At 42.4% G+C, this 144,179-nt stretch overlaps 1 protein-coding gene across 7 annotated transcripts; it reads right to left on the bottom strand.

The window, feature by feature from the left end:
• Nucleotides 1-72,007: 72,007 nt before the first annotated feature.
• Nucleotides 72,008-90,999, bottom strand: LOC114277827 (uncharacterized). 7 transcript variants are annotated; one of them, XR_014338969.1, is made up of 6 exons: nt 90,578-90,991; nt 78,496-85,583; nt 73,610-73,772; nt 72,992-73,514; nt 72,806-72,904; nt 72,008-72,579 (listed from the first exon to the last, which is right to left on the bottom strand). XR_014338969.1 is itself a non-coding variant. In XM_082884534.1 (2 exons), exons 1-2 carry the CDS (start codon nt 90,591-90,593, stop codon nt 72,200-72,202), a joined length of 396 nt encoding a protein of 131 aa, XP_082740660.1. In that variant the 5' UTR covers nt 90,594-90,991; the 3' UTR covers nt 72,008-72,199. The 7 variants fall into 7 exon arrangements, 1 of the variants encoding a protein (XP_082740660.1); XR_014338970.1 differs by lacking the exon at nt 78,496-85,583 and having other exon boundaries at nt 90,578-90,999; XR_014338968.1 differs by lacking the exon at nt 90,578-90,991 and having other exon boundaries at nt 78,496-86,322.
• Nucleotides 91,000-144,179: the final 53,180 nt, after the last annotated feature.

Below are 144,179 nucleotides of genomic sequence, written 5' to 3'. Positions count from 1 at the left end.
CAAAAGATTTGTCAGATTTGGACTCTTCGGTGTTTATCAATTTCACATTGCACTTGTGAGATTAGATTCAAAATCGCAGGAATCGGAACTGTAGGGCTTCTTTTCAAACTTCCGAGAGGGGGCACGAAAAAGGCGAGCTACAGTTTCTGGCAACTCTGCTGGGGATTTAGAGAATTTGACTCGAACTCATGATATGACATTTTATCTACACTTATGTGTTTCTTTGCATTTGCATTTGCATTGGTGTGCCTAAGTCATTGTGTTTGCCATCTGCTATTCCTGGACGGTTTGCTAGAGGCTCGCTTGGAAAAGCTTGCCAAAAGGCTAACCGGTCGCGGGCTCTGCCACGATGGGAACACAACCCTTTGATCTGGACTACCGCTGTACCGTTTGATCCTTCTTTCACTTCTCGGTGTTAGGTGTGAGAGGTATATTAAGTAGTCTTGCCGAGGTACCCTTTTTGACCAATTGACCTAGTTGCATATCGAAAGTCGTAGAGACTTTCCAAACTAGGACAAGTTGCTCACCCGAATTCAAGATTGTGTGAAACCACCTTGCTTGAATAGTGAACCCTAGCTCCTGACGAAACTAGGACAAGGTAACCCTACTCCCTCATAGGGGTTTTTTGGCTCTCACTTAACTGGTATGTGCTTTTAGAGTGAAACTCTATAGGAACGTGCATATCAGTTGCAAGTTTGGGTATCAGATTTGGGGGCAGAAATCAGTGTTGAGTATAGTTCTACACCTTATGATTACAACTGTGTCTTGTTCATATCTGAGCTAAGGTGCTGTGCGGTTTCTGATTTTTGTTTTCCTTTTTTCTTTATTTCTTTTTTGCAAGGTAGTTTATCACAATTGCTTCGGACAGTTCGGTTCCCTCCCAAGTACTCTGGACCCGTGTAAGAAGAATTTACAGATCTGGAGATCTTGCTAGGGGACAACCAGTGTTTGCTTCGCTCCCACCGATTACAAGATGGAGGAGGGTTAGGCATAATTCACCAGTCCAACAGTCACCTTTTACTTCACTTGCGCCCAGTCAGGCTCAGTCTTCTACTTTCACTCCAGTAAGAGATTATTCACTATTTTCGATGGCTCAGCATCCCCCGGTTAGCATGGAAGACTTGTTTGGTCATCTCCAGCAAACCATTGAAACCATGCAACTAGATGCTACCCGCCAAGCTGAAGTTACAACACATCAAGCTAAAATGATAAATAGGCTACAGCAACAGCAATAGCAACCACAGCAAGCAGTGTCTTCTGCTTCCCATGCACCTCCAGTGGGTATCCCAGCACCCGGAATCACTATCAATGCTCAGGCTAAGAATCAAGGTAACCTAGTAGACCCCATCCCACCGCAAGCCTCTAAGGCACCGGTGTACCAAACTGGGGTGCCATTCTAATTCGAGGTTGACCCCACTGTACTACAGGTCTACAACCTAGAGAAGCTTCTCAAGCGGGCACAAGGTATGAACTCAATCCCTGACATCAAAGACGGATCTATTGACTCCGTAATAACTTTGCCAGACAAATTCAAGATGCCACACATAGATCGGTTCGACGGCTCTAGGGAACCCATGGTCCATTTGCGGATATTCTCAGACATCCTACAGGCAATGGGCCTCACCAGACTTCAAAAGCTGTTGCTTTTAATCCAAACCTTGTTAAGAATAGTGGCTATCTGGTATGAAAGCTAGAAGACTCTGTGAAACGGAGATAGGAGGAAATGGCTGAGTCCTTCATCGCACAGTACTCCTACAATACCCAGATTGAGGTCACAACCTGTGATCTTAAAGCAACTTGCCAGGAGCCAAATGAGGGCTTCTTAGACTTTGTAACAAGATTGAGGGCCAAGGCTTCGATGATGACTACTAGGCCATCTGAATGACCAAATCAGAATGGTGGTCTGTAATTTGTAAGGGAAATTATTGTAGAAGATGATTGTCTTGTCGTTGTTCACATTCACTGAGCTCCACAAAATAGAAGTTTAGATCAAAGATGCAATGAAACAAGGATCGATAACCGATGAGAAGGAGCAACCGAAGGGGCCTCTCACGCGCAGTTCCAATGCAACCACAAGTGGAAGCACAACTACGTCGCCATCTAATATGAATGTTGTCACCACTATAACCAAGACCTCCAACCTTTTCGCCTGCACAACTCCACAAACCTCAAACAACCAGGCCGATCTCAAAGGGTCTTTACCCCACTTTATATGCCTTTATCTAAAGCCCTGGGGGTGCTGATCAAAAAGGGGCATCTTAACCCATTAGAACAACGCCCACTACCCGATCCTCTCCCACCTAAACACAACCCAGCCAAATACTGTGCTTTTCACTAGTAGCACGGTCACGACACCGACCAATGTTACAGGCTACGTCATGAGATTCAAGATCTCATTGACAACATGGTGATAGCACCGCCGCAAAAGCCAAATGTAACCACCAACCCTCTCCCAGCCCACAACCAGGTTTCTCCACCCCAGCATTTAAATCTAATACATACACTGGCCATCCCCTATGACCCCAACGTATACATTACCCTTTCTCACCTGCCAAAACCGGCTGTGTTCATTCCTGAAAGCGCAGACTTGTACATGATGGATGCATCCACACTCCAATCTGAACCTGTGGTGGTGACAGTAGCAGAAGAAGGAAGGTTAGCCTTGGAGGGGAGTGTTAGAGCATTGCTTGAGAATTTTGCGAACTTAGCTAAGGGAGTGTATGACCTGTGCTATTACATTGTACTGACTGATCAGGCCAAACCCAAAGTGGTATTGCCAATGGCAGTTGAGGTCAATGTGGTTTGAGAGGATGGCCCAAGTCAGGGACTAGATGACCTAGCGGAGCTAGAAGAAGACTTAGACAATCTGCAATTCTCCGACGAGCAAGATTAGGGGGACGTACAGATTGACTGGTTTAATCTAAATGAGTCGACAGACAACTCCGGATGGTTTAGTGACGAGCCTGACAAAGATGAAGGAACCAAGTCAAAACCTGAAGAAAAGGGATCAAGAGTAACTACAGTGGCCAGAACGGCTGAGGGAAAGGGGAAACTGCCGGAGAGCACCGGTATCAAGAATTTAGCTCAAGAATTGGGCGTTGTAAGTACTGCTGATACAGAGCAGGAAGCCGCGTTGAAGCGGTTTGAGCAAGAAAATGATCAAGACAAACAGAAAGCTGGAACAGCTCAACACCCTACGAGGGATATTTCTGATGCCAAAATGATCAAAACGGAGCCGAAAAATTGTTTGACGACTGCTGAAGGTGCATAGTGGAAGGATTATGATCTGTTCTAGCTTACACCGACGAGGATTAGGGTGAAGACCTGCCAAACAACACTTGGTACTCTAAAGAGGTTGATCATATGACGAGGAGCGGGCTGTATTTCAAGTCCCCACATTTAGACTAGGCTAAAGCCTCTGGGAAAGATAAAGAGGTAGAAAAGCAGAAGGAAAAGTAGTTGGAAGAGAAGGCGGTGCTGAAACAACTAAAGAAGATTCAAACCGATATTTCAATCTAGGGGCTACTTATGGCTTCTCAAGTGCATCGACAGGCTGTGCTATCAACAATAGACAAAAGCCAAATTGTCCATTGACACCACTCCTAAATAGCTTGTTGGATTAGTCTTCCCAGGAGGCGTTGCGCCAACTCTAACCTTCTTAGATAAAGAATTTCCGCCAAAAGGCTTAGCACATAACAAACCTCTGTACATGTCAGTGGGGTGCAAAGAAAAGTGGGTGCCAGTGGTATTGGTTGACACCGGGTCTGTAATCAACGTCTGTCCATCATGCATAGCCTATGCCATCGGTCTGAAACCAACAGATTTCGTGCCTACAGTCCAGGTGATTCAGGCGCATGACAATACGAGCAGAGAAGTTATGGACACAGTACAGATCAGAGTTCAAGTGGGCCCAGCTCAACAGGATATTGATTTCCATGTCCTGGATGTGCCAACCACTTTCAATCTATTACTAGGAAGACCGTGGCTTTACCAAGTAAAAGTTGTCTCATCTACCCTCCACCAAATGCTAAAATACACCTATGGAAAAGGGGTGGCTATTGTGTTTGAGAATTCATCTATCGATCCTTCACCAAAGGTAACTACACCTATGTTGGAAATCATTCGTGGCATAGAGGATGTATTTCTTTTAGGGTTTACCGTAGCTGAGGCCCAAGCAATGCAAACCATCTTGTCAGTAGATGAGGGCTTGTATGCCAGTGCCCAATCAATCTACTTCATGAACAGGCTCCAACATGTATCAGGAATGGGTTTGGGAAGAAGTGGCCAAAAAGGCGTCACAACACTAGCCAATGTGCCACATAATCCGCATGCCTTTGGTCTTGGCTATACGCCCAGCAAAGAGGATTGGGTTAGGAAAGGAAAAGAGATGGCAGGCAAAGCCAGTGCTAAGTAGACCAGGAAACGCTATGAACTTGTGCATAGACCAATCCAGGGAACCCTGAATGGTCATTTTGTTCGGGAGGGTGAAGACTTCCCATTTTGTGGTTTTCCCGAACCCTGGTTCAACTCCGAGAAGCAGCGTGTTCCTAGCTTTGAAATTTTCTTCGACTTGCAGCTGTAGGATTGTGATACAGAGGAAATGGTTGAGCCAATTACCGATGAAGCTTAATGGAGCATAGAAAGTGACCTAGACAACAACGAACTTGAAGTAGAGGCAGCATTGGCATGTCTCCTTTCGGATACTCCAATCGACTCAGTGAGCTTGGAGGATAACTTGGCTGTTTCCATGATCAGGGACCAACCGGGGTGAACCCTTCTACAAGCATTTTGGATACATCTAATGCACCATCCCCTGTTTGGCAACTGGAGGAGGGCTACCTGTCTAGTAGTTCTGAGTCGGGTAGTGAACCAAAATCTGATTCCACTAAGTCTGTGGAGTCGGAATCAGATTCTGGTGCTTCTGAGTCTCAGTCTGGTATTCCTGGGGGTGATAACTCGGATGCCAAGGTCTTGTCCCGGTCGTCCTTTTATTTTGCTTTTGAGTTTGTTGTAACCGAAGAACTAGATAAGCTGGACCTTTTGAATGAGAATGCCACTGCATATTCTGAGTATTTCTCTGTACCGCTTGTTTATTGCATTGATCAAGACTTTCAAAATTTTAATGAAAATGATGAGGAATGAATTCCTCTGGTTTTGAAAATTTTGATTAATCGAGAGGATGAGAGATTTGCAAAACCCCTTGCTAATGAAATCATTGCTTTTAATGTGGGTACTAATAAGGATCCGCATCTGGTCTAGATCGGGTTCATGTTGTCTTCTGAGAAGCACGAGCGCTTAGTCGCTTTATTAACAGATTTTAAAGATGTTTTTGTATGGTCCTACGAAGCTTGGAATCGATCTTGAGATTGTACAGCATCAGATCCCTCTTGACCCCGAGGCCCGACCCATCAAACAAAAGTTGCGGAGAATACGCCTGGATTGGGCTTTGAAGATTAAGGAGGAGGTCACCAAGCAGATAGACGCAGGGTTCTTGCTAGTATCTGAGTATCCAACATCGTCCCAATGTCGAAGAAAGATTACAGAATTCGGGTCTGTGTCAACTTCAGGGATCTAAACAGAGCTAGTTCGAAGGACGACTTCCCTTTGCCGCGCATAGATGAATTGGTGGATTTCACCACGAGTCATGCAATGCTCTCCTTCATGGATGGATTTTTCGGGTACAACCAGAGTCCGATGGCGCCCGAGGACAGAGAGAAAACTGCTTTCACTACGCCATGGGGAACCTACTGCAATAGGGTGATGCGTTTGGGCTGAAGAATGCCGAGGCTACCTATCAAAGGGCTGCAACCACAATTCAGCATGATATGATCCATAAGGAGGTCGAGGTGTATGTGGACGACATGATAGTTGTAGACCGCCCTGAACTCGCTCCATGCGCGAGGGCGCGAATTGTAGTTCTAGCTACTACAATTCAGACTCCTGTCACGGTTCTGAATCTAATCTCACAAAGTGCAATGTAAGACTAATAAATCACCAAAGAGTCCAAATCCGGCAATTGGTTTTGAAAAATCAATTTTGAATTGAAAAGTGCCAAACATGGATTGCTTTGCCAAATTTCAAAGTCGCCACCTAAATATTTTATTTTGGAAAATTTAGGAAACCCTGACTCGTGCCTAAGGCCGCGTGTCTGTCATCACCAAAGTTGCCTCAGCTTGAAAACTTGGGTATGAGAGGGGACGGTCCTGAAATGAGCACCCTCGCTCGCTCGATCAAAGGATCGGCCTTTACTAACATGATATGTTGTTTTTATAAACACATGCGTTCTTATTCCGATTATTAATCTAATTTACTACGTGATGCGCACAGCATACAAGTATAGACTAAATCACTCAATTTGGAACAGAACAACTCATGTTTGTTTTTCGAAAATGGTTTGAAAGTGCTACTCGCAAGTAGGCTAAGACGCAGATTTGCCACCCTCAAGTGGGCTTAGAAAACATGGTGATTTGCCACTTCAAGTGGTCTTAAAATGCACATTTTGATGAATTGTTCCAATTCAAGCAATGAAGCCTTCATCCACAGGCATTCATGCATTTAAACACATAAGCACATAGCCTCATGGCAAGCATGCTAAACATGGAAACACTTACACGTATACAAGGATGCTATAGCGTAAAAGCTTACCTAGTACTCCAAGCCAAAACAAAAGCTATGTTAGAAATCAATGCATGACCCTAGCTATGTCAAGAATGCCTAATGTAGCACATGCAAAATGCAACTAAGATATGCCTAGTGTAGACACCCCATTTTTGACCGTCCTCAAGACTTGGACGTCACCGTTTGAACACTCGGTGATCATCCATGTTCGTGTTCGTCTTGAGTTCTCGGAGGTCTCGGCTACGCGCCTTGCCTCAAGACCTCTCGACTTGCCTGTTTTGTGTTTGGTTTTGCACCAAACACTTGTGTTTTGCTTCTGAGGGGCAGGGAATGGCTTGTTGGCCATCCCCACACCCCACCGGCTATGGCTTGAGTCCACCGGCTGTGTTTTGTTGCCATCGGCCAAATGTTTGTCCGATGGGCACTCTGTTTGGTCGATCGACCATTTATTTGGTCAATTTGTCATTTTTGGCTGGCCGATCACTGTGCATCTGCTTTTGGCAGATATTTTGTGCTAGCTGTGATAGCTGGCACCCACTTTGCCCCCCCTCCATACACGTGTATGAAGGGATTTCACTCTTGCTTAGCTTGTTTTGTAAGCTTTGCAAAAGTGATCCTCTATAAAGGAAGGTCTCCTCCTCCCTCCTTTAAGGTTACAAAAATGAGTTCCAGAGGTCTGAATTAGGGTTAGGTCTTGTGTATCTATCTATCTCTATATCTCCCTCTCTTTTGCTCTTTGTATGTGTATTAAGGTGTTTTGTTCATAGTTTTGCACACAAACACCTAGAGTTACACTTTCCTTTAGCTACTGAGGTACGAATGAGTGATTTTCAGAGTTCTTGAGTTGATCTAAGCTTGGAGAAGGGGCTGGAGTGGTCCTAGTGATGAAGGTCTTCAAGGGTAAGAACTTTACCCCTTTATTCCCCATTTTTGCATAGGCTTTTAGCCATCCTTGCATCTGTTTTTAAGCTTAGCTTATAACATATAAAAGTTCTGATTTTAAGTGCTTAAAATAGTTATTTAAGGTTGTTTTGGTGATTGGGGCTGTTTGACCCCTCTTAGGCCTTGTTTGGCCCCCATTTTGTGCTATTTTGGTAAGCTCCGGGACCACCTTGTTTGGGCCTCCTCACCACTAAAATCCAATGGTGCTTCGAGATCCTAAGAAGGAAAGGGCCATCCCCTCTCCTTGTTGTCTTCAAAAGTTGTCATTTTAGCCTTATGTGTGAGCACCATTGTTGAGTTCATGTTGGCCATGTCTTAGCTAGTATTTATGCTTATTTTGCCATGATATAGCACTGTTTTAAGTTGGTTTAGACACACCATGCTTGCTTTGCATACTTGTCTTGTAACGCCATGAATTGCCTTAACATGCTTTGTGCTTTAAGCCTTATTTCTAGCATGTTTTTGGCCTAGCTTTGTGAAACTTTTATGCATGTCTTAGTATGCTTAAGGTCTGTTTGGAGTTGTTTTGGCCATCCATGACATGCTTTGCATAGCCACCTTGCATTTTGGCTTGTTAGCCTTGGGTGTGTGAGTGTTGAGCATGCATTACTTGGCTTGTTTCAGTGGTTTGGCACCACTTATAACATCATTTCAGTCCTTGTGGTATGCTTGTATGCTTGCATTTGATACTCCTTTAATGCTTCAAGAGGTTGGTATCTTATGCTCCATGTTTGAACCCTTTTGCATGCCTTTAGACTTAGGCCATTTAGATGCCATCTAGGTGTGCCTTTGACCTTGTTTTGATCTACCTTGGGGTGGTTTTGAGTCCCCATGGCCCTTTGGGACTTGCTTCATATAGCTATGGTTTAAGCCCCTTGGCTTGCCTTGAGTTTTGGACATAGTTGCATGCCTTGCTTGCATTGATAGGTTGATTTGGCATCATTCCTCATGTATTTTCAGAGCTTGCTATGCTTTCCATTAGTCCATGTTTATCCTCTTTTAAGTGTGCTTAAAAGTTGCTTCTTTATGCTTAAGAGTTGGGCCATGTGTGCATGCATGTTTGTATGTGTTTTGGCCTTCATTTCCTTAGCATTTGGCCACTGTTTTGGACCTAGTAGAGAGCTGTCCATCTTGGTGTAAGTCCCTCCTTTGCATGTTGTTGCATGCTCGCCTTGTGTGTTGTTGCATACTTGGCCTATCGCATGTGTTGCATGCTTGAATCACATTGCCTTTAGCATGTTTTCTTCCTTTTGTCTTGGTTGCTTAACATGTTACGTGTCTTGCATGTTTGCATGTTCGCATTACATATTGCATGCTTGTTAGCTTGCACATGTTGTTACATGCCTTGCATGTTTGTTTGTTTAGGTTGTGTGCTTAGTACACATTACTTGCTTTCACGCTCATGATTGCATACTTAGCTCACATGTCTAGGTCGCATAGCATTCAGCATGCATGCCTTGTCTCTTGATCAAGTGATAGAGGTTGGGCCTTATGTGTTTATTTGGTTTGCATTTCATTTGACATCAAAATGCATAACTTGGCCTCTTTGGCCATCACGCATTAAAATGCGCGATTGGTGGCCCGAGGGTCGAGGACCATCCTTCTTTGAGTCATGAACATGATAAGGAGGGTATTTGTGCAAACATTTGCTTGAAATGCATTGCCATGCCATGTTTGCCCTCTACTGCTATCAAAACAGGATTCTGTAGATAAATATGGCCGGTCGACTTCATAAAGTGCCGATCGACCAATGATGGATGGCCGAGAGCTGAATATTTGGTCGATGACCCTTCTACCCTGGTCGGTGATGTTTCCCCTTGGCTGGTGATGCTCCACAGTGTTCAGAGAGTGTTCCTTGGGACTTGTGCAATTTTTAGAAGAGCAGAGTAGGGTAAACAGAGGCAACTTGTGCATGGTGACGGATTTCCGAGCAAACCTGAGCACACATGCATTGGACCCTCTTCCCGAGGCTGTTTTATTGCTTTCTTAGCTTAGTTAATTTGCTTAACTAGTTAGATGGTCTGTAATAATTAATTAGCTTGTAGGTTAATTAATTTGTTTTATTCTTTTGGTCCCTCCGAGCAAGGGCGAATGTGTAATAAGTGTGGGTGTGTGTGTGCATGTCTTCCAACCCCCATTTCTTTCTCCCTTTTACTTACCTGCTTTTGATGGTTAGTACTAGGGCATATTTAATTTAGCATACCTTATGCTATGCATGCGTGCATTCATTCATCAGTATTGCATGCATCGGGCTCGGCGCATCATGCTAACTGCATAGTATTTCAAATCTAACTTGAATACATGTTACTTGTTGCATTTAACATGCCATCCTAGGATTAGCCAAGCCTATTCTAGATTGCATTTTGCTTGTGATGCATTAGCCATTTAACATGGACTTGGATCATACGTTTGATTGCTAACATGTTATTTTTTTTGGCTCGGAGTACGCTGTAAGTATTTATGCTTTAGCATCTCGCATAAGTGTGAATGTTAACATGACAGCATGCTTACCATGTGGCTATGTGCTTATGTGATATTACGACCTGAATGCTTGTGGGTGATGGTTGGATTGCTTGAGTTGGAACAACTCGTTGAAATTCGTATTTTAGCCTACTTGCGAGTAGCAAATTTCAAACCATTTTCCGAACAAACGGATATGCAATGCTTTGTTCCAAATTAGGCGATCTAGTCTATACTTTTGTGTTGTGCGCATCACATAGTAAGATTAGCTAATTAATCGGAATAAGAACACATAACGTTTTCAAAACTAGATATCATAGTTAGTAGAGGCCGATCTTCGGATCGGGCGAGTGGGGGTGCTCATAGCTGACCTTCCCCAATCGTACCCAAGTTCCCGAGCCAAGGCAACTTTGGTGATGACGGACACGTGACCTTTGGCAAACGAGTCAGGGTTTCCTAAATTCCCCCATAAAAAATATTTAGGTGGCGACTCTGTGTCTGGAAAAGCAGTCCATGTTTGGCACTTCTTTCTAAAAATCTGTTTTCTCAAAACGATTTGCCGGATTTGGACTCTTTGGTGATTTATCAATCTCACATTGCACATTGTGAGATCAGATTAAGAACCATGACAATTTGAGTCCAAATTGTAGTAAACCCACAAACAAACTGAACAGGGATTCATTCTTCCCGGGACGTTCGGGGACGTCTACACTCGGCTATTCTAAGATGTCATGTGAATACAACTAGATAACATCTATTCAAATTGGTATTGAAATACAATACAGTTTGTATGATGCGCCGAGCCCGGTGCATGCAAGACAGATGAATGAATGCATGCATGCAACCATAAGGTATGCTAATTGAAATATGCCCTAAACTAACCATCGAAAGCTGATAAGTAAAAGGGAAAAAGAAATGGGGTTGGAAGACATGCATCACACACACGCACACTTATTACAACATTTTCTCTCTCGACGAAGGGTCCAAATAAATAATACAGGCTAGCTACACTAAGCTAAACTACTTAACTAATCTAATAATCTAATTAGACTAATTATTACACAACACAAATTAAAAAACTAGCTACAACTAATTATTACAATACTTTAACTAATTAATCAAATTAACTAATCATGGTAACTAACTAAGCATGTGAGGTATGTGAACTAGGCTGAGTGGACGTGCCCTCGAGGGCTTTATGCTTTTCCACAGTTCGGACTCAATATGTCATGGTTCTTAATCTGATCTCACAATGTGCGATGTGAGATTGATAAATCACCAAAGAGTCCAAATCCGGCAAATCGTTTTGGAAAACTGATTTTTAAGAAAGAAGTGTCAAACATGGACTGCTTTGCCAGATACAGAGTCGCCACCTAAATATTTATTTTGGGGGAATTTAGAAAACCCTGACTTGTTGCCTAAGGCTATGTGTCCATCATCACCAAAGTTGCCTCGGCTCGGGAACTTGGGTACGATTGGGGAAGGTCAGCTATGAGCACCCCCACTCGTCTGATCCGAAGATCGGCCTGTACTAATCATGATATCGAGTTTTGAAAACATATGTGTTTCTATTCCAGTTAATTAGCTGGAATTTACTATGTGATGCGCACAACACACAAATATAGACTAGATCGCCTAATTTGGAACAAAGCATCGCATAGCCGTTTGTTTGGAAATGGTTTGAAGTTTGCTACTCACAAGTAGGCTAAAAACACGAATTTCAATGAATTATTCGAATTCAAGCAATCCGACCTTCACCCACAGGCATTCAGGCAGTTATATCACATAAGCACAGTCTCATAGTAAGCATGCTGTCGTGTTAACACTCACGTACATGCAAGATGCTCAAGCATAAATACTCACAGTGTACTCCGAGCCAAAACAAGGAATATGTTAGCAATCAAATGTATGATCCAAATCCATGTTAAGATGGCTAATGCATCGCAAGCAAAATGCAACTAGAATAGGCTCGGCTAATCTAAAATGACATATGAGATGTGACAATTCAACACATGTATTCAACTTGGAATTGAAATACTATGCAGTTAGTATGATGCGTCGAGCCCGGTGCATGCAATACAAATGAATGATGCAAACATGCATAGCATAAGGAAGCTAATTGAAACGTGCCCTAGAACTAACCATCATAAGTAGTTAAGTAAAAGGGAGAAAGAAATGGAGGTTGGAAGACATGCATCACACATACGCACGCTTATTACACAATTGCGCCCTCTCGAGGGACCGAAAGAATAGTACAAACCAAATAAATAATTAACTACTCTAGCTAATTAATTATTACAAACCACTTAACTTGTTAAGAAAATTAACTAAGCTAATAAAGCGGTAAAGCAGCCTCGAGAAGAGGGATAAATGCACGCATGCTCGGCTCCGCCTGGAAATCCATCGCCATGCTCATGCTGCCTCTGTTTGCACTGTTTTCCTTTTCTGAAGACTGCACAAGTAGATCACTGACTGGGTATTGATAGTCGACCGGCACTGAAAGTTATCGACCGGCCATTTCTTCCTGCAGAATACTGGTTTTGCTGCAACAGAGGACAGAAAAGACATGGCCATGCATTTCAAAGCAATGTTTGCACCACCACCCTCCTCATCATGTTTGAGACTCAAAGGAGTATGGTTCTGGACCCTCGGGCCACCAATCACGCATTTCAATGCATGATGGCCCAAGGTGCCAAGTGTACAACTCAATATGGAATGAAATGCACAAAACACACAAAGGGCCCTAACCTCTATCATGGTTGATCAAGAGGTGAGGAATGCACATACTATGCAATGCAACATAAGCAAGCAAGCAAATATGTAAATAGCTCAAGTGTGCAACAAATCTAATGCAACATGAGCATGTTAACATGCAAGATGCAACATGGACGTTCAAGCATGCGAACAAACATGTGACTTCATTCAATCATGTAGCAACATGTGAGGCAAACATGTAACAACATGTTAAGAACCATAAAACCAAAAGAATGCATGCCAAATGCACTACCACTTAGACATGCAACAACATGTTAACAGGCCGAGTATGCAACAACATGCAAGGCAAACATGCAACAGCATGCGAGAATGGTCTTAAACTAATATGGACAACTCTCAAATAAGCCCAAATTAGTGGCCAAAGTGCTATGGAAATTAGGGCAAAAACACATACAAACGTGCACATGTGAAGGCCTAACCACTTAAGCATAAAAGGGGACTTTTAAGAACACTTAAAAAATGATGAACATGGACAAATGGCATACATTGTAAGCTCTGAAATCATGTTAGAAATGGTACCAAACCAACTAAACAAATCAAGCAAAGCATGTAACCAAGCCCAAAATTTGGAAACTAGCCACGGGACTCGAACCAAGACTATATGAAGCAAACCCCAAAGGGTCATGGGGACCTAAAACAGTCCTACAGCAGGTCTAATCAAGACCAAAACCCCACTTAGATGGCATCTAAATGGCCTACACATGATGGCATACACAATGGTCTAAACATGGAGCATAAAATAGCAACTCTTTAAGGCATCAAAGGAGCATCAAATGTAAGTAAACGAGCATGCCATATGGACTGGAATGACATGGTAAGTGACTCCAAATCACTGAAATGAGCCAAGTAATACATGCTAGGGGGTTCAAAACTCAAATCCTACAAGCTAGATTGCATGGTAGCTATACAAAGCAAGTCATGGATGACCAAGACAACCAAAATTAGACCTCAAGCATACCAAAACATGGGTAAAAACTTCTTGAAGCTAAGCCAAAATCACGCTAGAAAGACATGTTACAACATGATGCATGTTAGGCCAAAATATGGGATTACAAGACAAGTGTATGATGCATACATGGCATGTCTAAACCAACTTAAAATAGTGCTATATCATGGAAAAATAACACCTAATACATACTGAAATGGAGCTAAAACAAGCTAGGCAAACATGCTACAACACAAGCCATTTATGGAAGCATCAAAGACAACATGGAGAGGGGATGACCCTCTCCTATTTGGGACCTCAAAACGACCTCACCACCACTGAAAATCCTCTGGATTTTAGTGGTAGAGAGGTCATGCAAAGACCAAAACAATGGCCAAAATGGATGACCTAAAACAAGGCCTAACAAGGCCTTGGAGGCGGGAGACAACCCCAAACCTCAAAGTGACCTTAAACAAAGTTCTAAAACACACAAAATCAGAAATTTTATTAGTTTATAGCTAAGCCTAAAACAATAAGCAAGATAGGTCAAAAGCTTGTGCAAAAATGAGAAATAAAGAGGTAAGTTTCTTACCCTTGAAGAACCTCTTCAAGAACACCTCCCCAACAAATTTCTGAGTTCAAATCAAACCAAGAACCCCAAAATTAGTCTCAAGGGACCTCAGTTCCAAGGTGTAGTGTAACACTATGTGTCTTAGTGCAAAACTAAGAACAAAAACACCTTTTGAGCACAAGATACACACAAATCAAAAGGGAGGGAGATATAGAGATAGATAGATATAAAAATTCTAACCCTAATTCTCTGAACCTGGAGGAGGGCAGAGGGGCTCCCTCTTTACAGAGGTTCAAATCCTCAAGCTTCCAAGAGAAGCTAAATAGGAGGCAAATCCCTCCATACACGTGTATGGAGGGGGTGTAAAGTGGATGCCAACTGTGACAGATGGCATAAAATATCTGCCAAAAGCAGATGGAAAGGGGTCGGCTGGAAAATATGGCCGATTGACCAACAAAAATGGCCGGCTGACCAAAAACACTACCGACCGACCAAAATATTTGGCCAGTAGCAAGAAAATAGAGCCGGTGGCCTCAAGCCAAGGCTGGTGAGGTGTGGGGATGGCCAACAAGCCATTCCCTGCCCTCAGAAGCAAAAAACACAAGTGTCTGGTGTATAACGAAGCATAAAACAAACAAGTCGAGAGGTCTTGAGGCAAGGTGCGCGATTAAAACCTCCGAGAACTCAAGACGAACACGAACACGGATGATCACCTAGTGTTCAAACGGTGACGTCCAAGTCTTGAGGACGGTCAAAAATGGGGTGTCTACAGTTGCCCCTCTTTGACAGAACTCGAAAGTCATAACAATGACGAGAGTGAATGTCAAAGTCCAGAGACGACCCATTTTTGACAAGGCCGAAGACTTAGACAAACATGCAAGATAGCAAGATATGTGCCCGACGGGAGGGGCAAAATGCAAGAACAATGCACAAAGCCGAACATAACTTATGATCATGCAAAGAGAGTTGTAAAGAAGCAAATATATACAATAAATGCAACAATTTTAAGCAAGCCAAAGACCAAACTACATTACAATGCAGAAAGAATGTAAGAGAATTATGTAATTCTCGCTACGTTTGACGCGGAGAATACAATACCTGTGCGGTTCGTCTGGTCATGCCAGCTTCAAATAAACCGTACATACAATATCGTTCCTGTCCAGTTCGTCTGGTCGTGCCAGCCTCAAATGAACCGTACATACAATATCGTGCCTGAAAAAGAAAGAAAACTTAACAGGTACAATATTGTTAGAAAGATGCATAGCAACGCAAGTGAAAAGTGCATGACAACGCGAGTGAGAGGGTGCATGACAATGCGGGTGGAAGGGGTGCATAACAACGCAACCCGAGTGTGTTCATAACAATGCGATTTGAAACAAGCATAACAATGCTATGAAGGCACAAACACATATAAGTAAAGTACATGTGACAACGTGTACAATGTGTGAAGGTACGGAAAAGTATACACATGTAAGTAAAGCACGCACGGAAACGCATGCAACATGTAAAGCAAAGAATAAAATGTACACATGTAAGTAAAGCACATGCGACAACATGTACAATGTGTAAGGCAATTGTGAAGATAAGCATTAACACATGTAAGGAAAGCATGCGCGACAACGCATGCAATGTGTGAAGCAAGAATGAAATGTACACATGTAAGTAAACCACACGTGACAACGTGTACAATGTGCGCTAATAAAGGAACTTGAACACATATAAGTAAAGCACACGCGACAACGTGAGCAATGTGTATGGCAGGAATGAACACATGTAAGTAAAGCATGCGCGCTAACACAAGCAATGCGTAACATCCTGAAAATATGCATGAACACATGTAAGTAAAGCACACGCGGAAACGCATGCAATGTGTAAAGCAACCAAGGTATGAACACATGTAAGTAAAGTACACGCGAAAACGTCTACAATGTGTAACCACCTGGGGGGATGCATAAACACATATAAGTAAAGCACACACGGAAACGCATGTAATGTGTAAAGCAAGCAAAATATACACATGTAAGTAAAGCATGCGCAAAAACGCATGCAATGTGTAAAGCAAGCAAGGTATGAACACATGTAAGTAAAGTACGCGCGGAAACGCATGCAATGTGTAAAGCAAGCAAGGTATGAACACATGTAAGTAAAGTACACGCAAAAATGTGTACAATGTGTAACCACCTGGGGGGATGCATAAACACATATAAGTAAAGCACACGCGGAAACGCATGCAATGTGTAAAGCAAGCAAGGTATGAACACATGTAAGTAAAGTACATGCGAAAACGTGTACAATGTGCAACCACCTGGGGGGATGCATAAACACATATAAGTAAAGCACACGCGGAAACGCATGCAATGTGTAAAGCAAGCAAAATATACACATGTAACTAAAGCACACACGAAAAACGCATGCAATGTGTATAGCAGGAACAATGCAAATAAAACATGTATGACAATGCGAGGTAGGAAAATGCATGACAATGCATATACTGAAATGCATGACAATGCAAAATAGGGAAATGCATGACAATGCATGCACCGAAATGCATGACAATGCATGATAAGGAAATGCGTGACAAGGCGTGATAAGGGAATGCATGACAATGCATGTACTGAAATGCATAACAATGCAAAGTAAGGAGATGCATGACACTGCATGATAAGGAAATGTGTGACAAGGCAAATGTGGTGTGCATAACAATGCACGATGAGAGAAATGCATGACAATGCATGTACTAAAATGCATAACAATGCAAAGTAAGGAAATGCATAACAATGCATGATAAGGAAATGCGTGACAAGGCAAATGTGGTGTGCATAACAATGCACGATGAGAGAAATGCATGACAATGCATGTACTGAAATGCATGACAATGCAAAGTAAAGAAATGCATGACAACGCAAAATGAGACATGCATGATAATGCATGAACGAAAATGCGCGACAATGCCTGTAATTGAAATGTACGACAAAGCATGTAATGCATAACAATGCGTGATAAGGGAATGCATGATAATGCATGTACTGAAACGTATGACAATGCGCGATATGGAGATGCATGACAATGCGAAATGAGACACGCATGACAATGCATGAATTGAAATGCATGACAATACGTGTAGTTGAAATGCATAATAATGCATGTAATTGAAATGCATGACAATGCGTGAGGGGAAATGCATGACAATGCAAATGAGGTGCACATGACAATGCGTGACAAGGAACATGCAGGACAATGCATAAGAGGTGCACATGACGATGCGTGATAAGGAACATGCATGACAATGCATGTGAGGAAATGCATGACAATGCAAGATAAGGAAGATGCATGACAACGCGCGTAATTTGGGATGCATGACACTGCATGTGAACTCAAATGCGCGACAACGTATGTTAAATGCATGACAATGCATGATAAGGAAATGCGTGACAATGCAAATAAATTCAAATGCGCAGCTAGGCGCATTTGTTGAAATGCATGACAATGCATGTAAACTCAAATGCGAGACAATGCACATTTTGTTGAAATGCATGACAATGCAAATGAACAGTGCATAACAATGCAAATTGCGTGTGTTACAATGCACGTAGACGTGCATAACAATGCAACCTATGCATGTTTATCATAAACGAGGCAAAACATTGCAGTACAACGCATTTAAAGCAGTTATTGAATCTCGCAAGATACCAAAGGATACGGAAAGGATACACCTTGCGCATATTGAGCATCGCATACGGGAAACACGGCTCGAGGTCAACATGAAGGCCGATCAAGGTTCAAAAGTGCATTTCCTTGTACTGCCTTGATAAATGAAGGTTTCAAACCACATGAATGACCCAACCAAGGGTGTGGAAGATGCACCGGCCACCAGGGAAGATCACCGACCATCCATCGGCCACGAAATAAGGTCACCGGCCAAATAATTGGCCGATCGGCTAACAATGTGGCCGACTAGCCAAAAATTGCTGTATCGGGGCAGTTTTGTCAATTGGCCAGGGGTCTTTAAATATAGGGCTTCAAGCCCTATATTTCCACTTCCTCCTTGGTCGAAAATCTCTCCCCTCTCTCTCTAGGCGAGTTTCGTCCCTTCGATCTGAGTTTTTGCCGTATTTTAGGGCCCTTTTCGTCGTTCAATTCGCGAAAACCTCCTTGTTTCGCACGTTTTGAACCGAACAAATCTTAGTTTCGGTGTACTTTTCTCGATTTCCACCACTTGGGGTTTGTTTCCCCCGAATTTACCTCGATCTTTGTGCCTTTTTTGGACTCTGACCTTTCTGTCCATTTTTCATCCTCTCGAGGTTGACTTTTGGGTTGACTTTTCACATTCCTGCCCGGTTTTCACACTTTCGGCCATTTTCACACTATTCTTGAGATGGAAGACGACATTCCAGGCGGCGAGGCTCCCCCAGAGTTGGACATGGACCCTAATGCCGAGCTCCTGCCTCTTTATATCCGACCGTTTGATCCGGCGGCCTACAGGCCGGTGATACACGTGATTCCCCCTGACAGCCTTTGCCACTTCCGGAGCTATGCACGAGGCACGCCACCGGAGCTTTTGTTGCGCGAGCCAGAGTCTCACCTGTCCTATGGTGCTTCTGAGGTACACTCTTCCCTGTTTTATTTTCCGCAAAGTGTAATACATAACTGCAATAGTTGATGTTGTTCTTTAACTGCTTAGCTCATGCCCATTAGTACATTACATGCTATATTTGATTGCGAGCACACCTACACCCGATATCTATTTGAATCTGAACACGTGTACACACGCTGTATTTTCCAGTAAACCACTCGAACACACTGACACATCACATGCTGTAGTTTACTACGAGCACACCCACACCCGATATCTGTTTGAATCTGAACACGTGTACACACGATGTATTCTCAACTGAACCACTCAAGCACACTGATACATCACATGCTGTAGTTCACTGCGAGCACACCCGCACCCGATATCTATTTGAATCTGAACACGTGTACGCACGCTGTATTCTCAACTGAACCACTCAAACACACTGATATATCACATGCTATAGTTCATTGTGAGCACACCCGCACCCGATATCTGTTTGAATCTGAACACGTGTACACACGCTGTATTCTCATCAATTTTGAGTGTATTCAACACTATATTTGTAACACTGCTTCGCAACTGTTTATTTTGATCACAAGGAGATTCCCATGCCTTCCGGGGGTATAGGAATACTACCGCCAGAGGTTGGTACATGGAGCTACCTGACGCGGTTCGTCGCATCGTTGACCGAGCTGGCTTTGGGAATTTTTGCATGGGACTCTCGCGCCTCACTGCGAGTAGGCCCCTCCTTGCAACTCTGGTGGAGAGGTAGTGGGACACCACCGACTCTTTCCACCTTTCTGCCACCAGGGAGATAACGATGACTCCCTTCGACTTCTCCATGCTCACAAGCACCGGAGTGTGGCGTGATCCGATCCCCTTTGATATAAACATGGACGATTGGGACGCCACTCAGATGTACCTGCTCGGCGTTCGGCCACCTCTTGCTCGGGCAGGGTTTGTGCGATACTCATGGTTCGAGGACCATTTTCGGATCCAGGCGCCTACTACCCAGGAGGAAGAGGAGCAGTATGCTCATGGCTTTATCATGTTTCTGCTAGGGACCACACTTTTCGCCAATCGGGCGAACACAGTCGCCCTCTACCTACTGAGCGCGCTCGTGGATGTGACGCGGATCCGCCTTTATGACTGGGATGGCGCCGGCTTGGCCACTCTCTATGGGTACATGAGCTCATCTTCCCGCCTTAGCGGCCAGTTACTCAGAGGCTACTGGCGAGCCTAGGAGTTACATGTTCCCTTTTCTGTCTCTTCAGTTACTTTTATATTATCTGTACTCTATACACTACACGCATGTAATCTGCTTTACACCGCTTTGCACACTACAGACACGGTATACACATAACCTGCTTTATTCTGCATTCTGCTTTATCTGATAATCATACTGGTGTTTGCTCTGTTATACTTTACAGTTGTGGGTGTATGCCTACTTCCCGAGACTTGCCCTAGTGCCGGACGAGGAGGTCCCTCTCGGTGTTTCATTTTCTCACCACTTCAACGTGAGGTGTGAGCGGAAACCACGGGAGTCCCTCATGTTCTTCCGCCACTACTTTGATACCATCACCGCAGCTAAGGTATGTCAAACATCACAATTCGTTTAAGCTTCGCTTTAGATTATACTCTCACTATCAGCAGATAATAAACTGTGCTTTACTTGTAGATCATCTGGCAGCCATGGGCTCCGTTGCCTGATGCTATTCGGGATCGGTATGCCAGTGCTCGGGAGATTGCCCGATTCAGGGTTCTGCTAGAGGGCCCAGTCTGCCGCGCCAGGTACTTGGGTGAGCGCTTCTTGCAGCAGACCCTTAGCTTACCGGAGCAGGTAGTTCCAGCACCTCCTCCTACGACTATGAGGCAGACCAAGAGATACACCCCGCAGGAGATGGCCGATTATACGATTGGTTGGGACTCGGAGGTCTTTAGAGACGAGGGCGTCTACACTGAGTTTATCTAGGCCTATCTAATGCCGCCTCTGAGTAGTGCTTGTTGATCTGAGAGGGAGAGGTTTGTGGCGCCAACGGCTAGAGCAGGAGCATCGAGGGCATCGAGGATACCTTCGGCTCGAGGCAGGAGTGGATCCCGAAGAGGGTAGGGAGCTGGATGGCCCGAGCTGCCTACCATGATGACATGCCGAGGGCAGGGTGGGGAGACTTTCCAGATCCCCATCACTCCCCCTCCGCCAGATTGCGAGCTAGTTAGATTCTACGGCTTGCCCTCGGTACGTATTACTGCATTTTGCATCCTGTATAGTTATTTCATTTTATTTCTCTTGATGTTTCGCAGAATACTAATGTTTCTAACACTCTTGCAGACTTCTGCCGAGTACACTCGCCAGTCTTTGGAGTTAACTACCTCCGTGATGGGGATGCTACAATGGAGCCCCGACCTACTGGCTATCTACAGTATCTCGGTAAGCTCTTTCAACCATAATCTCAAACCTTAGGCAATCTGATACATTGCACTATCGGCACAACACTTGATACACGGCCCTCACGGCATTTGGTACACTGTAACCCACAGACTGCTCATAGCATTGATCACGACATTCATACACTGTACTCAGGTACTGCATTCTGTACTAACACGCTGCTCATAGCATTCATACATGGCATTCTGCACTGATATACTGCTCATAGCATTCATACATGGCATTCTGCACTGATATACTACTCATAGCATTCATACACAGCATTCTGCACTGATATACTGCTCATAGCATTCATACACGACATTCGTACACTGCATTCTGTATTCATACTCTGCTTTGCTGATGCATTTATCATTTGTCCTCTTCAGTCCCCATTCCAGTACCGGCTGTGGGGGGTGCTCCAGCAGGACCATCTGTGTCAGCCCGAGGAGGAAGGAAAGCTGGGCGAGGGACCACAGTACTCCCCCGCACCAAAGCGGGGCGCACTCATGTTGGGAGCAGCTCGCGGGCACCGATTCCAGATGATGATGAGTCCGAGACAAAGGCAGAGTCGTCTGAGGATGAGACTGGAGATGACTCGGGCTCGGGCTCAGATGGTGGGGACGATGACGACGCTCCTGGACCTTCGTCCAGGAAGAGGACGAGGACAGACTCTCATGCCTGAGACCAGCTGACATTGATCTAGAATTTTGCTACTTTTTTCTTCTTTTTGCTTTATTTTCCTTTTAGCTAGTAGTTTGAGCACTTTGTACTGCCTGAGGCAGGTTTTACTTTCCTCAAAACTATGTATTTGAAAAGATGATAAAATGAAACAAGCTTTTTGCTGAAAGAGTGTTGCACTTGTACATCGCATCGCACCGCATCGTATCACACCATATCACATAACCATGTAATCGGATGGAAATTGAACATGCATGTACTACCAAGTCAGGTAGACCAACGTAACAAATAAAACAAATTAACTTAATAAGCAAAAATAAGACCTTAACAAGTTTACAACTCGATAAGCAAAATTGCGAAAACTTGGTAATCAAATGAGTAACAACTCAATAAGCAAATGAATAACAACTTGATAAGAAAATGAGCGACAACTCGATAAGCAAAATGAGTAACAACTCGATAAGCAAATGAGCGACAACTCGATAAGTAAAATGAGGTAATACAGGTGTGACTTTGCAAAATCGACAACAAAAGGCACTGGAAATGGAACTAATCACAAGTTCCCAATATGTTCAACATATAGAGTGTTCGTTTTGAACACACCGCTCGCAATACAGTACTTTGTTCATTTTGGTCATACGGCTCATACAGGACACTGCTGATTCTGAACATACAGCCCATTCTGAACTCATAGACCGTAACACAGCCTTCGATTTATTCGGCACACAGCTAATTCTGAACAAACAGTTCGATTCGAACAGACGAGATGCGAAGATGGGATTGGCAGAAGTTGAAACATACTTAGATGCTCCAAATGTGGAAGAACAAACGTGGAGAGTGGCACAGCAATCTGAGCACAAAGCGATTCATTTTGAAAATGAGAGTGAGAATAAGTTTTCAACTGGGTATTGAGTCTACGACTGGACACAGCACATCACGACTCAACAAAGGAAAACAAAGGTAAACAACCTAAACACACCTATTGACACTTGAAATGGCTCAAAACAAGAATCGAGACTGACAAAACACAACAAAACACAAGACTCAAATGTGCACAGGGAGCTTGTTTCTCCGGGTATTGTTTCCCACCCTTTCTCATTTGTGATTCTCACATCACTCTAGCACTCAATCTCTATTTTTTTTTGTTTTTGAAAAAGTCATTTTCCTCACTTTTCTCTCAGCGCACATCTCTCTATTCTTCAATCTCTCATTTTTTTATCCCTCCCCTAGGTGGTTTGATGGATAAACAAAAGGTTGTGGGTTCATGCCCAACACTATTAGCTTGCGGCTATCTCCTCCGGTGTCATTTAGTCAAGGCACCAGATGAGGGAGTGGAGTAACTTGATCCACTCGAATTCGTGCTTCGCACTTGGCTTGATACCCTGTTGCTCGGAGGATGTTGAGAGCTTTCAGCCCTTTGTTGGTAGCTTCAGTTGTGCCCTTTTCTGGCAGGTAGAGTGCCCTTTCTGGCAAGTAGAGTGCCCTTTTCTGGCAAGTATGTTGACAACGGGAAAAAGACAGAACACCTGACTTAACTTTGCCCTTAGTTCATTATTTTTGACCATTTTTTGTTTTTGACATTCTGCTAAAACAATTTTGACCAACATAAGAGTTAGATTAACATGTTTGTTCGATTTTCTGATTTAAAATCATGCAAATTAGGTTATGAGCACTGAAAATTTTCCTTTTTGGGTCCAAGAAATGGTCTAATTTTGGAAAAGTGGAATAATTTTTGAGAGAATTAGTCAACCTCAGTAAAAATTCTCAAAAACTATTTTTGCAAACGGCCACTGCTCTACGAGCACGGAACCTACTCTTGAGATGTACAACCTCAAATCCAAAACAATGGAAAATTGCCCCTTGTCTGAATGGCATCGCAGCACACTGAATGGCAACAGAAAGTTGCCCCTTGTTTGAATGGTATTGCGGCGCATTGTATGGCAACAGAAAGTTGCCCCTTGTTTGGATAGCACTGCTGTGCATTGTAATCAGCCTTCAGAGTGACGATCACAACCAAACTCTCAGATACAGAGAAAACAAAGATGAGCAAAACCATTACACAGACACAATCCATTTGGGAGTGTTTGTGGTTGGACTTTAAGATGAAGTTGCTTACGTATCCCAAACATGGGAATCAAGCCTTACGTAGTTTCGGTGAAGGGACACTCGAGTACTGACCCTCACCTTTTACACTCTAACTTTTGCCAAGGCTGCCCTTCTGGGTTTTCAACCTTGCGAGCTTTGTTCTTCTTTTCTTTTCATTTCTTTTCTTCTTTTTTCCTTTTTCATTCTTTGCATTTTTCTTTTTTTTCTTGCTCTTTTTCTTTTTTTTTTTCTTGCTCTAACTTTTGCTTGGGTGGCCCTTCCGGGTTTTTGGCCCAGCGAGCCTCTCAAGGGTAAAAGTGTAGCTTTGTCCATGTCAAATGATTTTGAGATCTCGAAGCCGTCTGAATCCAGGAGAGTGGCTGCTGTCTGTTGATGATGTCGGAGTTGTAGACACCCTACTTTTGACAGCCCTTAAGACTTGGGCACTATTGATGATTTACTTGATGGAGAAAGGTGTGCAGGGCAAAGGTTCAGTTTCTTCAGCAAGGAGAGAGTCAAATCTCAACTTCATACCCCTTTTTTTTGGGCCAAAACAATCTTGATCAAAAGATTTTAGACTTGAAACCCTCTCTTTTAAAACGTTTTGAAAATAAAGTTCTACGATGTTCCGACGCTCGCATTTTCTTAAATGTTGCGCTTTTCGGTAAACCGAGCAAGGGTAAAGTAAAAATAAACAAAAGAGAGATGAGATCTTTGAAAAATATTTCAAAACACCTTGTTCGGGGGTTTGGAGTTGAAGAAAAGAAGAGTGGAGAGAAGAAACCTAGTTGAGGAAGTGGATGGGCATGAATCGCTAAGAGAGAGTCGAGCGGTCCTCGCTAAATCAGGCTTATCTATCTATACACTTGGATTTAAGATATGAGGCCACCACCATTGGAAATATTACTTCTGGGGCTTCATTTTTCACTCAAGAATCTCCTAAAGCCAAGTCCGGGTGGGGGAGATATGGTTGGTTGAAGTAGGGCATCAATCCGGTTCGACCGAATCTGCGCGGCTTCACCAAAACAGGCATAACTTTTTGCACAAGAGGAATTTTAATGCAAGGTTTGCTCCATTGGAAAGCTAACTTCTGGGGCTTCATCCTAAGCGATGGCCGACCACCTTGACCCTTTTGACCTGGTCGGCCAGCTCCCATCATGTTTGTCTCAGTGAGTGTGTTCCAGCTGTGCCAGTTGGGAGGCATTTGCTGCATCCTCCATACACAGGAGGATCTTGGCCCTTGGTTTGAAGCTTCTTTGAGAAGCTTTAGAACTTTTGTTCTATAAGAGAAACCATATCCCTCACTTGAAGGGGTTCAGCAAATTGCTAGGGCTAAACAATATATCTCTCTTTATATCTCTCTCTTTTGAGCTCTAAATTGCTTGGTTCTTGGCCCCTTTGCACCACCTCTCATAGCCTAACACTTTGTAACAGGCCCGCGGGGGGAGGGGACCTCGCTACAGTTCGGACTCTCGATTTTTGTGTCGCGGTTCTAAATCTGAACCAAAGAGTCCAAATCTGGCAAATCGTTTTGAGAAACAGATTTTTGAAAAAGTAGTGCCAAACATGGACTGCTTTGCCAGATACAGAGTCGCCACCTAAATATTTTAAAATGGGAGAATTTAGGAAACCCTGACTCGGTGCCGAAGGCCACATGTCCGTCATCACCGGAGTTGTCTCGGCTCGGGAGCTTGGGTACGATCGGGGAAGGTCAGCTATGAGCACCCCCTTTCGCCCGGTCCGAAGACCGGTCTCTACTAACCGTGATATCTGATTTTGAAAACTTTATGTGATCTTATTCCATTTATTAGCCTAGAATTACTATGTTATGCGCGCAGCAAACAAGTATAGACTAGATTGCCTAATTTGGAAATAAACATTGCATATCCGTTCGGTTTGAAAATGCTTTGGAATTTGCTACTCGCAAATAGGCTAAAATACGGATTTCAACGAGTTTTTCCAACTCAAACAATCCAACCTTCACCCACAGGCATTCAAGCAATTATAACACATAAGCATCTAGCCACATGTTAAGCATGCTGTCATGGTAACATTCACACTCATGTGATATGCTAAAGCGGAAATACTTACATAGTACTCCGTGCCAAAACAAAGAACTTGTTAGCAAACATGCATGATCCAAGTCCATGTGAAGTGCCTAATGCATCGCATACAAAATGTTACTAGAATAGGCTCGGCTATCCTAAACATGTCATGTGAAAATGCACAATTATCACGTATTCAGTTCGAAATTGAAGTATTGATGCAGTTAGCGTGATGTACCGAGCCTAATGCATGCAATACAAATGCATGGATGCACACATGCATAGCATAAGGTATGCTAAATTAAACGTGCCCTAATCTACCATCATAAGCAGGTAAATAAAAGGGAAGAAAGACGTGAGGTTGGAAGACATACACACACTCACGCACACTTATTACAGGTTTGCCCTTGCTCGGAGGGACCGAATAAATATTACAAATTAATTAACTACGCAAGCTAATTAATATTACAAATTAACTAATTTAATTAACAAATTGAATAAATTAATTAAAGCAGGAAAACGCCTCGGGAAACGCGCCACCATGCGCAAGCTGCCTCTGTTTTCCTTCCTTTCCTCCTCTGGAGGCTGTCAAAACCTCAGGACTGCATCCTTGGACAGAGGGGATCACCACCGGCTGAATGAAACTTCCACCGGCAGTGTAGTATGGCCATCGGCACAAAATAGGGTCTGTCGGCAGAGAAAATGATGCCGGTCGGCAGAGTATTCCTGCAGAACCTGCAACTCACAGCAACAGAGGGCAAAACAAGGCATGGCAGCATAATTCAAGGCATGTATGCACCAACCATGTCTCTTATCATTGTGATGACTCAAAGGGACATGTGCCTCGGTTCTCGGACCACCAATCACGCATTTCCATGCATGATGGCCCAAAGAACCAAGTATGCAACTTTGATTTCAAATGCATGCAAACCAATCAAACAAATTAGGCCCTATTCCTATCACCAATTCAAGGGACAAGGCATGCATGCAAGATGCAATGCAACCTAGGCATACAAGCTAAGGATGCAACATGGCATGGCAAAGCACTTATGCAATCATGCAAGCATACATATGGCAATGCAAATGGATGGCAAAGATGGACTTAAACATGAATTAGGCAACTCTAATAAGGCCTAAAACAGTGGCCATAATGACCAAAACAAGAAGCCAAAACACATGCACACATACACATGATGGAAGGCCTACACTTGGGCACAAATCAAGCAACATTCAAGCACACTTGAAAGGGATAAACAAGAGCAATTAGCATGCATGATAAGCTCTAAAATCATGCTAATACATGGTGCCAAACCAAGCAAAAAATCAAGCCAAGCATGCACCAAATGGCCTAAGTGTTCAAAGCAAATCAATGAGGCATTGAACTACACTTAACAAGACCAAACAAGGCATGCAAAGAGGGACCAAAATCAGAGGTTTAGCATGTTAAAACAAAGCTAAAGGACTACTTAGATGGCATCTAAATGGCCCAAATACAAAAGGCATACACCATGGCCAAAACATGGAGCATTGCAACACATGCTTTCAAAGCATTAAAGAGACATGCAAGGCAATCAAACAAGCATGGAAATGGGACTGAAATGGCATGTAGGATGATTCCAAATCATCAAAACAATGCAAAGATGGCATGCTACACATGCACATACTCAAGGCCAACAAGCCTAAATACAAAGGAGCTATATAATGCATGCAAAGATCAACCCAAACGACTATGGACAGAGCTAAAACATGGCAAAATAAGCACATAATCTTCACAAATACAAGCCTAAAACATGCTCCAACAAAGGCTAACAACCTAGAACATGTTAAGGCACAAATAAGGCATTACATGGCAACTATGTTAAGCATGCATGGAGTTCCAAAACCAACTTGAAATAATGTTATATTATGGATATATAAGCATGAAAAACAAACCAAACATGCTCAACACACACTCAAGCATAGGCTTCCTTAAGAGGCCAAATCATGCCCTTTCAAGGACAACAAGGAGAGGGGGTGGCCCTCTCCTTCTTGGGACTAGTGGTGAAGAGACCTCAACACCAAAATCCCGGAGCTAACACAAAATGGTCCAAAAAGAGGCCTTTCAAGGCCTAAGGGTGGTCAACAACCCTCAAACAACAAAACACTCTTAATAAACAATAAAGAGGGCCTAAAAATAGAACTTTTTTATGTTATACAATAAGCACAAAAACAGCTCTAAGATAGGTATAAAATTGATGCAAGAATGGGGGAAAAAAGGACTAGAATCTCACCCTTGAAGACTCCTTCACAAATGGTGCTCCAATGGCCTCCTTGAGCTTGAATCCAACACCAAAATCTCAAGACACACTCTTTAGAACCTCAGCTCCAAGAGGAAGGTGAAACACTAGGTGTTTGTGTGCAATAGTGAGACACAAAACACCTAGTGTACAAAATGAGAGGAAAAGAGAGATAGGTGAGTGTATCTAACCCTAACCCTAGAAAAACCAGAGCTCTCCTCTGTCTTCTCTCCTCAAAAATGTCTAAAAGCCTCTCTTTTTCCTTTTTGAGAGAGCTTCTCTCTATATGCCTCTTGTAAAGCTTACAAGACAAGCTTTGCAAGAGGGAGATCCCTCCATACATGTGTATGGAGGGGAGCAAAAGCAATACAGCTGTCTAAAAATATCTGCAAAAGCAGATGAACAGCAATCGGCCGGCCAAAAATGCCATCTTGGCCAAAAAGAGTGCCGACCGGCAACAAATTGTGCTGACCGGCAACAAATAGTGCCGGCCGGCAAACTATATTGCCGGTGGCAGCAAAAACCAGCCGGTGGCCTCTAGCCACTGCCGGTGGTGGGTAGGGATGGTCTACAAGCCCTACCCTGCCTCTCAAAGGCAAGATGCAAGTGTTTGGTGCAAAACCAGACACTAAACGGTCGAGTTCGGGGATCCTGAGGCAAGGCGCGCGAGCCGAGACCTCCGGGAACTCCAAACGAACACAAACATGGATAATCACCGAGTGTTCAAACGGTGACGTCCAAGTCTTGAGGACGGTCAAAAATGGGGTGTCTACACACTTCTATCATCAACCTAAGGTCCTTGGAGGGTATTTTCAGAGGTTTAAGGTTGGGTTTTTGGGTCCAGAGGCTGCTAGTTTCTGCTGGTCTTCAAGGGTAACCATTTTTTCCCTTTTTGAGCATTATTTTGATCCATCTTTTAGCTATACTTGCAAGCATTTTATAGCTTTGACATAAACTGAGAAGAGTCTTATTTTGAGTCCGTCTTCAAGTTTGTTTAAGGACATTTTTCTGTTAGAGGTCATCTACCCCCTTGTATGCTCCATCCCTCTTTTAAGGCTTATTTTACTTCATATCTTAGCCTTACTTGCAAGCATTTTCGAACCTTGACATAAAATTAAAAAATTCTTATTTTGAGCTCCTCTTGAAGATTTTTTAAGGTCATTTTTCTGTTGGGGGTCATCTACCCCCTTGCATGCTTGTTTGCATCTCATTTTGAGCCTTGCATCTAGGCCTTGGTTTTGTGCTTTGTTTGGCCTTCTAGCCACTAAAATCCAATGGATTTTCAGTGGCTAGCATACTATTTTGAGAGCCAAAATCAGAGGGGGGGACCCCCTCTCTCCTTGCCTTATTTGTTGGCCCTTTTGGCCTTACAAAGGAGCTCCACTTTGCATGTGTTGAAGCCATGTTTCAGGCCCTATTTGGTGAGTTTTAAGGTCTGCATGAACTCTGCCCAGAGCCCATTTTGCCATATAAAGTGTCTATTATGCATGTGTAGAGCAATCCTATTCAAGGCCTTTCAAAGGGGCTTTCACTTGCATGCTTCCTAGACTAGTTTCAGGACCTTTTTGGTGAGTTTTAGGGTCCTCATAACCTCTATCCAGAGGTGGTTTTGCCATTTTGTATGTCTATCTTATATGTGTGGAACAACCCCTTACATGGCCTTCTAAAGGAGCACATCATTCTTGCCTTCATTGACTGAGTTTCAGTGAGTTTTTGGGCATTATTTGGCATGGCATACTTCTATTTTTGGCTGGTTTGGTGAGCTCTCATGTGTTTCATATAGCTGTAGTGCAAATCATGGTTCACTAGCTTACTTCGCATGCTCTGTTGACCCTTGATTTTAGCTCTTTTTGGCCTTGCCTTAAACTGATTTTGTGCATATTGTAGAGTGCCCTAGCTCTATTTTTGGGTCTCATGATTGAATGATGTTTGTTTTGCATGCTTGTAGTTCAATACCCATGCTTGACTTTGAGTTTTGAGGTCCATTCCATGCATATAATGAGGTGTGTTCATGTTTTAGGTCCATTATACATCACATTTCAGAGCTTGTTTGAATGCCATATTGTCATGTTTTATACTCTTTAAATGCGTTTGAGAGTCGGGCTTGTATGCCTCATTTACCGACCATTGAATGAGCTCCATTTCTTTGCATTCCGAGCCATCATTTTAGGCCATTTCCCCACTGTTTCAGACCTGCCTAGGGTCTGTTTGGGGTTGGTTTTTCCATTCGTGCATTGCTTTGTGTATCTCTAGTGTTACCCGCTTCACTAGTTTCGGTACCCGAGCCACCTAGCATACATTGTGTGACATATTTGTATGTTTCGGGACCATCTTTTATGCCATTTCAGAGCTGTATCATGTCCCATTCTATGCCATGTTTCATCCTCTGCCATGCTTAGTTAGAGTTGCATGTTATGCCTTAGGATCGGTCCTTTGCATCCGTGCATGTTTGCATGTGTTTCGGTTGTCTCATTTCCATCATATGGCCACTGATGTGAGTGTGGCTGAGGTCCACTCATATTGGTGTAAGTCCATCGTGCATTGTGTATGCCATTTTAGTCCATAGCATTGCGTATGGTAGATTGCATGTTAGAGCATTGTGTATGCCATGTCATATCACGCGCATTATTTATGCCATTTTAGTCATTGCGTATGCTAGGCTGCATGTTAGAATTGCATTCATGCATATCATGCATATTGCATTGTGTTTGGAGTAGGGTTTAGTCCAAACACGGGAAATGAGGGACGTTTCATACTCTAAGTGACGAAACGTGCCTCGATTCCTGGTCGCCAACGCTCTGGATTATCCATGATGGAGTTTAGGCCTTGTTGTGTTCATATGTGCATTCATTTCACATCGAGTCGTGCAATTCGATTCCTCAGCCATCATGCATCGAGATGCGTGATTGCTGGCACGAGGATCGAGGACTACACTCCCTAGAGCTTCTGTAAGGACGGGGAGAGTGGTCATGCACACATATGTTGAAAATACATTGCCTTTTCTCTCCCTTGCCTTTGTTGCAGAAAAAAACCAGAAACCAGAGGTGGAAACTAGTCGGCCAACCAGATTTTCTGGCAGGCCGACCACCCTCTTTGGTCTCCACCACAAAGGGTGGTCGGCAGGTGGTCTCCCATGCTGATAACTGGTCGGTGGCCTTCCCAAGGTGGAGTTTCAGCCTTCTGAAGCTTTGTGCAAGTTTCTGAGATCAATTGCAAACAAAGGCGAGGCGAGGCATCGCGAGGAATTTTTCGACGAGGCAACCCGAGCACGCATGCATCTTTCATCATTTGGAACAAGAGCTGAGGCAGTCCATTTTGTCACTTGCACGCTAATTTATTTGCTTTCCTAGTTAATTTGTTAATTAATTAGGATTTTGTAATATTTAATTATTTATTCGGACTGTATTATTTATTCGGACCCGCCGAGCGAGGGCACAATTGTAATAAGTGTGCGTGTGTGTGATGTATGTCTTCCAACCCCACGTCTTTCTCCCTTTTATTTATCAGCTTATGATGGTTAGATTAGGGCATGTTTCAATTAGCATACTTATGCTCGCATGTTTGCATCCATTCATCTGTATTGCATGCACCGGGCTCAGCGCATCATACTAACTGCATCGTTTTTCAATTCCAAGTTGAATACGTGTTAGCTATAGCATCTCATATGCCATTCTTAGAATAGTCGAGCCTATTATAGTTGCATTTTTGCGTGTGTTGCATTAGGCATCTCAACATAGTTAGGATCCACGCATGTTTTCTAATTAGCTTCTTTCTTTGGCTTGGAGTACTCGATAAGTATTTATGCTTTAGCATCCGTGCATGCGTGTGAGTGACTGCCATGATAGCATGCTTACCATGAGACTATGTGCTTATGTGATATGCCGCCTGAATGCCTGTGGTTGAAGGTTGGATTATCCGAATTGGAATAATGTATTGACTGTGAGTTTTAAGCCTACTAGATAGTGGCAAAACCATCTTTTCTAAGCCCACCCGAGGGTGGCAAAACCTGCATTTTAGCCTACTTGCGAGTAGCAAACCGTTTTTCAAAACAAACATGAGATGGTTTGTTCCAATTCAAGCGACCCAGTCTATACTTGTTTGTTGTGCGCATCACATAGTAATTCTAGGCTAATAATCGAAATAAGAATGCATAATGTTTTCAAAACTCGATATCATGGTTAGTAGAGGCCGATCTTTGATCGGGCAAGCAGGGGTGCTTACGAAGTGACCTTCCCCAATCGTACCCAAGTTCCTGAGCCAAGGAAACTTTGGTGATGACGGACATGTGGCCTCGGGCAACGAGTCAGGGTTTCCTAATTTTCCCAAAAATAAAGTATTTAGGTGGCGACTCTGTATCTGGCAAAGCAGTCCATGTTTGGCACTTCTTTCAAAAAATCTATTTTCAAAAACGATTTGCCAGATTTGGACTCTTTGATTATTCATCGGTCTTGCATTGCACTCTGTGAGATTAGATACAGGACCGTGACTTTGAGTCTTGAACTGTAATGAGCCCAAATGAACAAAATGGGATTCCCTCCCGGGACGTTCGGGGACGTCTACAGTTTCTGGCGACTCTGCTGGGGAGTTAGAGAACTTGACTCGAACTCATGATATCTGGTTTTGACTACATTTATGTGTTTCTTTGCATTGCATTTGCTTTGGTGCGCCTAGGACACCGTGTTTACCGTATGCTATTCCTGAATGGTTTGCTGGAGGCTTGCTTTGCGAAGCGTGCCATAAGGCTGACCGGTTGCGGGCTCTGCCACGACGAGGACACAAACCCCAGTTTTACCGGGGCACCCTTTTTGACCATTCGACCTAGTGCATATTTGGAATCCATAGTGACCATTCCAAGCTAGGATAGGTTGCTCACCCAATTATAGGTTGTTTGAAACCGCTGCTTGCGTAGTGAAACCCTAGCTCCTGACTGTAGACACCCCATTTTTGACCGTCCTCAAGACTTGGACGTCACCGTTTGAACACTCGGTGATTATCCATGTTTGTGTTCGTTTGGAGTTCCCGGAGGTCTCGGCTCGCGCGCCTTGCCTCAGGATCCCCGAACTCGACCGTTTAGTGTCTGGTTTTGCACCAAACACTTGCATCTTGCCTTGGAGAGGCAGAGTGGGGCTTGTAGACCATCCCCACCCATCACCAGCAGTGGCTAGATGCCACCGGCTGGTTTTTGCTGCCACCGGCAATATAGTTTGCCGGCCGGCACTATAGTTTGCCGGCCAGCACTATTTTGTGCCGGTCGGCACTCTTTTTGGCCAAGATGGCATTTTTTGCCGGCCGATTGCTGTTCATCTGCTTTTGCAGATATTTTTGGACAGCTGTATTACTTTTTCTCCCCTCCATACACGTGTATGGAGGGATCTCCCTCTTGCAAAGCTTGTCTTGTAAGCTTTACAAGAGGCTTATAGAGAGGGCTCTCAAGAAAGGCAAGAAAGAAGAGGCTTTAGACATTTTTGAGAGAGGAAAATACAGAGAAGAGCTCTGGTTTTCTAGGGTTAGGGTTAGATACACTCACCTATCTCTCTTTCCTTCTCATTTTGCACACTAGGTGTTTTGTGTCTCATTATTGCACACAAACACCTAGTGTTTCACCTTCCTCTAGGAGCTGAGGTTCTAAAGAGTGTGTTTTGAAGTTTTTGTCTTGGATTCAAGCTCAAGGAGGCCATTGGAGCATCTTTGTTGAAGAAGGCATCAAGGGTGAGAAACTAGTCCTTTTTTTCCCCTTTTTTTGCATTGATTTTCTACTAGTCTTAGAGCTGTTTTTGTGATTATTGTATAACATAAAAAAGTTCTATTTTTAAGCCCTCTTTATTGTTTATTAAGAGTGTTTTGTTGTTTGAGGGTTGTTGACCACCCTTAGGCCTCAAAAGGCCTCATTTTGAGCCATTTTGTGCTAGCTCCGGGATTTTGGTGTTGAGGTCTCTCCACCACTGAAATCTTGAGGGATTTCAGTGGTGAAGATGACGCTTTGAAGTCCCAAGAAGAAGAGGGCCACCCCCTCTCCTTGTTGTCCTTGAAAAGGGCATATTTTGGCCTCTTAAAGAAGCCTATGCTTGAGTGTGTGTTGAGCATGTTTGGTTTGTTTTTCATGCTTATATATCCATGATATAACATGATTTCAAGTTGGTTTTGGAACTTTATGCATGTTTAGCATAGTTGCCTTGTAATGCCATGTTTGTGCCTTGACATGTCTAGGTTGTTAGCCTTTGTTGGAGCATGTTTTAGGCTTGTATTTGTGAAGATTATATGCTTATTTTGCCATGTTTTAGATCTGTCCATAGTCGTTTGGATCGATTTTAGCATGCATTATATGGCTCCTTTGCATTTGGGCTTGTTGGCCTTGAGTATGTGCATGTGTAGCATGCCATCTTTGCATTGTTTTGGTGATTTGGAATCATTCTACATGCTATTTCAGTCCCATTTCCATGCTTGTTTGATTGCCTTGCATGCCTCTTTAATGCTTTGAAAGCATGTGTTGCAATGCTCCATGTTTTGGCCATGGTGTATGCCTTTGTATTTGGGCCATTTCGATGCCATCTAAGGAGTCCTTTGGCTTTGTTTTAACATGCTAAAAACCTGTTTTAGGTTGCTTAATGCATGCCATGTTTGTTGTGATAAAACATGCTTCAAAGCTTCATGATTCGCCTCAAGTATTTAGACCATGTTTGGTGCATGCTTGGCTTAATTTATAACTTGATTTGGCATCATTTTATAACATAATTTTAGGGCTCATGTTTCATGCTAATTAGTCCATGACTCCTCCTTTCAAGTGTGCTTGAATGTTGTTTGATTCATGCTTAAGTGTTGGTACTTATGTGCATGTGTGTGTGCATGCCATTTAGCTCTCACTCTTTAGCACTTTTGGCTACTGTTTTAGGCCTTTTTAGAGCCGCCTAATTCATGTTTAAGTCCATCTTTGCACTCGTTTGTATTGCCATATGCATGCTTGCATGATTGCATAAGTGCATTGCCATGCCATGTTGCATTCCTAGCTTGTATGCCTAGGTTGCATTGCATTTAGCATACATGCCTTGTTCCTTGAATTGGTGATAGGAATTGGGCCTAGTTTGTTTGATTGGTTTGCATGCATTTGAAATCAAAGTTGCATACTCGGTTCTTTGGGCCATCATGCATGGAAATGCGTGATTGGTGGTCCGAAAACCGAGGCACATGTCCCTTTGAGTCATCACAATGATAAGGGACATGGTTGATGCATACATACCTTGAAATATGCTGCCATGCCTTGTTTTGCCCTTTGTTGCTGTGAGTTGCAGGTTCTGCAGGAATACTCTGCCGACCGGCAGTGTAATGTGCCGACCGGCACAATTTTCTCTGCCGACAGACCCTATTTTGTGCCGATGGCCATACTACGCTGCCGGTGGAAGTTTCATTCAGCCGGTGATGATCCCCTCTGTCCAAGGATGTAGTCCTGAGGCTTTGACAGCCTCCAGAGGAGGAAAGGAAGGAAAACAGAGGCAGCCCATGCATGGTGGCGCGTTTCCCGAGACGCTTTCCTGCTTTAATTAATTTAATTTAATTTGTTAATTAAATTAGTTAATTTGTAATATTAATTAGCTTGCGTAGTTAGTTAATTTGTAATATTTATTCGGTCCCTCCGAGCGAGGGCAAATCTGTAATAAGTGTGTGTGGGTGTGTGAATGTCTTCCAATCCCCACTTCTTTCTTCCCTTTTACTTACCTGCTTTGATGGTTAGTATTAGGGCACGTCTAATTCAACATACCTTATGCTATGCATGTGTGCATCCATGCATTTGTATTGCATGCATTAGGCTCGATACATCACGCTAATTGCATCAATACTTCAAATTCCAAACCGAATACGTGATAATTGTGCATTTTCACATGACATGTCTAGGATTAGCCGAGCCTATCTTAGCGACATTTTGTATGCGATGCATTAGGCACTTAACATGGACTTGGATCATGCATGTTTGCTAACAAGTTCTTTGTTTTGGCATGGAGTACTATGTAAGTATTTCCGCTTTAGCATATCACATGAGTATGAATGTTACCATGACAGCATGCTTAACATGTGGCTAGATGCTTATGTGTTAAACTGTTTTGAATGCCTGTGGGTGAAGGTTGGATTGTTTGAGTTGGAAAAACTCGTTGAAATCCGTATTTTAGCCTACTTGCGAGTAGCAAATCCAAAGCATCTTCAAACCAAACGGATATGCAATGTTTATTTCCAAATTAGGCAATCTAGTCTATACTTGTTTGCTGCGCGCATAACATAGTAATTCTAGGCTAATAATTGGAATAAGAACACATAAAGTTTTCAAATATGGATATCACGGTTAGTAGAGGCCGGTCTTCGGACCGGGCGAAAGGGGGTGCTCATAGCTGACCTTCCCCGATCGTACCCAAGCTCCCGAGCCGAGACAACTCCGGTGATGACGGACGTGTGGCCTTCGGCACCGAGTCAGGGTTTCCTAAATTCTCCCATTTTAAAATATTTAGGTGGCGACTCTGTATCTGGCAAAGCAGTCCATGTTTGGCACTACTTTTTCAAAAATCTGTTTCTCAAAACGATTTGCCAGATTTGGACTCTTTGGTTCAGATTAAGAACCGTGACACAAATCGAGTCCGAACTGTAGCACGAGGCCCTCCACGGGCACTGTTACACTGACAAAATAGGACAGGGAAACCCTACTCCAACATAGGGGTGTTTTGGCTCTCACTTGCTTGCTATGTGCTTTTAGGGTATGTCCCTACAGGAATGCATGTAACAGTTTGCAAATCTGGGTATCAGGCCTGCAGGCATCAGTATTTGGGAATCAATTTTACCTGAGGGTATCAGTTTACAGGCGGACTTTTGGACAGAATTTGGTAGAGAGCACGGTCATTCAGCTACGCTCATATCTGTTTTGGCAAAAATGGGCTGAGATGCTGCCTGTTTTCTCTTTTGCTAGGTAGTCCTGGAATCATAGCTTCAGAAGGTTCCAATATCCCTCGAGTACATTGGACTAGTGCTGATAGACTTTGTCCAGTCAGAGACTCAGTTCAGAGTAGCCAGTGTTTTCCTTCACTGAGGCAAGGCAGAGAAGGGCCAGTCAAGGCTCACCGGTTCATCTGATCCGTCAGTCACCAGTCGCATCATCAGCAGACCATGATGGCACAAGGTTCGGAAGAATTTGTGGCCGTGATAGCAGCGTTAAATCAGGGAATTACCATGCAAGCTGAGACCAGTATTGAAACACAGCGCCCATTTGGGGCATCTGTCCCACATCCAGCTTTGGGACCCCAGCCGAACTTTGACCCACTTCCGCCAGCTGAAGATTTGCAGGGTCCAGATCCTCGAGAAGGGTTAGCTCATGCCTGAGTTTTTAGACCCCTGGTGCAGCCTAATGAGAGACTTTATCCCCTTGATGCTAATGACCTCAATCCGACCGCGGTGAAAATTGCGAACCTTGAGAAGCAATTCAAAAAGGTACAGGGCCTTAACTCCATTCCTGGCATTGAGGATGAGTACACAGAGGCTTCCGTACGGCTCCCAGACAGATTCAAAATGCCACATATTGACCATTTCGACGGGTCTGGAGATCCTATGGTACATATCCGACTTTTCTTGGATATCCTGAAGCCAATGGGTCTGACTAAGCCACAGAAACTCTCTCTGTATGGAAGAACACTGTCGGGTGTGGCAGCCGCTTGGTACGCCAAGTTGGAGAATACAGTGAAGCAAAACTGGGAAGAATTGGCTGAGGCCTTTGTTGATCAGTATTCTTACAATGCCCAAGTTGAAATGACCATCCAAGAGCTTGAAGCAACCCGCCAGAACCCAACATAGCCTTTTGTGGAGTTTGTTGCAAAGTGGAGAGCAAAGGCAGCACAGATGACAGATCGCCGCCCTTCTGAGAGGGATCAAGTGCAGATGATGGTGTGAAACCTCGAGCATGATATGTTGCAAAAGTTGATAGTCGCTCTGCTATTCACTTTCAAAAGTTTGCATGAACTGGGGGTTCAGATCGAGAATGCGTTCAACAGTGGGATCATTCCCAAAACAAGTGAACCGACAAGGAGGGTTTTTGCAGGGAGTACCAATGCTGGTAGTAGCATTATTCCCAAACCCACCGAAATCAATACAGTCGCCACAGCCAACCGTTTTGCCAAACCAAGCCTACAAACAGCCAACCTAGCCCGAGCTCAGGGCAGAACTTTCACCCCCCTCTATATGAGCCTAACTAGCGCACTAAAAGTCTTGATAGAAAGAGGGTATCTCAAACTCCTCGATCCTCAACCTCTGCCTGACCCACTCCCAGCCAGACATAACCCCTCCAAGTACTGTGTGTACCATCAGTAGCGCGGTCATGGCACCGACCGTTGCTACCGCCTTCGTCACGAGGTCCAAAATCTCATCGATAACCGGACGATAGCTCCACCTTCAGACCCCAATGACCAAACATCTCCTGCCTACCTCAATCTCATCCATATGCTGCCATCCACCTATGACCCCAGCATATACATCACCCCGGCCCATATACCCAAGCCTGAGGTGTTCATTCCAGAAAGCATGGACTTATGCATGATGGATGCACCTGGATCCCAATCATCTCAAACCCGTGAGCCCACTACTTCTGAGCTGAAGAGAATGATCGAAGATCTTCAGAGAACTGTGACAAATCTAGCCTCCGAGACATTGGCTCCCTCATCGACCACATCACATACTGGGAATTTCATGACAAAAGGCTCCCCAATCTTGGGATGGGCTGCATCTGAAGAACGTCGATCCCTTAGCAAAGTGGGGGCGAGTGGTAAGAATAGGGTAGGGACAGGAATTGGTCCCCATGAACACCTTCAACGGGCTGTTGAGGCTTTGAAGGCCGAAGGACTAAACAAACAGCAAGTGCTTGCAGTGGTTGCAAAAACTGTGGATGATACTTTTGCCACTCAAGTTGGGGGTAGTCTGAATCAAGGGGCAAGCCGAGACAAGAGATGTTGTACCAGAAACACCCCTTTCAGCTCCAATCCTACACTTGGAAGAGATCATCAAAAGTCAGCACCTACCGACCCTTTCGTTGGTACATCCAACACAACTAGCTCACAACCTGCCAAATACCCACCTCGGGGCTAGATGGTGTTCACCCCATTGGACATGTCTCTGTCGACGGCCTTGGGGGTCCTGATCAAAAAGGGACATCTGAAGCCCCTGGAGCCACGGCCATTACTGAATAAACTTCCTCTCTCCCACAACCCGGCGAAGTACTATGTCTTTCATCAACAAGCTAGCCATGACACTGACATATGTCTTCGTCTTCACCATGAAATACAAGATCTGATTGATAAAAAGGTTATCTTCGCGTCAGGTCCTGCAAAGTCTATCAGCACTGGATCAGTGAACTTGAGGGATAATGTGACCATGTGATCGGGGGATGAACCGCCTGCGGATAGCGCTCAGTTTACTCCAGATATAATGGATGGCATGCACTGTTTTGAGCACATTTGCGAATGTTGTTAATTTGTACTTTCTGACTTGGATATTGTGTCAGTCTTGTTGTTTTGTACAGAGTCAGTCTTTTCATACTGAGTCAGTTGGGTCTGTCTTGTTGTATTGAGTCAGTCCTGTTTTGTTAGAGTCGGGTGATTTCGGGGATGTCACCTCGGATATCACTATTTTGTTTTGTGTTTGTCTTTTCACTTTCTTTTGAGTCTGTTTCTGCCTTGGAGCCAGTAATGCCAACAGATTTGAATGAACAGCAGTGATTTTCACATTCTTGTGTTCGTTTCTACCTTGTGCCAGTTGTGCCAGAAGTTTGAATGAAACGACAGTGCTTTTCACCTGCTTTTCTGTGCTTTGAAAATCATTGCATTGACCTAAGTTTTTCAAAACTTTTTGAATATTGTGATGAAAACAAAGAGGGAGAAATTCCTCAGGTTTTGCAAAATTTGATCAACTGAGAGAAACAGAGATGTGCTAAGCCCTTAATGAATGAAATCATGCTTGTTAATGTGAGTATTGATAAGGATCCTGGCTTGATCCAAATTGGTCCTACGTTGTCTTCAGCGCGAGCGATTAGTCGCTTTCTTAAAAGGTTTCAAAAATGTTTTGCGCCATCCTGCGAAGACCTGCGTGGAATCGCTCTTGAGATTGTGCAGCCTAGGATCGCTCTCAGTCTCGAGACTCGACCCCTTGCTTTCGAACCTTGAACTTAGATTCAGAATGTTCAACGGTCAACCACCATGTAAGGCCTGTGTGGCCGAATCAGAAGCGCCCCTCGAACTAGGGCAGGGAAGTCAGATCAAGAAGTTCAGATGTCATCAAAAAGAGCTTGCAAAGCTAGATCAGAAGCACCCCTCAAACTAGGGGCAAAAGATGCCAGATTGTGCTCGAAGAGCCAAAGATGGATCATTCCACAAATCAATGAAGATCGACAAGAATGCCAAACCCTAGAAAGGAGGAAAGAAGAAGACATTACTGAAGGACAACCGAGTTCCTATCCACAACACTAGGGGCAAATTCACCCTCCATTGGATGGACTTCTACATCATCAGCGAACAACAGCCATTCTCCTGGATTCAGATGACTTCAAGATCTCAAACCATTCAACATGGACAAAGCTACACTTTTACCCTTGAGAGGCTCGCTGGGCCGAAAACCCGGAAGGGCGGCCCAGGCAAAAGTTAGAGCAAGAAAAATAAGAAAAAGAACAAAGAAAAAGAAAAGAAAAGAAAAGAAGAAAAAAATGAAGAAAATGAAAAGAAAAGATGGAAAAGAAAAGAAAAGAACAAAAAGAATTTAAAAGAAGAAAAACAGAGCTCGCAAGGTTGAAAACCCAGAAGGACGGCCTTGGCAAAAGTTAAAGCGCAAAAGGAGAGGTTAATACCCGAGTGTACCTTAACCCCAAACTACGTAAGGCTTGATTCCCATCTTTGGGATACGTAGGCAACTTCATTCTGAAGTCCAGCCGTAAAACACTTCAGATTGATTGTGCCCATGTAATGGTTTTGATCATCTTCGCCTTCTCTGTATCCGAGAATTTGGTTGTGTTCATCACTCTGAGGACTGACTACAATGCACTGCGGTGTCATTCAAATAAGGGGCAACTTTCCATTGCCAATTCAATGCACCGCGGTGCCGTGCAAACAGGGGGTAACTCTTTGTTGCCATGCAGCTCTCTTCAAGCAAGGGGCAATTTTCCTTCAGATCTGAGGTTGTGTATCTCAAGAGTAAATTCCGTGTTGGTCGAGCAGTGGCCATTTGCAAAAATAGTTTTTGAGAATTTCTACTGAGATTGACTGATTCTCTCGAAAATTATTCCACTTTTTTTCAAAAATTGGACCCTTTCTTTGACCCAAAAAAGGAAAATTTTCAGTGCTCATGACCTAACTTGCATGATTTTCAAAATCAAAAAGTTGAACAAGTGTGTTAATCTAACTCTCATATTGGTCAAATTGTTTTAGTAGAAAACCAAAAAAAAATAAAAAATGGTCAAAATGATGAACTAGGGGCACAGTTGAGTTAGGTGTTCTGTCTTTTCCCCATTGTTAACATGCCTGCCAGAAAGGGCACTCTACCTGCCAAAAAAGGGCACAACTGAAGCTAACAGCAAAATGTCAAAAGCTCTCTCATCCTTCAAGCGATAAGGTATCAAGCCAAGTGCGAAGCACGAAATGGAATGGACTAAGATATTCCACTTCCTTGCTTGGACACATCTAATCACACCTAAACTCCTGAGTAGAGCATCGTCAACCGGTGTCAGCTGCTGATTTGCTACACACCCAGTTGTAGCGCAACTCCTCTGTGGGAAGAACTCACTAGCTGTGTGCAGAAGAAAAAGAATCTAGCAGAATTCTAGGGGTAGGAGCCCGCAATTTCTTGTTTATCCATCAACCACCCAGGGGAGGGATAAAAAAATGAGAGATTAAAGAATAGAGAGATGTGCGCTGAGAGAAAAAGTAAGAAAAAGGGTTTTGTGAGAAAAGCCGAGCCTGAGGGCTGAGTGATGTGAGAATCACAAATAAGAAACAGTGGGAAACAATACCCGGAAAAACTGGCTCCTCGTACACCGAGAGGTCTCTTGCCTTTGTAACACAGCTGAGTGTTGTGTTTGTGTGTTTTGTTTGTCTCGATTCTTGTTTTGAGTCGTTTGAGTGTCAATAGATGTTTAGGTCATTTTACCTTGTTTTTCCTTTGTTGAGTTATGTTTAGGTTGTTCTACCTTTGTTTTCCACTGTTGAGTCGTTTTGGCTATGGTCAATTGTAGGCTCAATACCCAGTTAAGAACCCTTTTCTCATTTTAATTTCAAAAATCGTTTTGTGCTCAGAGTGCCGTGTCATTCTCCACATTTGTGCAAAACAGGATTAGTTCTTTCATAAAGCCGCAGGGTTCAACCCAGGTCATGTCAGAATAGTAAAACAAGGACCTATCTGAAGCTATTTAGGGTCCGGACTGCAAAGCAAAAGAAAAGAGGGAAAATTTGGAGCATCTTCGCATGTTTCACCTTCAGAAAAGTCGAGACTGCATTCCAGGTGCACCTTCTCAGGCCTCGCCGTTTCTCTGGAGTATGAGTGTATCTTGACCCCAAGTGTAAGCCTGCTTCAAGTCAGAATGGCAGTCCAAGCAGCACCCGAGGGTTTCACATGCAGATGTTATCTCTCGCCAATATGAACAAGGTGTGCCCTTTTTGAGCTGAGTGTGTTGTGAAGTCCTCTAAGAGGCAAATCAGAGGCACTAGAGTACATATTTGATACTCCTCTATTGCATAAAATGTGAACTTTCATATACTCTGTTGTGGCATGCGTGCCGCGCATCGTTATGATTCATGCATATAATATGCTTGCTTTCGATTCCGCATAGAATATGCTTTTCTTGTCTCATACAAAGAATATGCTTTCAATATTGCATAGAATGTGCTTCCATACTTGCATAGAAAGTTCTCGTATCTTTTGCGTAGAAAGTGCCCCCATACTTGCATAGAAGATGCATTTTATCGCACTGTCTTGTGCACTTACACTTTGTATCTCACTAGCACTGTCTTGTGCATCTTGTGGTTTTATCTCACTCGCACTATTTTGTGCATTGCATATTAATCGCGCTGTTTAGCGTATCGCACTGTTTTGTGCATTTCAAATCAATCGCGCTATTTAGCGTATCGCACTTTTCAGTGCATTTCAAATCAATTGTGCTGTTTAGCGTATCACACTGTTTTATGCATTTCAAATCAATCGCGCTGTTTAGCGTATCGGACTGTTTAGTGCATTTCAAAACAATCGCGCTGTTTATCCTATCACACTGTTTAGCGTATCGCACTGTTTAGTGCATTTCAAATCATTCGTGTTGTTTTGCACATTGCGCTATTTTGTGGATCGCGCTGTTTTGTGCAGGTTCAGGTTCGTGCTATTTTGCGCATCGCACTGTCTTGTGCACTTCTGCATTTGTAATTACTCGCGCTTTCTTGCGTATCGCACTGTTTTGTGCAGTTTACACTCGCGCTATTTAGCGTATCGCACTGTTTTGTGCAATTTACTTTCGCGCTTTCTTACGCATCGCACTGTTTTGTGCATTACATTGTATCATTCGCGCTATCTTGCTCCCACCTGCACTTGTTAGTGCATTACATTTTATTCGCGCTATTTTGCGCATCGCACTATTTTGTGCACCTTACTTGCATTGTGCATACATTTTATCGTGCTATCTTGCGTACCTTACCTGCACTTGTTAGTGCATTGCATCGCGCTATCTTACGCACCTTATCTGCCTCGCACTATTTTGTGCATTCACCCTACTCGCACTGTTTTGTGCACCTTTAGCTCGCACTGTCTTGTGCACTCACCTGGTCTAGAAGACCTTAAATCCTCTGGTCTAGGAGACCTTAAATCCTCTAAAGGTGCAATTCCTTTGGTGTTTGTCGTGCCCGAACAACTTCTGGTGGTCTGGTATAGCCACCTGCTTATGTTTGCGGTGAGTTCCTAGGAGACCAACTGAGACGGTGGAAACTAGAGTTCGAATGGCTCTTGCCTAGAACGTAAAGGTTCGGGATTTCCGAGACTAAAGTCTGGTTTAAATACCCAAAGGTATATCCTCGGCTTGAAATCTGTATGGCAGCCCCATTGATTGAGATAGCATGTGTATGCACCTCAATTCTGGATACTGAACCAACCTAGTCTGTCACCCTGTTGGAGAATAGGGAAAGCTGCGACCATAGTCAGGAAGAAAAGTAGTACCTGTGGTTCAACCAAGAAGAAGCGAGAGATCCCCAGCAGCATGAGGAACGTCATTGCCAATTGCCCCCGTAAGGTACTGTAGACACCCCATTTTTGACCGTCCTCAAGACTTGGACGTCACCGTTTGAACACTCGGTGATTATCCATGTTTGTGTTCGTTTGGAGTTCTCGGAAGTCTCGGCTCGCGCGCCTTGCTTCAGGATCCCCGAACTCGACCGTTTAGTGTCTGGTTTTGCACCAAACACTTTTGTTTTGCCCTTGAGAGGCAGGGTAGGGCTTGTAGACCATCCCCACCCATCACCGGCAGTGGCTAGAGGCCACCGGCTGGTGTTTGCTGCCACCGGCAATGTTTATTGCCGGCCGGCACTATTTATTGCCGGCCGGCACTATTTGTTGCCGGTCAGCATTATTTTGTGCCGGCTGGCACTCCTTTTGGCCAAGATGGCATTTTTGGCCGGCCGATTGCTGTTCATCTGCTTTTGCAGATATTTTTGGACAGCTGTCTTACTTTTGCATCCCTCCATACACGTGTATGGAGGGATCTCCCTCTTGTAAAGCTTGTCTTGTAAGCTTTACAAGACATATAGAGAGGAGCTCTCTCTAAGGCAAAAAAAAGAGGAGGCTTGGTTAGAGACTTAGGATATTTTTGAGAGCAAGAACAGCCATTGTTAGGGTTTTGAGTTCTAGGGTTAGAGTTAGATACACACTCTATCTCTCTTTCCCTCTCTTTTGTTCACTAGGTGCTTTGTGTTTTACTATTGCACACAAACACCTAGTGTTTCACCTTCCTCTTGAAACTAGGGTTCTAAGGGCTTGTTCTTGAGTTTCTTGACTGGTTTGGAGCCAAAGGAGGCCATTGGAGCACCATTTGTGAAGAGGTCATCAAGGGTGAGAATCTAGTCCCATTTTTCCCCATTTTTGCATTGATTTTATACCTATCTTAGAGCTGTTTTTGTGATTATTGTATAACATAAAAAAGTTCTGTTTTTAGGCCCTCTTTATTGTTTATTAAGAGTGTTTTGTTGTTTGAGGGTTGTTGACCACCCTTAGGCCTCAAAAGGCCTCATTTTGAGCCATTTTGTGTTAGCTCCGGGATTTTGGTGTTGAGGTCTCTTCACAACTGAAATCTTGAGGGATTTCAGTGGTGAAGATGATGCTTTGAAGTCCCAAGAAGGAGAGGGCCACCCCCTCTCCTTGTTGTCCTTGAAAAGGGCATGTTTTGGCCTCTTAAGGAAGCCTATGTTTGAGTGTGTGTTGAGCATGTTTGGTTTGTTTTTCATGCTTATATATCCATAATATAACATGATTTCAAGTTGGTTTTGGAACTCCATGCATGCTTAGCATAGTTGCCATGTAATGCCTTGTTTATGCCTTAATGTGCCTTAGGTTGTTAGCCTTTGTTGGAGCATGTTTTAGGCTGTCTTGTGAAGATTATGTGCTTATTTTGCCATGTTCTAGGTCTGTCCATAAGTGTTTGGGTCAATTTTAGCATGCATTATATAGCTCCTTTGTATTTGGGCTTGTTGGCCTTGAGTATGTGCATGTGTAGCATGGCATCTTTGCATTGTTTTGGTGACTTGGGATCATTCTATATGCCATTTCAGTCCCATTTCCATGCTTGTTTGATTGCCTTGCATGCCTCTTTAATGCTTCGGAAGCATGTGTTGCATGCTCCTTGTTTTGACCATTTGTGCATGCCTTTGTTTTGAGCCATTTAGATGCCATCTAAGTGGTCTTTCAGGCCTTATGTTATGTGCTAAAACTCTGTTTTGGGTCAATAAGCTCATACCATATTTAGTCTTGCAAGTGTATTTCAATGCTCCTTGGATTTGCTTTGAACACTTAGACTATTTGTTGCATGTTTAGCTTGATTTGTTGCTTGGTTTGGCACCATCCTAACATGCATTTTCAATGCTTATGTTGCATGCTAATTGTCCATGATTCCCCCTTTCAAGTGTGCTTGAATGTTATTTGATTTGTGCTTAAGTGTTGGTCCTTATGTGCATATGTGTGTGCATGCCATTTAGCCCTCACTTTTTAGCACTTTGGCTACTGTTTTAGGCCTATTTTAGAGCTGCCTAATTCATGTATAAGACCACCTTTCCATCTATTTGCATTGCCATATGTATGCTTGTATGCTTGCATAAGTGCCTTGCCATGCCATGTTGCATCCTTAGCTTGTATGCCTAGGTTGCATTGCATCTTGCATGCATTCCTTGTCCCTTGACTTGGGTGATAGGGATTGGGAGTTTTGTTTGATTGGTTTGCATACATTTGAAATCAAAGTTGCATACTTGGTTCTTTGGGCCATCATGCATGGAAATGCGTGATTGGTGGTCCGAGAACCGTGGCACATGTCCCTTTGAGTCATTACAATGATAAGAGACATGGTTGGTGCATACATGCTTTGAATTGTGCTGCCATGCTTTGCCTTGCCCTCTGTTGCTGTGAGTTGCAGGTTCTGCAGGAATACTCTGCCGACCGGCAGTGTAATGTGCCGACCGACAACAATTTCTCTGCCGACAGATTCAATTTTGTGCCGATGGCCATACCACACTGCCGGTGGCAATCTCAATCAGCCGGTGGTGATCCTCTCTGTCCAAGGGATCAGTCCTGAGGCTTTGACAGCCTCCAGAGGAGGAAAGGAAGGAAAACAGAGGCAGCCCATGCATGGTGGCGCGCTTCCCGAGGCATTTTCCTGTTTTAATTAATTTATTTAATTTGTTAATTAAATTAGTTAATTTGTAATATTAATTAGCTTGCGTAGTTAATTAATTTGTAATATTTATTCGGTCCCTCCGAGCGAGGGCAAATCTGTAATAAGTGTGTGTGGGTGGTGTGTATGTCTTCCAACCTCACTTCTTTCTTCCCTTTTACTTACCCGCTTTAATGGTTAGTATTAGGGCACGTTTAATTTAACATACCTTATGCTATGCATGTGTGCATCCATGCATTTGTATTGCATGCATTAGGCTCGGTACATCACGCTAACTGCATCAATACTTCAATTCCCAAACTGAATACGTGATAATTGTGCATTTTCACATGACATGTTTAGGATAGCCGAGCCTATTCTAGCAACACTTTGTATGCGATGCATTAGGCACTTAACATGGACTTGGATCATGCATGTTTGCTAACAAGTTCTCTGTTTTGGCACGGAGTACGATGTAAGTATTTATGCTTTAGCATCTCGCATGTGTATGAATGTTAACATGACAGTATGCTTGCCATGCGGCTAGATGCTTATGTGTTAAACAGTTTTGAATGCCTGTGGGTGAAGGTTGGATTGTTTGAGTTGGAAAGACTCGTTGAAGTCCGCATTTTAGCCTACTTGCGAGTAGCAAATTCCAAAACATTTTCAAAACCAAACGGATATGCAATGTTTATTTCCAAATTAGGCAATCTAGTCTATACTTGTTTGCTGTGCGCATAACATAGTAATTCTAGGCTAATAACGGGATAAGAACACATAACGTTTTCAAAATTGGATATCACGGTTAGTAGAGGCCGGTCTTCGGACCGGCCGAAAGGGGGTGCTCATAGCTGACCTTCCCCGATCGTACCCAAGCTCCCGAGCCGAGACAACTCCGGTGATGACGGACATGTGGCCTTCGGCACCGAGTCAGGGTTTCCTAAATTCCCTCATTTTAAAATATTTAGGTGGCGACTCTGTATCTGGCAAAGCAGTCCATGTTTGGCACTACTTTTTCAAAAATCTGTTTCTCAAAACGATTTGCCAAATTTGGACTCTTTGGTTCAGATTAAGAACCGTGACACAAATCGAGAGTCCGAACTGTAGCGAGGTCCCCCCCCCCCCCGGCGGGCTTGTTACAGGTACCTTCACTTCCTAGCTATTACATTGCATTTTAGCTATTACATTGCATTGCATTGCATAAATCTTGAATTATCAAACCGGCTTCGCGCAACGTATAAGTCCAATTATCAAACCGTCTTCGCGTAGCGTATAAGTCCAATTTTCAAACCGGCTTCACGTAGCGTATAAGTCCAATTATCGAAATCTTCCTGCATAACATTTTGCATCCTGCCCCTGAACTACGCTAGTTTGATTCCTGGCAAAGGGACACGTAGGCAGCCTGCGGGCGTAACCATTTATTTATCCGTACTTTGTTTGTTTGTCCAAGTCTTCGGCCTTGTCAAAAATGGGTCGTCTCTGGACTTTGACATTCACTCCCGTCACTTCTTGACTTCAAAGTTCTGTCAAAGAGGGGCAACTGTAGACACCCTATTTTTGACCGCCCTTAAGACTTGGGCACTATTGATGATTTACTTGATGGAGAAAGGTATGCAGGGCAAAGGTTCAGTTTCTTCGGCAAGGAGAGAGTCAAATCTCAACTTCATACCCCTTTTTTTTGGGCCAAAACAATCTTGATCAAAATATTTTAGACTTGAAACCCTCTCATTCAAAACGTTTTGAAAATAAAGTTCAACGATGTTCCAACACTCGCATTTTGTTAAATGGCGCGTTTTTCGGTAAACCGAGCAAGGGCAAAGTAGAAATGAATGAAAGAGAGATGATATCTTTGAAAAATCTTTCAAAACACCTTGTTCGGGGGTTTGGAGTTGAAGAAAAGAAGAGTGGAGAGAAGAAACCTAGTTGAGGAAGAGGATGGGCATGAATCGCTAAGAGAGAGTCGAGCGGTCCTCGCTAAATCAGGCTTATCTATCTATACACTTGGATTTAAGATATAAGGAAACCACCGTTGGAAAGCTTAATTCTGGAGCTTCATTTTGCACTCAAGAATCTCCTAAAGCCAAGTCCGTGTGGGGGAGATATGGTTGGTTGAAGTAGGCATCAATCCGGTTGGACCGAATCTGCGCGGCTTTACCAAAATAGGCATAACTTTTTGCACAGGAGGAATTTTAATGCAAGGTTTGCTCCATTGGAAAGATAAATTCTGGGGCTTCATCCTAGCAGGTGGCCGACCACCTTGACCCTTTTGACCTGGTCGGCTAGCTCCCATCCTGTTTGTCTCAATGAGTGTGTTCCAGCTATGCCAACTGGGAGGCATTTGTTGCATCCTCATTACACGTGTATGGAGGATCTTGGCCCTTGGTTTGAAGCTTCTTTGAGAAGCTTTAGAACTTTTTTTCTATAAGAGAAACCATATCCCTCACTTGAAAGGGTTCAGAAAATTGCTAGGGCTAAACAATATATCTCTCTTTATATCTCTCTCTTTTGAGCTCTAAATTGCTTGGTTCTTGGCCCCTTTGCACCACCTCTCATAGCCTAACACTTCCATCATCAACCTAAGGTCCTTGGAGGGTATTTTCAGAGGTTCAAGGTTGGGTTTTTGGGTCCAGAGGCTGCTGGTTTCTACTGGTCTTCAAGGGTAACCATTTTTTCCCTTTTTGAGCATTATTTTGATCCATCTTTTAGCTATACTTGCAAGAATTTTCGAGCTTTGACATAAACTGAAAAGAGTCTTATTTTGAGTCCCTCTTGAAGTTTTTTTAAGGACATTTTTCTGTTAGAGGTCATCTACTGCCTTGTATGCTCCATCTCTCTTTTAAGGCTTATTTTACTTCATATTCTAGACTTACTTGCAAGCATTTTAGAGCCTTGACATAAACTTAAAAAAGTCTTATTTCGAGCTCCTCTTGAAGATTTTTTAAGGTCATTTTTCTGCTGGGGGTCATCTATCCCCTTGCATGCTTGTTTGCATATTATTTTGAGCCTTGCATCTAGGCCTTAGTTTTGTGCTTTGTTTGGCCTTCTAGCCACTGAAATCCAATGGATTTTCAATGGCTAGCATACAATTTTGAGAGCCAAAATCAGAGGGGGATGACCCGCTTTCTCCTTGCCTTGTTTGTTGGCCCTTTTGGCCTTACAAAGGAGCTCCACTTTGCATGTGTTGAAGCCATGTTTCAGGCCCTATTTGGTGAGTTTTAAGGTCTGTATGAACTCTATCCAGAGCCCATTTTTCCATATAAAGTGTCTATTATGCATGTGTAGAGCAATCATATTCAAGGCCTTTCAAATGGGCTTTCACTTGCATGCTTCCTAGACTAATTTTAGGACCTTTTTGGTGAGTTTTAGGGTCCTCATAACCTCTTTCCAGAGGTGGTTTGGCCATTTTGTATGTCTATCTTATATGTGTGGAACAACCCCTTGCATGGCCTTCTAAAGGGGCACATCATTTTTGCATGCATTGACTGAGTTTCAGTGGGTTTTTGGGCATTATTTGGCATGGCATACTTCTATTTTTGGCTAGTTTGGTGAGCTCTCATGTGCTTCATATAGCTGTAGTGCAAATCATGGTTCACTAGCTTACTTCGCATGCTCTGTTGACCCTTGATTTTAGCTCTTTTTGGCCTTGCCTTAAACTGATTTTGTGCATATTTTGGAGTGCCCTAGCTATATTTTTGGGTCTCATGATTGAATGATGTTTGTTTTGCATGCTTGTAGTTCAATACCCATCCTTAACTTTGAGTTTTGAGGTCTATTCCATGCATATACTGAGGTGTGTTCATGTTTTAGGTCCATTATACATCATATTTCAGAGCTTGTTTGAATGCCATATTGTCATGTTTTATACTCTTTAAATGCGTTTGAGAGTCGGGCTTGTATGTCTCATTTACCGACCATTGAATGAGCTTCATTTCTTTGCATTCCGAGCCATCATTTTAGGCCATTTCCCCACTGTTTCAGACCTGCCTAGGGTCTGCTTGGCGTTGGTTTTGCCATTCGTGCATTGCTTTGTGTACCTCTAGTGTTACCCGCTTCACTAGTTTCGGTACCCGAGCCACCTAGCATACATTGTGTGACATATTTGTATGTTTCGGGACCATCTTTTATGCCATTTCAGAGCTGTATCATGTCCCATTCTATGCCATGTTTCATCCTCTGTCATGCTTAGTTAGAGTTGCATGTTATGCCTTAGGATCGGTCCTTTGCATCCGTGCATGTTTGCATGTGTTTCGGTTGTCTCATTTCCATCATATGGCCACTGATGTGAGTGTGGCAGAGGTCCACTCATATTGGTGTAAGTCCATCGTGCATTGTGTATGCCATTTTAGTCCATAGCATTGTGTATGTTAGGTTGCATGTTAGAGCATTGTGCATGCCATGTCATATCACGCGCATTATGTATGCCATTTTAGTCCACAGCATTGCGTATGCTAGGTTGCATGTTAGAATTGCATTCATGCATATCATGCATATTGCATTGTGTTTGGAGTAGGGTTTAGTCCAAACACGGGAAACGAGAGACATTTTATACTCCAAGTGACGAAACGTGCCTCGATTCCCAGTCACCAACGCTCCAGATTATCCATGATGGAGTTTAGGCCTTGTTGTGTTCATATGTGCATTCATTTCACATCGAGTCGTGCAATTCCATTCCTCGGCCATCATGCATTGAGATGTGTGATTGGTGGCACGAGGATCGAGGACTACACTCCCTAGAGGTTGTGCAAGGACAGGGAGAGTGGTCATGCACACTTACGTTGAAAATACATTGCCTTTTCTCTCCATTGACTTTGTTGCTGAAAAAAAACAGAAACGAGAGGTGGAAACTGGTCGGCCGACCAGATTTTCTGGCAGGCCGACCACCCTCTTTGGTCTCCACCACAAAGGGTGGTCGGCAGGTGGTTTCCCATGCTGATAACTGGTCGGTGGCCTTCCCAAGGTGGAGTTTCAGCCTTCTGGAGCTTTGTGCAAGTTTCTAAGATCAATTGCAAACAAAGGCAAGGCGAGGCATCGCGAAGAATTTTCCGATGAGGCAACCCGAACACGCATGCTTCTTTCATCATTCAGAACAAGAGCTGAGGCAGTCCATTTTGTAGCTTGCACACTAATTTATTTGCTTTCATAGTTAATTTGTTAATTAATTAGGGTTTTGTAATATTTAATTACTTATTCGGACTGTAATTATTTATTCGGACTATATTATTTATTCGGACCCTCCGAGCGAGGGCACAATTGTAATAAGTGTGCGTGTGTGTGATGTATGTCTTCCAACCCTACGTCTTTCTCCCTTTTATTTATCAGCTTATGATGGTTAGATTAGGGCATGTTTCAATTAGCATACTTATGCTCGTATGTTTGCATCCATTCATCTGTATTGCATGCACCGGGCTCGGCGCATCATACTAACTGCATCGTATTTCAATTCCTCAAATACATGTTAGCTGTAACGTCTCATATGCCATTCTTAGAATAGCCGAGCCTATTATAGTTGCATTTTTGCGTGTGTTGCATTAGGCATCTCAGCATAGTTAGGCTTCTTTCTTTGGCTTGGAGTACTCGGTAAGTATTTATGCTTTAGCATCCTTGCATGCGTGTGAGTGACTACCATGATAGCATGCTTACCGTGAGACTATGTGCTTATGTGATATACCTGCCTCAATGCCTGTGGGTGAAGGTTGGATTATCCGAATTGGAATAACGCATTGACTGTGAGTTTTAAGCCCACTAGATAGTGGCAAAACCATCTTTTCTAAGCCCACCCGAGGGTGGCAAAACCTGCATTTTAGCCTACTTGCGAGTAGCAAACCGTTTTTCAAAACAAACATGAGATGTTTTGTTCCAATTCAGGCGACCCAGTCTATACTTGTATGCTATGCGCATCACATAGTAATTCTAGGCTAACAACCGGAATAAGAACGCATAATGTTTTCAAAACTTCATATCGTGGTTAGTAGAGGCCGATCTTTGATCGGGCGAGCAGGGGTGCTCACGAAGTGACCTTCCCCAATCGTACCCAAGTTCTCGAGCCGAGGCAACTTTGGTGATGACGAACACGTGGCCTCGGGCAACGGGTCAAGGTTTCCTAAATTTTCCAAAAATAAAATATTTAGGTGGCGATTCTGTATCTGGAAAAGCAGTCCATGTTTGGCACTTCTTTCAAAAAATCTGTTTTCAAAAATGATTTGCCGGATTTAGAGTCTTTGATGATTCATCGGTCTTGCATTGCACTCTGTGAGATTAGATACAGGACCGTGACTTTGAGTCCTGAACTGTAGTAAGCCCAAATGAACAAAACGGGATTCCCTCCCGGAACGTTCGGGGACGTCTACAAGAGTCCATCCAATGGGGGCTGAATTTGCCTCTAGTGTTGTGGATAGGAACTCAGTTGTTCCCCAGTAGTACTTTCTTCTTTCCTCCCTTCTGGGATTTGGCATTTTTGTCGATCTTCGTCTTGGACTCTTCAAGTGCATTATCTGACGTCTTTTGCCCCTTGTTCGGGAGGTGCTTCTGATCTGGCCATACAAGTCTCATATTGTGGTTGACCGTTTGAACATTCTGAACGCAAGTTCAACTGTTTGAAAGCAAAAGCGGGTCGAGTCTCGAGGCTGAGAGCGATCCTAAGCTGCACGATCTCAAGAGCGATTCCACAGGTCTTCGCAGGACCGCGCAAAACATTTTTTGAAAAATTTTAAGAAAACGACTAATCGCTCGCGCTAAAGACAGTGTAGAACCAATCTAGATCAAGTCAGGATCCTTCTCAGTACTCATATTAACAAACATGATCTCATTCATCAAGGGCTTACCATGCCTCTCTTTCTCTCAAGTTGATCAAATTTTGCAAATCCCGAGGAATTCCTTCCTCCTCATTTTCATCACAAAGTTCAAAAAGTTTTGAAAAACTTAGGTCAATGGAGTGACTTAAAGGCACAGGAGGAGTAGATGAAAATGTGCTGCCGTTTCATTCAAATCTGTTGGCACAACTGGCTTGAAGCAAAAATAAGCACAAAATACGAAAACGACTGCTGTTTCATTTAGATCTTCTGGTGTAACTAGCTCCATGGCAGAAACAGACTCAAAAAGAAAGCAAAAGGACAAAGACAAAACAAAATAGTGATGTCCGAGGTAACACTTCCGAAATCACCCGACTCTTGTACAACAGGACTGACTCGATACAATAAGACAGACCCTTAATCAAAAAGACTGACTCAAAACAACGAGACAGACTCAAAAAGAAACCACAGAACTAACTCAACACCCGAGTCAGAAACTACAAAAGCTAGCATTTGCAAACGCTCAAAACAGTGCGTGCCATACGCCACATCTGAAGTAAACCGAGCACCGCCCGCAGGTGGGCCAACCCCTGATCACATACTTGTAGTATCTTCGAAGTCCACAAACTCAGTAGTGACGGACTTTGTTGAGCTAGGTGGGAGGATGACCTCATCATCGATCAAGTCTTGCACTTTGTGGCGAAGACGAAAGAAATTGTCGGTGGTGTCACCAGCCTGTTGATGGTACGCACAGTACTGGGTGGCATCATGTGAAAGAGGGAGATTACTCGGGAGAGGCCGAGGCTCAAGAGGTTTAAGATGACCTTTTTCCGTGAGGATTCGAAGAGCCTTGGACAAAGGCATGTAAAGGGCATGAAAAACCCTGCGCCCTCGGGGTAGATACTTCGAAGTCTGTAGACCTTTGCTGGGCGCACTAGCAAAGGGGTTGACAGGTGCTACCTTGGCTCTCAGATCTTTTCCAGGTGTAGGATTAGAGTTGGGAGGAACGATTCTAGTACGACAGTCTCTATCTCGATTTTCCCTTTGGCTTGAACTGCTCTCTGTCTGAGTAGGGAAGATGTCATCCACAGTCTTAACCAAAACCGCGAGTACTTGTTACTTATTCAACCCCCCGGCTTTCAAAGCCTCAACAGCTTGCTGGAGTTGTGCATAGGGATCTGCATCTGCCTTCATCTTGTTCTTTCCACTAGCCTCAGCTTGGTGGGAGGTTTGGGTTGTTGCTTCAGTGCGAAGCCCTGTTGTCATTGATACGTCATTGCCGGAGTTCGAGACAGCTTCAGGCTGGCTGAGCTCAATTACAATTCGCCCCAGTAGCGGGGGCTCCTGCGGCATGAAGTTCCCGGCATACGATTTGGTTGGTGGCGAAGCCGACATTCCATAGGCGAGGTCAGCCACAGACCTTTGGAGGTCGCCAATCATTCCCATTAACTCAAACGTGGTGGGTTCACGAGCTTGAAACAACTGAGGCATCCAGATCGGGTGCGTGACAGGCAACCTAGGCGGATATGGTATTTCAACATTGGTCTCATCCTGCAAGATGATTTCTTGGTCCAATGCGGCTGCCATAACCACAATTTTCTCTGAATTTTGTGTCATCATGAGTCCGCTGAACTGAACGGAGATGATGTAACCGGTGACTGACGGAGCAGGTGAACCGGTAAGCCTTGACTGGTCTTGCCTTAACAAAGGAGAACGCTGGCTGCTCCAAATTAAATCTCTGAACTGAAAGAGAAAGTAGGCAACATCTTAGCCCAATTTTACTAGAACAGACATAAGTATAGCTGAATAACTGCACTCGACCACTGATCACTGTTCCCCAAAATTACTCCCCCAAATCTGAATCTAATACCCGCAGATATAATTGATTCTCAAAACACTGATGCCCACAAGCTTGATACCCAGACTTGCAAACTGATATGTGCATTCCCTGTAGAGGTCAACTCAAAAAGCACATAACAAGCAAGTGAGAGCCAAAACACCCCTATGTTGGGGTAGGGTTTCCCTGTCCTATTGTCAGGATCTAGGGTTTTCACCACACATACAGCGGTTTCAAACAACCTACAATCGGGTAAGCAACCTGTCCTAGTTTGGAATGGTCACTATGGATTCCGAATATGCACTAGGCCGAATGGTCAAAAGGGGTGCTCCGGTAAAAATCAGAGTTTGTGTTCCTATCATGGCAGAGCCCGTAACCGGTCAGCCTTATGGAACGCTTCTCAAAGCGAGCCTTCGGCAAACCGTTCAGGAATAGCATATGGCAAACACGGTGTCCTAAGCGCACCAATGCACATGCAATGCAAAGAAACACATGAGTGTAATCAAAACAAGATATCATGAGTTCGAGTCAAGTTCTCTAACTCCCCAGCAGAGTCCCAGGAACTGTGGACGCCCCCTCGAGGGCTTTATGCTTTTCCACAGTTCGGATTCAATATGTCACGGTTCTTAATCTGATCTCACAATGTGTGATGTGAGATTGATAAATCGCCAAAGAGTCCAGATCCGGCAAATCGTTTTGGAAAACTAATTTTTAAGAAAAAAGTGTCAAACATGAACTGTTTTTCCAGATACAGAGTCGCCACCTAAATATTTATTTTGGGGGAATTTAGGAAACCCTGACTCGTTGCCTAAGGCCACGTGTCCATCATCACCAAAGTTGCCTCAGCTCGGGAACTTGGGTACGATTGGGGAAGGTCAGCTATGAGCACCCCCGCTCGCCCGATCCGAAGATCGGCCTGTACTAATCATGATATCAAGTTTTGAAAACATATGTGTTTTTATTCCAGTTAATTGGCTAGAATTTACTATATGATGCGCACAACACACAAATATAGACTAGATCGCCTAATTGGAACAAAGCATCGCATATCCGTTTGTTTGGAAATGGTTTGAAGTTTGCTACTTGCAAGTAAGCTAAAAACACGAATTTCAATGAATTATTCCATTTCAAGCAATCCAACCTTCACCCACAGGCATTCAGGCAGTTATATCACATAAGCACATAGTCTCATGGTAAGCATGCTGTCGTGTTAACACTCATATACATGCAAGATGCTAAAGCATAAATACCCACAGTGTACTCCGAGCCAAAACAAGGAATATGTTAGCAATCAAATGTATGATCCAAATCCAGGTTAAGATGACTAATGCATTGCAGGCAAAATGCAACTAGAATAGTCTCGACTAATCCAAAATGGCATATGAGATGTGACAATTCAACACATGTATTCAACTTGGAATTGAAATACTATGCAGTTAGTATGATGCGCTGAGCCCGGTGCATGCAATACAGATGAATGATGCAAGCATGCATAGCATAAGGATACTAATTGAAACGTGCCCTAGAACTAACCATCGTAAGCGATTAAGTAAAAGGGAGAAAGAAGTGGAGGTTGGAAGACATGCATCACACACACGCATGCTTATTACACAATTGCGCCCTCTCGAGGGACCGAAAGAATAGTACAAACCAAATAAATAATTAACTACTCTAGCTAATTAATTATTACAGACCACTTAACTTGTTAAGCAAATTAACTAAGCTAATAAAGCAGTAAAGTAGCCTCGGGAAGAGGGATAAATGCACGCATGCTCGGCTCCGCCTGGAAATCCATCGCCATGCTCATGCTGCCTCTGTTTGCACTGTTTTCCTCTTCTGAAGACTGCACAAGTTTCCAAATTGCTTCTAAAATACTCCCTGAGAGTTGTGGGAGGCCACCGACCAAGAGGGAGCACCACCGGCCATGGAATTATGGTCATCGACCAAAAATTAGATCACCAGCTGGGTATTGATAGTCGGCCGACATTGAAAGTTGCCGACCGGCCATTTCTTCCTGCAGAATACTGGTTTTGTTGCAACAGAGAACAGACAAGACATGGCAATGCATTTCAAAGCAATGTTTGAACCACCACCCTCCTCATCATGTTTGAGACTCAAAGGAGTATGGTTCTCGACCCTCGGGCCACCAATCACGCATTTCCATGCATGATGGCCCAAGGTGCCAAGTGTGCAACTCAATATGGAATGAAATGCACAAAACACACAAAGGGCCCTAACCTCTATCATGGTTGATCAAGAGGTGAGGAATGCACATACTATGCAATGCAACCTAAGCAAGCAAGCAAATATGTAAATAGCTCAAGTGTGCAACAAATCTAATGCAACATGAGCATGTTAACATGCAAGATGCAACATGGACGCTCAAGCATGCAAACAAACATGTGACTTCATTCAATCATGTGGCAACATGTGAGGCAAACATGTAACAACATGTTAAACAACATAAAACCAAAAGAATGCATGCCAAATGCACTACCACTTAGACATGCAACAACATGTTAATAGGCCGAGTATGCAACAACATGCGAGGCAAACATGCAACAACATGCGGAAATGGTCTTAAACTAATATGGACAACTCTCGAATAAGCCCAAATTAGTGGCCAAAGTGCTATGGAAATGAGGGCAAAAACACATACAAACGTGCACATGTGAAGGCCTAACCACTTAAGCATAAAAGGGGACTTTTAAGAACACTTAAAAGAGGGTGAACATGGACAAATGACATACATTGTAAGCTCTGAAATCATGTTAGAAATGGTGCCAAACCAACTAAACAAATCAAGCAAAGCATGCAACCAAGCCCAAAATTTGGAAACTAGCCACGGGACTCAAACCAAGACTATATGAAGCAAACCCCAAAGGGTCATGGGGACCTAAAAGAGTCCTAAGGCAGGTCTAATCAAGACCAAAAACCCACTTAGATGGCATCTAAATGGCCTACACATGATGGTATACACAATGGTCCAAACATGGAGCACAAAATAGCAACTCTTTAAGGCATCAAAGGAGCATCAAATGTAAGTAAACGAGCATGCCATATGGACTGGAATGACATGGTAAGTGACTCCAAATCATTGAAATGAGCCAAGTAATACATACTAGGGGGTTCAAAACTCAAAGCCTACAAGCTAGATTGCATGGTAGCTATACAAAGCAAGTCATGGATGACCAAGACAACCAAAATCAGACCTCAAGCATACCAAAACATGGGTAAAAACTTCTTGAAGCTAAGCCAAAATCACGCTAGAAAGACATGTTACAACATGATGCATGTTAGGCCAAAACATGGGATTACAAGACAAGTGTAAGGAGCATACATGGCATGTCTAAACCAACTTAAAATAGTGTTATATCATGGCAAAATAACACCTAATACATTCTGAAATTGAGCTAAAACAAGCTAGGCAAACATGCTACAACACAAGCCATTTATGCAAGCATCAAAGACAACATGGAGAGGGGATGACCCTCTCCTATTTGGAACCTCAAAACTACCTCTCCACCACTGAAAATCCTCTGGATTTCAGTGGTAGAGAGGTCATGCAAAGACCAAAACAATGGCCAAAATGGATGGCCTAAAACAAGGCCTAACAAGGCCTTGGAGGGGGGAGACAACCCCAAACCTCAAAGTGACCTTAAACAAAGTTCTAAAACACACAAAATCAGAAATTTTATTTGTTTATAGATAATCCTAAAACAATAAGCAAGATAGGTCAAAAGCTTGTGCAAAAATGGGGAATAAAGAGGTAAGTTTCTTACCCTTGAAGAACCTCTTCAAGACCACCCCAGCAAATTTTTGAGTTCAAATCAAACCAAGAACCCCAAAATCAGTCTCAAGGGACCTCAGTTCCAAGGTATAGTGTAACACTAGGTGTCTTAGTGCAAAACTAAGAACAAAAACACGTTTTGAGCACAAGATACACACACAAATCAAAAGGGAAGGAGATATAGAGATAGATAGATATAAAACTTCTAACCCTAATTCTCTGAACCTGGAGGACAGAGGAGGGGCTCCCTCTTTATAGAGGTTCAAATTCTCAAGCTTCCAAGAGAAGCTAAACAAGAGGCAAATCCCTCCATACACGTGTATGAAGGGGGTGTAAAGTGGATGCCAGCTGTGACAGCTGGCACAAAATATCTGCCAAAAGCAGACGGAAAGGGGTCAGCTGGAAAATATGGCCGATTGACCAACAAAAATGGCCAGCCGACCAAAAACACTACCGACCGACCAAAATATTTGGCCGGTAGCAGGAAAACAGAGCCGGTGGCCTCAAGCCAAGGCCGATGAGGTGTGAGGATGGCCAACAAGCCATTCCTTGCCCTCAGAAGCAAAAACACAAGTGTTTGGTGTATAACAAAGCACAAAACAAACAAGTCGAGAGGTCTTGAGGCAAGCCGCGCGACCGAAACCTCCAAGAACTCAAGACAAACACGAACATGGATGATCACCTAGTGTTCAAATGGTGACGTCCAAGTCTTGAGGACGGTCAAAAATAGGGTGTCTACAGGCAGCCACAGCTCTGCCTTGAACGATGAAGGATGCATGCTCGATCGCCTCGATCAGAAATCCACTGCCTTGCCTTAAGATGCCTCTGTTTGCACACTTCTGTACTTCTTAAAATTATGCCAACTTCCAAAATGTTTCTGACTCACCTTAGGAACATGCTGAGGGATGGTCGGCCAAGAGGGATGGCCATCGGCCAAAGTTAATAGCCGTCGGCCACTTCTGATAGCCGATCAGCAGCCTTGGTGGCCGGTCGGCAGCTTTGATGGCCGGTCGGCTACTACTTCCTGAAAATTTCTCCTTTTGTTGCAACAGAGCACAAACAAGAGCATGGCAGTGTATTTGCAAGGAAATGTGTGTGCAACTACACTCCTTATCATGTCTCAAGCTCAAAAGAGTGCAGTGCTCGGCTCTCGAGCCACCAATCACGCATCTCAATACATGATGGCCAAAAAGTCAAGCTTGCACAATGTTAATAAATGCACAAGTAACACACAAGACTCGAGAGGCCTCGACTCTATCATGCACAATCAAGGGGGGACGGCGACTAAGAAATGAGGCACGTTTCATCACTTCAAGTATGAAACGTCTCTCATTTCTTGTGTTTGGATTAACGTCTGATCCAAACACATGCGATGCAACACAAACATGTTATCTTGGCATGTTTTATTTTGATTCATTTTGTTTACTCATTTTAGATTACCAATAAGTCCTTTAACTGGTTAAGTCCAAAAGTGATAGTCCTCTAATTTTGAAAGAGGATCTAAGCCACAAGCACCTTGAGCATGGAAGAAGCCTCATGCTTTTGGTTAGTAGAAACCCTCAAGAGAAGGCTAAAACCATTAGGCATGAGAGCCTCAATTCCATGCTTAAGCCAACAAGAGGCCTAAGGCCTCTTTCAAAGCACATGAAAGAGTGAATTAATGGAGTGCAATGGCATATATTTCAGCACCGAAATAGGATGCTAAAGACACTAAATCATGTAGACAATGCATGCAAGACATGTTTAGAGCTAAGAACGCCAAAGCTAGTGAAGTGCATTACAATACAAGCATGCCATACAATGCTCAAATGATTAAACCAGCCCAAAACAGAGCTATAGCAGGCCAAAACAGTGGCAAAAATGAACCGAGAAGATAGCAAGAAAATGATGTTCATGCATTGGCTCATAAACGAGGCATAAGGCTCAACTCTTAAAAGCACTTAAAGAGCGATACATAGGAATGAATGATGGAAGTATATGCTCTGAAATACCATGCCAAATGATGCCAAAGCATGCAAATACCTCAAAACTCAAAACTAGTCAAGGTTATTGCACTATATGCATGCACAACAAGCATCATACGACCAAGAAGGCTCAAAACAGAGCTAAAGCACGCTGGAGTATAGCCAAAATGAGCTAGAATAATAGGCTAAAGAGACAAGCATGCAAAGCTAGCTAACAAGGATTACACTACGAGTGTATAAAGCATGCGAGAGGTGAGTCCACCAATCAAAATTAGAATTATAACATGCCAAAATAACACCAAAAATATGCTTGAACTAAGCTAATTCAAACCACAAGAGCATGCTACATTGTAAGGCTAACAAGGCTTGTGAGTAAGATTGCACTACAAGTGCAAGAAGCATGTAATAACCCGACCCTTGTATGTGTTTCTCGCATAATTTAGTCCCTTGTTCTGTGCATTTAAATGTTTAATGTGAAATCTCTCGAGAAATTTAGTTTAAGCACATGGCTCTTATAAATTGAAACCTCTATATGTTTGGTAAGGAAAGCATCTGTCACAATTATAATGATTGAATCAGAAATTGGAAGCCTTAGAGGCTTAATTACCTGAAATTGATTTTACATCTGAGATCAGCATAATTTTTAAGTAATAATAAGCATTTTTGTAGAAATTTGATTAGGGATGATTAAACTAATTAAATTTTCTCTTTACTCACTTTTGGTGTAACGACCCCAAAATCCGTATTAAATATCACCTTTATGGCCTTATGGGTTATTGTATTTTAATTTAATGATATGTGTTTAAATTGAGGAACTAACTGTTGAGCCACGGCTTTAAAATTGAAATTACCGACCTTTACGGGTTCAGAAATCACAATTGAGGACTTAATTGTGTTAATTGAAATTTTTAGAACTATTTGGGAAACTTAATTGGAAATCTAATTTGTCTGATTCGTTAATGTACGTTTGGGTGGTTAACTTGGTACTGCAAATTGAAGGCCTTAGAGGCTTCAGAAACTAGAACAGGGGACATATTTATGATCATCATAATTTTTAGAGTCATCTGGAAAGTTATATTGAAATTTAATTTTGCGCGATTCGTAAGGCCCCGTTTGGCTCTCTCTTGTGTTAAGCTTAAGTATGTGATATATACATATATGGATAGGCCATGTGAGTTGGGGGTTTTATCATTTTGAAGTCAAATAAAATATCTAAGGGAGAGGGAGAGAGAGAAGCGTGAAAGAGAGATAGAGAGGGAAAGAGGATCGTCCATAGAAGCTTGGAAAATTGAAGAGATTAAAGGGGAAAAACAAGGAATTAAGTTAAGGTATGTGGTTTCAACTATTATCTTTGTAAATAATGCATCTACTACATGAAATCAATGATGGATTTGGAGAAAATTAATATGCAAATGAACAAGTGTGTTGGGTTATGAATGAAATGAGTTAAACTCAAGGAATTGAACCTTGATTTCTTTAAATTTGCTTGAATTGGGTTCAATCTTAAGAATGATTCATGGAATACCAAGTTATGGTGTGAAGATCAACCATGTGTAAGATGTATTTGTATGATTTTGGGGTATATATTATAGAAGCTTGATTATATAGAAGATGAGACTTGAATTTCTATTTTTGAGGCAAAGATTGATTTGTTTAAAATGGAATTGCACTTGATTGATGTTAATTTATCATGTTATGAGATAATCTTACATGTTTTTGAGTGATTTATGTTAAGAGCCAAGTTTAAAAATGGAAAAACCAAGTGTTGGAGAAAAAAGAGCCATTTTCAGACAGCAAACTACCCAGAGCCGCACGTGCGGCTCTGTTTCCCGCACGTGCGGGAGACAGCTTTGTCCAACCAACTTTGAATAAGCATATCTTTTTCCTCGAGACTCTGTTTTGAGTGATTCTTGAGCCTAAAATCAAGCCCCGGAAGTCTAGTTTCCAATGGTAGTGGTCTCACTCCCAAATTCTAAATACAGAAATAGTTATGCCCAAATTAGTGACAACTATTCACTTTTTGTCAACAAGTTTTGTACCGTTTCTTCACCTAAACCATTTCCCATCGACTTCTCCTGTTTTCTGAGACATGGATTATAACTTATTAAGGAATAATGAGCTTGGTACCACCATGGCTAATTGATCGAATGATCAAAGAGAATAAGTAAAGGATCGAGTATAATCTCATATTATGTGTTGTGCACTGTGCTATATGTCGAAACGAGGACACCGTCCCATTGCTACCGGGAGCCGATCATTGTGAGTAGCAGTACAGAAATGTATATTTTATTTATTGTTGATAATTATTGTCACTAACACTCTATTCTTCGTAAGTGGTACACAAACATTTATGATGATTGGAAATCAATGTGAACTTATATGAACATTGAAAGATTTGCGCACATCGGTATGACTTTGGAATTCTTTTGTTCTGTCAATAACAAATATTAACCCTCTATTATTTATCAGCATACTACGTTACTTCTTAAAGAATAAATGGAACTTATGTTCATCCTTGAACAATGATATCTGTATGAATCCAAGATTATTCTGTTGTGTTACGTATGGACCCGAGGTCGTTTAGAATCTATGACATGAATGAAAAGGTTTAACATCATTATGTAACCCACGTTAGAATGTAAATTGTTCTGTCTTTGTTAAGCGTACTGTAATGACATGATACGGCAAGAAATGTTCTATTTTCTGATGTGTTACGTTTTGAATTTATGAATGATATTCCATATATATATATAAGTATTCATGGCATCCTTAGCACAAGGCCCTTACGCGAGGGTAAGAATACCGTGGTCTTATGGCCTTTGCCCGGGGGTAATAATACCGTGGTTCAAGTATATGAATTTATTCTGTTTATCTGTTCCAGTTATGTTGTGCTCTGACATGATATGGATGGTTCGATCTTTAAGACCTAATGATTTCTGGTATGGAACAAAGTGCTGTACGGACCTAAGTGCTGCAATGCAAGCCACCTCTAGAATCTGTACGAGCCACCTCTTGAGTCCATACATATGTGAACTGGGCTTAAAGCCGATGTGAAAGTTATGAGGCCTATGGCCGTTCTGTGAAAGTTATGAGACTTATAGTCGTTCTGTAACATCTGTGAGGCCTATGGCCAATTTGTGACATCTGGGCCTATGGCCATTCTATATGATCTGTTAGTATGAAACAAAGTGCTACACGGAACTAAGTGCTGCCATGCGAGTCACCTCTAGAATCTGTGCGAGCCACCTCTTGAGTTCATACATGCATGAAAAGGGCTTAATGCCGTCTATTTAAGGGCTTAATGTTGTTCTGTTTAAGGGCTGAAAACCATAGGCCTAAGGCCATTCTGAAAATAATTACAGGATAAAGCTAACTATATGTCCTCCGCCCTTATACATGTACATTGTAATTCAAGTTAATTGTTAAAGTGTTACGTACTACTATTCACTGTGTTTGGCTCACTTTATGTTATGTCTATTTCTATAGGCACTCCACCTAGAGGTCAGTCTCAACCCAAGGCATCCGTTCCTCTTATGTCGACCTCAAGGTGTCCAGGCACTTAGATGAAGGCAACTCATTTTACGGAGTTTTGCTAAACTTTTGATTTTGTACCCTGATTGTCTGTCTAAAGAGGAAGTGTATATAATCCTTTTACCTTTCAATGCTTTTGTTATATGCCCAATCTTGAGGGCTGGGTCTGTATATGTATGTGTATAAGCATATAGCTAAATTCTCAGATGCACGTCACTATATGTTTATTTGCCTTATGTTCCGTTAGTGATCCTGGCATGGTAGTTATAGCTCAATGGAGATGGTTTTCTATTATTTTAAAATATGAATGCTTCCGTTCAAACCCCATATCTCATATATATATCAAGTTAAATGTCCGTTTCTGAAGTGGTCATGCCCAAACTTTTAGGAGCGGGTTTGGGGCGTGACAAAGCATGCAAGAGGTGACCAAGACAGCCAAAAATAAAATCATGGAAGGTCTAAAAAGTCACAAAAAAGTGCTCAAACAAAGCCTCAAGAAGAGAGAAATACATGCTCATTTGATAGGCCAACAACACATGCTAACAAGACAAGAGGATAGGGGATCACCCCCTCCTATTTTGAGCCTCAAAACTACCTTTCCACCCCTGAAATTCCTCTGGAATTCGGTGGTTTTAAGTCTAAAAGGAAGTTGGTTTGAAAGGTGGTGAAAGATAGCTCAAAAGGCCTTACAAGCCAAGAAGCAAAAGGGAGGAAACAACCCCCCAGCCAAACAAGGCTCAAATCAACACTTCAGGACTAAAAATCAGACCTTTTTGTAGTTCAACACCACCCTAAGAAACAGCCCAAAACAATGGAAAAGGGATGGTGAAGCAAGTGTGCCAAACAAATACAAAAGAGGAGAGTTATACCTCTTGATGCACAGCAGCAAAACAACCTCTTTCTTGGCCCAAATGACCCTTTAACAGCCCAAAAATAGGTTCCAAGGGATCTCAGCCCAATGATATGCAACTTTGATGAAGGATGCCTAGGCAAACTATAAGTATTTCTCTACTTCTATGCACTTCTATGCACAAAAGGGCAAGAGAGAGTGAACTATAGAGAGAGAGAGAGAGAGAGAGAGAAAAATGTAGCTCTTAAAATTTTCTAGAGAGAGAGGATTTTTTTTAGAGAGAGAGAGGCTCCCAAAAATGCTTTCATGTTCTAACCTTGCAATATGTGAGATATAGCCTCCATATATAGCAAAAATACAAGCTCTGGCCGAAAATATCTCAATTGGAAATATCTGGAGCAGTGTACAACAGTTGGAGGAGAAATATCTGCCAATTCTGGGCTTTCTGGACATTTCTTGCCGACCGGCCACTTTGTTGGCCGACCGGCCGCCATTTTTGGCCGATTAGGTTCACTCTTGGCCGTCCTATGGCTGATGAGGTCCAATTGTGGCCGATGCACTCCCATAGAGGCCGACGGCAAAAACTAACCCCAGTCCCCGACTTACACCAGGCATAAATCCTTCATCTGGACTCCTTTTCAAGTCATTCTTGTGTCCAAATTGAAGCCCTGGAAGTAAGCTTTCCAACGGTGGTGGCCTCATAGCTTAAATCCAAGTATACAAAAGGCTAGGCCCGATTTAGCGAGGGCTGCTCGACTCTCTCTTAACGGTTCATGCCCATCTTCTTTTCCAACTTGGTTTCTTCTCTGCTCTCCTCTTTTCTTCAACTTCAAACCCCCAAGCAAGGTGTTTTAAAATATTTTTCAAAGATTTCATCTCTTTCATTCATTTCCAATTTGTCCTCGCTCGGTTTACCGAAAAGCATAACATTTAACGAAATGCGAGCATCGAAACTTCGTAGAATCATTGTTCCAAAAATGTTTTGAAAGAGAGGGTTTTGAGGTCTAAAATCTTTGGTCAAAATAGTTTTAGTCCAAAAATGGGGTGTAAGGTTGGGATTTGACTCTCTCCTTGCCAAAGAAATCGACCCTTTGCATTGCATAGCATAGCCTGCATCACTAAGTAAGCAATCAGTAGTGCCCAAGTCTTAAGGGCGGTCAAAAATGGGGTGTCTACAATAGTCAAGTCCAAAGAAAGCGAGGGAAACTACACCGCCTTGAAGAATTCTTTCAACGGATCGGATAATACAGACTGAGGTTAAATCCACAAAAATGTACTTTCGATGTAACAGCAAGAAAAATGCTGGGTTTCTTGATCACACAAAGGGGCATCGAGGTAGATCCTTCCAAAATCAAGACCATCCTAGAAATGCCACCATCAAGGACTGAAAAGGAGGTACGAGGCTTTCTGGGTAAAGTGCAATTCATAAGACGGTTTATTTCTAAATTAACGTTAACGTGTGAACCACTATTTGGTCTCCTGAAGAAAGGAAAAAGTTCCGATAAGATGATCAATGTCAATTTGCTTTTGAGCAGATCAAGCAGTATCTTCAGAATATGCCTGTGTTGTCGCCGCCAGAGCCGGGGAAGCCTTTGATTTTGAATTTGTCAATAACCGACACAACGATGGGATGCATGCTTGCTCAGGAATCTAAGGATAGGGTGGAGAAAGCCATCTACTATTTGAGCAAAAAAATGTTGGATAATGAGACCCGCTACACTTCGTTGGAGAAAGCTTACTTAGCCTTGGTATGGGCTACCAAGAAGTTGAGGTACTACTTGTTAGCTCACTCCGTAATTCAGAATTCGAGATTAGATCCCATCAAATATCTCTTTGAGAAACCATCACTTACGAGTAGGCTAGCCCGTTGGTTGCTTCTTCTCTCTGAATTTGATCTGAAGTATGTCACTCCCAAGTCAGTCAAGGGGAGAGTTGTGGCGAAGTTCCTGACAGATCACCCAGTAGAAGGGGATAAAGCAGTAGAATACCTGTTCCCAAATGAAGCTATTCTGCAAGTTGAGGAAGAGATTCGGACAATGTACTTTGATGGAGCGTCTAACCAATACGGTTATGGGATAGGTGTGTTGCTGATAGCACTCGACAATTCCTATATACTCTTAGCCTTCAAACTCCGGTTCAAGGTATCAAATAACGAAGCAGAGTACGAGGCATGTATTGCTGGTTTGGAAGCCGCCCTTGAACTAGGGGCAAAAAGATTGGACGTAATCGGGGACTCGAACTTAGTTGTGTCTCAAGCAAAAGGAGACTGGAAGGTCAAAGAAGAAAAGATGAAGATCTATCACCAAACCTTGGATGTTCTGATTCCTAGGTTTGAGAAGCTGATTTTCACGCATCTACTAAGAGAGAACAACAGGTTCGTTGACGCCTTATCAACTCTATCATCCATGATAGGCATCCCGCTTGGAGTCTGGATGCGTCTGATCATTATTGAGCAGAGATATACGGCAGCCTACGAGACTATTTCCACAATAAATGAAGCACAAGATCAAAACCCTTAGTTATATGATATCTAGAACTTCTTGGAAAAAGAGGTTATCCACTAGGGGCAAATGCCAAAGATAAGAGGGCAATACGGTGGATGGCCATTCAATTTATTATCTACAGAGGTAAACTGTATAAGAGGGGTCATCTGGGAATGCACAAGTTGTGTGTCGAAGTAGAGGAATCAAAGCGCCTAATGGAGGCCATCCATGGGGGAGAGTGCGAAGCGCACATGAATAGAGTAATGTTAGCCCGGAAGATTCTCAGGCAAGGTTACTACTTGTCCACTATGGAGTCGGATTGTATCGATTTTGTTCGGCGATGCCACAAATGCCAAACCATGCAAATCACATGAATATCCCACCGTCGAAGCTGTACAACATGACTTCACCATGGCCTTTTTCAGTCTAGGGGATCGACATCATTGGCGTAGTCACGCCAAAAGGGTCGAATGGGCATGAATACATTCTGGTGGCAATTGATTACTTCACGAAGTAGGTGGAAGCTCAGTCCTACGTAGTGTTGAAAGCAGCGCATGTGGCTAAGTTCATCTGAAACAATATCATTTTCCATTATGGAGTCCCAAACGAGATTATTTCAGATAATGGCTCCCATTTCAAGAAAGAAGTGATAGACTTTTTGGAGAAATACAACATGGCTTTCCATAAGTCATCTACATACCGGCTGCAAACCAACGAAGCTGTTGAGGCCGCCAACAAGAACATCAAGCATATTTTGCAAAAAATGGTTGAGACCTATAGGGATTGGCTAGACAAATTGCCATTTGCACTCTAGGGCTATAGAACTTCAATCCGAACGTCTACAAGGGCAGCTCCTTATTCTCTTGTCTATGGGATGGAAGTTGTTCTGCCAATTGAAATCAAAGTCCCGTCACTGTGAGTTATGGCTGAGTGTCAAATAGCAGAAGCGAACTGGCAACAAAGGATGTTTAAAGAATTGATGTTGTTTGATGAGGGAAGGCTGAAAGTATTGTACCATGTTTAGGGTTATCAACGCAGGATTGCTAGGGCTTTTAACAAGAAAGTTAAGTCCCAAAATCTCAAAAAAGGGGATTTGGTGCTAAAAGACAACCGAGCTCCCATCCATGACCCTAGGAGCAAGTTCAGACCCAATTGGACTGGTCCTTACATCATCAAAACTATCTGGTCGGGTGTAGCTGTTATTCTCATGGACTTGAATGGCCTAGAATTTTCCCAACCGATCAACATGGACAAGTTGAAGAAATACTATCCCTGAGAGGCTCACTAGGCCGAAAACCTAGAAAGGCAACCTAGGCAAAAGTTAGAGCACAAAAAATTGGAAATAAAGAAAAACTGAGCTCGCAAGGTTAAAAACTCTAAAGGGCAGCCTTGGCAAAAGTTAGAGTGCAAAAGGAGTGTTAATACTCTAGTAAACCCGAACCAAACTACGTAAGGCCTAATTCCCATCTTTGGGATAGGTAGGCAACTTCATCCTAAGTTTGGCCGTAAACACCCCCAACTCAACTGCCATGTCCATGTGATGACCAGGTCATCTTTGTTCATTCTTTGTCTGTTCTTTATCTAAAAGTTCGGTTGTGATCTTTATTCTGAGAGCTGGTTACAGTGCTGAGCAGTGTTATCCAGTCAAGGGGCAATTTGCGATCTTCGAATTCAAGGTTATGCATCTTGAGGATTGATTTCGTGTGTGTCAAGTGGTGATCCTTATCGAAAATGGTTTCGAAAAGTTTTGATAAAAGTTGATTTTTGCTCAAATTTTACCTTTTTCAACTTAGACCATTTTTGGACCAAAAGGAAAACTTTCAATGCTCATAAATTTAATTTCATTGATTTCAATACAAAGTTCTCCAAACTCTCGATACAAATCAAAGTTGCTTTTATTACATTGATAAAACTTGAAAAGTAAAGATCAAAGCAATAAACTAGGGGCATAGATGAGTCAGGTGCTCCTGTGTCCCCTGCTCGTGCTTGTGGAAGCTTTTGATGCTAAGGTGGGCACAGCTTGTGCCTCATCCTCGAGCCAAGTCAGGCACTTGCCAGAAAGGGCGCAGCTAAAACTAGGGACAGGAGCCAGAAGCTCTCTCGTCCTCCAAGCAGTGAGGTACTTAGCCAAATGTGAACCTCGGGTGGGGAATGAAACCGGGTACTCTACCTCCTCATCTAGGCAAGTCTGATCATTTCCAAACTGACGCTTGAACTTGATCGGAAAGTATAATACATAGTGTGTATGGCCAATCAACTGAACACCATGTTGTCGAGTCATGATGTAGCTCATTTTGGTCAGGTTAAGCCAGGGTCAACACCAAGCAATGTCAACAGCAGACCTATCGCACATCCAATGGCACCACCATCCCTCATTCGGGAAATCCACTAGTTGTTGGCGAAAGAAGTATGCTCGAGCTAAGTATGCAGAGCAAGAGTCCACTACCTTCAGTTTGTCTATTAGCCACATCTAGGGAGGGATGAAAGAAAAGAGAGACGTACGTTAAGAGATAAGTAAGAAAATGGCTTTGAGAGAAAAACAGAGCATGAGTGTTGAGATATGAGAAACACATATTGGAAAAGGGTGGGAAACAGTACCTGAAGGAGTAGTGGACTCCTTGCGAATTTGGTAGTTTCTCGCCAATGGAAACCGTCTAAACCCATCAAAGTCTCGGCCAACACTTAGCCAATGCAGCTCTTGCCTTCTTTCAAACCTTGGATCACTTCAATCAGCCGAATGCTAGACCCTCCGAAATTTGAGGTAAGAAGAAAATGAGCCGACATATATAAGCAAAGGGCATGTTGCCTAAAACCCCGCCAAAGAAAGTCGTCGCGGTCACCGACATCAGAAAATTGATGGATCGGGCTGGGAATATCCAGCTCTTCGTTGTGAACCAAAAATCGAGCCTCATTTAGAGTAAGCCTGCACATCCGTCCCAAAGCTTGGATGTGGCCGAAATAAGGCTGAGATATGATTTCCTCATCGCGCCGAGATTCCATTAGTGCCTCAAATTCTTCGATTGTCAGGCATATCTCTTATCCCCCAAAGCTAAAGACATGTGTAATCGAGTTCCAACATCTAGCCGCGACATTGATGGCTGGCAGGTAGCCGGTATGCTGGATTAGTGGCCGGCAGGGGACATTGGTGGCCGACAAGCCACCACTCATGGCCGGCACGTGGCCGGCAAACTCTATTTGTGGCCGGCAGCCTTGCTCAACAATGCTGAAAGCATGTGTTTTGTTCTGCTATTTGTGTGTCTTGAGGCCTTGTTTTGAGTCTTTTTGGTTTTTAGCAAGTTTCTTGAGTTTGTATCTATGTTGTGTTGTTTTGTTTATCGAGTTGTATGTTGATTTGTTTATTCCTTTTTATGTTAGTTGTTGATCAGCTCGTTACCTTATTAAGAGTTTTTTATTTCAATCAAGGATATTCTTGGTCGTTTTGATTCCATGCCCATTCCATGCTATGTGGTGCTCATGATGCAAAATACAACACTTTTTCATAAAAACTGGTTTTCATTCCGATCATGGATGTTTTTACAAAAGTGCAGTACAAGTTTTTAAAGTAAATAAAACCTGTCTGAAGTTATACAATGTGCTAAAACTATAAACAAAAAGAAAGTAAGAAAAAATACAAAAAATCAACGCTGGCCGCCTCACGCTTGAGAAGCACTCTTTGTCCTCTTCCTCAGAGGAGAGGACTCTGGGGCATTATCTCCATTGGTGCCACTGTCTGAGTCTGAACCGAAACCTGAGTCAGTGTCATCTCCGCTCTCTGCTCTAGAGCCCTCCTCGAATCATCATCTCCACTCCCGGAACCCAAGCCGGGGTCATCATCTCCACTCTCAGATGACTCTGAATGTTGACTCACTGCCTCCTCAAAGTTGCTCGTCTCAGTATCATCATCACTCAAAATGGGCTCTGAAGGACCACTCTCATCTCGGGTGCCCCTAGCTCTGCCTCGATCGTGTGCTGGAGCATGTCTCTCTCTCTCCTCTCTGCTACTGGAGGAGGTACCACTGGTGTAGGTGCTACAACTGCCATTAGTGCCATCGGCATGGGTGGGATCTGAAAAGACAATTGTCACATATTAGTTATAGCATGTGTATCAGATGCAAGCATGATGCACAAAATGAGTGTATGCAGAAGTCAGATATAGTATATGAATATAGTGTGTGAGTGTAGTATGTCAGATGCAGCGTATCAGTGCAGTGTAGGAAGTTTTCAATTGAAGTGTCTGTGTCAGTGTGTCAGTGAAAATTTGGTGCATGTAATGGAAAACTGAAGAAGTTACCTGAATACCGTAAAGGCTGAGCAGCGCCTCTCTCCTTTGTACCATCCCTATCAGGGAGGCTATCAACTCGAGAGCGCCTCCTGTGTACTCAATGGATGCCTATAAATGCAGTTTGAATGATCAATGTCAGCAAATGAACATATCTGAAATGAAGTATGGGGTGCAAATGTAAAGTGTGGTTCATACCTGAGTCGGGCCTCAGACCCCGACAAGCTCGTGACCAACCGCCACAGGCTCAATCGGAACCTGGTAGGCATCCCCGGTGTGTCACCAGCAAGTCAGCATGGTAGGAAGCTCTGGCCAATCAGTCCTCTACCTCGCTCGGGAAGCCCCTCTACCACGGGCCCTGGTCACCCGAGTCACTCTCGGCCTTTCTCGCACAGCAGGAGCTCTCGCTTCCTCAGCTCCACGAACGCCGGTCAGGGACGGCATAGTCTCCCTCTGCTCGGAAGTAGTCGGAATCCAGGCCCACCATAAACTGAATGTCCTCCTCAGTGGATAGGCCATCAGTAGATTACATGGACTCTAGCAGAGCCATCGGGACGATCGGGTCAGGCAGGCCCACGATCTGGCGCACGAAGCGTTCGCCCAAGAACTAGGCTCGACAGATTGGGCCCTTGAGTAGAATACTATAGCGGAAAGTAGCCCAGCCTCCGGCGAACTGGTCTCAGATCCCCGCTGGCATCGTGGCCCATGGCTGCCACATGATCTGCAAATGGAAGTTATACCGATCATTAGTTATTGTCAGTTGCTATATGTGAAGCAGAACAGTTTTAAAGCAAAAATGACTGTGCTTTGGGTTACCTCATAGGCCACTACTGTGTCGAAGTACTGACAGAAAAATGTGAAGAGCTCATGGGTCCTACGGTGGAGCCTGCCATCATATCTCCGCAAAATAGGGGACTATTAAGGGAAGCTTCTTTACAGGCTCTAGGGCAAGGGTCGAAAAATATGCATACACCCATAGCTGCAAGGAAAGTTCAATGATATGTGATCAATACACTGTTGAGCATGTGCAGAAAGTGCAAAACAAAAAGCACAGTGTATGAACAGTGTCTAAGCAGATACAGAAAGTGCAAATCAGAAAGCACAGGTGTTGAATAGATGTAAAGCATAAAATGTAAAGTGCTGAAAGGAAGTTGAGATGCATACCTCCAAGGCTCGTCAGTAGCCTCCGATCAAGTCTCCCCACAGACGAGAGGTAGAGCTCATGTATTCGTATAAGGTGGCTAGGCCAACTCCGCCCCAATCGTAAAAACGAACCCGAGGGAACTAGGGCGCTTAGCAAATGCAAGCCTACGGTGTTCCATCTGTTCAAAAACAAGGTGGTACCGAAGACAAACACCAGGAAGCCCCTGGCATGCTGCTCTGTCTCCTCTACTGTCTCAGGCTTGCTCCCTCTGAATCACTCAGCAAACTAGGTGTATCTGACCATGCCCGTCCAGTATATAGGTGGATGTGCCCCCAGCAACTCGAACCAGGCCGCCTCTCACTCCTCCATGTCTGTATCAAGTGGGATCGGATCGCCCCCTATATCCAAGCCGATGATCATGGCAAAGTCATAAGGAGTCATCATCATCTCTGTAGACACCCCATTTTTTACCATTCTCAAGACTTGGACGTCCTCGTTTGAATACTCGATGATCATCCTTGTTTGTGTTCGTTTTGGACGCCCAAAGTTCTTGGTGGAGTGCCTTGCCTTTGAGCCTTTGAAACTTGTCTATTTTGTGCTTGGTTGTGGACCAAGAGCTTGTTGTTTCAAGTCTGGGGGAGAGGGTGCCCTGTCGGCCAGCCCTACAACCCATCGGCCAGGGCTTATGCCTATCGGCCATCAGTGGTGGCTGGTCGGCTACACTGATGGCCAGTCAGCCTCATTGGTGGCCTGCGGCCATTTTTCTCCTTTTTCAGATATTTGTTTTCCAGTTGTGCCAGCTGTTGCTCACTGAAGCTCATATCCATACACGTGTATGCAGGGATGAATACAAGCTCTAAGCTTGATTGGAGGGTTAGACAATTTTGAGCAAATTTCTCCCTCTCTCTCTTCTTATTTTGTGCCTTATAGTCAGAATTCTCTACACATTTGCACATCAAGTCTTAACCAAATTGGACCACCTTGGAGCTGAGGTCCCTTGGAACCTAATTTGAGCTGTTGAAAGGTTGTTTGAGCCTAAAGAGGGTCTGTTTTGTGCTGTGCTTCAAGAGGTATAGAACTTGCCTTGTAAGCTTTATTTTAATCACTTGTTTGGCCATCTTTTTATATTGTTTTTGGCCTAGTTTTCAACTACAAAAAAACTCTGATTTTTTAGCCTTAACATGTTGGTTTGAAGTCATTTTGTGTTGGGGGGTAGTCCACCCTTCTTGTTGCCTAATTGTGAAGCTTTTTACACCATCTTTTGGCATATTGAAATCAAACTTTTTAGGCCTTTAAACCACTGAAATTCAAAGTTATTTTAGTGGTGGAAAGCATGTTTTGAAGTCCAAAAATGGGGGGGGTTAGCCTCCCCTCCTTGTGTCTTGCTTCCATACCTAGTTAACTTCACATGTTAGCTTGATTTTCTAGCTTAACTTAGTCTAATTCAAGCATGTTTTAGCTACTGTTTTGGCATGTTTTAGCTCTGTTTTGGGCTGGTTAAGTCCTTTGTGGCTTGTATTGCATGGCTATAGTGTAATGGTCTTCACTAGCTCATTGTTTTAGGCCTTTAAAGATGATTTGCTTGAGATGGTTGCATGTTGTAGTGTCTTTTTACATGCAATTTCAGTGTATATAGCTCTGTCACATGCTCATTTATTTCACTTTTTCGTTGCTTTTGAGAGTTGTGTCTTGAGTCTTGTTTGCAAGCTAACATGTGAGCATGCTTTTTTAGCATTTTGTGCTTTAATCTCAGCATGTTTTGGCCACGGTTTTGACTGGTCTTAGCTCTGTTTTGAGTTGGTTTGGCCCTTTGTGGCTTGTATTGTATGGTTGTAGTGCAATCTCTTTCACTAGCTTAATGAGTTAGGCTTTTAAACATGACTTGCATGAGTTGCTTGCATGTTTTAGTGTCATTTTGCATCCCATTTCAGCACTGAAATCTCTACCATCCCCCTCTATTCTTCACTCTTTTATTTGTTTTGAAAGTGACTTTGAACCCTTTGTTGGCTTGAGTGCGAAATTGAGACACTTGTGCTTAATGGTTTTAATCCTTTCTTGAGGGTTTCTACTAACCAATGGCATGAGGACTCTTTCATGCTCAAGGCACTTATGGTTTGAACCTACTTTCAATTAGAGGACTCTCACTTTGGACTTAATCAATTAAAGGACTAATCGGTAATGTAAAATGAGTAAATAAAATTGGACAAGTAAAAGGGGCAAGCTAACCATCTTTGTGTTGCATTGCATGTGTTCGGATCGGACGTTAACCCGAACACAAGAAAAATTGGACGTTTCATACTCAAAGTGATGAAACGTGCCATTATTCTTAGTCACCATCACCCTTAATCATGCATGATAGGGTTATGGTTTTGTTGAGTCTTGTTTTGCACTCATTGAAATTGTACAAGCTTGGTTCTTTGGCCATCATGCATTGAAAATGCTTGGTTGATTGCTTGGGAATCAAGAGTTACTCTCCTTTGAATTTGTGTAATGATAAGAAGGGCAACAGTAGATACACTCCTTGAGAATACTCTGTCTTGCCTTTGTTTTGCTCTCTGTTGCAGCAAGAAGGGAAGTTCAGGAAAGCAGTGGCCGACCGGCCATATGTACCAGCCGACCGGCCACCAATGGTAGGCGATAGCCACCATTGGTAGCCGACCGGCCAGAAATGAATTTTGCATCAGTGTGTTCCTGAGTTGGAACAAAGGCATTCTCGGAGTTGGCACAATTTTCAGAGATCAAACGAGTGCAAACAGAGGCATTCGAAGGCAAGGCGGTGGTATTTTCGGGAGGAGCAACCGAGCATGCATGCGTCCCTCGCCCTTGAGGCCATTTTATTGCTTTAATTAGTTAGAGTAGCTAATTATTCAATTCAAGTGTTGTACTTAATTTGTTCATGTAACTAGTTCTTCAATTTCAATTGGTTTGTAATAATTAGTTAACTAGAATAGTTAATTAGTTTTGGTTTGTAATAATTAGCTTAGCTTAGTGTAGCTTAGCTTATTCATTCGGACCCTCCTTCGAGAGGGTGTAATGTTGTAATAAGTGTGCATGCGTGTGTACATGTCTTCCAACCCTGCGTCTTTCTCCCTTTTACTTAACCACTTTCGATGGTTAGATTAGGGTCATATTTCAATAAGCATACCTTATGCTTACATATTTGCATCCATTCATTTGTCTTGCATGCACCGAGGCTTGGCGCATCATTCAAACTGCATCGCAAATTTCAATACTTATTTGAATACATGTATCAAAGCATGTTATCAAATTGAATCAAATCAAATGCCATATTAGTAGCCGAGCCTATTAATTTCATATTGCATGTGTTGCATTAGGCATCTTGTATAGTTAGGATCATGCATCTTTCTAACTAATTTTTTGTTTTGGCTTGGAGTACTCAGTAAGCTTTTACGCTTTAGCATACTTGCATAAGTGTAAGTGTTGCCATGTTTTGCATGCTTGCCATGAGGCTATTTGCTTAAATGATTAATTGCATGAATGCCTATGGATGAAGGCTTTGTTGCTTGAATTGGAACAATTCAACGAATGAGAGTTTTAAGCCCACTTTACGAAGTGGCGAAATGATGTTTTAAGCCCATTATGTTTGATGGCAAATCCGCGTTTTAGCCCACTTGAGGGTGGCAAATTCAAACCATTTTCGAAAACAAACATGAGTTGATTTGTTCCAAGTCTTGCGACTCAGTCTATTCTTGCTTGTGTGTGCGTCACATAGTAAAGTTAGCTAATAACCGAAAAAGGAACACATGAGGTTTATAAAATAACATATCATGGTTAGTAGAGGCCGATCCTTTGATCTGAAGAGCGGGGGAGCTCATTCCATGACCTTCCCCCCTCGTACCGAAATTCCCGAGCGAAGGCAACTTTGGTGATGACGGACACGTGGCCTTTGGCACTAGTCAGGAATTCCTAAATTTTCCCAAAACAAAATATTTAGATGGCAACTCTGTAATCTGGCAAAGCAGTTCATTTTTGGCGCTTTTGATTCAAAATCAGTTTTCCAAAATGATTAGCCGGATTTGGACTCCTTGGTGTTTATCAGTCTCACATTGCACTTTGTGAGATTAGATTCAGAACTGTAACGGGAGTCCGAATTGTAGGACCAATTCGAGCTCTTTGAAAGGGGGCGCGAAGAAAGTCGAGCTACAATCTCCCCAGTAGTGGAAAAGTGGAAGGAGTTGGTGATGTCCTACCACCTCTCCACAAGCGCTCCTAGGAGAGGACGACTCGCGATGACCCAAGTCAAGCTAGAGCAGAAAAGGCCAAAGCCACCCTCGTCTATGATGTCACGAACTCCAGCGAGGAGCTCGTCATGCTAGTCTCGAACGATCGTAGCACCATAGCCATTGAAGGCACGAGACTCGCCATGTGGCAAAGAATGGGTTAATCAGATAAAAGTCAGATGAATCAGATATAAGGCAGTGCATGAAATGCAGTCAGATGAATCAGATATAAGGGAGTGCATGAAATGCAGTCAGGTAAAGGCAATGCAAGAAATGCAAATAAAGAAAGGCAAAATGCATGAAAACAGAGTTCATACCTCAACGGCAATGGCCGACAAGTGAGAAGCCGGCTCCCTTAGCAGGAGGTCCTCCGGTGCGCCGCGAGCAAACTCAACAAAGATCTGATGCCTTCAGCAATAGGCAATATATGTGTCTAAGGGTGATATCTCTCCGGATTGAAATGTCGTACCCTTAGCGGTAGAGGCTCTGGCTCGGCCTTAGGCTCGAACTCAGCCTCCAGGTTAGCCTCAAGGGCAGCTACTGGCTCTGTTACCTTAGGAACTGGTGAAACTACCAGGGGAGTCTTTGGAAGAGCCCTGTCATGGGAAATCTCGTCTGCCATCTAAAAATGGGTGCGAAGTAGGTGAAAAAGTGAAGAAAAATGCCGAAAATAGGGTAACCTTGGAAAAAGTCTACCCAAGGAGAGAGAAAATGGAGAAAAAAGTCAAAGCTGGGAAACGTGCACAAAACTCGAGAGAAACTAAAGGGGAACAAGCCTAGAATGGTGGAAATGAGGAAAGAAGCACCGAAATCAAATTTCAATCTGTTCAAAGTGAAGGAAAGAAAGAGGGTTTAGCGAATCAACTTCGCGTAGGGCATTGGAAAACACGTAGAAAGCATAAATCCAGAGAGAAGAAGTGCCTAGAGAGAGAGGGAGAAAGATTTCGGCCCTAGAGAAGTGAGGAAATGAAGTTTGGAGGTGTGTATTTAAAGACTCGAGCCAAAAGGTCAAATTTGCCCCCGCACTGCCATCAATCGCTGGCAGGTGGCCGGCAAGGCTCGCCAGTGGCCAGCACCCTCCCCTTTTGGCCGGCAGGTGTCCTTTGGCCTCCCCTGTGGTCCTGATACTGATTTGTGTCGTTGGTTTCCAAGAAATGCAGGGACAATTCACTGTTTGGTTCAATTTGTCTCTACAAAAGCTTTAAACTTTGTTTTCGGTGCACGATGTTCTTTACTTGTCAACATGAATGAGGTGTATCCTTTAAACATATTGTAACTCTTCCGAGAGGTAAGTCGAAAGTTACCGTGCATGAATATGCATTTCTCCGTTGTTACATGAATATGCATTTCCCTTCTTTGCATAGGACATGCATTTTGTATATGTTGTTACATAAAACATGCATTTCACGCATATTGCACGTGCGTGTTGCATCCGTTATGAATCATGCATAGAACATGCTTTCGCTCTTGAATCACGCATAGAATATGCTTCTATTTTCTGTTTATTTCACATAGAACATGCCATTAACATTGTATCTCGATTGTTTGTTCCACATAGAATCTACCATTAACATTGTATCTCGGTTGTTTGTTTCGCATAGAACATGCCATTAACATTGTATCTCTGTTGTTTGTCTTGCATAGAACATGCATTCATACTGTATTGCACTTGTTAAGTCTCTTTCTTACACATGCATGATATTGTATGTACGGTTCATTCAGCGGAGTTCCAGTTAAAATTATATGTACCATTTTCAGATCACACTCTTCCTCCTCTCGCGTGAGACGTGTTAGGATTTCAAATCATTTAAAAACATTCGAGTGCGCCTAGTGTTCACACCACCCTTCGATTAAAAACATTCGGGTACGCTCGGTGTTCACACCACCCTTCGGTTAAAAACATTCGGGTAAGCCCGGTGTTCACACCACCCTTCGGTTAAAAACATTCGGGTGCGCTGGCGTTCACACCACTCTTCCTCCTATCGCATGAGACGCGTTATGATTGTTTGCATCAGTTAAAAACATTCGGGTGCGCCAGGTGTTCACACCACTCTTCTTCTTATAGCGTGAGACGTGTTAGGATTTTTTGCATCGGTTAAAAACATTCAGGTGCACCAGGTGTACACACCACTCTTCTGCCTCTCACGTGAGACGCATTAGGATTTCAAATCTGTTAAAAACATTCAGATTCGCTCGGCGTTCACACCACCCTTTGGTTCAAAACATTCGGGAGTGCCCGATGTTCACACCACTCTTTGGTTAAAAATATTCAGGTGTGCCCGGTGTTCACTCCACCTTTCGGTTAAAAACATTCAGGTACGCCTGGCGTTCACACCCCCTTCGGTTAAAAACATTCGGGTGCGCCCGTTGTTCACACCACCTCTCCTCCTATCACGTGAGATGCGTTAGGATTGTTTGCATTGGTTAAAAACATTCGGGTGCGCCCGGTGTTCACACCACCCTTTCCTCCTTACGCTTGTAATGCGTTAGGACCTCGATTGAGACCTCGGGTGTCCCCAACGGTAATGTCACTCTTCGCCTTTCTTGTGCGACGCGTACTTAAGCTTGCATAATTTTCTTACATCCTTACTGCATGAAATGTGGTTTGGCTCGTGATTCCCACGCATGGCGTGTTTATTTACTTAATGCCTTACATAATTGGAATTGTTATGCCTTGTTTCAGTTTATTTAACTGTGGCATTTTCTTTGCATTGCATTTGCATTCAAATGTTTCATTGCACAGCCTCATTGCATGATCATAAGTTTTGTTCTTGCATTATCATAAGTTATGTTCTTGCATTATCATAAGTTATGTTCTTGCATTTTGCATATCATTTCTATTTTGCCCCAGAACTACGCTGGTTTGATTCCTTACAAAGGAATATGTAGGCAGCCTGCGGGCGCAACCATTTATTTTTTTTCTTGCTTGTCCAAGTCTTACAGCCTTGTCAAAATAGGTCAACTCTGGGCTTTGACATTCACTCACGTCATTTCATGACTCTGAGTTCTGTCAAAGAGGGGCAACTATAGACACCCCATTTTTTACGGCCTTACGACTGGGATGTCCTTGTAGGTACACCCGATGATGAGTCTGTTTGCTCACCAAGCGCTCGATGTCCTCAGCAGAACGCCACAACTTTGAGCCTTTCAAACCCTACATCCTTTATGTCTCATTTTTTGACCATTCCTTGGTCTTTCTAGCCTGCAACCTCTGGTGGCCTGCCAGCCATCTTTGGAGGCTGCCGGCCACTGATGTGGCTTGCCGACCACCAGTGATGGCCGGTCGACCACCAATGTTTTCTACAGATATTGTATGCCAGTTGTGCCAGTTGTTTGCACAGATGCTTGCATCTGTCCACATGTGGAGGGCTGGATCTCCTTGTAGAATTTTCATGTTTTCTATATATAGGAACCCCCTCTCTCATGTTTTGGGGTTAGAAAATTTTAGACTCAAAAATTTTCCTCTCTCTACAATTCTCTCTCTCTCTCTCTCTCTCTCTCTCTCTCTTGCTCTCTCTCTCTCTCTCTCTCTCTACAAATTCTCTACACTTTTGCCTACTTACACTACACTCTTGCCTATACTTCATTAACCAAATCCTCTCACCTTTGAGCTAAGCTTCCTTGAGACCTTCTTGGAGTTCTTAAGGTTGGTTTTGGCTTGAATTGTGGCCTAGAGTTACTCTTCTCTTGAAGAGGTATAATACTTGCTTTATTAGCATGCTTTACAGACTTGTTTTCCTATCTTTTTCCCACTGTTTTGGGCTGTTTTGAACTGTAAGAAAAATCTATTTTTTTGGGCTGAAATTGTTGTTTTGGCCATTTAAGGTTAGGGGGCGGTTCACCCCTCTTCATTCCTTGTTTGTAAGGCCACTTCACATTTGTTTCCCATTTTCAAACCTTTTTTTTTTTTTTTGGGCCTTTAAAAATTGATTTTTAGAGTATTTTTAGTAATAAAAATCAGGTTTTGAAGTTCGAATTTGGAAGTGGTAGCCTCCCCTCTTTGTGTCTTGTTTGTTAGCGTAGTTGGTGCCATGCTTTAGCTTATTTTTCTAGCTTGTTGTAGCTTTATTCTAGCATGCTTTAGGCTCTATTTTTGACTATTTTAACTCTATTTTGGGTTGGTTATTGCATTTGAGTCTTATATTGCATAGTTGTAGTGTAATAGTCCTCACAAGCTTGGTGTTTTAGGCCTTTAGACACCACTTGTTTGAGTTGATTCCATGTTTTTGGTGCTTTTTACACTTAATTTCAACACTAATCATCTCTGCAACCTCCCTCCTTTCTTGGCTTTTAATTTTGCTTTGAAAGTGGTTTCAAGTCACTTGTTTGCCTAAGTGTGGAATTGAAGTTTCATACTTAATGGTTTAATCCCTTAGGGAGTTCATTACCAACGATATGATACTTCTTTCATACCTAAAGCAACTTGTGTTTTGAGCCCTCTTTCCATTAGAGGACTTGAATTCATCCAATGGACTTAATTGGATTAAAGAATGGTTGGTAAAGTAAAAGAAGTAACTAAAACTTGGGATTAAAAGATGAGGAAGATAATAACTTGGTGAATTCAATCGGACGTTAATTGAGCACATGAAACTTGGACCATTTCATACTTGCAAGTGATGAAATGGTCCCAAGTCTCCAAGGTCTACTTTTTTTCCTTGATCTTTCATGAAAGGGATGAGGTTTGTGTCTTGTTTTCCATTTATTGAGCTTGCACCTCTTGAATCACAAGCCATCATGCAATGAAATTGCTTGAGTTTGTGGTTTGCGGCTTAAGTTCACAACTCCTTGGATTTGAGTTATGCAAACAATCTGTGAGAATACCTTCTTTTTGCTCTATTTGTCCCCTGTTGCAACAAAATGAAGCAGTGCATCAGTGGCCGACAGGCCACTTTCCATGGCCGACAGGTGGCCGACAGACCACTATCCATGGCCGGCAGGCCACTTTCATGGCCGACAAATGGCCGGCCATCTTCACCAGTGGCCGGCTGGCCACTGATGCAAATCTCAACAGTGTTGGTAAGGTGGAGTAAAATTGTTTTGGAAGTGTTCAATTGTGCAAATAGAGGCTTTCGGGAGCCAAACGGTGGTCTTTTCGGGTGGAGATCGAGCATGCACATACACATCCTTCGTTTCCCGAGGCAGAGTAGCTAATTAGCTTAGCTTAGTTGCTTATTTTAATTATTAGTTGCAATTGGTTTGAAAATATTTAATTAGCTAGTTAGCTAATTAGTTCATTTTGGTTTGTAATAATTAGCTTAATTAGCTTAGCTTAGTTATTCATTCGAATTCTCCTTCGTGATTGCAAAATGCTGTAATAATGTGTATGTCTTCCAACCCCATGTCTTCTCCCTTTTATTTACCCCCTTTTGATGGTTAGATTAAGGATATGTTTCAATTAGCATACCTTATGCTTACGTCCATTCATTTCGTATTGCATACACCTAGGCTCGGCGCATCATTCAAACTGCATTTTCATTTCAATACTTCTTTGAATACATGCTTAGACCGCATGTCTTGAATTAATTTATATGCCACATTAGTAGCCGAGCCTAGTAATTGCATATGGCATGTGTTGCATTAGACATTTTGTATAGTTAGGAATCATGCATATTTTTCTAACTCTTTTGTTTATTTTAGCTTGGAGTACTAGGTGAGTTTTTAACACTTTAGCATACTTGCATGTGTGTGAATGTTGCCATGATTAGCATTCTTGCCATGAGGCTAAATGCTTACTTGTTAAACTACTTGAGTGCCTGTGGATGAAGGCTTATTGCTTGAATTGGAACGATTTAATAAATGTATGTTTTAAGCCCACTTTGTTGAGTGGCAAATTCGCAAACTTTAAAGCCCACTTGAGGTGGCAAAATCAAACCTTTTTCGCAAAACAAACATAAAATTGAGTTGTTCCAATTCGGGCAAACTAGTCTATACTTTCTTATGCACATCACATAGTAATGTTAGCCTAATAACCAAAACAAGAGCACATAATGTTGATAAAAATGATATCATGATTAGTAGAGGCTGATCTTTCATCGGCTGAGTGCGGGTGCTCAATTTATGACCTTCCCCTCTCGTACCTAAGTTCCCGAGCCGAGGCAACTTTGGTGATGACGGACACGTGGCCTTTGACACGAGTCATGGGTTTCCTAAATTTCCCCAAAATAAAATATTTAGGTAGAGACTCTGTATTTGGCAAAATAGTCCAATTTTGGCATTTTTAATTCAAAATCGATTTTTCAAAAGATTTTTTAGATTTTGACTCTTTGGTGTTTATCAATTTCACATTGCACTTGTGAGATTAGATTCAGAATCGCTGGAATCCGAACTGTAGGGCTTATTTTCAAACTTTCGAGAGGGGACGCAAAAAAGGTGAGCTACAGTACATATTCAAACAATTTTGAAAAACAAACATAAATCAAAATGTTCCAATTTTTGCAAATTAGTCTATACTTGTGTGCGCATCACATAGTAAGTTAGTCTAATAATCGGAACAAGAGCATATAATGTAAATAAGAATCACATCATGATTAGTGGAGGCCGATCTTTGATCGGACGAGTGGGGTGCTCAATTCATGACCTTCCCTTCTCGTACCTAAGTTCCCAAGCCGAGATAATCTTGGTGATGATAGATAAGTGGCCTTTGGCACGAGTCATGGGTTTTCTAAATTTTCCAAACATCTTTAGGTGGCAACTCTGTATCTGGTAAACTAGTCCATTTTTGGCATTTTGATTCAAAATTGATTTTCCAAAAGAATTGTTAGATTTGGACTCTTTTGTGTTTATCTATTTCACATTGCACTCGTGAGATTAGATTCAGAACCACGGGAGTCCAAACTGTAGGGCTAATCGTATCCGAAAGGAGCACGAAAAGTCGAGCTACACAATAGTATACTTAATTTAAATAAGTAATAAGATAAGGCAAAAAGATGATAGAACCAAGCTTCTCAACATAGGAAGTAACTTCCCCAATCTCATTTCAATGAATTATTGACATGGGTGATACTATTAAAATGGAAGATTTTTTACCTCAAACAATTTACTGGGGAGCTTTCGAGAGCACTGGTAAACCCAATCAACTTTTCCACCCCTTAATAATTTGACAAACCTTGAAGTACTGTAAGTTGATTCCTTCTTTAGAACTCTCTTTTGAACAATATACCAATCTCTTCTTGTTGACTTGAACTGGTATGTATTTGATTGCATTGCAGGATTTTGAGGAGTTTCAATATTATTGGACCATTACTTGAAGGCCGATGACAAATTTGAAAACCTTGTTAGTAGATTTATACCTTTTCCCCCTTATCCACATGGGTAGTGATGCGACAAATAATTTTATGTTGTCAAATATCTCAGTTTATCACCACGTGTTGGTAGACTGTTCATCCCACTCCATTTGTGGACAATTCTAAAGTACAAAGCAAACACAGTAGACAACTGATGAGTATCTTTCTGTTTCCATTCGGAAATATTTATAGTTCAATTCACAACAAAATTACATATTCAAATTAATAAAAATAAGAGCTACACTAATATGATTTGTGATAGCTACCTCATTCAGCATGCATTTTTCAATATGAAACACTATGAAGCTAAATTTCTGTCTCTCAATAGACGCTACATTTCAAAGCACTAAAAAACAAATAATTGAAGCTAAATTTCTTGTGCAAACTAATTAATATCTAACCAAATTAGGATTCTCTGAAGCCTCAGGAGAATATAGGTGGATAGGTAAAACCGTCCCTATCAATTATGATCATGGATATAATAGCACTTTATAATTTTTGTTTTTTGTATGTGCCAATTGTTAGCTTATCTTAGAACTTACCTAATTTGCATTCTTCCATGGATATATTTTTATGTTCTGTATTTTTTTTTTTTTTTTTTTTTTTTTTTGGATAACAATTATCATCTTACCTAGGGGGAGATGGGGAGTTGGGATTGGAAATCCCGACGTCATGAGTTGCACATCAAGTTCTTACTACTGCACCGTTGGCTTGAGAGAGAACCTTGTTAAAATCCTTAAATAATCTTATTTTATAAACAATTTTTATGTAAACAAAATTAATCTAAAATCGCATTCTAATTTCTGCTCCTAAACAAGATATAGATGAAAATGTTTGCTCTTCATCATGTATTATGTAATTACTTGTTGTTAGGATCAAAGACACCCAGAGAATTATCTCACACACACAGAGAACACAATATTTACGTGGTTCGGCCCAATGCCTACATCCACGGACAGAAATGAGAATTATCACTAAAATGAAGCAAAAATACAAATACAGAGGAGGAGATGAAACTCACTCAACTCACAGCTCTCACACTCAATTTCTGATGGTTCTCCCTCTATTTCAACTCTCCCCTCAACCTCTATTTATACACCAATGGGGGAGAGCCTCATTGGTCACCACCTACCCTCTTCCACTCTCTAGTGGGGTTGGTAGAGTGGGAGAGCCACTTCCATTGGGTGGAGAAAGTGGGTTCTCCAATGGGAGCTCACATGGGATGAACCAACAAATCACCCCCTCAACTCATGTGAGGTGATCCAGTCCACACACTGCTGCTAATCTTGTCACGCCCAAAAGACCAACAGAATCTTCATCTCCTCACTGAGACATTGCATCCCCTGAAAGCTAGAGATAATACACCAGAGATACAAGAGGAGGAGGGAATCCTACATCCTCAACTCAACTCACACCACTCTCTGATTTGGAGAGAGCCTCTGCTCCTATCTCCCACAAATCTCTTCCACGCTTCCTGTCTCGGATATCTTCACTTGCTATGCTTGAACTTGCGCAACCAGATATCTTGACACCCCCTGATTGGATGTCCTGCACCCCCTGCTCGGGATACCCTTGCATTACCGTGCAACTCCTTGCATGATGAACACGGGAGCAACTAGAAAACTTCAGAGTTTGACACATCAACATCCTCAATTTTCCTTGCTCGGAGCTTATTTCTGAACAACCAGCCTTTGCTTTCTGCACTTTAGAACAACTTCCCAGCGATCTCATACGCCCGTTGTCTGTGCTGCAATCCCTGATGTTTGGTTCTGTCTCACTTGTACGTCCGTACTGATGTTTGACAGTTAGCCTTTCTGCCAAGACAACTTCCACCGGTCTGTACAAGTTACCACTATGCAACTCCGTGCATAGTGCTTGCACCCCCTTATTGGAGTGCATTGCAAAGCTCACTTTGCGACTTGAGATTGCATCCCTCCCTTCCATGCATCTTTTGAGAGGTTGCAAAATGTCTCTAACACGGAAGCAAAAGAAACTCTCTTCTTTACTGGCATAGTCTCTACAGATTTGGTTTCTTTGCTCTGAACTTTCTTCAAGATAGGCTTCACTGGCTCAAATCTGTGCACCTTTGAACTGCCTCCTTGCGTTCCCGTGCACCGTTTTCGCCATTCCTGATAAAAGCCTTGCTCAATCATACGCTTTGGTTGCGTATGTTCTCTCTTTGTACCCTTCGACTGGCATTTGACAACACTCATCTTTGTCAAAACATCTCCTTCCAGTCTGTACAGTTTGTTGCACAATTTGCCTTGCAACATTTCTTTATCACCTCTGTGTACATGAAGAACCCCGCCACTAGATGAGAAACAATTTCCTTTTAGATCTAGCATACTCAGGGAGATTAGATTCCTCCGTACTCCTGGCACATGTCGGACCTCAGATAAAATTACTTTTCTTCCATCCTTAGTAAGGAATCGCACTGTCCCTATGCCGACAACTCTGTTCACTGTGTTGTTGGCCATCCGGATAATGCTACCGCTGACTCTTCGGTAAGTGGAGAAAAGCTTCCTATCCGCACATATGTGGAACGTACACCCTGAATCCAAAATCCAGCCAGGTGTTTTCAACTCTGACGAGACTGTAAGCATCACCTCTTCATCGTCAGAGGAATGCACTGCAACTGCTGTAGTTGAGGGACCTCCGTGTCCCTTAGCCTTCTCTTTGGCTTGTCTGTCCGCCTTCTTCTCCGGGCAATCTCTTATTACGTGATCCTCTTGATCACAGTAAAAACACCTCCTCGTGTTGTCCTGTCTGGACTGTGAACGCCCTCTGCTTTTACTTCTTCCTCTACCTCTGCCCCTTTCTCTATCTTTGCCTCTACTCTCTGTGACAAGGGCATGGGACTGCTCTCCTTCCATCTCTTTCTTCCTTGCCTCCTCGTTGAATAAGGCGTCTGTGACCATCCCCATGGTCAGCTTCCCTTCGGGTGCAGAATTACTGAGAGAAACCACCAACGTCTCCCAGCTGTCTGGTAAGGAACTGAGTAATAATAATGCTTGCATCTCATCCTCCAACTCCATTTTGATTGATGCAAGCTGGTTCACAAGGCTGTGGAATTCACTGGTGTGTTCAGCAACAGACACACTATTCTTCAGCTTCAGGTTTATAAGCCTTCTCATTATCAAGGCTTTGTTCCGTGCGGTCTTAGACTGGTACATGCCCTCCAATTTCATCCATAGGGCATAGGCGTCTGTCTCTTGGGCAACATGGTGGAACACACTGTGGTCAATCCACTGTCTGATTTGACCGACAGTCTTCCGGTTGGTTTTTATCCAGTCCCCATCCTTGTCTCCATCTGGTTTGACCCCCTTTAGCGCTATAGGGTCAAACAAATCTCTACAATACAGGACGTCCTCCATCCGCGGCTTCCATATCGCATAATTAGAAGCGTTCAACCGAATCATCGGCCCTGAAGCTGATGTGGATTCCTCCATCATCCAGAAAGTAATCTCTTTTTTTTTTTTTTTTTTTTTTGAAAACAGGCTTTGCTGTGCAGTCCGGACTGCTCAAATTAGCCGGAAAAGCACTTCGGATTGCCAAAATAAAAACTGCAAATTTTTGAAAGCTTATTTGCAAAATCTGACCGTACGGATGTGTCCGAAATATTCCAAATAGTTGGAAAGCACTATTGGATCATCCAAATCGGACCTCAAATGGCTTAGATGAAGCCAAAACAATTTTAACGGTTCAGATCGGCAGAATCAGGTGCGCCTGCGAAGCACCAGATTACTCCTCCGGTACTGCTGACGTCAGGCTGACGTCATCGGCTCAGTCAGCGGCTTGGTCAGCGGCTTGGTCAGCGGCTGAATAATCGGCTCGGCTGAAGACTCGGCTGGCGCGCGCGTGTTGATGGCGCGTGTAAGGCACGCGCTGTTCCCTCAGTCGTCTTCCTCCTTGAACCGCGCGTGGAGCGCGTGTCTGCGAGTGGGATCACACGCCGGGTGCCTGAAAGGCGCGTGCGGGCGCGTGATGAGAGTGGGATTCACGCGCCAATTTCCAGGGGCGTGTGGGAGCGCGTGCGGCCTCCGTTTGGTGTCTGTTTTATATTTCTGGACTCCTCTCGTCGAGCCCTTGCTCCTCGTATGCTCAAAATCTGATTTCGAGCAATACGATTTCTGGACAGTTTCGAACAACACGCTGTTTTTGTTCCGAAACGCCACCAACGAGGCTTTGATATCACTTGTTAGGATCAAAGACACCCAGAGAATTATCTCACACACACAGAGAACACAATATTTACGTGGTTCGGCCCAATGCCTACATCCACGGACAGAAATGAGAATTATCACTAAAATGGAGCAAAAATACAAATACAGAGGAGGAAATGAAACTCACTCAACTTGGTTCTCCAATGGGAGCTCACATGGGATGAACCAACAAATCACCCCCTCAACTCATGTGAGGTGATCCAGTCCACACACTGCTGCTAATCTTGTCACGCCCAAAAGACACCCAGAGAATTATCTCACACACACAGAGAACACAATATTTACGTGGTTCGGCCCAATGCCTACATCCACGGACAGAAATGAGAATTATCACTAAAATGGAGCAAAAATACAAATACAGAGGAGGAGATGAAACTCACTCAACTCACAGCTCTCACACTCAATTTCTAATGGTTCTCCCTCTATTTCAACTCTCCCCTCAACCTCTATTTATACACCAATGGGGGAGAGCCTCATTGGTCACCACCTACCCTCTTCCACTCTCTAGTGGGGTTGGTAGAGTGGGAGAGCCACTTCCATTGGGTGGAGAAAGTGGGTTCTCCAATGGGAGCTCACATGGGATGAACCAACACTTGTGTGTTTATGCATCTACAAAATAATACACCTATGTATATTCTATCTTTAGAGCTGAGAGTTCATTAGGGAGATTTATAGGGGACTTTCACAAATTTTAGTCATCCTATCTTAACCCTTCGTGTTGATTATTTAAATTTTACAGGGATCATATTCATACTCCACTGGGAATGTAAAAGACCTTGTTTGAAGGTTTGTAATCACCATATATATTTTTTTTCATTTATTAGCAAATGAAATCTAAGAAAAAATATATGAAAGACAATACATGAATTTATTAAATTTTCTGGAAAATGTACCTGAGATAAAGAGCATGATAGATCTGATCTGATTCAAACTCGATTTCGGATTTGCGATTTGCAAACTCAAGATGGGAGCTAATAGCAAGAGAGATCGAGTTTAAGTTTGATTCGCCTCAAGATCGATGAAGAACAAAGATCAATGAATAACATAGATCGTTACGATTGATGAACAACAGCTAGAGAAAATTGTTGCAGTTGAGTCCTGTGTGTTTGAGCTTCAAATCGAGGTTGTTTGAGCTTTGATCAACATTGATAAAGAACATACAATGAAAAATCTACAATCGAGCGAGCGAAAGAGAGAGTCTGTGTGTTTGAGCTTCAAATCAAGGGTTTTGGAAAAGAGAGAGAGAGAGAGAGAGAGAGAGAGAGAGAGAGAGAGAGAGAGAAAGCGTCTGTGTTGTGGAAGAGACACAGAAAGTAAAAGACAGAGAAAGTGAGAGACGGAGTTTAAGACAGTGTGAATATATTGACCAAATACGACGTCGTGTAAATGAGATCAAAGACAACGTTTTCAAAATGTTGTGTGTAATGAATCTATGATGGCGTTTTCATAAACGCCATAAAAAAAAAACATTGCAATATGTCATTTTTCTTGTAGTGTGGGCACAAACATCTCACTAGAGAAACAAGGAGACAAGCACGATGAGAATGCATTTATAACTAGAGTAACATGAAAATAGTCAATGATGGTAACAAAAAGGACTTCTAACTAGCTACAAGACTTCCATGGTGGTAACTTGATGGTGGTTGGTTGGTGAACATCAGATACATAAAATTAAACAATTATGTATTTTTTTATAATCGAATGGAACTGAAGTAGATGTTCTCGGAAAGCTTCTTCACAAACATATTAATCTAATTGAAATTCCCCGTCACTATTTGTTATCAGGAAACAAATGGGCAGCATTCCACAAGTATAGATCATTGAACAAAAAACCATTACTGATACTGCAACTATCTTGTGAACTTCATTATGAAATATCAGATCACCAATCCTTCAATAAAAATTATGTAACTCAACAATAAAAATGAACAAGAGAACAAGAAGAGGAAAAAATCCTCACAATATGATTTTTACACAAACATAAGCTAAAAATCTGAACATATAATGTAGAACAACAAAACATCTAGAGGTTGAGAATACAAGAAATCACAAAACCTGAGTTTAAAGAAACAGACAATCCTACATGACCATTATTTAGTGAAAAACCAAGTGAGGAACCACGTTAGGGTTAGAGAAAAACTAAGTGAGGAGGTCGCAGCCAGCGAAGCATCCAACAAAATAGGGTTCAAATTGGGGAAAAATGAGTTATGAAAGTAAGAGACGAGAAGGGTGATAGCGAGATAGAGAAGAGGTGAGACGGAGGTTGGAAAAGTGAGAAGAGGAGAAAGGGAGCTCAGAAAAGCGAGAAGAGGGCAGAGAGAGAGAGTGAGGTGAAAACAGAGAGAGAGAGAGAGAAATATCTGTTGTAACGAGCGCTGGCCGGCGACGTGTGGGTTAGCCGGTGCGACAAAGATGAACGAACGGTGTGACGGAGATGGATGGGTGAGGGAGCGATAGAGACAGATTTAGAAAGTAAAATATAGATGCATCTAAACAGAGAGATATCTATCTCTTGGTTCAATTTTATTTTTTATTGATTTTAAGTATTTGGTGACAAAATTTGATTTTCTTCTCTAAAAATAATACATTTGGAGATGAAATTATTTCCTCTCTAAAATTTTTTTACAATGGTGACGAAAAATTACATCTCCAAAATGGCTCCAAATCTTCTACTAAATTTTCCAAGGGCGGGAAATTATTTTGTGATGAAAAATAAAATTTAGTGACGAATAAAATTTTTCTCACCTATTATTTTCTTTGATTTTAAGCATTTGGTGATGAAATTTGGTTTTCGTTTCTAAAAATAGTACAATTGGAGTTGAAATCTTATTCTCATCACTAAAACATGTATAATTGGAAACGAAATATTTTTCCATCATGCGTTTCCATCACCATAGACCTTTTTTGTTGTAGTGCCTCATGAAGCTCCAGAGGAACCTCCATAAGGGCACCACTCAGCCTCATATATGTGATCGAGGTTGGTAGTGCAGGAAAACCAGTGACGGGGTCAATTTGTGAAATAACAGCTATAGGAGCAATGCTTCTAGGAGCAGAGGCATCAGTAGAAACAGGGGTAGCGATTGCAGCACCAGCACCTAATACTCAAGCAGTGTTTGGAGTGATAGGAGGCATGATGTGGAATTGCGTAAAGGCGGAGTAGTCTCCAGGCCCGTGAAATAAATCTGCATCTTGACCGTCCATTAGGGCCTTGAGCCTAGCTATGTCTGTGATCACATCTGCAGTCCTCATGCTGATAGGTGGGGGAATGGAATGTCAAGAATCGCTTGGTCTAGGAGCTGGTGAAAGAAGTGCTCTCTTAAGAACCATGTGCGGCTAAAGGTGCCCTAAAAAAGAATCCTCATCCGAGTGGCTGCCCAGGATCCAGCATACTAGTCTCTCTCAACTTGGGGCATAGCAACCCAAGGATGCCAATCGATCTGTATGCATGAGAGAATGACTTGGAATTAGAAATCAAAATAAAGAAATGAAAGAAGATAAGATGAATTGAAATCGGTGTGAGTTTCAAATGCTTACCCAAGCTGAGTCACAGTATCAAAGTACTAGCGAAAGTGGGTGAAGCTATGAGACTGGAGGTCCTACAGCCTGAGAGCCTGGTCAAAATATAAAGATCGAGGCACCAACTAATTAACCTCATCTATTGGCACTAGGGTAAGATTGGGGAAATATGAATACAACCATATCTACACGGAACAGGGAATAACATTAGATGGTGGTTGAAAGCGAGGATTAGAATAAAACAAAGCATGCAAAATAGAAAGCACGGGGAATAGATGAAATAAAAGGGATAGAGTATACCTCCCACTAATATCCTCTAAACAAATTCTCCTTACAGTGGGAGAATGAGCTCGCATAGCTGAATAGGGTGGCTAGTCCTGCGCTCAAGAAGTATAACACCACGGCATTCTCCCTGTTCGCAAATAGGGTAGTACCGAGGACATACAAGACGAAGCCGTATGCATAATGGGTTGTGGTCTCAGGCATGTCTAGATGTGTGCTGTGGAATCTTTCGTAGAGCTAACTATACCAAATGATCCCCAGACTATCTTGTGGCGGTGTGGACTCGCTTTTTTCCGCCCCCCCCCCCACCTTTCGGAAAGGGAAAAAGAAGGCCTCACAGTTCGGACTCCTGCGGTTCTGAATGTAGTCTCACAAGTGTAATGTGAAACTGATAAACACCAAAGAGTCCAATCCGGCAAATCTTTTTGGAAAATCGATTTTAAATCAAATAATGCCAAAATTGGACTGCTTTGCCAGATTACAGAGTCGCCACCTAAATATTTTTATTTCGGAGAAATTTAGGAAATCCTAACTCATGCCAAAGGCCACGTGTCCATCATCACCAAAGTTGCCTTGGCTCGGGAACTTGGGTACGAGGGGGGAAGGTCATGAATTGAGCACTCTCGCTCGCCCTTTCAAAGGATCGGCCTCTACTAATCATGATATGTTATTTTATAAACCTTATGTGTTCTTATTCTGGTTATTAAACTAGCTTTACTATGTGACGCACACAAGAAAGTATAAACTAAAATTGCAAGAATTGGAACAACTCAACTCATATTTGTTTTCGAAAATCGTTTGAATTTGCCACCCTTAAGTGGGCTTAAAAGACACGGATTTGCCACAACAAAGTGGGCTTAAAACTTACAATTGTTGAATCGTTCCAATTCAAACAACAAAGCCTCCATCCACAGGCATTCAAGCAGTTTAGCATTTAAGTACATAGCCTTATGGCAAGCATGCGAAACATGGCAATATGGCAAACACACTCGTGCAAGTATGCTAAAGCATAAAACTTACCAAGTACTCCAAGCCAAAACAAAAACTAGTTAGAAAAATACATGATCCTAACTATACAAGATGCCTAATGCAACAAATGCAATAATGCAATTAATAGGCTCGGGTACTAATGTGGCATATGATATAATTTGATAACACGCTTTGAAATACGTATTCAAATAAGTATTGAAATTGCAATGCAGTTTGAATGATGCGCCGAGCCTCGGTGCATGCAAGACAAATGAATGAATGCAAACATGCAAGTATAAGGTATGCTAATTGAAAATGTCCCTAATCTAACCATCAAAAGCGATTAAATAAAAGGAAGAAAGACGCGAGGTTGGAAAACATGTACACATGCACGCACACTTATTACAACATTGCACCCCCACGAAGGAAGGTCCAAATGAATAAGCTAACAAGCTACACTAATTAAACTAATTTAATTAAGCTAATCAGACTAATTATTACAAATCATTACGAATCAAATGAATAACTAGCAAACTAATTACTAATTATTACAACACTAAACTAATTAGCAACTAATTAATTAAAACACATGCACACTAATTAAACATGCAAGGCATTAAACTGTGCTGCCACAGCTCCGCCTCGGGAAGTGGAAGATGCATGCACTCGGTTTTCGCCCCGAAAAGCCACCATCTTGCTATTGAGAGGCTCTGTTTGCAGGGTTGACCATACTCCAGAATCTTTTTGCTCCACCTTACCAAATACTTGCTGAGGATTGCACCAGTGGCCTGCCGGCCATGAATGGTTGCTGCTGGCCCTCTGCAGGCCAAAAGGATGCCTTTCCTGCCATAAATGAGGCACTGCCAGCCATGGATGGGGCACTGCAGGCCACTGATGAGGCACTGCCGGCCACTGATGCTCTGAGTCACCACACTGCAACAGAGCACAAACAGAACAAAAGGAAGGTTTTTCCAGAGGTTTATTTGTACTGTGCTCCTCCTTATCATCTCAAATCCTCAAAGGAGTGGCACACTTGGATCCAAAACCACCAACCAAGCATTTTCCAATGCATCATGGCCAAGGAACCAAGGAGTACAATTTCATTGTATGTAAAAACGAGACTCAAGACCATCATATTATCATGTGTGGTCAAATGCAATGGAGACCTAGGAAAATGGCACATTTCATCACTATTGAGTATGAAATGTCCCATTTTCCTTGTGTTCAAACTAACGTCTGATTTGAACACATGCAATGCAACACGAAAGATACATATCTTGCCTCTTTTACTTATCACTTTTATTTACTCATTTTAAGTTACCAACTCATTCTTTAATTGATTTAGTCCATTGGTCAGAGTCCTCTAAAGAGAAAGATATGTCAACCAAGGGATGATGTAAGGCGAGAGAGAGGTAATGCCTTTGATTAGTAGAAACCCTCAAAAGAGGATTGAAACCATTACGCACGAACCTCTATCTCAAGCTTAAAGAATCCCAAACTTGAAACAACTCTCAACAGCAATTGAAAGAGTGAAACAAATGAGAATGTGACAGAGCTACACATGCTGAAATTACATGAAAAATGACACTACAACATGTAACCAACTAAAGCAACTCATGTTTAAAGGACTAAAACAATGAGCTAGTGAAGGAATTAACACTACAACTATACCATACAAGGCTCAAAAGCAACAACTAGCCCAAAATATAGTTTAAAACATTTTGAAATTAAGCTAACACAAGCTAGAATAATAGGCTAAAACATGAAGCATGCTAAACTAGTAAGCAAGACACAAGGAGATGAGGCTACCTCCTCCATTTTTGGACTTCAAAACGTGTTTTTATACACTGAAATAGCTCTGAAAAACAGAATTTAAAAGCTTGGAAAAAGATAGCAAAAGGGTGGGAAACACAAGGGCAAAGGCCTCCAAAACAAGGTACAAAGAAGGGTTATCAACCCCTCAACCTTTAATAGCCTTAGGACCCAAGCTTCAGCCCAAAAACACTGAGTTTTTATAGCCCAAAATCAGTTAGAAAACATGCTGGAATGAAGACAAGAGTAGCTAAAACAATAAGCTAAAACATGAGGTTACACTACAACCATGCAAAAGACTACTCATACAGCACAAACAACCCAAATCAGAGGCAAAAACATGCTGAAAATAAGCTAAGTTAAGCTACAAAAACATGCTAACATATGAAACTAACTAGGCATGCAAACAAGACACAAGGAGGAGAGGCTAACCCCTCCAATTTTGGACTTCAAAATGAGGTTTTTACTACTAAAAAACCTCTGAATTTTAGTGGTCAAAAGGCCCAAAAAGTTTGATTTGAATGTGATAAAAGATGGCACAAAAGCTTTAACAACAAAGGAGTGAGAAGGGTGAACCACCCCCTAACTTGAAATGGCCTTAAACCAACACTTTTAACCCACAAAAACAGAGGTTTCTTCAGTTCAAAACCACCCCAAAAATAGTACAAAAAGATGGAAAAAAACAAGTATGAAAAAGAAGCTTAATGGGTAAAGGTTATACCTCTTGAAGTCAAGCACACTTTAGGCACAAATAAGGCAACAAATCAAGCTAAAATCACCTTCTAAACCTCAAAGAAGGTCCCAAGGAATCTCAACTCAAAAATAAGCAACTTTGGTCAAGGGTTGATAGGCAAACTAAAAGTGTATCTCTACTTGTATGCACAAAAAGACGAGAGAGAAATCTAGAGAGAGAGAATTGTAGAGAGAGAGGATTTGTAGAAAGAGGCTCCCAAACTTTCCAGCCTTGAAAACCATAGAGAATGGCCTCTATATATAGAAATACAAGAGCTCAGGTCGAAAATATCAAAGAGAGAACAGTTGGAATAGTGTGGAGACAACTGGAGGTAAATACATGCAAAAAAAGTGACTTTTGACACCAGTGGCCGACAAGGGATCACTGATGGCCGGCAAGGTTCATTTGTGCCCGGAAAAAATCATCATTGGCCGGCACAACCTCATCCATGGCCGACACACTTCACCAGTGGCCGGCAAAAAAATCTGCTCACCAGGTCCAACTTCAAATGGGCAGATCTCCTTCATCTAGACACCTTTGTAGGTCATTCTTGAGCCTAAATTGAAACCCCAAAAGTCTTCTTTCCCAAGGTGGAAAGCCTCACATCAAAATTCTAAGTGTGAAAAATGTTGTGCTCATTTTAGTGAAGACTGCTCAGTTTTGGTTTAACTGGATTCATGCCTAACTTCTCCCAAACTAGTTTTCTTCTCTCTCCTCTAATTTTCTTCAACTCCAAACCTCTAAACATGATGTTTTGAAAGATTTTTCAAATATTTCACCTCTCTTTCATTTATTTCCACTTTGTCCTTGCTCGATTTATCGAAAAGCACAACATTTAACAAAATGCGAGCGTCAGAACATCGTAGGAACTTTTTTTCAAAAATATTTTGAAAGAGAGGGTTTTAAGGTCTAAAATCATTTTGGTCAAAATAGTTTTGGCCCAAAAATGGGGTGTGAGGTTGGGATTTAACACTCTCCTTGTCGAAGAAAACGAACCTTTGCACAACATAGCCTTCGTCCTCGAACAATCAAACTGAGACCCCCAATTCTTAAGGGCAGTCAAAAATGGGATGTCTACAATTGCCCCTCTTTGAAAGAGCTTAGAATCATGAAATGACATGAGTGAATATCAAAGCCCAGAGATGACCCTTTTTTGACAAGGCCGTAAGACTTGGGCAAACAAACAAAATGCAGATGCAGTTGGTTAAACCCGAGAGTTGCCTACGTATCCCTTTGCAAGGAATCAAACCAGCGTAGTTCAGGGGCAGGATGCAAAATGATACACAATATAACAAAACAATGCAAATGATTTACAATGAAACGAAACAATGTAATGAAATAATCAAACCACGAGCAGTGCAAAACCACACAAATTCCATAAAGGAATGGAGATGCAACATCAAACTACGTTTAACATAGAAAAGGTGTCAGATCCCTCAAACCACAATTCTCCTAGTGGAATAGGCATGTGCACATGCAGAACTATGTGTTTCGTAGAAAGAATAAGAGTTCAAGTAATTGGATGGTATGATATAAGTGAGGAATAATCTGCTGAGGAAAGATCGTGATCCTAAATGCTGCATGCAACAAAACAAAGTACAATGCAATGGATGTAGTGAATAAGGCGTAAGCTAAACTACATCTTGCCTAAAAAAGGAATGGACACAAAACGGACCACGTTTTACACAAAAAAGGTGATGAAACCCTCAGACCACAATTCTCTTAGTGGAATAGGCGTGTACACATGCAGAGCTATGTTTCAACGTGAAAAGTATGGGCACACGCCAAACTAAGCTTAACATGGAAAGGATGCAAGCAATAAAATGGTCTGATGCAATGGATAGTGCAGCAAATGTATGCGATAGATGCTATATACAATGCGAAAGAAGTAGTATATGATGATAGATATGATGTAACAGCTAGAAAATGGAACTACCTTACACGGGCAATTGGCAATGACTCACCTCATGCTGTTGGGGATTTTCCTCTTCTGCATCTTGCGTTTCCGAACCGTAGGTACTACTTTTCTTGTGACGCCCCGATTCTACACTATAGGTTGCATTCAAGGGGAAGTCACTAGTGAGTCCTATGGTCAATAATCAAGTAAGATACTAGATCGCCGGAGGAGTCAAAATAGCCTCCCTTCTAAGTCCAGCTTTCTTAGGCAGCGCACTACCTTTTTGACAGATCTTACAAGGCATTGACACAAGGTCTCATAAGCAACGATAAGGTACATACATAGGATATAAGTACATACTAGCCACAATTATACTTGCTTCAAAAGATTGTTCCATTACATTACATCCCAAAAAAGAAAGTTTTAAACTTCATATGAGTTTTACAAAATAACAAAAAGGAAATTTCAAGTATTCCTAAGATAGCTAAAAGTCTTCGAAGGTTTCCGGCTCGTCGTCTCCTGCTATAAGTTCCGCTTCATCACCTGGCATGATACGTCGTGAGCTTTGAATGCCCAGTAAACACACACACACCCCACCCCTTTTTCCCAGTCCAATACACAATCACAAATATAACCTCAAGTAATAAAGCATGATACTCAAATAAATAAATAAAGGGTTGAGTTAGATTGTTAGCAACTAGAAATCCCCCAAAGAGATTTCATCCTCCCAACCACAAGAATCGGACGCGGATTATTCGGTATGCCCCCTCTTTTGCTGCTTTGTTGCAGACCTAACCTCGGATGCCTACCAACGGTTATGTACTGTGTAGTGCCAACCGCAGGGCCTCAAAAGAGACGGTAAAATAGGGCCTTGCCCGAATCCCTCCTTACACCAAACCACCTAGGGTCCGAATACAACTGCTCCGTTCGAGGGTTCCGAAAACCACTTGCGCAAGACTTTAACTTTCAAATAAGGAACGCATCCCATGATCCATATATCACATTTCTCATCTTTTTATTATCCAAGTACTCGAAAACCCAATACCCTCCCCATTAGGTTTCCCATTGAATTAAATATTTTACAACAAGGTTAGTCCAACTTATAAGTCAACAATATCCATATAAGCATGCATTCTTAAGATGAGAAAGGTAAATAACATAACCACAATACATATAATATGATGCCAAGATATGATCATAAGCTAATAAGCAATCTCATGAACTCAAGGGCATAAAACATCCACACATAATAAAATTTCCAGATTTAGCGTCGCATAAAGATTAAAATGAAAGGTCTATTTTAGATCCTTTACCGGACTTGGCCTTCCTATGGTTCGTAAGGAATTTGATCTAGTTTCTAGAAAAATTTTCAGAAATAGGATTGCTTTTCCAGATTTTAAGTTATTTAGAAAATATTCCAGCGCTGTCCAGATTCTGTCCAGATCCGTTGACCGTTACGAAAATTTGATTTTCTTGCAAACCGCTTAATGTTTTTCGATGAAACCAATTTTAGTTGAACGATAACTCCTCAAGGAATATTTTGACATGAAATAGAGGTCCAGAATAATTTTATACATTTTTCTAGAATTTCTGGAAGTAGGCTGCAAAAACAGATTTTAAGGTACTATGCCCAAAACAAGAAGTATTATGAGGAAAGGGTTCCACCAAGGGAAAGTTTTCATTTCTTTTGTGAAGAAAACATGCTAAATAACATATATTTAACTCAGAAAATTTCTTGAAAGAGTGCCCTTGGAAAGTTGAGAGATTGGTATAAAAAAAAGATGGTTTTGTGCCAAAAATGGAGAAAATACAAGAGAGATGGAATCAATACTCAAATCTTAGTATTTTTAACATAAAGACTTGATAATAACAGATCTGGAAAACATTATTTAGAATCTTCAAAAACATGCATTAGAAAAGGAAATGAAGAGAGGGTTGTGTTTATGGCTTACCTTCCAAGCTTTGCACAAGAAACTCTCCTCTTTCTCCCTCTTCTCCTCTAGACTTCTCTTCCTTGCTCTCCTCCCTCTCTCTATCCAAAATGTGTGTGTGAGTGAGTGTGTTGTGTGAGTTTGTAAGCTAGGGGGGTGTGGTATATATATATATATATAGGCAATTTTGGTGTAAAAGGACATAAAAGCCCTTTAGTTGAAAATGGATGGGAAAGCTAGGATTTTGGTTGGTGTCAAATGGGATAGGAGTAACTAAGGTGCTAAATCATAGGTTTTGGCATCAATTAGTTGATCTTTAGTTGAAAGGTAACTAGTTTTGAGATTTGCAACCTAGGCCTAGGTCACTAGGTTTGGATTTCCTAGAATATCTTAATCATAGTCCTTGAAAATTGGCTCCTCTCTCTTCTTCCTAGGGTGGCTAGCCTTGGGGAGTGTGATGGAGTTATTATTTTATTTATTTTGGTCCTAGGCACAACCCTCAAGGTGTGTATATATATATATATCTTACAAGATTGATGGTACTTCAAGGTACAAGGTACAAGTACTAGTTTTGGGTAAGTTTTGAATTTTAAAGAAAAGTGAGGGCTTGGAGTTAAATACATTGGAGTTAAATACATGTAACTTAGATAGAATTAAATTAGGTTAGGGAACCTAATCTGGCTAGGGAAATTCCTGTTTCGATAAAAATAAAATAGTAATGCTAACCGACAAGATTCGAAATAATTTAAGGAACTAAGGGGCTTTAAGAAAATAATTCAAACATTAGGGTCTTAAAAGTAAATACTTATTTCGGGGGCTTCACAACCTATCCCCCTTAAAACAATTTCGTCCCCGAAATTCAACTATATACTGCCTTCGAAAAGCTCGGGGTAGTTTGCCTTCACCCAGTCCTGGTGTTTCCAAGTAGATTCCTCCCCGATGATGCCATAGCACTTTTACCAAGTGAACCATTTGGCCTCTAAGGTTCTTCTCTCGACTATCTTGTATTGCTACTGGTCGTTCTTTAAGTGTAACATCTTTGTCAAGACTGATTTTTTTTCCCATTTGAGGACGTGTGACGGGTCGACGATGTATTTTCTCAACATAGATACATGGAAGACGTTGTGTATTCCTGCTAACTGCGGGGGTAGGGCTTGTCTATATGCTACTTCGCCAACTCTTTCCAATACCTCGAAAGACCCACTATATCATGGTGACAGCTTCCCCTTTTCCCCAAAACGTATGACTCCACGCCTAGGTTGCACCTTTAGGAACACGTGGCTGCCTACTCCAAACATCAATGGTCTTCTCCTCCTGTCTGCATAATTCTTTTGACGGTCCTGAGCAGTCTTTAACCGTTGTCGGATCAATTTGACCTTCTCAGTAGTTTCTAGAACAAGTTCGAGTCCTACCAGATTTGCGTCACCCACTTCTGTCCAACAAATCGGCGATCTACAAGGTCATCCATATAATGCTTCAAAAGGGTGCCATACCGATGCTAGCTTGAAAGCTGTTGTTGTAGGCGAATTCAATTAGGGGTAGGTGTCGTTCCCAACTTCCTTGAAAATCCATTGCGCAAGCCCTTAACATATCTTCGAGTGTCTGGATGGTGCGTTCAGATTGTCCATCTGTCTGTGGGTGAAAGACGGTGCTAAAACATAATTCAGTACCAAGAGCTTCCTGTAGGCTCCCCTAAAATCGAGAGGTGAATCGTGGATCATGATCTGACACAATAGATACCGGAATTCCATGTAGTCGAATGATCTCCCCAATGTAGAGTTTGCACATAGACTCCAAAGTGTCGGTCCCCATATAGGGTAAGAAATGTGCTGACTTGGTGAGACAGTCCACTATTACCCATATAGCATCGCGCCCTCTAAGTGACATAGGCAACCCTGTCACAAAATCCATCGTCACGCGCTCCCACTTCCATTCGGCTATTGGTAGAGGTTGCAACATTCCCCTGGTTTCTGATGTTCCGCCTTCACTTGTTGGCATGTCAGACATTTTTCTACAAATTTAGCCACTTCCTTCTTCATTCCATTCCACCAATACTACCTCATCAAATCTTGGTACATTTTAGTCCCTCCTGGATGTACCGCGAATGCAGAATGATGGCATTCCTTCAGTACCATTTCCCTAAGTAACTCGCCACTTGGTACAAATAATCTACCTTGGTATCTTAAACTCCCATCAGGGTGAATTTCCTAATCGGGCATAGGCTCTCCTGATTCCAGACGTCCCTTGATGTAGGCTACCTCTTGATCGTGCTTTTGGGCCTTCATGACCTCATTCATTAACTTGGGCATCACCTTCTGCGCACTAAGATATGCTTCTGTATCTTGAGATTCTACTTGGATCTTGAACTCATTGAGTGTCTTAACCATATCCCATTCCTTGACAGAGATGTTTGCCATCATCCCTCTACTCTTGCGACTTAGGGTATCTGCTACTACATTAGCTTTGCCAGGGTGATATGAGAGAGTGAACTGGAAATCCTCAAGATACTCCATCCATCGTCTCTGTCTTAAGTTAAGGTCCTTCTATGTGAATAGATACTTCAGACTCTTGTGATCTGTGAAAATCTCAAATTGTTCCCCGTACAGGTAATGTCGCCACTGTTTTAGGGCAAAAACTACGGCTGCTAATTCCAAATCGTGGGTGGGGTAGTTGCGTTCATGTGGTTTCAACTGCCCAAACCCATACGCGATTACCTTTCCATTTTGCATGAGCACACAACCTAATCTTTCTTTTAGACGCATCGTAATACACAGTGTACCCCACTTCCCGTTCTGGGATGCTCAAAATTTGCGCACTAGTTAACCTCTTCTTCAGCTCGTGGAAGGATTTTTCGTAAGCTTCATCCCACTCATACTTTACTCCTTTTTGCGTCAAACGAGTCATTGGTTTAGCTAGTTTGGAGAAATCTTGGATAAACCTCCGGGAATAACCGGCCAATCCTAAGAAGCTGCGGATTTCTGACACGGTTTTTGGTTGTCTCCAATCTAATACTGCCTCCACCTTGGTTGGATCCACCGCAATCCCATTCTCTGATACCACGTGCCCTAAGAATTTCACTTCATTCAACTAGAACTCACATTTACTCGCCTTGGCATATAGCCGATTATCCCTAAGAACTTGGAGGACAGTCCTTAAATGTTGCTCACGCTCTTCTTCAGACCTTGAGTATACCAAGATGTCATCAATGAACATTACTACAAACTGGTCAAGGTATGGTCTAAAGATCTTATTCATTAGGCTCATGAATACTGCCGGTGCATTGGTTAGTCCGAAGGGCATTACTACAAACTCATAGTGGCCATATCTAGTACGAAAGGCAGTTTTTGGTATATCATCCTCCTTGACTCGTAGTTGATGGTAACCTGACCTGAGATCGATCTTTGAATATCACCTTGAGCCTCTAAGTTGGTCAAAAAGGTCATCAATCCTTGGGAGTGGATATCGGTTCTTAATCGTGACTCGATTGAGTTGACGATAATCGATGCATAGCCTCAACGACCCATCCTTCTTTTTAGCAAATAACACGGGTGCTACCCATGGCGAAGTACTTGGCCTAATGAATCCTTTCTCGAGCAACTCTTGTAGTTGTGCCTTTAATTCTCGTAATTCTGCAGGTGCCATGTGATACGGGACCATGGATATTGGGGTAGTTCCAAGTTGTAGCTCGATGCCAAAGTCTACTTCCCGGGTTGGTGGCAATCCTGGCAATTCCATGGGAAATACATCTGTATAATCGCACACTACGCGTAGAAGCTCTAACTCTCCTCGACCTTCCTCATTTAGAATCAGGCTTGCTATCCTACCGGCAAGTTGATCGCGCCACTGCATCCGATGTTTTGTTGAAACCATGGGGTCTTGTCTATCCCCCTTAAACTGGAAACGTGTTCCATCTTGCGTGTGAGCTACCACTTTCTTCTGACGACAGTCGATCACCGCTCGGTGGGCAGACAACCAGTCCATGCCCGAAATGATATCAAAGTCCGACATTTCCATGACACGAAGGTCGCAAGTTAAGCGTAGGTTCGACATTCCTATTTTACAATCCTTACAAATCAATCCTACCCGAATGCGTCCTCCCATAGGTGACATTACACTTAAGGCAGTTTCTAAAGGTTCACATTCAAGTTCTAATGACTTAGCACAAGTAGAGGATATGAAAGAATGTGATGAACCAGTATCAAATAAAATATGTACCCAAGAATTGTGTAGTACTAAATTACAAACGAGTCCGCTTCTTCCTCTTGCAGGGCAAAGATTCTGCGGGTTGCTCCTTTCTGGTCCCTCATGAAGTTGGGTCTCCTTTCCACAAGCTTCAAGTCCTCTTGGATTCTACCTCCCCTCATTCTGAGGTCAATGTTATGCCGATTATTTCCACAAAGATGGTAAGGCTCTTCCAAAATTTGATTCTTGATAGGGTTCGGGGTTTTAGCCACGATTACTAGTCCATTGTTAAGGTTTCGATTTCCTGGTACTGCGTTTCTATTGTTGCTTGCAAGCTCATGTTATTACTTGTCTCGAAGTATGGTCCACCATTTGTTTTTCTTTGAATGAGGTGAGGCGTAAGTCAAATTCTAACTACAGAGGCAATTCCTTATGGGTAAGCAACTAATCTTAAGTTAGAGTTTGATTATCTTAGGGTGTTCGCACAGCACAACTTCATATATACATAATAATAATTACAAGATTCTTAAAATTGGATTAAAGTGGAGACGAAGAATACGAGGCAGTTATGGTGATAACGTCAGGATTAACTGAAATATGGATGAATGGTATGATGTTATGATTTCGAACTCCAATGTGATCAATGGTTATAGATGTAGTGACTAAACTAGATATTTAACTTGAAACTGCGTTGGCCATCCGCTTTTCAAACTGAATATCCAAGATTCATCACCGAGTAAAGAAAATGAAATTAATTACAAGAAGTATTGGGCTAAATAAAATAATCAAGGGTCAAAGGAGGTCAAATTTACAAATAGTAGTATATAAAACAGGACCAGATGGACAAGACTTAATCTTGGAAAAGGGTGACATTGAATAAAGGTTATGAATACAAGATGAGGGTACGACAACCGATAGAAGACGCGTAGAACTAATAGTACCCCCTACTGCGCGATGTGAGGCCTCACTCAAAGTTAAAACCATTTCACGATCCTGAAGTAGGTCCTCATGAGTTGATGTTGGCGTGCCCGAAATTCGAAGAAATTCTCTAAGATAGGTCAAGAAAGATTCTAACATAGTCAGGGCAAGGTAGTCTCTAACCGCAGGTCGAAATGCGTGGGTAAGGGTTGAACCCAGGCTCTGATACCATATTGTGACGCCCCGATTCTACACTATAGGTTGCAGTCAAGGGGAAGTCACTAGTGAGTCCTATGGTCAATAATCAACTAAGATCCCAGATCGCCAGAGGAGTCAAAATAGCCTCCCTTCTAAGTCCAGCTTTCTTAGGCAGCGCACTACCTTTTTGACAGATCTTACAAGGCATTGACACAAGGTCTCATAAGCTTTAAACATCATATGAGTCTTACAAAATAACAAAAAGGAAATTTCTAGTATTCCTAAGATAGCCAAAAGTCTTCGAAGCTTTCTGGCTCGTCGTCTCCAGCTATAAGTTCCGCTTTGTCACCTGGCATGATACGCCGTGAGCTTTGAATGCCCAGTAAACACACACACACCCCACCCCTTTTTCCCAGTCCAATACACAATCACAAATATAACCTCAAGTAATAAAGCATGATACTCAAATAAATAAATAAAGGGTTGAGTTAGATTGTTAGCAACTAGAAATCTCCCAAAGAGATTTCATCCTCCCAACCACAAGAATCGGACGCGGATTATTCGGTATGCCCCCTCTTTTGCTGCTTTGTTGCAGACCTAACCTCGGATGCCTACCAACGGTTATGTACCATGTAGCACCAACAGCAGGGCCTCAAAAGAGACGGTAAAATAGGGCCTTGCCCGAATCCCTCCTTACACCATACCACCTAGGGTCCGAATACAACCGCTCCGTTCAAGGGTTCCGAAAACCACTTGCGCAAGACTTTAACTTTCAAATAGGGAACGCATCCCATGATCCATATATCACATTTATCATCTTTTTATTATCCAAGTACTCAAAAACCCAATACCCTCCCCATTAGGTTTCCCGTTGAATTAAATATTTTACAACAAGGTTAGTCCAACTTATAAGTCAACAATATCCATATAAGAATGCATTCTTAAGATGAGAAAGGTAAATAACATAACCACAATACATATAATATGATGCCAAGATATGATCATAAGCTAATAAGCAATCTCATAAACTCAAGGGTATAAAACATCCACACATAATAAAATTTCCAAATTTAGCATCGCATAAAGATTAAAATGAAAGGTCTATTTTAGATCCTTTAATGGACTTGGCCTTCCTATGGTTCGTAGAGAATTTGATCTAGTTTCTAGAAAAAATTTCAGAAATGGGATTGCTTTTCCAGATTTTATTTTATTTAGAAAATATTCCAGCGCTGTCCAGATTCTGTCCAGATCCGTCGACCGTTACGAAAATTTGATTTTCTTGCAAACCGCTTAATGTTTTTCGATGAAACCAATTTTAGTTGAACGATAACTCCTCAAGGAATATTTTGAAATGAAATAGAGGTCCAGAATAATTTTATACATTTTTCTAGAATTTCTGGAAGTGGGCTGCAAAAACAGATTTTAAGGTACTATGCCCAAAACAAGAAGTATTATGAGGAAAGGGTTCCACCAAGGGAAAGTTTTCATTTCTTTTGTGAAAAAAACATGCTAAATAACATATATTTAACTCAGAAAATTTCTTGAAAGAGTGCCCTTGGAAAGTTGAGAGATTGGTATAAAAAAAGATGGTTTTGTGCCAAAAATGGAGAAAATACAAGAGAGATGGAATCAATACTCAAATCTTAGTATTTTTAACATAAAGACTTGATAATAACAGATCTGGAAAACATTATTTAGAATCTTCAAAAACATGCATTAGAAAAGGAAATGAAGAGAGGGTTGTGTTTGTGGCTTACCTTCCAAGCTTTGCACAAGAAACTCTCCTCTTTCTCCCTCTTCTCCTCTAGACTTCTCTTCCTTGCTCTCCTCCCTCTCTCTATCCAAAATGTGTGTGTGAGTGAGTGTGTTGTGTGAGTTTGTAAGCTAGGGGGTGTGGTATATATATATATATATATATAGGCAATTTTGGTGTAAAAGGACATAAAAGCCCTTTAGTTGAAAATGGATGGGAAAGCTAGGATTTTGGTTGGTGTCAAATGGGATAGGAGTAACTGAGGTGCTAAATCATAGGTTTTGGCATCAATTAGTTGATCTTTAGTTGAAAGGTAACTAGTTTTGAGATTTGCAACCTAGGCCTAGGTCACTAGGTTTGGATTTCCTAGAATATCTTAATCATAGTCCTTGAAAATTGGCTCCTCTCTCTTCTTCCTAGGGTGGCTAGCCTTGGGGAGTGTGATGGAGTTATTATTTTATTTATTTTGGTCCTAGGCACAACCCTCAAGGTGTGTATATATATATCTTACAAGATTGATGGTACTTCAAGGTACAAGGTACAAGTACTAGTTTTGGATAAGTTTTGAATTTTAAAGAAAAGTGAGGGCTTGGAGTTAAATACATGTAACTTAGGTAGAATTAAATTAGGTTAGGGAACCTAATCTGGCTAGGGAAATTCTTGTTTCGATAAAAATAAAATAGTAATGCTAACCGACAAGATTCGAAATAATTCAAGGAACTGAGGGGCATTAAGAAAATAATTCAAACATTAGGGTCTTAAAAGTAAATACTTATTTCAGGGGCTTTACATTTCTCCCTGACTATGTTTGCAACTTTCCTTATTCTCCAACAGGGTGATAGACTAAGTTGGTTCAGTATCCAGAATCGAGGCGCACACACGCTACCTCAACCTATGGGGCTGCCATACAGATTTCAGGCCGAGGATACACCCCTGGGTATTTAAACCAGACTTTAGTCTCAAAAATTCCAAACCTTTGCGTTCTAGGCATCGGCCATTCGAACTCTCGTTTTCACCATCTCAGTTGATCTCTTAGGAACTCACCGCAAACATAGTCAGGTGGCTATATCAGACCGCCGAAAGTCGTTTGGGCACGACAAACACCAAAGGAATTGCACATTTAGAGGATTTAAGGTCTCCTAGACCAGAGAGTGCACAAGACAGTGCCATGTAGAGTGAATGCACAAAACAGTGCTGTATAGGTGCACAAGACAGTGCGAATCGAGATGCAGGATTTAAGGTCTCCTAGACCAGGGAGTGCACAAGAGAGTGCGATGCACAAGAGAGTGCAAGTGATACAAAAATACACGGTGCACAAAACAGTGCGAGTGTAAGTGCACAAAATAGTACGAGGTAGGGTGAAATGCACAAGACAGTGCGATGCGATGCACAAAATAGTGCGATACAAAGTGAAATGCACAAGACAGTGCGATGCAAGGTGCACAAGACAGTGCGATACAAGTTTGCACAAGACAGTGCGAGTGAAAGTGCACAAGACAATACGATGCAATGCACAAAATAGTGCGACAAAAGATGAAATGCACAAAACAGTGCGATGCAAGGTGTACAAGATAGTGCGATATGGGTGAATGCGTAGGATAGCACGATGCAGGTGCACAAGACAGTGCGATACAAAGTGCATAGGACAGTGCGATACAGGGTACACAAAACAGTGCGATGCAAAGTGAAATGCACAAAATAGTGCGATGCGCAAGACAGCGCGATTGAGATTTGAAATGCACAAGATAGTGCGATGCAAGTGCACAAGACAGTGTGCTACAGGGTGCACAAAACAGTGCAATGCAAAGTGAAATGCACAAAATAGTGCGATGCACAAGACAGCGCGATTAAGATTTGAAATGCACAAGATAGTGCGATGCAAGTGCACAAGACAGTGCGATGTGCTGCACAATGCACGAACAAGTGTAAGTAAGGTGCGCAAAATAGTGTGAGGCATGTTCTATGCAAAATGAGAGCATTTTCTATGCAAAAGATATGAGCATTTTCTATGCAAGATGAGAGCATGTAATGAAATGCACAAGATAGTGCGATGCGCAAGAAAGCGCGAGTGTAAATTGCACAAGAAAGTGCGATGCGCAAGAAAGTGCGAGCGTAAATTGCACAAAAAAGTGCGATGCGCAAAAAAGCGCGAGTGTAAATTGCTCAAAATAGTGCGAGTGTGATATGAAGTGCACAAAATAGCGCGAACAAAACAAAAGCACCAAATAGTGCGAGCAAAGTGAGTGATTGTGTGATAAATGTACAGAGTAAGATTATTATGCGACAGATGCACAGAAGTGAGATTATTGTGAGGTACATGCACATAATGATTGGTTTACAAAACAGTGCATGTTCTATGCAAGATAAACAACCGATGCATGATGTTAATTGAAAGCATGTTCTATGCATGAATAAACGCGTATTCTATGGACGATCGAAAGCATGTTCTATGCATGAAACATAAGCATATTCTATACGGAATTGAAAGCAAGCATATTCTATGCATGAATCATAACGATGCGAGGCACACATGCAACAAAAGTGTAAATGAAAGTGCACCTTCTATGCAATAGAAGGGCATCAAATATGTACTTTGGTGCCTCCGATTTACCTCTCGAAGCACTTTGCAACATGCTTAACTCAAAAAGGATGCATCCTATTTATATTGGTGAGAGGTAACATCTGCATGCTGCTTTAATTGCCATTCTGACTTGAAGCAAGCTTAAACTTGGGGTTGAGGTACACTCATACTCCAAAGAAAGGCGAGGCCTGAGAAGGTGCACCTGGAATGCAGACTTGGAATTTGCTGAAGTTGAAACACACTCAGATACTCCAATTTTCCCTCGTTTCTTTTGCTTTGCAGTCCGGAACCTATGTAGCTTTAGATAGGTCCTGGTTCGATTGTTCTCACATGACCTAGGTTGAACCTGCGGTTTATGAAAGGAAGAATCTTGTTTTGTACAAATGTGGAGAATAGCACAATACTCTGAGCACAAAATGATTTATTTTTGAAATTAAAATTTTGAAAGAGTTCTAAACCGGGTATTGAGCCTATGACTGACCACAGTTAAAATGACTCAACAAAGAGAAAACGAAGGTAAAACAACCTAAACACATCTATTGATACTCGAAATGACTCAAAATAAGAAGGGAGACAAACAAAAATAACAAACACAACACTCAAATGTGATCCAATGGCGAGAGACCTCTCGGTTCACGAGGAGCCTGTTTCTCCGGGTAATGTTTCCCTACCATTTCTTATTTGTGATTCTCACATCACTTTGGCACTCAATCTCTTTTTTTCTCTGAAAAGCCCTTTCCTCACTTTTTCTCTCAACACACATCTCTCTATTCTTTAATCTCTCTTATTTTTTATCCCACCCTTGGGTGGTTGATGGGTAAATAGGAAGTTGTGGCCTCTTGCCCCTAGTGTTCTACTAGATTCTCCTTCTTTCGCTCACAACTAGTGAGCCTTTCCCATAAAGGGTTTGTGGCGCGATTGGATGTGTAGCAGATCTGCAACTGACATCAGTTGACGATGGCCTTGGCTTAGCTTTATTGAGATGAACTACAATACATCTCACCGGCCAGGCACACAATTGATTGGTCTCACACACTACATTTTCTACATCCCCATTCCAGGTCAGAAGCCAATTTGGGTGTGATAAAACCCATCTAGATAAAGGGGTCGAATATTCCGCTCCATTTCCAGTTCGTGCTTTGCACTTGGCTTGATACCTCATTGCTTGGAGGATGAGAGAGCTTTTGGCCTTCTGTTGTTAGCTTCAGTTGCGCTCTTTTTTGGCAAGTATAGTGCCCTTTCCAGCAAGTATATTGACAACAGGGAAAAGACAGAAAACCTGACTCAACTGTGCCCCTAGTTCATCATTTTGACCATTTTTTGTTTTTGACTTTCTACTAAAATAATTTTGACCAATATGAGAGTTAGATTAACCTGCTTATATGATTTTCTAATTTGAAATCATGCAAGTCGAGTTGTGAACACTAAAAATTTTCCTTTTTTGGGTCCAAGATATGGTCCGGTTTTGGAAAAATAGAATAATTTTTGAGAAAATTAGTCAACCTCACTAAAAATCCTCAAAAACTATTTTTGCAAGTGGCCACCGCTCAACCAACGTGGAATTAACTCTTAAGATGCATAACCTCAGATCTGAACTTGAGTTGTCTTGCAACTGAATCTTCTAACGGAATAGGACAACTGATTTTGGATGAAGATGAGCCAATTGGACATGGATAGGATAGCCGAGTTGAATAAGGATGAGCCAATCAACATGAACGAAACCAATAGGTTAAAAATACTTGGGGCCGAACTTCAAAATGAAGTTGCCTACGTATCCCAAAGATGGGGATCAGGCCTGACATAGTTCCTGGGTGAGGTTCACTCGGGTGTTAACACTCTCCTTTTGCACTCTAACTTTTGCTAAAGCCGCCCTTGCGGGTTTTTAACCTTGCGAGCTCTGTTTTTCTTTTCTTTTCTATTCTTTTCCTTTCTTTTCTTTTTCCTTTTTTCTTTCTTTTTTATCTTTTTCTTTTCTTTTTTTTGTTTTTTGTTCTTTTTCTTTTCTCTGCTCTAACTTTTGTCTGGGTCGCCCTTCCAGGTTTTCGGCCTAACCAGCCTCTCAAGGATAGAAAAGTTTAACTAGTCCATGTTGACCGGTTTTGAGATCTTGAAGCCATCTGAATCCAGGAGAATGGTTGTTGTTCGCTGATGATGTAAGAGCCCATCCAATTGGGGTCTGAATTGCCCCTAGTGTTGTGGATAGGAACTCGATTGTCCTTCAATAATAAATTTTCTTCTTCCAGCTGCTGGAATTTGGCTTTCTTTCCGGTCTTCATTGGTTTGCGGAATGACCCATCTTTGACTCTTCGAGTACATCTGACATTTTCGCCCCTAGTTTAAGGGCTACTTTTGATCTAGCTTTGCAAGCTTTCTTTAATGACATTTGATCCTCTCAATCTGACCTTCTTGCCCCTAGTTCAAGGGTTGCTTCCAATTCGGCCATAGAAGCCTTATGTTTTGGTTGATCGTTTGAACAATCTGAGTCAAGGTTCAAGGTTTGAAAGCAAAGGGGGTCGAGTCTTGAGGCCGAAAGTGATCCTATGTTGTACAATCTCAAGATCAATTCCAAGCATGTCTTCGTAGGACCACGCAAAATATTTTTTGACATATTTTAATAAAGCGACTAGTCACTCAGGTCGAAGATAATGTAGAACCAATCTGAATCATGCCAAGATCCTTCTCAGTACTCACATTAACAAACATGATCTCGTTCATTAAGGGCATAGCACGCCTCTCTTTCTCTCCATTGATCAAATTTTTACAAATCCCAAGGAATTCCTTCCTCTTTGTTTTCATCACAGTGTTCAAAAAGTTTTGAAAAACCTAGGTCAATGCAATGATTTCAAGGCATAGAAAAGTAGGTGAAAATCTCTGCTATTTCATTTAGAACTTCTGCGCAACCGGCTCAATGGCAGAAATAGACGCAAAAGAAAGAGTGTAAAAGACAAACACAAAAAGATAGTGATGTTCGAGGTAACACTCCCGAAATCACCCGACTCCGACACAACAGGACTGACTCGATACAACAAGACAGACTTAATACAACATAACAGAACTGACTCAAATCCTAAGTCAAAAAGTAAAATAAACAGCATTTGCACATTGTTCAAAACAGTGCATGCCATCCCCATATCTGGAGTAAACAGAGCGTCATCAGCAGGCGGTTTATCCCCCGATCACATAGTCACGTAATCCCCCCAGTTCATTGATCCGGTGCCGATAGACTTTGCAGGACTCGGTGCAGCGATGACCTCGTTGTCAATCAGATCTTGAACTTCATGGCGAAGACGACAACAACCGTCAGTGTCATGACCAGTTTATTGATGGAAGGCACAGTACTTGGCAGCATTATGCTTGGCTGGAAAGGGATTCGGAAGAGGCCGAGGCTCAAGGGGTTTGAGATGGCTCTTTTTGATCAACATGCCCATGGCTTTGGATAAGGACATGTAAAGCGGGGTGAAGACCCTTTGGCCTCGAGCCTGATGGCTTGAGGTTTGTGGGGTTGTATTGGATGTACCGGCAAAGGGGTTGCAGGTGCTGACTGGGTTTGATGATCTCTTCTGAGTGTAGGATTGGAGCTGAGAGGGGTGTTTCTGGTACGACATCTCTTTTCCCGGCTTGCCCCTTGATTCAGAATGCTCTCATCCTGAGTAGCAAAAGTGCTATCCAAAGTCTTTGCAACAACTGCGAGCACTTGTTGTTTGTTCAGTCCTTTAGCCTTTAAAGCCTTAATAGCCCACAGAAGGTGTTCATGGGGACCAATGCCTGCCCCTACCTTGTTCTTGCCATTTGCCTCCATTTTCCCAAAGGATTGGGTCACTATATCGGAGTGGAGCCCAGTTGTTGTCGACTTGTCATTGCCCAAACCTAGGATGACTTCAGGTTGGCCAGTTTCAATTGCAACTCGCCCCAAGATTGAGGAGCCTTCTGGCGTGAAATTTCTGGCATGTGATGTGGTCGATGACGGAGCCAAAACCCCAAAAGCTAAATCTGCCACTGTTCTCTGAAGATCTTCAATCATGCTCATTCAACTCAGAAGTAGTGGGTTCATTCATTTTGTGCCCTTGGTGTACCTATACCGGATTGGGTGCATCCATCATGCACAAATCAGTACTTTCTGGAATGAACACCTCAGGCTTAGGTAAATGGGTCGGGGTGATGTATATGCTGGCGTTAAAGGTAGGTGGTAGTGTATGGATGAGGTTAAGGTATGGACGAGGTAATCGGTCATTGGGATCTTGAGGTGGATCTATCGTCTGGTTGTCAATGAGATTCTGAACCTCATGACGAAGGTGGTAGCAACGATTGGTGCCATGACCACACTGCTAATGATACACGCAGTATTTTGTGGAGTTATGTCTGGCAGGGAGTGGGTCAGGCAGAGGTTGAGGATCAAGGGATTTGAGATACCCTCTTTCCATCAGGACTTTTAGTGCGCTGGTTAGGCTCATATACAGGAGGGTGAAAGTTTTGCCTTGAGCTCGGGTTGGGCCAGCTGTTTGTAGGCTTGATTTGGTAAACGGGTTGACTGTGGCGACTGTATTGATTTCAATGGGTTTGGGAATAGTGCTACTGCCAGCACGGGTAATCCTGGCAAAAACCCTCTTTACTGGTTCACTTGTTCTGGGAGTAATCCCACTATTGAACGCACTCTCGATCTGCACCCCCAATTCATGAAAACTTTTGAAAGTGAATAGTGGATCTACTATTAACTTTTGCAGCATATCAGGCTCAAGGTTCTGCACCATTATTCACACTTGATCCCTCTCAGAAGGGTGATCTGTCATCTGTGCTGCCTTTGCTCTCCACCTTGCAACAAATTCCACAAAAGGTTCTGTAGGATTCTGGTAGGTTGCTTCAAGCTCTTGCGTGGTCATTCAACTTGGCATGATGGAACGAGTTCAACTTGGCATGATGGAATGAGTTCTGTAGGATTCTAGTAGGTTGCTTCAAGCGGCCTCGAGTTCAACATGCTCTGGAACGAACTCAGGTCCAATTATACAAAACAGCCTCAAGCCCGAGCATTAAAAATGACCTCGAGTCCAATATATCAAAACGGACTTGAGCCCACATATGACAAAACGGCCTAGGCCCAACATATCACATCATATCGTAAATGGAACAACCACGAGTCCACATATCATTTATTCATCATTCATTCATAAAACCATTCATAAAGCATTCCCTTACATTTGTAAAGCATTCATCGGGACTTATTCATGTCCCAACAGAAGGCAATTTCATAAATCTATCGATATAGCATTCATATTGTTTTCAAAAGAGTAAATAAGAACATGTTTATGCAAATGTATTACTCACAGTGATTTTAGCCTTGCGATGATTCCTCGTGGAAGCGACCTACACAACATATCATACATGCACATTTGATAAATAATTAGTTCCATTTCGTACACTTTTCTTTTAATAACTCACATCTTTTTTCAATGGGTTTCTAATCATCATTTCATTTTCCGGAGTGTTTAAATAAGGTCAAAAATGAGCTCAGAAGGTCGGAGAGGTCAACAAAAAGGAAAGCAGGATTTTTCCCTGCTAGTCACTCGTGTGAAAGGCCTCACTACTCGAGCGATCAGGCTCCGCTCATGAGGAAGTGTCAGCTGCTCGAGAGAGCATAATGTAACCCACATATTTTGTTCATGTTCCGCTCATGCAGAGCTCGTAGCCGCACGAGCTGTCTAGGTAAAAACCAAACAGTCCGAAAATGGCACAATGTGTAATCTTTCATACTAATTTCAAAGCTCAAATTCATGCAAAACTAACACAAAAACGTGATCTATTAACATGATTCAAGTGTAATTTCAACTTAAACACATCAATCTTGCTTAAAGTCCAAAATCAAAGTCTCATCTTTTCCATTTTCAAAATACATATAGACATTGATGATCTTTACGCAAATCTTTGTTGTATGAAAACCCTAGAGCTCATTTCATGAAATATTCACAAGATTGATCACAAATGAAGAAAAATTGAAGAGATTAAGGCTGATTTCTTGAATTTGGTTCAAAAAATCACACAACCCAACACCCTAACTTAAATAGGTTACAAATCTTTAAATTCCTTCTTGATTTCAAACAAATGATGAGTTGTCACAAGGACTCTAGAGGGATTTTCATACCTTAGCTCAAATCTTCAATTTACCCCTTTAATCTGACAATCTCCCTTGCTCCTCTTTTTCAACTCTAGGAGTTCTCTTCTTCCTCTCTCTCTAACCCTCTCTAGCAAGTGTTTTGTTCATAAAAGATGAGTTCAAGACTTCCTATTAAGTCTTAATGTCTATATAAATATATATCACTTAAGCTAATTGAACTTAAGTTTAGTTTATTCTAATTAAACTCAATTAATTCATTACGAATCATAATTTTACAAAATTTCATAGTAGGCTCTAAAAATAATGCTAAACACAGATATGAAGTCAGTTTTGGTTTCTGGGGCCTCTAAGGCTTTCAATTTTTAGTTCAAAGTTGTAATTACAATAGTGTAGACACACCATTTTTGACCGCCATTACGACTTTGGCACCATCACTTGCACACCCAATGATGAATTTATATGCTTGTTAAGTGCTCAAAAGTCCTCAGTGGAATGCCACAGCTTTGAGCCTCAAAACCTGCAAACCTTATGTCTTGTTTTTGCACCAAAACCCTAGCCCTTCAAACCTGAAAAACCTGGGACCTGCAAGCCTATTTTTGTGGGCTGCCGGCCATCCTTTTTGGCTACCGGCCAAGTGTGTGGCCTGCAGGCCAGAATTGGTGGCCTGTCAGCCCCAAGTGTGTTTTGCAGATATTTTCTGCTACTTGTGCCAGCTTCTTGCACAGATGTTTGCATCTACCTACGCGTGTATGGATGGATATTTCTAAGGGAGTGTGATGTTTTTCTATAAATAGAGGACCTCCCTTTCCATTTATGAAGGTTAGAAAAATTAGAGCAAAATTAATTTTCTCTCTCTACAACTCTCTCTCTCTCTCTCTCTCTCTCTCTCTCTCTCTTGAAAGTTTTTGAGATTTTGCCTATACACTCTTAACCAAGCCTTGCCATCATTGAGCTGAGGTACTTTTGAGCCTACTTTGGGCTCTTGAGGGTGTGTATGTGTTGAATTGTTGCTTAAAAGTGTTCTTCTCTTCAAGAGGTATAAGGCTTAGCTTGTTTCATTGCTTTGTTGCTTCTTTTCTGACTGTTTTTCTACTATTTTGGGCTGTATAAACTCTGTATTTTTGGGCTGAAACTTGTGGTGTAAGGCCTTAAAGGGTGTAGGAGTGGTTCAACTTTCTTTCCACCTTGCTTCTCTAGCCTTTACCCTTGTGTTTCCCACCTTTACAATATCTTTTTTTGAGCTTTTAAATACTAAATTTCAGAGTTATTTGAGTGGCTAAAAACATGTTTTGAAGTCCAAAATTGGAGGGGTTAGCCTCGCTTCCTTGTGTCTTGTTCACTAGCTTACATAGCTCTATGTTGTAGCTTACTATTTTAGTTATTTTTGTCTCAATTTCAACACTTCTTTTGCATGTTTTAAGATTGTTTTAGGACTTTTTTAGGTATTCATTGCATTTATGCTTTGTTTTGTAGGCTTGTAGTTTAGTTGTCCTCATAGGTTTGGTGTTTTAGGCCTTAGCCACCAACCTATTGAGTTGATAGCGTTTATGTCATGACCCGAACCCACCCCTATGGGTTAAGGGCATAACCGGCCAGTAATCAAGAGATTACCTACTGCCTCAAATCAAACAAGACATAACTCATCAGAGTAAAGGGGCTAAACATAAGTAAAATTTAAAACTTTGTCCATAGAGCTGTGCTTACATGGCACATTGTAACAATCCATATATATATACCTATTAATAACTCACACCCAAGGGATAACAACACAAAGTTCTATACATACACAGGATCATTCAAGTCTTAGTCAGCCTAACCAAAACTTATATACAAAAGTAATCCAACGTTCTCGCCAACATAACAAAATGTAACAAAATAGCAAAAGGGCGAAAACAAGTCTCATGCGTGAGACGTATGGGTTGACTCTTCAAAACCTTGACTGTTTCTTACGTATTTCACTGAGGCTGGGTTTGGACGTCCCTTGGCTCACCTACATAGACATGAATGAACGTGAGCGAAAGCCCAGTGAATAATATCAAATAAGGAAGATACATGATCAATCTTTGAAACATTTACATCAGACGGCCTTGGGCTCAATTCGTGTTTCTATTTAATGTATCAATCGACTAAAGTTCTGGACGTATCAGACGGCCTCGGGCCCAATTAACTCATACCTAACGGCCTTTGGCCCAATCGTTCAGATCCGACGGCCTTCGGCCCAATTGTTCATACTAAACTACCATTCATGTCAGACGGCCTTTGGCCCAATCATTCATATGTCAGACTATCATTCGTGTCAGACTATCATTCGTGTCAAACTATCATTCATTCAGGTCATACGGCCTCTGGCCCATTCATTTGTGTCATACGGCCTCTGGCCCTTTCATTCGTGTCATACGGCCTCTGGCCCTTTCATCCATGTCATACGGCCTCTGGCCCATTCATTCATGTCATATGGCCTCTAGTCCATTCATTCATGTTATACGGTCTCTGGCCCATTCATTCAAGCCATACAGCCTCTGGACCATTCATTCATGTCACACGGCCTCTGGCCCATTCATTCAAGTCATATAAATATTTGTCCCCCAATTCAATGTAACAAACTTATAAGACTTATATAGATATAGGCAATTGGACAAATAACATACTTTAGATATCTTTATTAAGATATTACTCACAGTGTGCTGCCAATGGATTCACCCTTGAGCTCGACTCTACACATTACATAACATAGATGGGTCACAAACGATTCAATTCATTCTTAATTCATACATCCCTCTTAGGCTTCCTTCTTAACCTTTTAATTCATTCATAATGCTCAATGCATTCCTAAGAGTACTTAGAAGTGAGAGAGAACGGAAAATGAAACACAGAACACCTTTACAAAATTTCTGAAATAGGGCTCCCCGCTCGAGCGGACCCATTAGGTCTGCAAAAGTACTGGTTACCTCATTTTTATGCTCGAGTGTGAATTCGGACACTCGAGCTGAAAGTCACTCTACATAGCTCCCCGCTTGAGTGTGAACTTCCCCGCTCGAGAGGACATCCATGTCTGCAAAACGTTTTAGGAGCTCGTATTTCTCGCTCGAGCGGCGTTTTCCCTGCTCAAGAGGCGCTTTCCCCGCTCAAGCGGACATGTCAAATTCTGGAAAATCCAGAATTGTTCTTGAGGCTCAAACTTGATATTCAAAGGCTCCAAAGCTCGAATTAAGGTACCAAAAATAGGGAGACACATCATATATCATGAGTATACAACAATGTGAGGCCAATTGCTCAAAATCATGGTCCAATCTTCAAAATTAATCAACATTTCTTTTGTATTAGCAAGGCTTATGCATTCAACCCTCATATAAGCTCCATATCTTCCATAATCAAACATGCATGTCAATTTTTGACTTCATTTCTATTTCACATCATACAAATGACACTTATTATGAGGCCCATGAAAATTAGGCATGCATGTGAAGATTGGTACCCAATTCTTCATGTTCAACATTATTCATGCTAGCTTATGCAATCTCATGGCAATTAATGCTGATTCATAGTAATTTCATGCATGCATGTGCATTCTAACCTCATATTCAACTCAATCTTTGCCATGAGCTACCATACCACTTGAATTCACAAAACTACATATTCAACTCATAAATTAAGAGTTGATTACTCACCAAAGAGCTTCAAATACTCAAGTTATGGTTAATTCTTGAGTTGGTCTTCAAATTATTCAAGCTTCAAGATCAAAACTTCAATTTCCTTCACCCTCTCTCTCTCTCTCTCTAGCTGACCCTCTCTCACTCTAAGGTGTAAAATCTGATTTTTTAGCCCAGACCAATGAATATAAGTGCACATTGGTCCCCTTTTAAAAAGCTCCCTTGATCACATTTATCAATATTAAATAATTGAGCACTATATCATCAATTAAATCTAATTATTTTGATCCGGATCAATTTTCAATCAAATTTCACCGTGGGCTCTAAAAATTACGCAAATCACAATGGCGTAGTCAATTTCAGTTTCTGTGGCCGATAAGGCCTTCAATTTCAGTTCATAACAGTAAGTTGAACAGATATTCCTACGGTGAACAGATAGAAATTCAAAACCACATATATTCATATAAATGGCACACAAAATCATATCAAACACATAATCACAATCATAATTAAGATTAATTAGCATGATACGGAGCAGGGTTATTACAACTTATTTCTTGCTTTTCTTACTTGTGATCACCTTTAATCATCAACCTCCCTCATTTCATGGCTTTTAATTTGCTTTGAGAGTTGTTTCAAACCAATTGTTCTTGTAAGCTTGAGATAGAGGTTGCCGTGCTTAATGGTTTAATTCCTTTTAGGGGTTCATTATCAACAGCATGACACCTCTCTCATGCCTTAAGCTAACCCTTGGTTTGGCACTTCTCTCCTTTAAAGGACTTAATCTTCACCTTTGGACTTAATGAATTAAAGAATGGAAAGGTAATTAAATTGGAATAATAAAACTTGGACTAAAATGATGCAAGATAATAACATGGTTTAGGTTCAATCAGATGTTAATTGAACCCTTAAGCCTTGGATTGTTTCAAACTTGTTAGCGATGAAAACGGTTCAATAGTTATTGTGAACCATTTCCCCTGATCATCCATGATAGGGAGGGGGTATGAAAGTCTTATATGTTGCATTCATTAAACTTGCACCCTTTGGTTCATAGGCCATCATGCAATGAAATTGCATCTATTGATGGTTTGTGAATCAAGTTTACTACTCCTTTGAGCTGTTTGATGATAAGGAGGGGTAAGTTATGCAAACAAACCATTGAGAATACCTTGTGCTTGCTCTATTTGCTCTCTGTTGCAGCAGAAAAAACCAGGCATCAGTGGCCGGCAGGCCACTTTTTGTCGCTGGTAGGCCACCTTTTGTGGATAGCAGACAATCATTTGTGGCCGACGGGCCACCACTTCTAGTCTGTCGGCCACCTTTGCAAAACCAGGAAGTGGACTTTTGAAACAAAATAGAGTTGGTTCTGAGATGAAAATAGTGCAAATGTTCTGTGCAACAGAGGCATCTGGTAGCAGGACAGTAGCCTTTTTTGGGTGAAAATCCGTGCATACATGAGCACTCCTCGTTTCCCAAGGAGGAGTAATTTGAATAGCTAGCTTAGTACTTCTTTCATGTTGTATTCATGAAATTAATTAGTTCGTTTTGATTTTTAATTAATTAATTAGTTAGTTCAATTATTTAGTTCTAATTTGTTGTAATAATTAATTAGCTAGTTTAGTCAATTATTTCATTCGTTTTGTAATTCGTAGTAATTAGCTTAGCTAGTTAGTTTATTCGGATCCTTCTCCGTGAGGGCACAAATGTTGTAATAACGTGTATGTCTTCCAACCACACGTCTTTCTCCCTTTTATTTATCTGCTTATGATGGTTAGCTTAAGGCATCATGTTTTGTTTAACATCTGTCATGCGTTGCATCCATTGTCTTGCATGCATTGGGCTCGGCACATCATTCTAACTTGCATTATTAGTCAATATTTCCTTGAATACGTACTTACACCACATGCTTTCGAATTGGTTCATATGCCATATTAGTAGCCAAGCCAAGTAATTGCATATTGTATGCTTGAATTGGAATGATTTGAGTAATGTTCATATGCAATCACTTTTTCAAGTGGTACATATTCGAAACAATTTTCAAAACAAAACATGAAATCAAATGTTCCAATTCTTACAAATTAGTCTACACTTGTGTGCGCATCACATAGTAAAATTAGTCTAACAATCGGAACAAGAGCATATAATGTAAATAAGATTCACATCATGAATAGTAGAGGCTGAACTTTGATCGGGCGAGGGGGGTGTTCAATTCATGACCTTCCCTTCTCGTACCTAATTTCCCGAGCCGAGACAACTTTGGTGATGACGAACTAATGGCCTTTGGCACGAGTCTTGGGTTTCCTAAATTTCCTAAAAATATTTAAGTGGCGACTCTGAAATCTGGCAAAGTATTCCTTTTTTGGCATTTTATTTAAAACATCAATTTTCCAAAAACAATTGTCGGATTTGGACTCTTTTTGTGTTTTCACTGTTTCACATTGCACTTGTGAAATCAGATTCAGAACCATAGGTAGAGTCCGAACTGTAGGGCTTCTCGTCTTCCGAAAAGAGCGTGAAAAGTCAAGGTACAATTTCTGGCAACTCTGCTCGGGATTTAGAGAACTTGACTCAAAATTCATGATGTGAAATTTTATCTACATACATATGTTTCTTTGCATTTGCATTTGCATTGGTGCACTTAAGTCGCTGTGTTTTCCGACTATTATTCTTAGACGGTTTGCTGGAGGCTTGCCTAAAAGCTTGTCAAAAAGCTGACCAGTCGTGGGTCTGCCATGTTGGGAACACAACCCTTGGATCTGGATCACCATTGTACCGCTTGATCCACCTTTCACTTCTCGATGTTAGGTGTGAGAGGTATATTAGGCAATCTTGTTGAGGTACCCTTTTCGACCATTTGACCTAATTATATATAGTGAAGTTATCGTGACTATTCCAACTTAAGACAGGATGCCACCCATTTGTAGGATGTTGTGAAACTCATTATTTGAAATAGTGCAGCCTAGATGATGCCAAAAATCTATGACAGGGTAACCCTACCCCCTCACAGGGGTGTTTTGGTTCTTTTATTTCATATATGCCTTTTCAGTGAAACTGTACAGGATGGTTCATATCAGTATGAGTTTGAGAACAGAGTTCAGTGGGGTTACAGTTTAGCTATGTGTTATGACTGTTGTGAATTGGGGCTGAAGTGTTGTCCAATTTTGATTGTGTTTTTCTTTCTTTCTTTTTGCTAGGTAGTTTACCATCGTAGCTTCAGAAAGACCCGATATTCCCCAAGTTGTGTGGACTCGTTTTGGCAGGCTTTGCAAAGCTCAAGACCTTGTTGGTGGTCAACCTGTGTTTGTCTCGCTTCCGCCAGTCACCTGACAAAGAAGGAACAGACAGTCAGTAGCATCAGTACAAAGCACTTTGCAAACACCCATCCGTTCTGACTCAATCAGTTCACTAGCATCTAGTTAGCCCAGACCAGCAATGGCACAGAATGCAACACAGAACGCAGAAGAATTTACTACCATGATGACGGCTTTCCAAAGAACCATGGACACTATAAACTAGAGGATGGATGCACAAGATGAAATTATTGCCGATCTACAACGTAGATCTGGGGCATCAGCATCAACCGTGCATCCGATCTCGGCTGCTCAGCAAAACCCGGATCTTGCCCCACTAGTAGAAAATCTGCCAGTCCTAGATCCTTAGGACATGTTTCCCCTGGCCCCAGCTTATAGGCCTCTGGTTCAACCCCTCGTAGGTCTCTTTCCTTTTGATATCAATGAAATTGATCTGGCCTTGGTCAAGATTGCCAGATTGGAGAAAGCATTGAAGAAATCCCAGGGCTTCAGCTCCATTTCAGATATCGAAGACGGGTACGCTGAGGCTTCGGTCAAATTATCGGAGAAATTTAAGATGCCCCACATTGACAGATTCGATAGGAGTGGGGATCCGATTGTGCATGTCTGATTATTTTCAGATGTATTGAGGCCCATGGGTTTGTCTCGGGCGCAGAAGCTTTCCTTATATGGGAAAACCCTGTCTGATGTGGCGGCCATCTGGTACGCTAAATTGGAAGACTCAACAAAGCAAAATTGAGAGAAGCTATCTGAAGCATTTGTCAATCAATATTCATATAACCCCCAGATAGAAGTAACCATTAGCGAGCTGGAGGCTACTACCCAAAGCCCCAAAGAATCATTCATTGATTTTGTCGTCTGGTAGAGGGCCAAGGCAACCCGAATGACAAATAGGCCTGCCGAAAGAGAACAAGCCCGGCTAGTGGTCCAGAACCTTGAGCCAGAGATGTTGTAGAGAATGATAGTGGCACCATTATCCACATTTTCTTCCTTACATGAGCCGGGGGTCTAAATTGAGAGTGCATTCAAAAAGGGTATTGTAGCAAGCGCCCGCGTGGGACCTCGCGCTACAGCTCGGACTCGATTTGTGTCACGGTTCTAAGTCTGAACCAAAGAGTCCAAATCCGGCAAATCATTTTGAGAAAAACAGATTTTTTTTTTTTTGAAAGAAGTGCCAAACATGGACTGCTTTGCCAGATACAGAGTCGCCACCTAAATATTTTAAAATGGGAGAATTTAGGAAACCCTGACTCGGTGCCGAAGGCCACATGTCCGTCATCACCGGAGTTGTCTCGGCTCGGGAGCTTGGGTAAGATCGGGGAAGGTCAGCTATGAGCACCCCCTTTCGCCCGGTCCGAAGACCGGCCTCTACTAACCGTGATATCCGTTTTTGAAAACTTTATGTGTTCTTAAACCAATTGTTGGCCTAGAATTACTATGTTATGCGCGCAGCAAACAAGTATAGACCAAATCGCCCAAATTGGAACAAAACATTTCATGTTTGTTTTGAAAATGGTTTGCTACTCGCAAGTAGGCTAAAATGCAGATTTTGCCACCCTCAAGTGGGCTTTTAGAAAAGATGACTTTGCCACTATCCAGTGGGCTTAAAACTCACAGTTTTAATGCATTATTCCAATTTAGGTAATTCAACCTCCATCCACAGGCATTCAAGCAGTTATATCACATAAGCAGCTAGCCTCATGGTAATCATGCTATCATGGCAACATTCACACACATGCGAGATGCTAAAGCATAAATACTTACATCGTACTCCGTGCCAAAACAGTAAACTAGTTAGCAAACATGCGTGTCCTAGTTCATGTCAAATTGACTAATGCAGCACATACAGGATGTAATTAAATAGGCTCGGCTAACCTAAGCATGGCATATGAAATGCGATCAGTTGATGCACGTATTCAATTTGGAATTGAAGTACAAATGCAGTTAGCGTGATGTACCGAGCCTAATGCATGTCAACAAATGCATGAATGCACGCATGCATAGCACAAGGTATGCTAAAGTAAATATGCCCTAATCTACCATCATAAGCAGGTAAATAAAAGGGAAGAAAGAAATGGGGGTTGGAAAACATACACACACTCACCCACACTTATTACATGTTTACCCTCACTCAGAGGGTTCGAATTAATGTTACAGTCCCAAAATAATGAACAAATAAAATTATTACAAAGTTTCCTAATTAATTAAAAAAAAAGAAGCAAAAGAATGGAGAGGGTGGCCACAGCCTCTGCCTCAGGGCGCGCAGATGATGCATGCTCGAATCCGTCCTGCCCGGAAAACCCGTGCTACACTCTTGTCGCCTCTGTTTGTACTGCCTTGTCTTTCTGAAAATTTCCAAAGTACTGGAACAAGTTCTTTGCATCCTGCGGAGCACCACCGGCCAGACAGAATTGCCACCGGCACTCCAAAATTCCCGTCGGCACTTTATCAGATTCATCGGCACTCCAGATAGTGCCGGTCGGCACTAAATTCTGCCGGTCGGCAGAAACTTCCTGCAACAGACAATTTGACAGCAAACAGAGGACAGGCAGTGCGTAGCATGGAGTTTTTGGACACATGTAAGCATGGTCCTACTTCTTATCATATTTTGGACTCAAAGAAGCATGACTTTCAATCCTTGAACCATCAATGGTACATGGTGGGTCAAGGGACCGAATTTGCCACTTGATATGAAAATGCATGCAACAAACAACATGAAAACCGGGGCCTTATCAAGTTGAAGTCAAAGGTCCCGATGACCGGGGATCAAGGCACATTGCATCACTTGAAGTATGAATGGTCCTTGACTCCCGCACTTGGTTTGACACCCCAAACCAAGTAAATGCAATGCATGTAATGCTCACAAGCCTCAAATGTAACATGCCACCAAGATATAAAACACAACAAGCAATATGCAATTATCATGACAAAATGTATGATACCAAGCGCACAAGATACAAACATGATGCAAACATGGAGCAAATTGACCATGGAATTGATGTGCTACAAAAGCTTAATGGAACAAATATGCAACAAACATGGAGCAAGCATGCAAGAGGGCTTGAAGTGGCAAAGGGGCAGGCCCTTACCCTTCTCAAAACAGTGGCCAAAAGTGCTTAAGATGATAGACAATCAACTCATGTTAACAAGCAAACTTATGGTCCCAAAGCTAAGGCACAAAAGGAGACAACTTCCCCCCACCAACATGACCATTCATGGCATGATTAAAACAAGTAAAAACAGAATTTATGCATGCAAGATAGGACCCCAAAAACCCCTAATATGGCAACTAAAATAAACCCCATGAAACAAATACACCAAGGCTCATTCTTAGGCATAGGAAGACACATCTTCAAGGCATGAAAGAGGCCATGCATGCACACATACAAGCATGATTCTTGGACTAAAATATGACCCTAGATGATGCCAAATCAAGAGGGTAAACACAACCATGCATGCTAGAGGTCAAAATGCTCAAAGCTTCCAAGCCAAAATACAAAGCAACTCTAACAAACATGCCAAACATGACCAAGTTGATAACCAACAGAGGTTAAGCATGGAAAAACAATGCTAAATGCTTCATAGAACCAAGCCAACACACACAAGGATCATGGCCTAATCATGAGATACAATTCTAAGCAAAATGGAGCAATACAAAGCAAGTATTACAAGCATACAAGGAGGCCCAAATTCGGCCAAAAACAGAGATCCCACATGACCTAAAAACACCCAAAAAGTTCTGAAATGGAGCAAAAAAACCAAGCAAGCATGCATGTCACCCTTTTGAGCTCAAAAAGCAAGGAAACAAAACCATAAAGGGAGAGGGGTGTCCCTCCCCTATGCAAGACTTCAAACCATCCTTTTTGACACCAAAATACACTGATTTTTAATGATCAAAAGACCAAAATGCTGAAGTGAACAAAACCTTATCAAAAAGGCACCAAAATAGGCCAAACAAGGCCTATGAGGGTGAGTTTGCAATCTAACCACAAAGTGACCTCAATGAAAGTGTTAGAGCAGGAAAATATGAGCCTTTTTTATCTTATACACAAGAGCCAAAACAATAAACAAAATAGGTAGAAAACCAATGCAAGTTTGGGGAATAAAAGGGAAGATGCTCACCCTTGAAGAACCCTTGAAGAACAAATGGCCTAACCTCCTTCTTTGGATCAAAACCAGTCCAAAACTCAAGAAACAACTCCCCCAAGTCCCTCAATCTCGGATTAAGGTGTAATGGTGTGTGTAATGGTGCAAAAGTAAGGTAAAACACACCTTTTGGGCCAAGAAACACACACAAGAAGGGAGAGGGAGAGAGGTATAGAGATAATATGTATCTATATCTCTAAAGGCTGATTTTTGCTTCTGTTTTTCTAACCTAGAACCAAGAGGAAAGCCTCCCTCTTATAAGGATCCCTCTTGCAAAGCTTATTCAACAAGCTTGGCTAGAGGGAAATCCCTCCATACACGTGTATGGAGGGGAAAGGAGTTGGTGCCAGCTATCACAGCTGGCACAAAATATCTCCATAAAGTGGAGGAACAGTGGTCGGCTGCCCAAAAATGTTATTCCGGCAAAAAACAGTGCCGACCGGCAACAAATTATGCCGACCGGCAATAAAATGTGCCGACCGGCAAACAAAAGTGCCGATGGAAGAAAGAGGCCAGCCGGCGGCCTTCAGACACTGCCGGTGGTGTGTGGGGCTGGTCTACAAGCCCTGTCCTGTCTTCCCAAGGCAAAACACAAGTGTTCGATGCAAAACCGGACACTAAACGGCCAAGTTCGGAGATCCTGAGGTAGGGCGCGCGAGCCAGGACCTCCGGGAACTCCAAACGAACACAAACATGGATAATCACCGAGTGTTCAAACGGTAACGTCCAAGTCTTGAAGACGGTCAAAAATGGGGTGTCTACAGGTATCATCCACAGAACAAGTGAACCCGCAAGAAGGCCATTCTCTCATAATACCAATGCTAGCAGTAGCACTATTCCACGGCCTGCAGATGTCAGTACTGTTGTTTCAATGGCCAAGATAGTTGATCCTTTTACTAAAAAATTAACCACATCCATACACTACCGCCTACCTTCAAGGAAGAAGATACAAGCTATGTGCAAATGGGATGGTGGGACCCGAGCCAGCCAGAAACAAGCAACGGGTGGTTGAATAAGGAAGAGTCTGATGTGTAGGAACAGATGGGAGAGACTAGGAATGAAGAACAAAGTGGTGCTAGTGGCAAGGCTGAGGCTACACCTCTAACTGAGAAAGAACAGCCATTAGAACAATTTCAAAGGGAAAGGTTAGAGAAGATACAGGCGAAAATAGCCCTGGAATAGAAAAGGGAAAAAGAGAAAGAAAAGGCTGAATCCACACCTGGCAGTGTTCAAAACGCCAAGAAAATCAAGTGGGAACCCAGTGATCGAAAGAGAATGTTAAGAAAACTCAGAAAGTACTGGGATGCTGAAACCCAAGCTGTAGTCGAGGAAGAATGGTATAATGACAGGGTACATGATGTTAACATGCTCAGAATAGAACCTGATAGCAGCCCAGCCATGACTGCGGGGGAGTGGTGGGAAGATAGCAATGTAATGAATGGTGGAAGGATGATACCTCGTATGATACGTGGTATACTGATGAGATTGATCATCTGACCAGCAGTGGTCGGTACTTTAAACCCTTGACTTTGGATCAGCCAGAATCTTCCAACGGAGAGGCTAAGAAAGCAAAGGAGAAAGATGCTGAAGAAAACCTGGTCCTGAAACAACTGAAGAACATCCAGGCCAACATATCCATCTGGCGACAGATAATGGCATCTCGGGAGCATAGACAAGCCCTGCTCGAAGAAATGAACCGAACCGAACCAAACTGCCCATTGACACCACCCCCGACAAATTCATGTCGTTGGTCACCTCTGGGGATGTTATGCCAATAATATCCTTTATGGATAAAGAATTGCCTCCCGAGGGCACCAACCACAACCGTCCTTTATATATAACCTTGAAAAGTCAGAAAAAATAGATTTCAGTGGTGTTAGTAGATACCGGATCGGCAATCAATGTATGTCTAGTGAGAACTGCCTATGCTATCAGTTTGAGGCCGATTGACTTTACACCCATGACCCAAGCTATCTAGGCTTATGACAATACAAGTCGGGATGTCATGGGAACGTTCAAAAGCCATATCCTTATCGGCCCGTCCGAACATGAGTTGGAATGCCATGTTATGGATGTACCAAAAACCTTTAACTTGCTATTGGGAAGACCCTGGCTCCACCAGATGAAGGCTGTGTCGTCAACTAATCACCAACTGGTAAAGTACCCCTTTCAAGATGGGATTGCTACTGTGTATGGCAATTCTGTAATTCACCTTCCCTAAGGAACTACCACACCAGTGCTGGGAATCATACACGGAGAAGAGGATGTATTTCTCTCCAGCTTCTCTCTGGCAGAAGCTCGGCTAGTCCAGAACATCATGGCAGAAGACTAGGGGAATTATGTGAGTGCCCAATCAATCTATATGATGAATAAAGAGGGGCATCTTTCGGAATTAGGATTAGGTGGAAGCGGCAGGCAAGGTGGTATCGTTGCCAAGGAGATGAGTCATAATCCCAACGCTTTTGGGCTGGGATACAAACCTACCGCTGCAGACTGGCAAAGAAAGGAGGAGGAGTTGAGAGGAAGAATCAAAGCAAAGAGGACTAGGAAGCAATATGAGTTAGTCCACAAACTTATACGAGGAACCCTTAATGTACGCTTTGTCTGCCAAGGAGAATATTTCCCCTACTATGGATTCCCAAAGCCTTGGTATGACTGGGAGACGAAGACTAGGTATCCTGGGTTTGAAATCTTCTTCCGGCACTAGTTACCGGAAGAGGAGGATGAGCAAGCAAACCTAAGCACTGGTATGGATCAAGGAAGGGCTACAAGCCTGGTTTTCGAAGAGGAGAAGTTGCTGGGAAAGGCACTGGTTGACTTATTGGCGAGTTTTACTACTAGAGCTGAGTCCGCCAACTTGGGGGATAGTTTTACTATCTCAATGATCGGGGATAAACCAACAAAGGATTTTACTAGCCTTATCGTGGATGCATCTAAGGCTTCGCACCTGATCTGGAAGTTTGAGAAGGGTACCAGGCGATTCTGAATCGAATAGTGAGTTCGAGTCTGATTCCACTAAGTCTGTGGAGTCGGAATCAGATTTGAGTTCTTTAGAGTCTGGCATCTCTGTGACTAGTAACCCGGATGCCAAAGTCCTATCCCGATCCTCTTTTTATTTTTCTTTTGAGTCCACGGTAACTGAGAAGCCAAATCTTTTGAATGGGAATGAGGTAGACTTTGCTTATTACTCCGTGCCATTGGTTTGTTGTACCAATCTTGACTTCCAAAATTTTGACTTAAACGAAGAGGAAGAAATTCCTCGGGCTTTGAAAAAATTGGTTGATTTTGAGGAGAAGGGGCGTGTTAAGCCCTATATAGATGAAATCATTTCTATTAATGTGGGTACTGAGAAGGATCTGCGCTTGGTCCAGATCGGGTCCACGTTGTCTTCGGAGGAACGCGAGCGTTTATTCACTTTATTAAATGATTTCAAAGATGTTTTCGTATGGCCCTACGAAGACATGCCTAGAATCGATCCTGAGATTGTACAGCACCGGATCCCTCTTGACCTTGAGGCCCGGCCAGTTAAGCAAAAGCTACGCAAAATTCACCTAGATTGGGCTTTGAAGATCAACAAAGAAGTTACCAAGCAAATTGAGGTAGGGTTCTTGCTTGTATCTAAGTATCCGATGTGGTTGGCCAATATTGTTCCAGTCCTAAAGAAGGATAGCATAATCAGAGTCTGTTTCGACTTCAGGGATCTGAATAAGGCTAGTCCGAAGGATGATTTTCCACTGCTGCATATTGATGAGTTGGTAGACTTCACCGCGGGCCATGCATTGCTGTCGTTCATGGATGGGTTTTCCGAGTATAACCAGATTCTAATGGCACCTGAGGATAGGAAGAAGACCGTTTTCACTACTCTATGGGGCACCTATTGCTACCGAGTCATGCCGTTTGGGTTGAAGAATGCTGGGGCCACTTATCAAAGGGTTGCAACTACCATTCTGCATAACATGGTCCACAAAGAGGTTGAGGTGCATGTGGACAATATGATTATCAAGTCCAAAGATGGAGAGGGCCACTACACCGCCATGGAGAAATTCTTTCAGCAGATCAGAGAGTATAGATTGAGGTTGAACCCGCAAAAATTCACCTTCAGCGTAACAACAGGGAAAATGATGGGATTCTTAATCACACAGAGAAGAATTGAGGTAGATCCTTCCAAAATCAAGGCCATCTTAGAAATGCCACCACTAAGAACTTAAAAGAAGGTGAGCGGCTTTCTGGGTAAAGTGCAATTCGTAAGGTGGTTTATTTCAAAACTAACCTTAACTTGTGAACCATTATTTGGTCTCCTGAAGAAAGGATAAAAATTTCAATGGGACGATCGCTGTCAGTTCACTTTTGAACAAGTCAAGCAGTACCTGTAGAATCCACCTGTGTTATCACCGCCAGAACCGGGAAAATCGCTGATTTTGTACTTGTCGGTGACAAACTCAACCATGGGGTGTATTTTAGCTTGGGAGTCGGAGTCCAAGGTGGAGAAAGTCATTTACTACTTGAGTAAGAAAATGCTGGATTATGAGACCCGTTACACTCCCCTTGAGAAATCTTGTTTAGCCTTGGTATGGGCTACTCGAAAGTTAAGGCACTACCTATTAGCTCACTCTGTAATCCTAGTTTCGAGATTAGATCCCATCAAATATCTCTTTGAGAAACCAGCGCTTATGGGTAGGCTAGCCCGTTGGTTGCTTATTCTCTCCGAATTTGATCTCACATATGTTACACGCAAGTCTGTTAAAGGGAGAGCTGTAGCGGAATTCCTGGCAAATCACGTAGTAGAGGAGGATGAAGCGGTGGAATATTTTTTCCCAGATGAAGATATTCTATAAATAGAGGAGAAAACATGGACAATTTACTTTGATGGAGTAGTGTAGACACCCCATTTTTGACCGCCCTTAAGACTTGGGCGCTACTGATTGTTTACTTGGTAATGAAAGTTGTGCAGTGCAAAGATTCAATTTCTTCGGCAAGAGGAGAGTCAAATCCCAACCTTACACCCCATTTTGGACCAAAACTATTTTAAATGGTTTTTAGACCTTAAAACCCTCTCTTTCAAAATATTTTTGACAAGAAGTTTCTACGATGTTCCGAGGCTCGCATTTCGTTAAATATTGCGCTTTTCGATAAACTGAGCAAGAGCAAAGTGGAAATAAATGGAAGAGAGGTGAAATCTTTGAAAAAATCTTCAAAACACCTTATTTATGGGTTTGGAATTGAAGAAAATGTGAGAGGAGAGAAGAAAACTAGCTGAGAAGAAGTCAGGCATGAATCTGGTTAGGACCGAAACTAAGCGGCTTCACTAAAATAGGAATATCTCTTAGCACACTTCGAATTTTGATGTGAGGCTACCACCATTAGAAAGAAGACTTTCGAGGCTTCAATTTAGACATAAGAATGACTTGAAAAAGAGTCCAGATGAAGGAGATATGCCCATTTGAAGTTGGACCTGGAAAGCAGAATTTTCTGCCGGCCACTGGTAAAGGTTGCTAGCCATGGATGATGCAGTGCCGGCCATTGATGATGCTTGCCGGCCATCAATGATCCCTTGCCGGCCAACGATGTCAAAAATCAGATTTTTTGCAGATTTTTACCTCCAGCTGTCTCCACACTGCTCCAGCTGTTTTTGGATGGATATTTTCGACCTGAAGCCATGTTTTGCTATATATAGAGGCCATTCTCTATGGTTTTAAAGGTTAGAAACATTTTAGGAGCAAAAGTTTGGGAGCCTCTCTCTCTACAATCCTCTCTCTAGATTTCTCTCTCTCTTAAGCTTTTTTTTGCTTAGAAGCTTGTATACATCAAACTTTAGCCTACACATCCTTGACCAAAGTGGTTCATCTTTGGGTTGAGATTGCTTGAATCTCCCTTGGAGCCTCCTTTGAGCTTTGAAATGTGTTTTAAGCTCAGATTTGTGCCTAAAGTGTGTTGTGCTTCAAGAGGTATAACTATCACCCTTTAAACTTGTTTTACACACTTGTTTTGCCACCTTTGCAAACTGTTTTTGAGCTGGTTTTCAATTGTAAAAACCTCTATTTTTCAGTCCTAAAAATGGTGGTTTGAGCCCTTTGTGAGTTAGGGAGTTGTCCCCCCTTTTGGCTCTTTGGCTTGTGAAGCTTTTTGTGCCATCTTTCATCACCTTTCAAACCAACTCTTTTGGCCTTTAAACCACTGAAACTCAGAGGTTTTTTAGTGGTTAAAAGCATGTTTTGAAGTCCAAAAATGGTGGGGTTGGCCTCCCCTCCTTGTGCCTCACTTGCATGCCTAGTTAGCATCCTATGGTAGCATGTTTTTGTAGCTTATCTTAGCTTTATCTCAGGATGTTTTAGCCACTGATTTGGCATGATTTAGCTTTGTTTTGGGCTGTCATGGTCATATGAGCCTTGTCTTGTGTAGTTGTAGTGTAAATGGCTTCACTAGCTTGGCATTTTAGGCCTCTAAACTTGATTTGCTTGAGATGAATGCATGTTAAAGTGTCATTTTACATGTAATTTCAGTTCTTATAGCTCTGTCACATGCTCATTTTCGTTGCTCTTTCATAGCTTTTTTTAGAGTTGGTTTTGAGTCTTGTTTATAGCCTTACATGTGAGCATGTTTTTTTACTCTTTTGTGCCTTAATGCCAACAAGTTTTAGCTCTTGTTTTGACATGTTTAAGCTCTGTTTTGAGCTAGTTAAGTCACTTGAGGCTTGCTTTGTATGCTTGTAGTGCAATGGTGCTTAATAGTCTAGTTTGTGCTATGTGTCGGCCTATCATTCTAGCTATTTTTAGCTTACCTCAAGCATGTTTTAGGACTTCTTCTAAGTTTTTTAGGACTATTTTGGGTTGTTTGTACCTTTTGAGCTTTGTATTGCATGCCAATAGTGTAGTGCTCTTCACTAGCTTAATGAGTTAGGCTTTTAAACATGTTGTGCATTAGTTGCTTGCATGTTGTAGCATCATTTTACATGTAATTTTAGTACATGTATCTCTGTCACACTCTCACTTATTTCACTCTTTCATTGCTTTTGAGAGTTGTGCCTTGAGTCTTGTTTGTAAGCCAACATATGAGCATGCTTTTCTAGCTTTTCATGCTTCAATTTCAGCATATTTTAGCCATTGTTTTGGCATGTTCAAGCTCTATCCAAAGCTGGTTTGGTCATTTGAGCTTGGTATTGCGTGCCTCTAGTGTAGTGTTCTTTACTAGTTTTGATGTTTTTGGCTTTTAACATGTTGTGCATGAGTTGTTTGCATGTTGTAGTCTTATTTTGCATGCCATTTCAGCACTGAAAAGTCTATAACCTCCCTCCATTCTTCACTTTTCATATTGCTTTGAAAGTGGCCTTAAGTCCCTTGTTGGCTTGAGTGTGAAATTGAGGCTCTCATGCCTAATGGTTTTAATCCTCTCTTGAGGGTTTCTACTAACCAACAGCATGAGGCCTCTTCCATGCTCAAGGTGTTTGTGGTTTAGACCCTCTTTCTCATTAGAGGACACTTACCTTGGACTTAACCGGTTAAAGAATGGCTTGGTAATACTAAAATGTGTAAACAAAATTGAACAAGTAAAACATGACTAAGATAAGCATGTTGTGTTTGCATTGCATGTGTTCAATCGGACGTTATATTAAACACAAGGTAGATTGGTCCATTTCATATTCAAAGTGATGAAATGAGCCAATCTCCTTTGTCTCTATTGCCTTTGATCATCCATGATAAGGTAGTGGTCTAGTGTCATATTTGTGCATACAATGAAATTGTACTCCTTGGATCTTTGGCCATCATGCATTGAAAATGCTTGATTGATGGTTTTGGATCCAAGAGTGCCACTCCCTTGATGTTTTGAGATGATAAGGAGAGGCACAGTACAAACATGTCCTTGGAAAACCCTCCATTTTTCTCTGTTTGTGCTCTGTTGCAGTATGGTGATTCAGCACACCAGTGGCCGGCAGTGCCCCACTGATGGCCAGTACTGCTTCATCCTTGGCTGGCAGCAAGAATCCATGGCCGGCAAGCCACTGGTGCAATCCACAACATTGGTTTGGTAAGGTGGAGCAGAAAGTTCTTGGAGTAACCCTGCAAATAGAGCCTCTCAAGAGCAAACCGGTGGGCTTTTCAAGGCGAAAACCGAGTGCATGCATCTTCCATTTCTTAAAGCAGAGCTGAGGCAGTGTAGTTTAATGCTTTACTTGTTAGTTAGCAGGGTTTTGTAATTTAATTAACTACTTGTTAATTGATTAAGTATTGTAATAATTAAGTAGCTTAGCTTAGCTATTTCTTTATTTTGTTTTGTAATAATTAGTTAACTAGAATAGTTAATTAGTTTTGATTTGCAATAATTAGCTTAGCTTAGTGTAGCTTAGTGTAACAGCGCCCGTGGAGGGCCTCGTGCTACAGTTCGGACTCGATTTGTGTCACGGTTCTTAATCTGAACCAAAGAGTCCAAATCTGGCAAATCGTTTTGAGAAACAGATTTTTGAAAAAGTAGTGCCAAACATGGACTGCTTTGCCAGATACAGAGTCGCCACCTAAATATTTTAAAATGGGAGAATTTAGGAAACCCTGACTCGGTGCCGAAGGCCACACGTCCGTCATCACCGGAGTTGTCTCGGCTCGGGAGCTTGGGTACGATCGGGGAAGGTCAGCTATGAGCACCCCCTTTCGCCCGGTCCGAAGACCGGCCTCTACTAACCGTGATATCCATATTTGAAAACTTTATGTGTTCTTATTCCAATTATTAGCCTAGAATTACTATGTTATGCGCGCAGCAAACAAGTGTAGACTAGATTGCCTAATTTGGAAATAAACATTGCATATCCGTTTGGTTTGAAGATGCTTTGGATTTGCTACTCGCAAGTAGGCTAAAATACGGATTTCAACGAGTTTTTCCAACTCAAACAATCCAACCTTCACCCACAGGCATTCAAAACAGTTTAACACATAAGCATCTAGCCACATGTTAAGCATGCTGTCATGGTAACATTCATACTCATGTGATATGCTAAAGCGGAAATACTTACATAGTACTCCATGCCAAAACAAAGAACTTGTTAGCAAACATGCATGATCCAAGTCCATGTTAAGTGCCTAATGCATCGCATACAAAATGTCGCTAAGATAGGCTCGGCTAATCCTAGACATGTCATGTGAAAATGCACAATTATCACGTATTCGGTTTGGAATTTGAAGTATTGATGCAATTAGCGTGATGTACCGAGCCTAATGCATGCAATACAAATGCATGGATGCACACATGCATAGCATAAGGTATGCTGAATTAGACGTGCCCTAATACTAACCATCAAAGCAGGTAAGTAAAAGGGAAGAAAGAAGTGGGGATTGGAAGACATTCACACACCCACACACACTTATTACAGATTTGCCCTCGCTCGGAGGGACCGAATAAATATTACAAATTAACTAACTACGCAAGCTAATTAATATTACAAATTAACTAATTTAATTAACAAATTAAATTAAATTAATTAAAGCAGGAAAGCGTCTCGGGAAACGCGCCACCATGCGCAAGCTGCCTCTGTTTTCCTTCCTTTCCTCCTCTGGAGGCTGTCAAAGCCTCAGGACTACATCCTTGGACAGAGGGGATCATCACCGGCTGAATGAAACTTCCACCGGCAGCGTAGTATGGCCATCGGCACAAAATAGGGTCTGTCGGCAGAGAAAATTGTGCCGGTCGGCACATTACACTGCCGGTCGGCAGAGTATTCCTGCAGAACCTGCAACTCACAGCAACAAAGGGCAAAACAAGGCATGGCAGCATATTTCAAGGTATGTATGCATCAACCATGTCCCTTATCATTGTGATGACTCAAAGGGACATGTGCCTCGGTTTTCGGACCACCAATCACGCATTTCCACGCATGATGGCCCAAAGAACCGAGTATGCAACTTTGATTTCAAATGCATGCAAACCAATCAAACAAACTAGGCCCAATTCCTATCACCAATTCAAGGAACAAGGCATGTATGCAAAATGCAATGCAACCTAGGCATACAAGCTAGGAATGCAACATGACATGGCAATGCACTTATGCAATCATGCAAGCATGCATATGGCAATACAAATGAGTGCAAAGATGGACTTAAACATGAATTAGGCGGCTCTAAAAAGGCCTAAAACAGTAGCCAAAAGTGCTAAAGAGTGAGAGCTAAATGGCATGCACACACACATGCACATAAGGACCAACACTTAAGCATGAATCAAACAACATTCAAGAACACTTGAAAGGAGGAGTCATGGACTAATTAGCATGCAACATGAGCCCTAAAATTATGTTATAAAATGATGCCAAATCAAGTTATAAATTAAGCCAAGCATGCACCAAACATGGTCTAAATACTTGAGGCGAATCATGAAGCTTTGAAGCATGTTTTATCACAACAAACATGGCATGCATTAAGCAACCTAAAACAGGTTTTTAGCATGTTAAAACAAAGCCAAAGGACTCCTTAGATGGCATCTAAATGGCCCAAATACAAAGGCATACACCATGGCCAAAACATGGAGCATTGCAACACATGCTTTCAAAGCATTAAAGAGGCATGCAAGGCAATCAAACAAGCATGGAAATGGGACTGAAATAGCATGTAGAATGATTCCAAATCACCAAAACAATGCAAAGATGGCATGCTACACATGCACATACTCAAGGCCAACAAGCCCAAATGCAAAGGAGCCATATAATGCATGCTAAAATCGACCCAAACGACTATGGACAGATCTAAAACATGGCAAAATAAGCATATAATCTTCACAAATACAAGCCTAAAACATGCTCCAACAAAGGCTAACAACCTAGACATGTCAAGGCACAAACATGGCATTACAAGGCAACTATGCTAAACATGCATAAAGTTCCAAAACCAACTTGAAATCATGTTATATCATGGATATATAAGCATGAAAAACAAACCAAACATGCTCAACACACACTCAAGCATAGGCTTCTTTAAGAGGCCAAAATATGCCCTTTTCAAGGACAACAAGGAGAGGGGGTGGCCCTCTTCTTCTTGGGACTTCAAAGCGTCATCTTCACCACTGAAATCCCTCAAGATTTCAGTGGTGGAGAGACCTCAACACCAAAATCCCGGAGCTAGCACAAAATGGCTCAAAATGAGGCCTTTTGAGGCCTAAGGGTGGTCAACAACCCTCAAACAACAAAACACTCTTAATAAACAATAAAGAGGGCTTAAAAATAGAACTTTTTTATGTTATACAATAATCACAAAAACAGCTCTAAGACTAGTAGAAAATCAATGCAAAAAAGGGGAAAAAAAGGACTAGTTTCTCACCCTTGATGCCTTCTTCAACAAAGATGCTCCAATGGCCTCCTTGAGCTTGAATCCAAGACAAAAACTCCAAAACACACTCTTTAGAACCTCAGCTCCTAGAGGAAGGTGAAACACTAGGTGTTTGTGTGCAATAATGAGACACAAAACACCTAGTGTGCAAAATGAGAAGGAAAGAGAGATAGGTGAGTGTATCTAACCCTAACCCTAGAAAACCAGAGCTCTTCTCTGTATTTTCCTCTCTCAAAAATGTCTAAAGCCTCTTCTTTCTTGCCTTTCTTGAGAGCCCTCTCTATATGCCTCTTGTAAAGCTTATCAAACAAGCTTTGCAAGAGGGAGATCCCTCCATACACGTGTATGGAGGGGAGCCAAAGTAATACAGCTGTCCAAAAATATCTGCAAAAGCAGATGAACAGCAATCGGCCGGCAAAAAATGCCATCTTGGCCAAAAAGAGTGCCGACCGGCACAAAATAGTGCCGGCCGGCAAACTATAGTGCCGGCCGGCAAACTATAGTGCCGGCCGACAAACTATATTGCCGGTGGCAGCAAAAACCAGCCGGTGGCATCTAGCCACTGCCGGTGATGGGTGGGGATGGTCTACAAGCCCCACTCTGCCTCTCCAAGGCAAGATGCAAGTGTTTGGTGCAAAACCAGACACTAAACGGTCGAGTTCGGGGATCCTGAGGCAAGGCGCGCGAGCCGAGACCTCCGGGAACTCCAAACGAACACAAACATGGATAATCACCGAGTGTTCAAACGGTGACGTCCAAGTCTTGAGGACGGTCAAAAATGGGGTGTCTACAGTTGCCCCTCTTTGACAGAACTCGAAAGTCATAACGATGACGGGAGTGAATGTCAAAGCCTAGAGACGACCCATTTTTGACAAGGCCGAAGACTCAGACAAACATGCAATACAAATAAGATATGCGCCCGGAGGCAGGGGCAAAATGTAAGACAATGCACGGAGCCGAGCATAACTTATGATCATGCAAAGAAAGCTGTAATGAAGCAAACATGCGACAGTTTTAAGCTAGCACACCAAACTACACTACAATGCAGAAAGGATGTAAGAGAATTATGAAATTCTCAAAAGTCTCACTCGGGAGATACAATACCTGTCCGGTTCGTCTGGTTGCACCAGCTTCAAATGAACCGTACATACAATATCGTGCCTGAAAAAGAAAAACAAACTTAACAGGTACAATATTGTTAGCAACATGCATGACAATGCAAGAATGGATGCAAAATGATGTGCAATATATACAAAACAATGTATAAACAATGCAAATGCAGATGCAATGTAATTGAAACAATGCAAGCTATATGCAAAGCATTTGAATCGTGATCCAATCACGAGCGGTTCGAAACCACACCTATGTCAAATAGATTGATGGAGGTAACAAGTCTGTCTACCATAGAACGGTCAACTGAACTATGAGTATTGTAGACAGACGCAAGAACAAGTATTGGGTGGAATTGACATAAGTGGGGAAACAACCCGCTGGAGGAAGGACTACGATCCTAATGCCGGATGCAAAAATTACACTACAATGTAATGGATAGATATGGCACGCAGGCCAAACCAAATCTTGCCTAAGAAAGGCATGTACACATACAAGTCATGTGTAACACAGAAAAGGTGCCGCAACCCTCAACCAACATACCAGCGTGGAATCGGCGCGATACACATGCAGAACTGTGTTTTAACATGAAAAGTAAGGGCACATACCGGACCAAGCTCAACCTGGAAAGGCGCAAGCCATAGGCGGAAGGTGATGCAATGAATGCATGCAATCTACAATGCAATATCTACAAATATGCAATGGAATGGATACAATGGATATGGCATACAAGCCAAACCAAATCTTGCCTAGGAAAGGCATGTACACGTACGAGCCATGTGTAACACAGAAAAGGTGCCGCAACCCTCAACCAACATATCAACGTGGAATCGGCGCGATACACATACAGAACTGTGTTTTAACATGAAAAGTAAGGACACATACCAGACCAAACTCAACCCGGAAAGGCGCAAGCCATAGGCGGAAGGTGATGCAATGAATGCATGCAAACTACAATGCAGATGCAAGACAATGCACTATGATGCAATGACTATGATTGCAACTTTCCCTATCTTACCAACAGGGTGATATACTAGGTTGGTTCAGTATCCAGAACTGAGGCGTCGACACGCCGCCTCAACCTATGGGGCTTCCATACAGATTTCAAGCCGAGGGTAAACCTCTGGGTATTTAAACCAGACTTTAGTCTCGGAACTCCCGAACCTTTGCGTTCTAGGCATAAGCCGTTCGAACTCTAGTTTCCACCGTCCCCGTTGGTCTTCTAGGAACTCATCGCAAGCACAGACGGATGGCTTTACCAGACCATCGAAAGTCGTTCGGGCACGACAAACACCGAAGGAATTGCACCTTCAGAGGATTTAAGGTCTCCTAGACCGGAATGCAAAATGTATGCATGACAATGCATGTTTTTGTTTGTTTTTTTTTGAAATGCAAATGATGCAAGTGAAATGCATGTTGCATGGAATGCGCGACAACACGCGGCTTAAGATATGTACAAAGCAATAGTGTGCACACCAATGCATTAAAGGTTTTGCACCTTCCAAGGATTTAAGGTCTCCTAGACCGTACGTGTTTAAGGTCTCGCCAGACCATGCGTGTTTAAGGTCTCGCCAGACCGGGGGTATTTACAAGACGCGTGACAATGCGCTGAAGGTTTCGCACCTCCAAAGGATTTAAGGTCTCCTAGACCGTGCGTGTTTAAGGTCTCGCCAGACCGTGCGTGTTTAAGGTCTCGCCAGACCGTGCGTGTTTAAGGTCTCGCCAGACCAGGGGTATTTACAAGACGCGTGACAATGCGCTGAAGGTTTCGCACCTCCAAAGGATTTAAGGTCTCCTAGACCGTGCGTGTTTAAGGTCTCGCCAGACCGTGCGTGTTTAAGGTCTCGCCAGACCAGGGGTGCAAAATGTATGCATGTGTGACACGTATGCCACACGGAATGCAAAATTTTGAAAATTGGACTTACACGCTTCGCGAAGCCGGTTCGTATGCAAAACAATGCAATGTACTAACAAGTACAAGTGAGGTGCGTAAAATAACGCGAGGGGATACATGCTAGATGCAATTGAGGTGCACAAAACAGTGCGATGCGCAGAACAGCGCAAACAATACAATGCACAAAACAGTGCGATGCGCAAAATAGCGCGGACAATTTTGAAATGCACAAAACAGTGCGACGGTTTGAGATGCACAAAACAGTGCGATAGTTTGAAATGCACAAAACAGTGCGATGCGCAGAACAGCGCGAGGTTTGAAATGCACAAAACAGTGCAATGCGCAGAACAGCGCGAACAATGCAATGCACAAAACAGTGCGATGACCAGTGTGACATGCACGCCACATGGAATGTAAACGGGCTCAAATGCGCAACAACGCATGTATTCCGGAATGCATGACAATGCATGGAATGGAAATGCAATGATGCATGAAAAATGTGCACGACGATGCAAAGGGGTGCGTGTTGCAACGCATGTAACACGTGCATAACAATGCAAATGTGTGGCGCACGACAGTGCAATGTAATGCACAGAAGTAGTGTGATGAACTTGTGCAACACACATGGGGCAACTTTTGAATTCAAAAGGATACAAAAAGGATACACCTTGCATGAATTTGAGTGCCACGCACTGGAGACACGGCCCGCGGTCAGAACGGAGGCCGGTTGAATGTCGGAGATGCACTTTCTTGCACTTTCTTGAGCTATGAAGACCAAAAACAACTCAAATGGCCTAAACAAGGCTGTGGGAACCCCACCGGCCGAAAGGGGAGGCCACCGGCTGGCCATCGGCACAAAAACAATTCCATCGGCACAAAAAAGTGCCGGCCGGCACAAAACATTGCCGACCGGCAAACAGTTGCTGGTGCGGGGCAGTTTTGTCTTTCCACCTCGAGTGTTATAAAATAGGGCTTCATGCCCTATTTCCTCATTTCCTACCGCCGAAAACCTTCACTCTCTCTCTCTAGAGTGTTTCCTTCCCATTTTCCTTCCGTTTCTTCGCGTTCTACGCCCGTTTCGTCGTCGGATTCGCGATCCTCTTCGCGTTTCGGACATTTTCCACCGATCACATTCTCGTTTCGGTGCCTCGTTCGGCGTTCTCGCCTTTTCGGGGTTCGTTCCCCTCACTTTGCTCTTCATTTCCGTGCCTTTTCACATTCCGGCCTTCCCAGCCATTTCCGATCCTCTCGGGAGTTGACTTTTCAGTTGACTCTTCGTATTCCGGCTCGGTTTTCCTTTTCCGACCATTTTCACACCACTCTCTACATGGCGGACGACATTCCACGTGGTGGGACTCCCCCGGACCACGAGATGGACCCCGGGGTCGAGCTCTTACCACTGAGCGAGCGCCCGTTCGACCCGGCGACCTACCTGCCAGCGATTCACGTTCTGCCTCCAGACGGTCTGCGTCAGTTCCGGAGCTTCGAGAGGTACGCGGCCCCTGAGTTACTGCTACGCGAGCCTACCTCCCACCTTTCATTCGGCACTCCCGAGGTAACTCTTCATCTTCTGCTTTACTTTCTGCAATGTAGGATACAAAACTGCCATAGTTAGCTGTATTCTTTAATTGCTGAAATCTGATATGCCGTAGACCGTAGTTGACTGTAAACATACATACAACCGATATCTGCTTGAGACTGACACATGCACACACACTGCACTAGTCCTGAATCACCCAAACACACGGCACACACTGCATTCTACTGCACACACACTGGCACCAAATATTTGTTTGAATCTGTCAAACTTGCATACATGCCATATCTGTTCTGAAACGCCCAAACACGCTGACACAGCACACGTATTTTCTGTAAGCACACCGGCACCCGGTATCTGCCTGAATCTGACAAACTTGCATACATGCCATATCTGTCTTTTCAAAATTGCATTTTGAATGTTGTCTTGCAATTGTTGTTTTCTGTTTGCAGGAGGGTTCCCATACCATTCGCGGGTATGGGAATACCGGTGCGCGGGAGTGGTATGACGAGCTCCCTGATGCGGTCCAGCGCATCGTGGATCAGGCGGGCTTCGGCACCTTCTGCCGAGGGCTCTCTAGGTTGTCCACCTGCAGACCTCTTCTTGCCGCTCTGGCGGAGAGGTGGTGGGACACCACCGATTCTTTCCACTTTTCTGCCGCAGGGGACATGA

The sequence above is a fragment of the Camellia sinensis genome, chromosome 8, assembly GCF_055761805.1.
Source record: "Camellia sinensis isolate YWXY chromosome 8, ASM5576180v1, whole genome shotgun sequence".
Lineage (NCBI taxonomy): Eukaryota > Viridiplantae > Streptophyta > Magnoliopsida > Ericales > Theaceae > Camellia > Camellia sinensis.
The sequence above is the reverse complement of the archived record's forward strand: the minus strand, read 5'-3'. Positions and strand labels throughout refer to the sequence as shown.